The 144,179-nt window shown below is 44.3% G+C and overlaps 1 protein-coding gene across 1 annotated transcript; it reads right to left on the reverse strand.

Annotated features, from left to right (window-relative positions):
• Positions 1 to 86,885: 86,885 nt before the first annotated feature.
• On the reverse strand, positions 86,886 to 87,839 carry LOC141128702 (olfactory receptor 13F1-like). Its single transcript, XM_073616140.1, has one exon. The coding sequence runs from the start codon at positions 87,837 to 87,839 to the stop codon at positions 86,886 to 86,888; it is 954 nt and encodes a 317-aa protein (XP_073472241.1).
• Between the last annotated feature and the right edge of the window lie 56,340 nt (positions 87,840 to 144,179).

A 144,179-nucleotide genomic window follows, 5' to 3' on the forward strand; every position in this document is an offset into this window, starting at 1 on the left:
CGCCGCTCAGCCGTTGATTGGCTACAGTGGATGGATTGAAAGCAGCGCAGCCATTGGCTCGCACTGCTGTCAATCACATCCAATGATGCGGCGCGCTGGGGGGCGGGGCCGAGTGATACAGTGAGTGGCTATAGCCCCCGGCTGTATCACGGGAGCGCGCCCGCAAGAACTAACCACCATGCGAGGGAGCTTGCATTAAGGTGGTTAGTTCTTGCGGGGAGGAGCTGAAACAGCCGCCGAGGGACCCCAGAAGAGCAGGTTCAGGGCCACTGTGTGCAGAACGAGCTGCACAGTGAAGGTAAGTATAACATGTTTGTTATTTTAAAAAAAATAAAAAATTACCTTTACAACCCCTTTAATGTAGTCTTTGACATCCAAATGGAGAGTATGCCACCAGTAGTAGTAGCGACTAATGAGAAGGAAGGATAAGAGGAACCCAGCATGACCTGCCACCTTGGAATCATGTCCCCAACAAAGAATCTTAGCTCTTAGCTCAGTGGGGACGAAGGTCTTACCAGGAGGAATTTTTGACTCCAGGGTGGTAGAATGGGCAAGAATGCATGAGATAGGAATGATCGGCTCAGGTTCAGAGGTAGGCTCCTCATCCTGAATGTCAAATGTCCTAGACTGCATCAGCCCGACTGTTGCATTAACCAAGTTTGTACGTAATAGTGAAATTAAAATGGGAAAAGAAAAGACTCCACCTTGCCTGTCTGGGACTCAGTTGTTTGGCATTCTGTAAGTACAGTAGAGTCTTATGGTCAGTAAAAATTGTTAAGGAATGCAGAGAACCCTCCAAGAGATGATGCCACTCCTCCAATGCCAATTTAATCGCAAGAAGTTCTTGATCACCAATAGTGTAATTTTTCTCTGAGGAAAAACGTCAACCAAAAAAATTTCTCAGGCAAAGAATTAAGGAAGCACAGCTCCCACCACCATCAAGGAAGCATCTACTTCAATAAAAAATTCATCCCCAGGGTCAGGTTGCCTCAACAAAGATCCAGAAACAAAGGCCTGTTTCAAATCATGAAATGCAGAGACAGCTTCAGAGGCCACTCCTTGGCATTCGCACCCTTCTTGGTCAAGGCGATAATAGGCGCAGCAATGGAAGAATAATTCCTAATGAACAGCCTGTAATAATTAGCGAACCCAAGTGGCGCTGTGTGGCCTTGAGCCTGGCAGGAAGAGGCCAGTTGGTAATAATGGCTGAGACCTTTCCAGGATCCATACGAAGACTGAAACTAGAGACAAAGCATCCTAGAAACAGGTAATCAAAACATTCAAAAGAAAATTTCTCCAGCTTGGCATACAGATTATTTTCTGGAAGGTGCTGAAGTACAATCCTGACATGGTTTCTGTAAACAAGCAGATTTTCTGAAAAGATGAGAATGTCATCCAGATAGATGACAACAAATTGATAATACAGATCCCTGAAGATTTCGTTGACAAAGTTCTGGAACACAGCTGGGGCATTATACATAAGAGACTTGCCATATTGCTGCTGCATTATTGAAGCTGGATTTTTATTGTTGGATCAGCCGTAAAACAGACTTGCATCCTATGATTACCCCAATGGGGACTGCTTGTAAGACGTTTCTGTTAAATCAGAGGTCCACAGATTAAGGTGAGCGGCCTGTACTTACGGTGGTTGAATCACAGATAAGAATGTACACGGTTTACGACCATCTTGAGCACCCTGGTCACCATTGAGGAGTTCTCTTCTTGGCTGCTGGTGTTTTCATCATCTTTGGCTTTTCAGCATTTTGCATATTTGGGACTTTTATGCGTTTTGTAGCAGTTATTTATGCATTTTTAGTCAATTTTTAGCACTGCACTATTTTTTTTATTTTATGTCTATTTAAGGGTCATTACACAGACCAAAGGGTATAACCAAGTATTCGTAATGCCCATCTCTAGTGTTAAACACAGTTTTCCATTCATCATCCTCCCGTATCCGGATCAGATTGTATGCACCTCTGAGATACAACTTAGTAAAAATGGAGTCACCTTTCAATCTGTCGAATAGTTTAGATATTAAGGGTAAGGGGTATTGATTTTTGAATGTCACCGCGTTTAAGCCTCGATAGTTAATGCAGGGTCTTACAGTACCATCTTTTTTGGCAACAAAAATGAACCATGCTCTCACAGGAGATGAGGATTTCCAGATGAATCCTTTCTCTAGATTTTCAGCAACATACTCTGACATGGCCTGGGTCTCTAGGATGGACAGGAGGTAGGTACGACCCCTGGGCAGAGTTGCTCCAGGAACAAGGTCAATAGCACAGTCAAAGGACCTGTAAGGAGGAAGCAGCTCAGCTGATTTTTTGCAGAACACATCCTGGAAATCACTATATTCAGCGAGAAGAGCAGAAGATACTGAGGTGGTGGCAACAGGAACTCTCTCTTTTGGGACCACCTTCAGTAGGCAGGATGAGAAACAGGAGAGATCCCAAGCCAGGATCTGCCCAGAAGTCCACTCAACTTGTGGAGAATGGAGCTGTAACCAAGGAAGGCCCAATATGATAGGGGTTGAGGCCTTAGGTAGGATAAGGAAGGATATCCATTCCTGGTGGAGTATCCCTACTGACATCTTAAGTGGATCGGGCCCCCTGGAAGAACAGTGCCATCAATCACCGAGACCACCAATGGAGTGGTGAGGGGCGAAAGGGTAAGTTTCATGAAAGATGCAGTTCTCCAGTCCATAAAATTGCCAGCGGCTCTGGAATCCATATATGCCAAGATCGAATGAGAGGAAGCTCCAATATGAAGAAATACCGAAAGAAGGAGACGAGAAGGTGATATTTCTGGGTCCAATACTCCACCTTCTAGATGTATTAGACCTGAGCGTTTCCCTGATGAAGTGAGCAGGTGTCACGAAAATGACCTTTGCCCCCACAATAGAGACAGAGGCCCAGAGTTCTCTACCTGGCACATTCCTCGGGAGATAGTCTGGTACATAGGTTCCTCAGCTGGCAGGTGATGCTCCATGGGTCAAAGAGAGAGGAGCTCAGACTAACCAATGAGTGCTGGCTTTTTTCTAGGGTCCTTTCCTGAGAGCGAATATTGATCTGGTTGCACAAGGAAATAACATCATCCAGATCAGCGGGGTTCTTCTCGATAATTTGTACTTCACTCCATCAGAGAGGCCATGTAAAAAAAGTTGCAACTAAGGCCTCATTATTCCAGCCCAGCTCAGCAGATAGTATACAAAAATGAAGGGCATACTGTCGCACAGAAGCAGACTCTTGGCGGAGACATAAAGGGGCGCTGGCCGCTGAAGAGACACGATCTGGTTCCTAGAAGATATTCCGAAAGAGTTTCAAGAAATTAGACAGGCTAGAAACCACTGGATCATTCCTCTCCCACAGAGGGGCAGCCCAGACTAAAGCCTTGCTGGACAGAAGGGAAATAATATTGGCAACCTTTGCCTGATCAGACCGGAAGTTTTGGGGCTGAAGCTCAAAATGAATGGTACACTGGCTAAGGAACCCCCTGCAGGCCTTGGAGTCCCCAGAGTAACGGGACGAAGCTTGTAAATGCAAAGGGTTTGTGGCTGCAACTGTGACCAGAACAGGTAGGGCAGCAGATTGCGGTTCTCGAACTGGGGGTCCTAATGAGGCCTGAAGCTGTTAGATTCCTGGATCTCGAGTCTGCAGACTATTTCCTGCAGCTGATCATCGGCAGGTAGAGGCACAGCAGCCAGGTCCATGGCCTGAGCACCTGAGGCCAGGTGACAAATGCACACTGCTGGGGTTAGGAGTGCACCGGTAAGGTTGAGAACCCTTCAGCTGACTGCTGCGGATGGAGCTCTGGGTGGTTAAGGAAAGCAGCTCCACCTGAACACCGACACAGACCAAACAGGGAGCTAGAGCGCATGATTCCCCAGGGCGTGGAATCTAATAGCCAGCAGGTTTTCACCAGAGCCTCTGGTGGTGAGGATGGATTTGGCTGTAGCTGACTCCAGGTCGTGGCCCTCGGGGTCCCTCAGCTCATGCTCACGGACTGGCTCTGGTAGACAGAGCGGAAGCAGCAGTACAGGGTTAAACAAAGGATAGTCAGGAGAACAAGCCAAGGTCAGGGAAACTAGCAGACAGGGATGGTCAGGAAGAACACACCAAGGTCGTTACACGGAAATCAGAGGTGAACCTACAGCAGGACACCATAAAGAAGCCTAGACACAACTGTTGCTCGGGCAAGGCTGCAGTGCACAGAGTTAAATAGGTTTCCTGTTAGAGGCTGGGGTGGAGCCATGCTGAGAGAAGATTACTTAAACATGCAGCTATGAGAATGCGGTCCCCAAGCTGATACAAGGGATGAGTCCATTGTTCGAGTCAAACGTAAATTCGACTCGATCATCGGGTGTTGGCCCGTTCACTGAATACCGAACATTATGGGGCATTCACGGGAAATTAGATTTGTTAAATTAGTTTGGCGAGACCGTCAGTGCACTGTGAGATTGCAGTGCATTGACAGCTGCTGATTGGCCAAAGCATGCACTTGACCTGCATGCTTTGGCCAATCACGGCACGCTCTGCTGTGAGAGCCACGATTGGCTAAAGGCAGGGTGCCTTTGGCCAATCATGGCTCAGGGGACTGAGTCCACGCCCCACACTATGTTAGGCTGCTTACACGGCAGCCGTACATAGTGTTATGAATGAGAGCAGCAAAATTATATTTCTAAAGGAAAAAATTTCATCCAAAACTGCTCATGGCTGTAATGTATTGATTATAAATCATAGATGTATAGATAAAAATCATTGAAAAAAAACGGCATTCATTGGGTCTGGTATGGATATTAAGGGGAACCCTGTTCCAAAGTTTAAAAAAAATGGTGCTGGGGTCCCCCCAAAATTCATATCAGGCCCTTCAGGTCTGGTATGGATTTTAAGGGGAACCCCGAGCCAAAATAAAAAAAATGGCGTGGGGATCCCCCCAAAATCCATACCAGACCCTTATCCGAGCACGCAACCTGGCAGGCCGCAGGAAATAAAGGGGGGAGAGCGCGCCCCCCTTCCAGAACCATACCAGGCCACATGCCCTCAATATGGGGAGGGTGCTTTGGGATCTCCTCCAAAACACCTTGTCCCCCTGTTGATGGGGACAAGGGCCTTCTCCCCACAACCCTTGCCCAGTGGTTGTGGGGGTCTGTAGGTGAGGTGGGGGGCTTATTTTAACAAGGGGACTCCCATATCCTGCCCTCCATGTGAATGGGTGTCGGGTACATTGTACCCCTACACATTCACCAAGAAAAGTGTCAAAATGTTAAAAATGACAGTAGACAGTTTGGGACTATTCGTTTATTAAAAAAAAGTTTCCTTTGACGTCCATTCATCTTCGATCACAGCGTCTGACGAAACAGGTGACCCCGCCTGCTTCTGACGTCATGTAATGTCAGAGGGGGCAGGGTCACCTGTTAACATCACCAGTGGCCCTGCCCTCAGCTATATAACAGCTGTCAATGCAAAAAGCCTGCAGTCGGCAGGACGCCTCCCATGGAGGCAGAGTTTTTCCGGGTTTTTTTTTTTCTCGGTCCGACACTTTTTTTGGTGAATGAGCAGGGGTACAATGTACCCGATACCCATTCACATGGGAAGGGGATCTGGAGGTCCCCTTGTTAAAGGGGACTTCCAGATTCCAATAATCCCTCCGTCCGCAGACCCCCACAACCACCAGGCAAGGGTTGTGAGGATGAGGCCCTTGTCTCCATCATTATGGGGATAAGGTGTTTTGGGGGGACCCCAAAGCACCCTCCACATGTTGAGGGCATGTGGCCTGACATGGTTCAGGAGGGGGGCGCATATGTGCCCCTCTACAGGCAGCAATGACTTCGCTGGATGAGTCGCAATACCAACTATTGCTAGAACAGCTGGACATTACCTTCCAGGACTACCCTTTGCCAGAACAACACCTGTTTCATGAACTGCTGGAAAAGTACCTAATGGTCTTTGCCACCAACCTGGAAGACTACGGGTATATAGAGGCCATCGACCACCTATTCCAACCAGTGGACATTCCACCCATTCGGGAGTGGTACCTTCACAATCAAGTCCCTGTTAAATGGTACCTGCCTCTGCTTTTGCTTGAGCCTCCAGACTCTCCTGATTTGGAAGCAAGAACCCCCAGTACAGCAACCGCAGACAGTCAAGCCACTCCAGCAATTTCCACAGACTGTCCAGGCATGACCAAGGAGTCAGTCTGGGGCCTGGGTAAAGGGGGTAAGGAGGACCCCATCAACCCCAATCCACCTACTGAGGCACTATAGTCACTATCGGAAAATGAGAAAATAGTTGCTTGCAGGGGACAGTGATTAGCAGCAGGAAGAGGTTCATGATGAGTAGGGAAAGAATTGGGACACACTATCCTTTCTGGAGACTTTCCCCTTTGGGCACGGACTAGCCAGACCACATTTCGCTTCTGAAGACAGACACTATCTGCACATCCCAGACCTCTGCTACACACCACTTTTGCAATCTGTGAGTGTTCCCAGTTGTGCACCTTCCCTCCAGGCTTGTTGTGAATTGCTGAACTGTTCTCTGCAACTGGACTCTGAGTGTTTACTGCCACGGACCACGCTGCACCTTCCAAACAAGCAGTAAAGTCTTGTGAAGGACTAAAATGAGTAACATGAGGCAAATAACAGCAATAAGTATTAATACCATGGAGAAATGCTACAGTATACTCTATATACTGTATGTAGTCAGGTGAGGAGACAAAAACATGAAGAAGGAGACATTGTCCTCTTTACAGTCAGTTTCATTTTTATTTTCTATTGCTTTACTGCATGTTGTGTTGCACTATCCTTTTCAGGTAAAAGAGGTGTAGCACCCTCTAGTTAGGTAGGTGCTAGAGTAAGGATTTTCTGAAGAGTAGTAAAAATTCCCCAGGTCTAGCTCATGGCTAGGCCTGTTTGTTTTCATTCTGGGCTGGGAGTGGCTCAGGGCAGGGCTGGGGGACTCACAGGTAGCATCACTGTCACATCCCTCTTCTTTCTAGAAGGTGCTAGAAGGAAAGGAGGAGAGGAGAGGTGGAGCTGCCTGGGGTATCTTGAGAAGCCTTGACCAGTCCCCAACTTGGATTGGCAGGGAACAGGCCTCCTTGAAATACCCAGACTCAGCCCAGCTGGGGAGGAGTTGTCGGGTGGAAGAGCTGGAGTGAGAGAGTGTGGAGGATTTCGGGGCCCACAGGGAGCTTCCCAGTCCCCGGGGGGGTGACCCTGGGCTGGCTGGTGAGTGGAGCACAATTGGAAGTACTGGGGAGGCACACCTGAGAGAACTGTGAGATTTCAGTTTGAGATGGGTGCAAAACCAGAAGAGAGGACTGTGGGAAGTGCAGTGGAAAGTGGTTATTGCAGCCAGGCAAGCTGGCAGGGTCTGAAGAGAGCTATCTGGGAGTGGTAGCTGAGCAGAGGACAGTTAACACCTGAACTATTTCTACACCACAGGGGCCCGAGGTCCCTGCTCACAAAAGGCAGTTCACTGAGGCCTGGCTGAGTTAGTGTCAGGCCTAACCATGCGGTGCTAGCTAGTCTGGAGGAGTAACAGTCTGCAGCAAGGGAAGTGTTAGTGGAGTAACAGTCTGCAGAAAGTAAAGTGCTGGCGGAGTAATGGTATGCAGCAAGTGAAGTGCTGGAGGAGTGAAGGATAAGAGGTCTTAAGCGAGTGTTGTGCTGGGGAGAAGACTGGAGTATATATACTGGAAGTGTGTATAGAGGTCCCAAGCAAGTTGCACTCTATTTCCTGGGCATCCCATATTTTCCCATTACCCATCCAAGTTTAATTCACTTAATGAAAAATCAAAAACAAAGCTTATGGACTGTTCTATGTCTCTGAGTGACTGAGAGATGGATGTCTGGCTGGGTAGGGTGACAGGTGAACCACTACATTCAGCAACTCCTATGGGGGCATGGCTACAGAGGGATAGCTATAGACAGGAAAGCCTATGGACGTCTATGCAGAACACTGAGGATCATGGGAATTGAAGCTCAGGGCAGCAGCCATAGAATAGGACTCATGGACCCTGACCCTACAGTTTCTAGAGGACACTCTCTCCTCATGGAGAGTCCATGTGAGCACATCACCCACATCTCTATGGGAGACAAGATGGTCAGGGACCAGTGCCTGAGTCCTAAGAGGGGTGACACAAGGGCAGCTCTACACAGACCACAGTGATCCCATCCATCATGTTCTTGCTGCAGGGAGACTAGAATATCTATCCACTCTCCCCTCCTTCACTTCTAATTACTGGAGTCATTTGCACAGAGACAAGGGGCCCCTTTCTACAGTGGGAGCCTATAGTTGCAGTGCAGGGACTGGTAAGGGGATTCACAGCCCAATTTGCACACTGATAGCAGGGACTAAGTTACTGGAAGCAGGATACTCATTACATAGCACCCACGCTGCATGCTAATACTCCAAGACTGTTGATAAGTGTGCCAACGCTGCTTATGGGCCCCAACTATAGCCAGCAGAACACCCTAAAGGACTGCACCCTATAAAGCCATTCAAACAGGACGCATCCATCATTCATTTAAAAGGTACCTCTGTCCAGTGAGCCTAGGCATAGTATAGTCACCAGTAATGCACTTTGGCAGTGCAGCAGTTAATTCAACCAGATTACTGCTCATTGCTGCACTTATGGTGATCTTGCTACTGTTTGTTCTGATCCTGGTATATAGTGTTCTCCTATACATGTTGATGACTGCTGATTACACCATATGTTGAGTTTTACTATTACTATTGGTAATCCATTTTTATGCCTTTATCGTTACCAATTGTAGTGTGTGACAATATATTAAGACTTGCTTTCACTAACTCATTTAGTGTCTGTTTCCTGGCCCAGCATCATTATTGTGTACCTTGTATTACCTTCAGTGATTTATGTGATGTTGCAAGCTTTGTTCACTTAACCTAGTGTGTCAGAGGGGCTGAAGTCATTGAGGAGGTTGAGGCAAAGAAGAGGCTTGTAAGTTCGGGATCCCTCTGTTCTACTAGCAAGTTACCAAGACAGCAAGCCAGAATAAGCAAATATGGACCCCGCTGCTTCAATCCAGTGGTGTGAGGAGCATAATGGCTGACTGGAGTCAAATGTGGTGGCCAAAATTCTTGGAGACACCTGGACAGAATAAAAGATCTGCCAAGCAGTGACTGCATTTGTTCCTGATCAGAGAATATACACACTGGACTTGAAACCCAGACTAAGTGACTTCTCACACCTATGTCCTATCAGAGTGGAAAAGGGGGATTCCTTCCCTTTTTCCAAGGAACTAGTCTGCAGCTGACTAACAACATTGAAGCCTGTCTGGTTAAGATGTGTCGTGGATATTCCACTATGCTCTTGCGCTAATAAGCACCCTTCCACCATAATGGTATAATGCAGCATTAAATAACCCATGTCTCCCCCTTTCCCCAGTAAACAGACATCACCATAGCTTACGTTCTCAGCTCCATCACCATGCCTGCCTTGCCGAGCAGTCCACTTGCTTTTATTTACACACACAAAGGAAGTCACAAACTGGAGGGTTTACCTCCAACAGCCAATCACCTCCTACACAGGAAATGACCAAATAAGGACATGACCAATACAACAATGACTAGGGGAGTCTTAAGGGCGTGTCTGGGCAGGGGCAGCGTGTACAATCTCCACCCCTCTATCTCTGATCACAGGAAGCCTGAGACTATGAACACTTCTCCTGACCACAACGATTCAAAGAATCCCGTTCCTATCATTTGTTTGTGAATCCTTATTCTGCGCTGTTCAGAGAACAAGGCATACCCGTACTATACTACTGTCTTTGTGGACAAGAGATTATCTGCAGGTGTTTGCTCATGGGGCCACAAATATGTTGATCAGGCACGCTCGTTAAACCGCTAATGTCTTTGGAGAGCAAAAACACCCCCACCAGACGATCGTTCTGTGCATCGCACAGGGGCCCTTAGCTGGTGGACATGTCCCCATTCTGCAAACACTTCTCTACATCCCCAAGGAGCTTTTCATTACCAAACGAATCTCAACCAGTGTCAATCTGCCCCAGTAAGCTCTTTAGAGTGGGCTGAGGGAGCACTAACACTGGGAGACACTTATGACAATACATATTAAAATACAACTTCATAAAATTTCCACAACAAATGAGAGTGCCAGATGCAAGTCCAGAGAGCTCAAGTCATGTCGCTCCTACTGAAGGAGCTTCTACACCAATGACCTAAGTTGACATAGAAGCAGACTTCTTCGCTGCTCTGGGGAACTTTATGACCAAGAGTAGTCAGGCTGCTCCCTCAGAAGCAGGATACAGACAGCTGAAGCTCTTCTCGGACATAACTGGTGCCTGCTGGGGAAGAAGAGCATGAAACCTGGAAGGAGCAGGACATGCAGCCCTTGGAAGAATGGGATGTCCCAGAAGCTCAAAAGAGAGTGCATCACGGAAAGCTTGAGAGGAGCTGCTGCAGAGAAATCTCAAGTTCTGTTAAAAGACTTGTACAACCTATGACTACCTTGCCATGCTACAACAGAAATTCAGGTGAATGAAGAAGGCTTCAGATTTTATCTACCAATTTGAGCATGCCTTCCAACACTAAGGTGAATATCTGTCCAAGTATGGCAGGCAGCTAAACAAGATGCCATACCAAATAATGCCTAAGTGAGGAATCGAGCCAGCAGGTGTGGATTAAACCAGAATGAAGCAGATTCTGAGAGGTGCCCTATATTGTGACCCGGCCTGGCTCCAGCTGAAGATATCAGCAAATATCATGCCTCTAAACTATGAGCTCATTAAGGTAGTGATAGAAGAGAAAGCTTTGTTTGAGAGCAAGAATCATGGCCAGCCCAAGGATGGGGTTGTCAGTTGAAGTTGGGTCAGTGTGTGTAGTAGACATCAACTCGGAGACAGTCGCTCTTAAGTCACAGATGTCACAAATGGTGGAAATGATTATTCTATTAGCAGCCAGAGTTACCATATTCCCTAGCAAAAGTGTTCCCAGGCCCAACCAGCCTTCAGACTCTAAGACTGATCCTGCCCTCAAGACTGGCAAGTGATTTGCTTCAACTGCAGAGGTGTGGGGCACTAAAGATGAGTATTGCCAAGCCCAGAGAAGTCTGAGAACCAGTGCCAGGAGTGAACCAGGTGCCCACATACAACAGCCAACTTACTCTCCTTGACCTCAGGCAGGCGGTCATGGAAAGGCAATGCACACCATCCTCCCAGAACTTCAACAAAACAGTTGACAACCCAGAATCTTGTCATGAAGAAAGTACAGACTGCTCAACCAACTTCAAGCAAGATTCCTGACAAGTTAGTAGGACCTTCTCCCATCACGCCAGTCCAAGTAGAAGGCATCTATACAAATGCCCTTCTAGATACAGGAGCACAGGTGACCCTTCTATACTAAGACTTATATAACAAACACCTCAAATGCCTACCCCTACAGAGGTTGGAAGAGCTAGAGAATTGGGGTATTGGAACTCAGAATTCCCCCTATGATGGGTACCTGCCGATCAAGTTGCCCTTTGACCCCCTCCATAACTGGGCAATCAGAGACATTCAATACATTAGCTGTTGTGGGGTGTTAAAAAAGTGCCCAGCACCCAAACTAGCCTTCGGCAAGACAAGCCATTCAGAGAAAGAACCTGACAGATTCCATTGGGTGATCTGGAAGATCTCCATGAACATCTGTCAGAGTTGAAGAGGATGGGCATCATTCGAGTTGTGGAGTACTTATCCCTCCCCCATAGTGGTGGTGGAAGTGGCAGTGGTGAAAGAACAATGGTTCTATGAAGATGTGTATCGACTATTGCACCCTCAATTGGAGAACCATCTCCGACCAGTATACCACATCTTGGATAGAAGATGCCCTACAGCAGTGATGGCGAACCTTGGCACCCCAGATGTTTTGGAACTACATTTCCCATGATGCTCATTAACACTACACAGTGTGTGAGCATCTTGGGAAATGTAGTTTCAAAACATCTGGGGTGCCAAGGTTCGCCATCACTGCCCTACAGTGTCTTTTGGGGGTGAAGTGGTAAGTGGGTACTACCAGATTCCCATGCATCTGGAAGACAGAGAGAAGACAGCCTTCATCTGTCCACTAGGGTTCTATAAATTCAACTGAATTCCCCAAGGTCTGTTTTGGGGAGCTTCATCAATCTTCCAGAGATTGACAGAAAAGACAGCAGGGGACTTGAACCTTATCAAAGTGCTGGTGTACCTCAGATAATATCATTGTCCTTGGCAGAAACCTTGAAGAGCATGAAGAGTGCCTGGAGTAGGTCTTGAAGAGACTTCATGATGAGGGGATAAAGTTGTTCCTAGAGAAATATCAGATCTACCGGCCTTTTGTCACTTACCTCAGACTTGTTGTCTCAACTGAGAGAGTGGCCACTGACCCAAAAAAACTGGAAGCTGTCACCTCCTTTCCAAGACCTACCAATGTGTTCTGTTTGTACTATCAAAGATTTGTTGAGGGATTCACTAAGATAGCTCAGATACTTAATGAGTTATTTAAGAGTGAGGACAACGACCCAGACATATCAAAACCAGTCAAACAAACTGGAGGACCTAGGAGGTCCTGGGAGTCAATCCAGGACTAGTGAACTGATCAGTGCGAGCAAGATTTTTGTCGGTTGAATGCCCCTGTTCTGGCCTATGCTGAGCCAACCAACCTTTATTAACTACACATCGAGGAGTCCCTTTCCCTGAAGTGTGCAGTAGTGGATAAACTGAAAGATTACTTGTATGGTGCAGACTTTGTGTTCACAACTGACAATAACCCCCTCACATATATACTTACTATAGCCAAGCTGCATGCCACAAGGTATAGGTGATTGGCTGCCCATTTCAGTCTTCTTTCCACTTCAGTCTAAAGTATCATCCAGGGGTTAGGAACAGAGACTTTGATGTCCTGTTGAGGAGACTCTATGACTCAGGGATTTCCTCTGAAGAGCTGATACAGGAAGGGCTAAAAGCTTTGCGTCAAGGAGCATCAGGCTTGAGGAGCAACAGTGGCTGAAGCCATTAGAGCCTCATTTGCAGGTGTCCCCAAATATTACTGTGACCCAAGTAAGGGACAAAGGTCTACCTAGGCTTTCAAAGAAAAACCCAAGAAAGGACTAGATGGAGGGCTGCCTCTATGATTTCTCATTAAAGGCCCTTGATGTCGATATCCAGATCTGCTGCTGACAGACTCTCCAAAAGAAATTCACAAACAAAGGGATCGGCTGCAGTTATACAAAGAGGTGGTCTACCTAAGGGGCCAGGGGCCCCTCGGATGGTCATGACAACATGTGATGTCAGAAGGCACTGGGTGACTTAACTGGGTGGCCCCACCCCTTGCCTATATAAGAACTGTCAAAGCCAAAAGGCGGGTAGCCTCTTTATAAAGAACTTCTCAAAAACTTTTTCCTCTCTTTCTTACTTTTTCATACATTTTTTGGTGAATGGGTATGTGTATGATGTACCTGATACCCATCCACATGGGGGGGAGGGTCAGGATGCACCCACCCCACCATGTTGAGGGCATTGTGGCCTGGTATGGTTCAGATGTGGGGGGGGGCACTCGCTTGTCCCCTCCCCTTTTCCTGACCTGCCATGCCGGGGTTTCTTTTTTTTCTTTAATTTTGGTATGGGGTTCCCCTTAAAATCTATACCCCAGACCCGAATTTCCTGGTATGGACTGGGGGGGGCATACGCCGTTTTTTTTAATATTTTTCTATTGCCGGGAAATTGTGGGCATTCTTTACCTTTTTTTAATCTGTCAGGGCCTGGTCATTGTGTTACACAATGACCACTTTTCACTCTCCTCTCCATTGCCCTTTGACCAGTGCGGCCCTCCATTCCTGCCAGATAGAGAACCCTTCCAGGTTTTCTCGAGGAGAGCCGCCGGTCACTAAAGCGGTCACCTTAACCAGTGCTAGCCCTTCCAGGCCCCCATCCACCCAGCGGATTTGCATGGCACCACCCTGATCCCTTTTCAGGGCGGCACCAGCTCCTCCACCGGACACTGACAAGAACTGAAATGATTAGAGACTGAGGACATACTACAACAAATGAGCATAGACTGAGGACATACTACAACAAATGAGCAGAGACCGAGGACATACTACACCAAATGATCAGAGATTGCAGACACACTACAACAAATGATCAGAGACTGCAGACACACTACAACAAATGATCAGAGACTGCAGACATACTACAACAAATGATCAGAGACTGCAGATACACTACAACAAATGATCAAAGACTGCAGACATACTACAACAAATGATCAGAGACTGAGGACACACTACAATAAATGATCAGAGACTGCAGACACACTACAACAAATGATCAGATACTGCAGACACACTACAAGAAATGATCAGAGACTGCAGACATACTACAACAAATGATCAGAGACTGCAGATTCAGTACAGAAGTGTTTGGAGACATTACATGAGACTGCTAGAGGTCACTGCCATTACAGCCCCATTACAAATTAATACTTCCACTAATGACTTTCCAGATCTGACAGCTGCACAGGATCTACCAAAGATCCTGAGGTTGGACCCCGGTGTTCTATGGAGAATAATCTGTGTGTTTAATAATGAAGGTGATATATCAGAGAATAATATTTTCAATGATTTCTATGATAAGAATCTCCTGAAGATGTTCCATATTCCTCCTCAGACATCATTACATCTCCTGTACATAAAGCACATTATGAAGATGACGTAAATTGTGTTTTGTGTCCCTGTAAGGACCTCCGTTATAACAAACTGATAACAAATGATAAAACATCAATCAGTAAAACATTCATTAATCATTCTGTATGTCAGATCTCAGCTGTCTATAGAATGTCATCATTAATGATACAAGTGGAATATTGTTTGTCTCACCATTCGTCCTGGGAATACGATGATCTGTGTTATAACACTGAATGTGTCATTCTTCAGGTTCCATGGACCTCCATGCTCCGGCAGAGGTCTCTCTTAGGGTTCCGTCTTAAGGATTTTTCTCGGGCCCTTTTATATGTTTGTGATCAGCTAGTTTACTGATTTATTCCAGTGGGGTTCATTTCCCAAAGCAGATCATTAGATTTTGTAGATAAAAATAACTTTTATCACACTGAAATAAACAATTGATTAAATCAGACTTGGTAAAATATCTGTACAAACCTCTGGTAGTATCATTATTATTATTATTATACAGGATTTATATAGCACCAATATTATGGAAGGAAGACAGTCAAGTTATAATACAATACAATACAAGAGAGTTAAGAGGGCCCTGCTCATAAGAGCTTACAATCTAATAGAGTGGGGCAAGTGTTACAGAAGGTTGTAATTGTGGGGATGAGCTGATGGAAGTGATAAAAGATTAGTTGGATGCATGATAGGCTTCCGTGAAGAGATGAGTTTCAAGGATCACCTAAAGACAACCAGAGTAGGAGATAGCTGGACAGATTGAGGTAGAGAGTTCCAGAGGATGGGAGAGGCTCTGGAGAAGCCCTGGAGATGAGCATGGGAGGAGGAGACAAGGGAGCTTGAGAGCAGGAGGTCTTGAGAGGAGCACAGTGGATGGTTTGGATGATATTTGGAGACAAGATTGGTGATGTAGCTCAGGGCAAAGTTGTTAATGGCTTTCCTAAATAGGCTCTAACCTGTTTTTATTTTTATTTTTTTGCTCTTTTTGCATCTGTGGTTAAAATTGAATTGCTTCAATCTTGCCCATTAGAGGCTTTACGCCATAACCCCATTTGCTAATAGATTTCTTCATAACCCCGTTCGCTGTTAGATTTCTTCATAACCCCATTTGCTGCTAGATTTCTTCATAACCCCATTTGCTGCTAGATTCCTCCATAACCCCATTAGCTGTTAGAGTTCTCCATAACACCATTCGCTATTAGATTTCCCCATAACCCAATTTGATATTAGATTCCTCCATAACCCCCATTCACTGATAGATTTCTCCTTAATCCCATTCGCAGTTAGGTTTCTCCATACCCTCATTCGCTGTTAGATTTCTCCTTAACCCCATTCACAGTTAGATTCCTCCATAACCCCATTCACTGTTAGTTTTCTCCATAACCCCATTTCCTGTTAGATTCCTCCATAACCCCATTTGCTGTTAGATTTCTCCTTAACCCTATTCACAGTTAGATTCCTCCATAACCCCATTAGCTGTTAGATTCCTCCATAACCCCATTTGCTGTTAGTTTCCTCCATAACCCCATTTGCTGTTAGATTCCTCCATAACCCCATTTGCTGTTAGATTTCTCCTTAACCCTATTCGCAGTTAGATTCCTCCATAACCCCATTAGCTGTTAGATTCCTCCATAACCCCATTTGCTGTTAGTTTCCTCCATAACCCCATTTGCTGTTAGATTCCTCCATAACCCCATTTGCTGTTAGATTTCTCCTTAACCCTATTCGCAGTTAGATTCCTCCATAACCCCATTAGCTGTCAGATTCCTCCATAACCCCATTTGCTGTTAGTTTCCTCCATATCCCCATTAGCTGTTAGCTTCCTCCATATCTCCAAGAGCCAACATTTTGAGCTGGGCTGACCCCTGCCAATCCAAGTTGGGGATTGGTCAGGGCTCCCCAGAACACCCCAGGTGGCTCCACCTCCCCTCCAGCCTCTCTTACCAGAAAGCACTAGAACCTTCTGGAAAGAAGTAGTAGGTCCTAGTGATGTCACATGTGAGTCAACCAGCACTCCTCTGAGCCACTCCCAACCCAGAATGAAAACAAACAGGCCTAGCAACCAGCCAGGCTTGCTTAAATGTTACCTAACCTCTCTAGCACACTACTGGAGGGTGCTACACTCACCCCCCCCACCAAAATCCAGCTGCTGCCTCAGCTGGGAAATTGAAAAATAGCTCCTTGACCCAGGAGCAAGGGCATCCCATAATTTGAATAGGAGGGGAAAAGGAACAAACTTGGATGGGCAGACATATATATAAATAAATACATATCAAAAATATAGAAGACTTTTTTTTGTTCAGTATTTACAGCATATATATTGCATTCCTAACTAAAAGTCCCTCCCGCTACAAACAATTATGCACATACATAGGACCAGAGCATCTCCCCCTTGAGGGAAACTCTCTGTCCGCAGGATCCGTTGCTCAATCCAAAGATAGATAGACAACCGTCCAATCGGAAGGAGTTCTGTAAAACAACACAACAAACATCCTATCCTACCAGCTACCTGTACACTTTAGAAAGTTTCTGTCAGGAGGGGGTTATAAAACTGCTGACAGAAACAACAACAGCAACAAACATATGGGTCACTTCAAAACACATTTTCACCTGTAGTTCTGTCAGGAGGGGGTTATCTGCCGACAGAGCATTAAAAGGAGAAAAGACACAGCATAAAAAAGCAACAGTTCTCTTTTTTCTGATGGCACCTCCCAGAACAAACAGATTCCTTAAAAAGTTAGTTTTAGGAATCAGACCTCACCCTCAGTGCCATTGCAACAGGAAAGAGTCCATCCATTGGGAACAACACAGGGTGGCAGGCAGGTCTGATCCTGCAAAGTCAGGGAAGAAGAAAACATTCTGCTACTCTCTAACAGTCCATGTGGCACTTTTCATGGTAGGTTGTACTCTCCAACAGTCCACTTACGCATAGAAGTGCGGGTCAGGCAATCTCCTCCTTCCACCCCCTTCCTCTCTGATGGAGACAGAGTGACTCCTTGTAGACCGCTCCGTCTTCACTATCATCACTCTGTCCTTGTATATAGCTCTCCCCAACCTCCATTCCTTCCGAATGTCCACAAAGTGAGCCCAAGTCTCCTCACACTCAGGCACCCGCAGAGGCCTGGAGATGTGCAGAAACTCCCAGATCAAATCGTCTTCCCACTCTTTCCTAGAGCTCTCCACGATGTCAATGATCTCGGGAAGGACATAGGGATAGTCCAGACCCCACTCCAGAGCAACTCTCCTTCCCACTGGAACCTGGAAAACCTGGGCAGCTCTCTAGGTTTCCTTTCCTGGTCAGGACGCAGGCATCAGGGGACCTCTTCACCCACTGCCTATAAGTGGGCACTCTGGTCTGGGTGGTGGAGGGTCTTCGAAACAAAAAGTAGTCTGCTGCTGATGGGGGTTCCTGTTATGTCTTCGGGCCTCCCAGCAGGCTCTGGCTCTTCTCCCCCCCTCGGACAAAACTTCCAGGACCTGGGAACCTCCTGTCTCTCATTCCTCCTCCAAGCAGCTATCAGGAGAGAACCATTCTGCTAGCCTCTCCAGAGACCCAAAATCTGCTTACAGTCTGGGAGAATCCCAATCTATGGCCTTGCCTTCACATTCCCCATCCATCTCAGTTGAGGGCACACCTCCCCTCCAGCACTGGCTCCTTTTGGACTGGGATAGCAGGAGACATAGGAGCAGTCGGCGTTTCAGGGACAATTTCTGGTTCCTGCTGGGCAGTTCTCACAGTCACCAGGTCCCCGGCCAGGCCGCAGTCCAGGACAGACTCCTCTTCCCTTATGTCGCTGATGTTCGCAGGGGAGTCACCAGGCTCAGATTCTACCCTGCCTTTGAAGGATGACTCCAAACCCACTCTTTCCTTCCCCGGATCTCCGCGGTTGCACGTGACACAGTCCTGAGTGCAAGTACACGCTGTAGTACTGATGCAAGCTGGGTGAGCGGCTCACTGCAATGACCACATTGGATCCAGGCACTAACCACAGTGGTCGGGATCCGGCACTCTGGGCACAGCAAACACAGCCGCTCCATCCCTTCTATTATCCCAAAGGCGAATCCCCCACGATGCTCCAACCGAACACCAGTGTTAATGAGTGTCCATTCCTGCATGTCATCAGGCAACCCGGTCAGAGCTGAGTACCGATGCAAACTCTCTGCCATCTTGCTCATCTGCCTCGTGGTATCTTCTGCTAGCAGGGAACGCTGGGTCTCTTCAAGGGTGTTGAAATATAGATAATTGTTTGGGACTTTAAATGAGGTAAAGACGATTTAGGTCATATAACTCCATCCCTATCTAATGGAAATAACATACTGTATGAGTTAAATGAAGCCGTGTTTGGATCTACATATTATATTTTATACATTTTATACCCAATTTGTGGTATAGGATTGAGATACCATACCCAGGGTCTCTTCCCTATCACACTTGGCAGACTAGGAAGTCTGGAGGTCATCCCCAGCATTGTAAATACTGTTCTGATATGTAAACAATTAACATATATGTGTATATAGATGAAATTATTGGTTATACTACCACTATTAATTATTGCTTTTACCTTATTAATTATGGTCCTATTGCGTCATAATAAACATTTATATTTATACTATTGATAGTTGGTTGTCCCTGAGATTGTGTACTTTATACATGCGTAGGTGTATTTGAGACCCTATCCAGGGGTATATTACCACTATCATTCATCTATATTATCTTACTGATTATGGTCCTACTGTATATATACAAGCAATTATACTATTGATAGTCGGTTGTCCCTGAGACTGCATGCTTCATATAAAGTCCCACCTGTTCCCACTGTCTTTCCCCTTCCATGTTATTTCCATTAGATAGGGATGGAGTTATATGACCTAAATGGTCTTTACCTCATTTAAAGTCCCAAACAATTATCTTTATTTCAATTTAATTTAGGGATGGAAGCATGCAGTCTTACTATGTTAAGCTACCTATTACTAGCACATTTATTATGTTTACTGACGGTGTTTATTTTAAATGTTTTTTCTACATGGATTTTGTATCCTCCCTGTTTCCCTCTCTGCCTACATGTATCAGAGGTATGATTTCAATTGGGTTGTGTTGGCTTGCTCCTTCTTGCAGATTTTTGGTCGGCTACTTTGGCTGTGTCTTTGAAGGCTGGGTGCTTCGGACCAGTGGCCCTTCGGGGTTCTATGTCTGTGCTAGGAACTGCGATATGCACTGCTGTTCTCACCCCCCCTTTCAGGTTGAGGTGGGCGGGTGCCGTGCACTGCACCTCGACATCACGCCTGTCTCTCCACGTGTGCGCGTCCCATCTAGGGCGCTAGTGCACGTGTGGTTGTTGTCCATTCTGCGTGCCTCATGGGGGGATTTTTGGCACCAATCACTGGGTGCTCTATGATGCCTGGGTGCTGGCCCACCTCTCCCCCACTTGCACGTTGCGTGACGTTGTGGACGTATCCTGGTAGTGCCCATATAATCCTGTCCCCGGTGGCCTCCTGTCCTGATCGGATCCATCCACTCATACCGCACTGCCAAATGGCATTGTTTTTTCTTCACTCCCTACCTAAGGTATCATCATTAATTTTGGGCGTTATTAGTAGGTTTTATTTACCCCCACTTTTTTCCCCCTCCCCTATACATGCTATTGTAATTCTTTATTGTTACCCACTTACTTACCAGTCTCCTACCATATAGGTTCTACCATGCTTACTAGCCAATCACTAATCTCTCATCCTTATTGTCATTATCAGTCACTCCTTTACTATGATATTTTTTATATAATGGTTACCATGGTCACTGTTGACACTGTTCTCAACAGACATTATTATTTACATTCATTTCCAGCCCTACACAGATTCGTTATCCATGGACGCCTGACCGCCGTGGGTGGGGTTGTGGTTTTGGGCTACTTCTCTCTATACGCTCCCTCAGTTCCCGTGCCTGACATTACCGGTGGGCCCCCGTTATCCAGCGCCTTACCTTGCCTCCTATACACAGCAGACCTGTCTGTAAATACTACTATGGGACTGGTCCCATCCCAATATGTATATCATTTCTTCTGTTATATGTCAATTATTGGACAATTATTTATTTTGTTTCAGATTATTATCACATGCTTTGCTCCTGATGAAAACGCAAAAGGCGTCAAGCTAATTGAAGCCATGTCTGGATTTACATATGAGCTAAATGAAGCCGTGTTTGGATCTACATATTATATTTTATACATTTTATACCTAATTTGTGGTATAGGATTGAGATACCATACCCAGGGTCTCTTCCCTATCACACTTGGCAGACTAGGAAGTCTGGAGGTCATCCCCAGTATTGTAAATACTGTTCTGATATGTAAACAATTAACATATATGTATGTATAGATGAAATTATGGGTTATACTACCACTATTAATTATTGCTTTTACCTTATTAATTATGGTCCTATTGCGTCATAATAAACATTTATATTAATACTATTGATAGTTGGTTGCCCCTGAGACTGTGCACTTTATACATGCGTAGGTGTATTTGAGACCCTATCCAGGGGTATATTACCACTATCATTCATCTATATTATCTTACTGATTATGGTCCTACTGTATATATACAAGCAATTATACTATTGATAGTTGGTTGTCCCGGAGACTGCATGCTTCATATAAAGTCCCACCTGTTCCCACTGTTTTTCTCCTTCCATGTTATTTCCTTATCAAGGGTGTGGCACAGCCCCCTTGCTTCCAGACACGCTGTCGTCTGTAAAACTGATAGTCAGTCCCCTTTCCTGAGCGCACTATTGTAACCCCTTGTTGGATGAACTAAAGGATGCAGGCATGCTGTGGCTAGCAAGACGTGTCCAGGCATGTTGCTCAGCACCGACTGTGCCCAAGCAACTGGAAGCAGATGGCCACTGACTTCTCTGGTGGTTGTCAATAGCAACAATACATTTTGTGGCCCATGTCTCACTGAAGGAAATATTCTTAGCACAGTCCTGCCCACAGGCACCCGCAGGCTTAACTCGATCACCCCGGGCAACAATAGACAGTTGAGATCAGAGGCGGCTCTAGGCTTTGTGAGGCCTTAGGCAAAACTTACACATGAGGCCCCACGGACTGGGATGCTCCGTGATGAGGCCGCTATTCCTCAGGCTGCGGGCAGTATCCGATTTGTCCGTCAGCTCCTAAGCCACAGAGTCCCAGTGGGGGTAGGCGGAGCCGCTGGCGTCAACCTCAGTGATTGAGAACAGGCAAATTAGGCGGCCGCGAGGCCCCTGTGAGTGCGAGGCCTTAGGCGACCGCCTAATTTGCCTAATTAGAGAGCCGCCTCTGGTTGAGATACAAAAAACACAGTCACTTCCAGCGCTAATAGGTCTTTCAAGGTATGGAGTAACAGATATCAAATAAAATGGTTGTGTGAAAGGTATATAATTGTATCCAAAACTGGGTGGATGCTGCCTTCCTCAGATGGAGTAATCCGAAAGGAACTACATGAAAAACAGAAATGGAAGGCGCGCACACCTAGTACATTACCAAAGATAATTTAATAATACAAATGTTTTATATAAAAGTGGGTACTCACAAAATGTGTTTCGGGGGTATCTGAGGAAGGGGGTGCTCCCCCGAAATGCGTCAGCTGTACCCCATGTTCTGTGCATGTCCATGCATTGTTTTTATGGCCTTTTGTCAGTTGCATTTTGTGAGTACCGACTTTTATATAAAACATTTTTATTATGAAATTATTTTTGGTAATGCACTAGGTGTGCACACCTTCCATTTCTGTTTTTCTAACAGTAGACAGTTCCAGGCACACTTTACTATAACAAGCAATAATTTGGAGCAAAAGGTCAGGATGTCCAGCAGTATCAGATTGCTGGACATATTTGTAATCCATGGACGCGATCGCCCGCCGTGGTTGCCACAGATAACAGTACATAGTACAAAGTTACAGAATTAGCACAAGTGTCTGTCCCAGCTGCGGTTGGGGCAACTGGGCAAGCAGGCAGCAATAAGGGTTAGATTTGAAGGCAGATCCCGCTGGTTGCTATGGGCAATGGCCCTTGTTACTGTGGCATTAAATAGCAGGCTGAGCACTTAAGTGTAATTCCTCAACAGTGGCAGAACAAAGCACTGTTCCCTGGCTAGATCACCCTCGGTTGCTAGGGGCAATGGCTGGCAGGTTAACTGTGAACAGACATCCCGGACGAGGGTAGCAGTACCCCTGTAAGGGCTGCTAAGTATTGTGGTTTGTCTGTCATCCTGCCCAGCCCTGAATTCACTCTCAGGCACTCCGAGACATATAGCAGCCAGTGACCTTTGTTTTTTGTATTTTATTGAGGGGAATAACTTAGATGGGGATGGGAGATATGGAATGCTCAGCACAAATGATCAGTAATTGGTTTTGGGACAACTATGTACACTCCCTGCACATATTTCTTCAACTTCCTCCTGCACACTTTTGCTTGAAGTTTCCTATCCTCACTCCTCCAGCACATCACTTAATTCCCAGGACCAGCTAGCACATTTGTATGGGTAGACCTGACACTGGCTCTGCCAGGCCTCAGCAAATGCTTTTTGCAGGCAGGGACCGCGGGCCCCTTTAGTGTAGCAGAGAAAATAGCAAAAGTCCTTGTTAACTGTCCTATATGCGGCTACCGATCCCAGTTAGCCCTCTGCAGGGCCTGCCAGCCCTCCTGGCTGCAGCTGCCCCTTTCCGCTGCCCCTTCCACCACAGTCCACACTTCTGGTTCTGCACCCATCTCAGACTGCAAGCTCCCAGTCCTCTCAGGCATGCCTTCCCAGTCCTTCTGACTGTGCCTCACTCACCAGCCCTCCTGGCTGCGACCAGTGGTCCTCCCTGGAGTCTTTTAGTACTGTTCTCTCCCACTATCCTCTCCTTACTCTCTCTTGTGCTTCCGGTCCAGGACCTCTTCATGGGTTCCTGAAGGTGGTCCAGACTTCACCCGAGTCCAGGCCCAAGGTCACCCCCCCAACTGGGGAGCTCCCTCCAAGGCCCTGACAACCTTCACACTCCGTCACTCCAGCTCTTTCACCCGACAACTCCTCCCCAGCTGGGCTGACCCTGGGTATATCAGGAGGCCTGACCCCTGCCAATACAAGTTGGGGATTGGTCAGGAATCCCCAGAACACCCCAGGTGGCTCCACCTCCCCTCCAGCCTCTCTTACCAATAAGAACTAGAACCTTCTGGAAAGAAGTAGGAGGTCATAGTGATGTCACCTGTGAGTCAACCAGCACTCCTCTGAGCCACTCCCAGCCCAGAATGAAAACAAACAGGCCTAGCAACCAGCCAGGCCTGTTTAAATTTTACCTAACCTCTATTTCACACTACTGGAGGATGCTACATTAATGATACATGTCCCCCAGGGCAGTACCCAGATCCACATACCATTTTTTGGCCAATTACTTGCATATAAGCCTTCAAAATGGGCACTTTTGATTTTTCCTGTTCGACTCCCATAGACTTCAACGGGGTTTGCTGTTCGGTTTAGAACACTTCCCCTGTTCGGGAGTTCTGCTTAGAACCAAACAGGGGGGGTGTTGGGCCTATCCCTGGGTCTTAGACACAGGGTTATCAGTGTTAACATGCACCTCCATCCCTAAATAAGAAGGGTTTTTTGGGGGGGGGCTTTGAGTGAGGCACAAGACACGTGGTAGGAGAAACTGTAAAATTGTTTAATAGGCATATAAACAAAGCATACCTCATCAACATGTGATATATGGTTGAGCATGTGTATTTTGGACCAGTATCAGCCTTTCTTGATGACTTCTCTGCCTGGCTACCCTACTTTCTCTGTGCTGAAATCCCCACAATCATTCTTGGGGACTTCAACATCCCTGTTAACACTAACACTACTATTACTTCTAAACTTCTCAGTCTAACCTCATCGCTTGACCTGAAGCAATGGATACAGGCTCCTACCCACTCGAACGGCAACACCCTTGACCTTGCCTTCTCCTATCTGTGCACTCCGTGCAACCTTTCCAACAATCCACTCCCACTCTCTGATCACCACCTTATTAGTTTTGCTCTCTCCCTGTCTTCCACCTCTTCTCCCTCCAACCGCCTAATGCCGCGTACACACGGTCGGACTTTCCGGCATACTTGGTCCGGCGGACCAGAGTGTGCCGGACAATCCGCCCGTGTGTGGGCGCCGGCGGACTTTTCCGGCGGACTTTTTCCCAAAAGCCCGCCGGACCTAGATTTGAAGAAAGTTTTAAATCTTTCCGCCGGACTCAGTTTCGGGCGGAAGGTCCGCTCGTGTGTGTGCTGGTCCGACGGAAAGCCCGCTCGTGTGTATGCTGGTCCGACGGACCAGATGCGACACGAGGGCAGGGTATTGCATCTCGCGCTCGCTGCAATAGGAAAAACAAATTTTCCTATTGCGGCGAGCGCGGGGCATACCAGGCCCTTAGGTCTGGTATGGATTATAAAGGGAACCCCCTACGCCGAAAAAACGGCGTGGGGTCCCCCCTAAAATCCATACCAAACCCCGATCCGAGCATGCAGCCTGGCCGGTCAGGAAAGGGGGTGGGGACGAGCGAGCGCCCCCCCCTCCTGAACCGTACCAGGCCACATGCCCTCAACATGGGGGTGGGTGCTTTGGGGGAGGGGGCCGCCCTGCGGGCCCCCCCCACCCCAAAGCACCTTGTCCCCATGTTGATGAGGACAAGGGCCTCTTCCCTACAACCCTGGCCGTTGGTTGTCGGGGTCTGCGGGCGGGGGCTTATCGGAATCTGGGAGCCCCCTTTAATAAGGGGGCCCCCAGATCCCGGCCCCCCACCCTATGTGAATGAGTATGGGGTATATGGTACCCCTACCCATTCACCTAGGGAAAAAGTGTAAGTAATAAAACACACTACACAGGTTTTTAAAATATTTTATTAAACAGCTCGGGGGGGGGATCTTCCTCCGGCTTCGGGGGTCTTCTTCCGGCTTCGGGGGTCCCTCCGCTTCATCTTCTCCCGGCGTCCGGTTGGTTCTTCTCCGCTCCCTTCTCTCCAGTTCTTCGGCCGGCTCCTCTGCTGTCTTCATGTAGCTCTCTTGCCAGCAGAGGTCCGGACTTCTTGTCTTCTTCTCTTCTCCAGATGTTGACACGACGCTCTCTCCGGCTGGACTGCTCTCCGAGGGCTGCGTTGTGACTTATATAGGCGGAGACCCCGCCCCCTTTTGATGTCACAGTCCCTGGGCATGCTGGGACTGTGACGTTTTAGGGGGCGTGGTCACTGGGTGATGTTGACCACGGCCAGGGTTGTCGGGAAGAGGCCCTTGTCCTCATCAACATGGGGACAAGGTGCTTTGGGGTGGGGGGGCCCGCAGGGCGGCCCCCCTCCCCCAAAGCACCCACCCCCCATGTTGAGGGCATGTGGCCTGGTACGGTTCAGGAGGGGGGGGGGCGCTCGTTCGTCCCCACCCCCTTTCCTGACCGGCCAGGCTGCGTGCTCGGATCGGGGTCTGGTATGGATTTTAGGGGGGACCCCACGCCGTTTTTTCGGCGTAGGGGGTTCCCTTTATAATCCATACCAGACCTAAGGGCCTGGTATGCCCCGCGACGGGGCTCGCAAGGTGTCAATCTCGCCGATAAAAGCGGCAAGATTGACATCCTTTTCTAGTCCCGTCGCACCTGAGTCACGTTCAAAATGAACGGACTTGTCCGTGTATGGGCAAGTCCGTTCATTCTGAAAGTCCGCCGGAACTCCGGCGAAAGTCCGTCGGAAAGACGGGCAGACTTAGCCCGCCGGAAAGTCCGGGCGTGTGTGGGCAAGTCCGTCCGTTTTAAAGTCCGGCGCACCTGGCGGACAAAGTCCGTCAGAAAGTGTGCCGGACCAAGTAGGATAGAAAGTCCGACCGTGTGTACGCGGCATAACAGTTACACGTAGAAACCTTCGCCACCTCAACCCTTCTCTTCTCTACTCTGCTACTGATCACCTCTATGACAAAATCTCACCTCTGTCCTGCCCCAACCAAGCTACTTTCATCTACAACAGCTCACTGTCTTCCTCCCTAGACAAGCTTGCCCCCCTCACTATACGCAGAATTAGGCCCCGACTGCTACAACCCTGGCAAACAGATGACACCAGAAGTCTCAGAAAACGTAGCCGCGCTCTTAAGCGCCTGTGGCATAAGACTAAGACCCAGGAAGACTTCACACAATATAAATCTGCCCTCCTAAAATACTACTCCTGCCTTCACACTGCCAAACAGACCTACTTTATCACACTCATTAACACCTTCTCATCCAGTCCACGTCAACTCTTCTCTACCTTCAACACTCTACTCTGTCCTCCACTGCCTCCACCCACCAACTCACTCACTGCCCAGGAGATTGCCAATCACTTCAAAACTAAGATTGATACAATTCATGAGGAGATCACCAATGCGCAAAAACCTCCCCCATGCAACACCCCATGTCCACAGATACAATCATTACTTCCCTCATTCAACCCTGCTACTATTACTGAGGTTGCTAAACTTTTATCTAGCACCCATCTAACCACTTGCCCCCTGGATCCTGTTCCCTCGCAAATGCTACACTCACCCTCTGACTCGATTCTACACTCTCTAACTCACATTTTCAACCTCTCCCTCTCTTGTGGCATCTTCTCAAACTCTCTAAAACATGCGCTAGTCATCCCCATACTAAAAAAGCCCTCACTGGATTCCACCAATCTCAACAACTTACGTCCCATCTCCTTACTCTCCTTCTCCTCCAAACCTCTTGAAAGACTGTAATAAACAATAAATACAGCGCTATGAAAATTAAAAAATAGAAAAAGGAAAAGAAAACCTACACCCAAAAAGCTGCTGCTATTAGTGAGATACACACCTAATCAGACAAAAAACAAAAAATAGTATCGCTTTTTTTCTCTTGAAAGACTGGTCTACAACTGACTAAGCGACCATCTGACCATGAATAAACTTCTTGATCCCCTTCAGTCCGGTTTTCGCCCTCAACACTCCACGGAAACTGCTCTCCTTAAACTCTCAAATGACCTACTAATGGCTAAAGCCAATGGACACTATTCTGTACTACTTCTTCTGGATCTCTCTGCTGCCTTTGACACAGTGGACCACCCCGTCCTCCTCAAAAAACTCCACTCCTTTGGTCTCCGTGACTGTACTCTTCGCTGGTTCTCATCCTACCTATCCCACCGCTCCTTCAGTGTCACTTACAACTCTACTTCCTCCTCTCCTCTTCCTTTTTCCGTTGGGGTCCCCCAAGGTTCTGTTCTTGGACCTCTCCTTTTCTCAATCTACACCACCTCCTTGGGTCAGTTGATTGCCTCCCACGGCTTTAAATATCAACTCTACGCTGATGGCACCCAAATCTATCTCTCCACCCCCCAGCTCTCTCCATCTGTCTCCTCACGCATTACCAACTTACTAGCAGACATATCAGCCTGGATGTCACATCACTTCCTCAAACTCAACCTATCCAAAACCGAGCTCATGATATTTCCTCCCTCAGGTGCCACTTCCCCTGATTTCCCTGTCAATATCAACGGCTCAACTATCAACCCATCTCCCCACGCCAAGTTCCTAGGTGTAATCCTGGACTCTGAACTAACCTTTCGACCCCACATTCTATCACTATCCAAAGCTTGCCGCCTCAATCTCCGCAACATCTCCAAGATACTCCCCTTCCTAACCAATGTCACCACAAAGCTTCTAATCCACTCCATGGTCATCTCCCGCCTCGACTACTGCAACTCCCTCCTCATTGGTTTACCTCTAAATAGGCTATCACCACTTCAGTCCGTCATGAACGCTGCTGCCAGGCTCATCCACCACACAAACCGCTCAGCGTCTGCTACACCCCTCTGCCAATCCCTCCATTGGCTGCCACTCAGTCACCGAATTAAATTCAAGATAATTGCTGACTCGGTTGAATTGATGATAGGCAACTCCTATCCTCATATTGATTAGTGGTTCCAAATTAATAATAACTACCGCAGTAGGGAACAGACACAAAAGATACGCTCAGCATCTTTCCAAATTACTGTTCTGCTTTATTATGACGCAATTGAAGGTTTTTATGCACACGATTACGTAGGTATCACATTAATATTACAATTGTACGTTTATGGTAACAAGGGGCGTTACATAGGCAGGCTAATTCTAACCAGGACTCGAAAGAATGTAAACATTTACTGAAAACATTATTAGTGCCGTGTGCACAGTGAGGGCAGTGTGCAATACATACAAAATACAATACAATTATATACAGAACTTACAAATTTCCATTACAGTCTCCCCTCTTTTGATCAATATTTTGATCACTAACCATACCTGCTATCACCTTTAACCTGGAACCTCCACACGCTTAGGTGGAGGTAGTCCTGGCCAAAGAAGCAAAAACTCCATTGTGGAGAAAATAATAGCTAAGCAACTTTTTCATTACCAAAATGACTTTTCATTGTGAAAAACAAATGATTGATAAGACATATTTACAGAGTACTGGCTGTACACTCCTGTGGCCAGAATGGCCTTCTAGCTGAATTGTGGACATGCTGACTTATCAGCACATGTAAACACAGACAATTCTACATGAAATGGAAGACGCACAAAAGACAAATATGACTTCAACTTGGCTGAACTACTTTTCAAATATATATATATATATATATCCCTTACAATTAAAGTAATTGAATAAAAAAGTACCCTAGACTGTGATCACAAGAGGGAAACAAATCAAACACAGAGATTTCTTTAATTAAGTCATTTTTGCAGTGTCTGGTGTGGATCCAGGTGACTTTTCCTTCAAGTTTTGCAAAAACTGTACATGAAATAGATGCTGTATTGAGTCTCCAAACATTTCCTTATATATAAATGTCTCTTAAAAATCCAAAAGTCACCTGGCTTTAGTTTTAGATCCTTCCAAACTTTTAGGATCTGGAATTAGGGAGAAAACACATAAATGAGTTTGTAAAAAACCTTAAAAGATCATCAGCATTCTCCATGAGATCCGAATGGAGGACTTCAGCTGCTGAGACAAAATATAAGCAAGTGAGTAACACACTCCCAAACAAAATCTCATAGGGAGAGAGTCCAACATCCCCTTAGGGGCTTGATAAAATTTAAGAAAACATTCAGGCAAAAGTTTTCTAGTTTCTTACTTTACTTTGTCCGCTATATTGTAGACAGTAGGGGGTGTAAAAATAAAACCTCAAAACTTCTAGTAAGGACTCTCCTATAAAAAATGATTTCCTCTGTTACTCTCTGTACTTTCTGCACTCTATATTTACAAACTACTTCTGATAACACTTTTTACTGTGGCCTTTGCAGTAGCATTTGCCACTGGACATCCAAAAAACATGTCCATACAGACAAAATGCATACTCGTAAGATCCTGACTTGGGCATCTGGATATATCTTTTTTGTAATCTCTGGAAGGGATGTTTAGCTTTTGGTAACACCTTTGGTAACAGGTAAAACAAGAAGTGGTGTGTTATAAAAACAACTGTGGTGAACCCTGGCTCTATCCCATGCTCATTTACTAAGGCAGCCATAACTTCTTGTGACTGATGACACGGTCCATGTGTCAAGCTGAAGGGAAAAGAGTGGCTGGCAGACATAAATGATCACCTTTTCCAAAGTCCTGTTTCATAAGAAGTTGCCCCCTGTGGACCACTTGTTCTTCTCGTTCTGGGGTCCTTAAAGTTGAATTATTAATCCCAGCTATACTGGGCCAGAACTAGGGTGGAATCTGTGAGTTGCACAGACCCATCAAGTGTCCGGGGCTGTAAATGCAGCATCCTTAGTCACCTGGTCTGCTTCCATGTGTGAGTTTTAAAGTTAATATGGCTACCTCAGCAAGAACCTGGAAGGCTGAAAACAGCCGATCAAATTAACTTGGCATGCTTGGTTGGTTTACCTGCCGAAGTAAAAACAAACTTCTGACCCTTTAAATGGAACCAAAAGCTCTCTATATCTCGACTATCTATATAAATATACACTCTTTTTATAGCTCACAGGCTTTGCTAAAACATGGAGCTCTGCTTCTTGAGCTGGGGAAAAAGGATCCAATGACTTTGAATACAGAGAATCCTTCTGGGTGATAAACTGCATACTCAAATCTACAAAAAATGTAATATCTGGGTCTTCAGGGAGTGTGTCCTGCACTGGGCTCACAGCAGCTGATTCCTATGTCATCAATTTAACACATGCGTCTTTTCCTTTCTTTTGAATAAATGTACGCGTTTTTCATTGTTAGATTTGTACATAAACAAACTCATATTTTAAACCTTTCATTAGACAAACATTTAGTTAGCTGTAAATTTGCTGCACAGAATGTCGGACCATTGACCAAAACAATATCTAACTTTGTCTAATAGCACCTTTGCATAAAAGCTACAGCTCTGATATATCGGGATGAACCCTTCATTACTGGGTCCAGCTTGCATAAATATATTACAATGTCTTGTTTTCTATCACACTATTTGTGTAAGAACTCCAGTTTCATGTTTCAAAAGACAACTTTTTCCTGGCAATATTATAATAAATGATAACAATACCCTGCGGTCATGGAGAGATGCCCATAAATCCAAAATATTCTTCTGCTTATACCACTGTACTTACAAGAAAAAGGGGCACATCATTTCACAATCCACACATTCTGCTTTGGATTTCAAAAATAAAAATAAATAAAAACAAAAGGACCAAGAATCTGTATGATGGACCAGAAAGCATCAAAAACTATAAAACAACTGGCTGCAGGTGGCATCTATCCTAACAGGGTGTGTGGACTTGATGTGATGGGTCTGTTATATTTAAATTTTATTTAATATTACTCTTACATCATGGACCGCACATCAAGTTATTATCAAAAACCTTAAAATTTCATTTTTATAGAAGAACTTCTTATGTATTCCATCCATCTTGGCTTTGTTAAATATTATGGCAGCTTTATTCAAAATAACAACCTCATCTTAATCTTTTTTTTCTCTCAATAAGAGCTTATTGTATAAATGTAAAATTACAAAATTGTTATCTTAATCTAAACTAATCTCATTCATTACAAATTTCCCCATTAACCTGAATTTCATTTCCAACCAAAGGTTGTCTAAACCAGTTTCAGTATATCTATATTATTAATAAAATTGTTAAACTCATATTAGAAATGAATACTCATTATTACTTAATTTTACTTAATTTCCCTTTTTTACATGCAGTGTTTCCACTATCAAAGGATATTCAATTTGTGTAATACACGGTTAAATGTAACCTTCATTTTACCATGTTTGGAAAACAGATTCAAAATAATTGTGATCACATTGTTTACCATTAGATTCGTTAACCCGGCACATTTTGTTATAAATGTTTTGTCTAAAAAAAACTGGAATTGGCATGATGTCCTTCCAGCTTATCACTGACCTCTCATCCCAGCCACATTTCTTTCAGGAGAGCACAAAGGAGGGGGTCACATCTGCGTACATGACACACACAAGCAATAGAACTAAAGGTCCCAGCATTCGCACACACATACACCAATATCTCTCTAAAATCGCTTATATTTTTCCCATTTGTACACAACACATGCATATCATTCTCTCACTTTCTTTTAACTCTCATTAATATTTTCCTGTCTAAATTCTACTTTCTTTATTTTTGTTCAGATAACTTTTATATCTAGCTTCTATGATTCTATGATCAGATGGGGAGCCACAGTGCTCATCCCATCTTCTCTCTCTGACAACATATAAAGTATTCTGTTTTACCTCTTATTTCTCTGTTTCTGACTTTTACTAGTTGTAGTGCCTGATCCCAAATTCATCCCACAACTTAACATGAAAATGTCCCTTTCTGTCTAGTTCTAATGTCACCCTTGATCCATCCTGCTCACATAGATGTTTCTCTAGCTGTTTACTCTGCATGATTCTTAGTCCCTGTGGACCTTGGTAACCCAGTTACCCATTGTGGATCCCTGTCCACTCTAACCATTAATCTAGGGGCTCAGTATAGGCGGAACCGCACCTTCGGTTCATATATAGCGCTTCTCTTGCGCTGGGCATTTTTGAGGGTCTCTTACCCTTCATTCCCTTACTTAATTCAATGCCCATAATGACTGGCCAGTTTTCTCTCTTCTCTACTTGTGCCTATACCCTCTTGCCTCTAAACTACTTTATCTAGCAGATTTACTACATATACCTGTGAACAGCACTATTCTTCCCTTTCTTATCTATAACACTCCGATGGACAATAGACAGGGACAACATAACATATAACCACCAATCAATACAGTTCGATTAAGGGGAGTAAAATAGGTACCCTTTGTCCCGAAAATGCCTTACCGATCAAGGAAGTCTGATAACTCAAATGTAAGCAAAAGGCTTACCTCAGCCGGCTGATTATCAGAAATTCCCGGATCGTCTCAAGCTCCTCGTTTCGGATACTCAGGGTCACCTGGAATCCCCTCCTAAGGCAAAGCTCGCCATGCTGACTCGGTTGAATTGATGATAGGCAACTCCTATCCTCATATTGATTAGTGGTTCCAAATTAATAATAACTACCGCAGTAGGGAACAGACACAAAAGATACGCTCAGCATCTTTTCAAATTACTGTTCTGCTTTATTATGACACAATTGAAGGTTTTTATACACATGATTACGTAGGTATCACATTAATATTACAATTGTAGGTTTATGGTAACAAGGGGCGTTACATAGGCAGGCTAATTCTAACCAGGACTCGAAAGAATGTAAACATTTACTGAAAACATTATTAGTGCCGTGTGCACAGTGAGGGCAGAGTGCAATACATACAAAATACAATACAATTATATACAGAACTTACAAATTTCCATTACATAACTATAACTTACAAAGCCATCCACAACCTGGCCCCCAGCTACATCTCTAACCTAGTCACAAAATACCAACCTAATCGTTCTCTTCGCTCCTCCCAAGACCTCCTGCTCTCAAACTCCCTTGTCACCTCATCCCATGCTCGCCTTCAGGACTTCTCCAGAGCCTCCCCCATCCTCTGGAATGCTCTACCCCAATCCGTCCGATTTTCTCCTACTTTATCCACTTTCAGACGATCCCTGAAAACTCATCTCTTCAGAGAAGCCTATCTGGCCCCCACCTAACAACTGTACATTTATCTTCTCAATCAGCACATCACCCACAGTTATTACCTCTTGTATCTCTTGACCTTCCCTCTTAGATGGTAAGCTCTAAGGAGCAGGGCCCTCTAATTCCTACTGTATCAAAGTGTATTGTATTTGTCCTGTTATCCTCAAGTTGTAAAGCACTACGTAAACTGTTGGCGCTATATAAATACTGTATAATAATAATAATAATAATAATAATTTTATCTGTATACAAGGTGATGGCATACAAAAAAGAGGAATATATATATATATACACATGCACGCATCTAAAAATTGCATAGTATCTCATGGAAGTAACTAACATAAAAAGCCAAATGCTTATTGAGTAATGGATACAAATGGGTTATAGATGCAAATGAATCACAGTTGAGGTCAAGTTATGTGTTGGGAACATCATGATGATGACATTGATAGGCCTGACGCATTTCATGACCAGATACCACTCATCAGGAGAAAATGCATAGCATAGCTGAAAAAAATTAAAAGGTACTAAAAAGGATCTAATGTTTTGTCCATCAGTGCCACCTATCACTGCCCATCAGTGCCGCATATCAGTGCTGCCTCAGCAGTGCCTCCTCATCAGTGGCCATCAGCAGGGCCGCTGATAAGGTAGTACAGCCAGTCCTGTTGTACAGGGCCCAGGCCCCAGGCCCCATAAGCTAAACAGAGTGGCCCAGGGCAGCTTTATTGTTCATTTCTGCCTAAATTAATAAATGGATTTTACTAGACCACACCCTCACTCCTATTTGCTTACCAATGCTTAAATTACATTTCTCTAGGTCCCATCGGGTTACCAGAGGGTCCCAGGAGGTGGGAGCTGAGTAGGGACTTCTTATTTTTTCATTTTTGGGGTGTAAGTGGATAAAGTCAGTACTGCTTTTCCACTGCACCCGGGGGGGTGGGTAGGTGGGGTGTAGGTGTGGTTGGGGGGGTCATCAGGAGGGCTCTATGGGGCCCCATGACTTCCAACAGTGGCCCTGCCTATCAGTGCAGCCTATTAGTGTCCATCAGTGCTGCCTATCAGAGCCCATCAGTGAAGGAGAAACATTTTTATAACAGAAACTAAGAAAAATATATTTTTTTCAAAATTTTTGGTGTTTTTTCATTTGTTTAGCAAAAAAATAAAAAACCCAGTGGTGATTAAATACAACAATAATGATACAAATTTCATATTGGTACAGTGTTGTAATGACTGAACAGTTGTCATTCAAAGTTTGACAGCGCTGAAAGCTGAAAATTGACCTGGGCAGGAAGGGAGTGAAATTGCCCGGTGTTGAAGTGGTTAAACTCCTAGTGAATATCACCCAGTGCTTCTTCCAGGCAAATGTGTACACAGCAAATCCACAGTGTTCCTTCCCCTCACCACACTTTTGGAAATGCACTCACCAAATGTGTATGCCTGTCTAACAAAAGAGAGACAAACACAGCTTTAGTATCTCCAGGTATAATGGAAAAACCCATACCGGTCAGCAACTGAAGAAGTGATCCTCCACTGATCCCTCCAGGACCACGGGTAGATGGATTATGACCATAGGAAAAAAAGGCCTCACACATTACAGTATGGTAATAACAAAATGTTTATTTAAAAAAAATATATACTCCCAAAATAAAGTACAGTAGTAAACTGTGGGTGACTGTGGGTGAGAGCCATGCTACCAGCTGCTCACCAGTGGCGCACCCGCATTTTTGTTAATAAAAAAAATCGTAAAGGAAACCCCCGAAGGAGCCCCAAAATACTTATCAGACCCTTAAGCATCAGGTACGTGTAGCAGTCTCCCCAGCATCTAATGGCCTAATGGTAAACCCCAGAGCCAGAGAGAACTGACATTCATCCTCAGGGTGTAGGTTACTAGGCATAGTGGGTGTGGTGCAAGGTGAACAGATTGTTAATTTTTACAAAAAAGTGACTGGCGCCCAAAGAGAGTTTTATTTCTCTTAACAGGAAGATTGGGGAGAGAGAGTTTAGGGCACAGGACACTCTTAGGCAAATGCAATAACAATTAAGGCAAACGCCACAGACCAAAAAAGAACTAGGCAGACAGCAATACAGGAGAGGGCCTTTAAGCTGATTGCAGCAATCTGTATTTTGTAGCAACTACTGTCTCCTATGGCAACATCTTCTCTCACAGTATCCTACTGTAGATCTTCCAGTTTATCTCACAGTAACCCACTGTAGATATTGTAGCCTAACTCACAGTATCCCACTGTAGATCCTTAAGCTCAGCTCGCCGTCTCTCTCACTAAACTTCTTGGACTCTCAGCCACCCGCTGGATTCCTCCGAACTTCACCTACAGCTAACCACTGTACTTATCTGCAACCTTTACTTACAGCTGCCGACCGTACTCCTTCAAGCTTTACCCACAGCTACCCGCTGCCTTGTTAGATGAGTCTCCACTGAAGCTTTCCCGCTACTTCACTGTCCCCGGCTAGCGAAGTGTCTGCTCTGGTACTCCTTCAGAACTTCATCCCTCCAAACTTGTCTCCAGTAACAGGAGTGGTTGTCCCTTTTGTGGCAACTGCTTCTCCTTTACCTCTGACAATGATCAGGCTCCCCTCAGGCCGAGCCTCTAACACATGCACGGTTCCACCCTAGGCTTCCGGCTTAAAGTGATGGTAAAGGTAAATAAAAAAAATAAAAAATAACAAACATCTCATACTTACCTCCACTGTGCAGCTCGTTTTGCACAGAGTGGCCCCGAACCTGCTCTTCTGGGGTCCCCCGATGGCTCTTGCGGCTCCTCCCCACATCTGATAACCCCCTCGGAGAAGCGCTCTCCCGAGGGGGTTACCTTGCGGGCGCGTTCCCGAGTTCAGCATTCGGCGTCCATAGAGGCTCAATGTAGGACTCGGCCCCGCTCCCCGGCGCTCACGTCATTGGATTTTATTGACAGCAGCGGGAGCCGAGAACACCGGGCAGAGAGACAGCGTGTCCCCGTGGGTCAAGTTTGAGGGTTCAGGTAAGTAAAACGGGGGGGCTGGAGGGCCGGTCACTGACAGGTGTTTTTTCACCTTAATGCATAAGATGCATTAAGGTGAAAAAACACGAAGGTTTACAACCCCTTTAACTTGGTTGTACCTCCTTTGCTTAATCCCCAAACTGCTGGATAGGCCTTTAAGTAGACCTAGCAGCCAGCATGCCTCTTGGATAGGTGCCAGGCTTCAGGCCTAGCAGCCAGGAGCTCCTCAATGCACACCTACCCAGGCCACAGCCCGGCAGGAAGAACCCCGATCACCTGACTTCCCCCGAATAAATAGCCTATCCCAGCATACACAGCGGTTACAGAAACAACCTATTTACCCCTCACCTGGATTTGTTGTAGTCCATCCTTCTAAAACCAAAGGCAACAGTGCCACCTATTGACAGAAGAGAGAGACCACACTAACACCCAGGCTTAGAACCAAAATCCATGGATCAACCCACCAATTAGCCAGGCTAGTTACCACCTAGCACAACTAGATTTATCAGCAGCCCTGTTCAAGACCAGGGTGCTACATATGTTTTTTGGGGAGCCTCATTCCATTTTTTTCAAAGAAAACTAAGCTGACAGGGAAATATAATTCATTTAGACTACATTTTTATTGTTTGTCAATGTCAGTTTTGCTGTAGTACATTATACACATCATACAGGTGCACCTCTTCACAGACAAGTTTAAGGCACCCCAGGCATGTTTTGAAAGTAATCATTTTTAATGTTTCAGTTTTTAACCACTTGACCTCTGGAAGAAATTAAACAAAAAAGTAAGTGTGGAATGGAGTATACATTTTACACATACACTGGTGGAGTGACTCAGGGTATCAACCCGATATGTATAGTAATGGGAAGGTAAGGTAAGGGAGGCTTTGGGACTTTAAATATACCCCTAATGTCACTTATGTATTATTCAACAGAACATATAAGTTAATAAAAGGCACAATTATATTGGATACAGTTTAAGACCATATAGACATCAAATACATCGCAAAGGCAAGCAATCTGTGTCCTTCAAATGAGGTCTACCTGTTTCGCGGATATACCGCTTCTTCAGGACCCACAAAGTTTTTTGTATGTTTCGAGAGCTTGTTCACAATCATAAAACAAATCCTAAGAAGAATAAGGACAAGATGCAGAGGTATACCGGGAAGAGTCAATAGCTTTCCATGCCTGCTGGCCCATGGGAGGCTATCCCTTGGGTATAAAGTGTATGCACCAAACTATAATCCAAAGTCCAAGCTTAATGAACAAAGACAGAAAGAACTGTAAAGAAAATGTGCACGTGAAGGCATAGGTCTAGGTCACCACAGTCCATACAAGTGTCACTCACCCTTATTATAGATGGATAAATAATGACAAGTGAGCTGGTGTGCAGTTATAGTCCAGGGTCTTAATAAGATGGAATGGGTAAGATAGGTAAACAAATCTGATGATAGACGGAAATAATTATAAGGGTGAGTGAGGCTTGTATGGACTATGCTGACCTAGACCTATGCCTTCACGTGCACATTTTCTTTACAGCTATTTCTGCCTTTGTTTATTTAACTTGGACTTTTCTGTCAAATTAGCCAACTCATCAGACACTCCAACCACGTGTCCAAACAGCAATTCGTCAAAACCTCCAATTACTGATGGTTTAAAGAAACCAGAAGTTTAGTAGTTGGAGTTTCCGACGAGTTGGCTATTTTGACAGAACATCGGCAGGTATGGAAAGCTATTGACTCTTCCCCGTATACCTCTGCTTTTTGTCCTTATCCTTCTTAGGATTTGTTTTTATGGTTGTGAACAAGCTCTCTGAACATACAAAAACCTTTGCAGGTCCTGAAGAAGCAGTATATCTGTGAAACGCGTAGACCTAATTTTAAGGACACAGATTGCTTGCCTTTGTGATGTATCTAAAGTCTATAAGGTTTTAAATTGTATCCAATAAAATTGTGCTTTTTATTAACTTATATGTTCTGTTAAATAATACATAATTGACATTAGGGGTATATTTAAAGTCCCAAAGCCTCCCTTACCTTCCCTTTACTTGTCCTCCAGAAGGTTTTATCTCTTCATGACCAGGCTATTGTTTTTGCTATTCGGTACTGCGCTACTTTAACATTGTATGACAACTAAATTTATATAATTTTGTCACACAATTAGAGCTTTCTTTTGGTGTTATTTGATCACCTCTGTGTTTATTATTTTTTTCTATATAAACGAAAAAAGACCAAACATTTAAAAAAAATATATTTTTTTACTTCCTGCTATAAAACACATCCAATAAAAAAAATTTAAAAATCAAATTTCTTCATAAATTTAGGCCAAAATGTATACTACTACATGTCTTTGGTAAAAAAAAATCCCAATAAGTGTTTAATTTGATCTATTGGAATTTTTTTATACTACTACTTATAAAGGGAGTGTGTTGGGCAATCTGACACTGACTGGAGGGAACTGACTAACTGCCACTGACATCACCAGTGATACTTATACAGTGATCAGTGATAATATTATACACTGTCACTGTACTAATGACACTGGCTGGGAAGGGGTTAACATCTGGGGGTGATCAAAGGGTTAAGTGTATGCCTAACACTTTGTCATGTGTGCTGCTTTTACTAATAGATCTCTCAGTTTCTCATCCCTGGCAGGGACTTGATAACAGAATCCCGCTGTGTACAATCACAGTGGATGCCAGGTGGGGGAGGCGGATGCACACGCCCTAAACAGGGAAGTAGGCAGCGATGTATGGGTAGGTTGCTTAGCCTACCCTGGCTTCTTGCCCGCAGTCCATTGTGCGTGGGCGGGCGGCAAGTGGTTAAAAAAACTGACGCTCCTCACAAAAATGTATTTTTTTAAATTTTTTTTTATTTCATAGACAATAGACAGTCATTTAACACAGTGGCTGGAGAGTATGTGAACAACCTGATTGGGCAGCAATGTAAGAGGGAAGATAAGTCATTTTTTATCCAGTAAAAAATGTGTTGTTTAGGAGACAGCAGCCGGAAATAGTGTACAGACTGGTTGTGCATTATGAAAGCATTTTTATTTGACCAAAGTAAGGGGAGAGACAGGGCTTTTTTTTATTGTGAAGTAAACATGACAGTGTATTATGTCTGAGACAAAAGACTGAAATATTGTACAGACATGTTGCAAATCATGTAAGAATTTTCACAAGGCTGCTATGTAAGAGGGAGACGCTTTTCAACTTTTATCATGAAATACAAATTACACTGTAATACATCAGAAAAAAGAATATGAAATATTTCACATGCTACGCATAATTTAAGAAGTTTTACTATGCCTCAATGGAAGATGGAGAAATGGGCTTCTGGGTCTTTACCTGCAGAAGGAAGGTCCAGCTTGGAGGGCTTGCTGCCCCTCCCGGGCAACTCTGCCATGTGCTTGTTGGTCGTGAGGCTTCAGGTGGATATTAAGGGGAACCCTGCACCCAAATGTTTTAAAAAATGGCGTGTGGATCCCCTAGGCCCCCAGGCACTATATACTCTGCAGAAAATTGGTCCTTAGGTGTTGGTGGTACCAGAACACTGTAAGCCCTCACAGTTACTATTTCTGGGTGCAGGAACGGGCCCTGCTGTGAAATATTATATCAAGAATTGTAATTACATGCCCGTTAAACAGGAGCAGAAAAATTGGGCCTTGGGTGGTGGTGGTGGTACCACAACACTGTAATTCCTCACAGATACTCTTGTTGGGCACAGGAACGGCCCTGCTGTGAAATGTTAGATCAAAAATTGTAATTACATGCCCCTGTTAAAGAGGGGCAGAAAAATCGGGCCTTGGGTGGTGGTGGTGGTGCCCTAAACCAAAAATATTGTTGGAAGCTAGCATCATCAAGATTGAGGAGGAATAGGATAGTCAGCATAGACAGTCTTTAAGGGATCCCACATCCATAGCAAATTCAACCAGTTACATTAGTATCAGGTGCTTGATAGCTGCTGATCCGAGACTGATTCATTTTTATGAATGTGAGCCTATCAAAGGAGTCTATGGACAGGTGCACTGTTTGATCCGTTACAAACCCTCCAGCAGCACTGAATGTGCATTCAGAAAGCACACTGGATGCAGGACAGGCCAGTAGCTCGATTGCATATTGAGCAAGTTCTGGCCAGTGGTCCATCCTCAAGACCCAGTAACCCAGTGGATGCTCTGTTGGAAAGGTCTCCAAGTCTGCTCTTGCCCCTAGATATTCCTGCACCATGTAATGCAGACGCTGGTGATGGTTGCTTGAACTGATCAGACCTTAGCGCTGAGGACTGCAAAATAGTTTAAAGGCATCGGTCAGCCGGCCACCTTCTCCACCTCTCTTCCTCTGAGTGAACGAAGCCTTAGCAACACGTTGTCCAGCACCAGGAAAATGTAGCCTCCCAGGGTCTGTAAATGTGTTGCACAAACCTTTCTTCAAGGCCTCCTGAGTTCTGCAACCTTACCCTTGTAACATGGATCAAGAAGGGTTGCCAGTCAGTAATGATCCCTATCCTTGATACCACAAATCCTAGGGTCATTTTGCAGGCTTTGCAGAATTTAGGAAGGCCATGCAGCTTAAGTTTGCAGAGACATTTGATTCTGAGTCCTCTGGGTCACTAATGATCACATGATCCGTAGCTACCTCCTCCCAGCCACATACAACTCCTTGGGTTTCTGGGGACTGAAAACCACCCCTTGAACACTGCTGCTGAGTGTTATCCTCTACATCCATGCTGACACAATCCTCCTCCTCCTCTTCTTCCTGTGTGTTTGGCGGGCCCGCAGGAATGCTATCTGGATAAAGGGGGCCTTGAGAGGAAAGAAAGTCCTCCTCTTCCTCCCGTTGTTCTGCCTCAGGTGCCCTGTCCATGATACCATGAAGCGTGTGCTCCAGCAGGAAGACTAGAGGGACAGTGTCACTGCTGCATGCATTGTCACTGCTCACTATCCTTGTGGCCTCCTCAAATGGTGACAGGACAGTGCATGCATCCTTGATCAGTAGCCACTAATGTGGTAAAAAGAAGCCAAGCTGACCCTGTCCTGGTGCCATACTCGCACAGGTACTCATTGATGGCCCTCTGCTGTGTGTGCAGCCGCTGCAGCATTGCCGACATCGAGTTCCATCTGGTGGGCATGTCACAAATGAGGCGGTTGGTGGGCAGGTTGCATTCCCTTTGAATGTCAGACAGCCGAGCACTGACATTGTATGACTGGCAGAAATGACCACAGACTTTTCTGGCCTGCTTCAGGAGATCCTGTAAGCCTGGGTACTTGCTCAAGAACCTCTGCACCACCAAATTCAGGATGTGTGCCAAACATGGAACATGTGTCAAGTGTCCCTGTCAGAGGGCGGAGTGAAGGTTGGTGCCATTGTTGCATACAACCATTCCTGGCTGAAGTTGGTGTGGCACCAACCACCTTTAAACCTGCCCCTGCACAGCTGACATAATCTCTGCCCCAGTGTGGCTCCTGTCCCCTAGGCAGACCAACTCAAGTACCGCATGGCATCTTTTAGCCTGACTAAGCCCCTTGAACGCTTACGGAGCATCGCTGGTTCAGAGGACGAATCTGCAGAAGAGGCCATAGAGGAAGAAGAAGAGGGGGGGTAAGGAAGAGAGCTGTGGCAGAATCACCACTAGCATTTTGGAGGCATGGTGGCAGAACAAGCTCCAATGACACTGAAATCTGTCCTGCAGCGTTACCAGCTGCTAGCAGAGTTACCCAATGCACCGTGAAGGAAAGATAACGTCCCTGCTCATGCCTGCTAGACCATGAGTCAGCGGTAATATGCACCTTACTGCTGGCCGTCCTTTCCAACGAGTCCAAAACATTGCCTTCCACATGCCGATAGAGAGCCGGAATGGCCTTCCATGAAAAGAAATGACGTTTCGGAACCTGCCACTTTGGTACAGCTCATTCCACAAATTCAAGATGTTCGAGTCGAACTTATGTTCGACCTGAACATCGAGCTCATCCCTACTGAGGGGCTGTCATCTGAAGATCTAGTTTGGTATCACTGGAGAAAGGTGTTACTTGGAAGTTGGAAGGAGGCAAGATTTTAGAGACTTTTGGGATGCTGCCATCCCCTCTTGTGCTTGAGAGTCAGTTGTGTGTTTGTCTAAAGGGGACATCAGCTGGTGTCTTGAAAAGCTCAGCCTTTCTAGTTCTTTGTGAAGGGACTGAGTTCTGATTGCTCTAAAGAAGCCTGCATTTAAGTGCTTCTACTACAAGCCAAGTCCACAGTTTGCTATCTGTAAGGACTGCTACTTCAGCTTTACAGGAAGGAGTTTACTGTCTTCAACCTGTACATATTTCTGTTTTTAGAGTATCCCACTTAATTCTCTCAACTTTATCCCAGTTATTCTAAAAATAAAAACAAGAGGAAGACCCTTAGACTTGTTATTGAGCCAAAGAATGACCATGATTGTGTGCCTAGCTGTTGGACAATGCACTGGGAAAAGAATCTGTGCAAATTTCCAGTGACCATTTGTGGATGGAGCGCCACACTCTCACAAGAGCAGGGATAGGCAACCATGGAGATCTACCTGAACATTATGAAAGAGATCTAAGATCATTGGAGTTTGGTGATCTTTTTTTAGGAAATTAACTAGCAAGGCTTAACTAAATAGCAAGGAAAAATAAAAAAAAATAATAGAACAAATGTCACAGTAAAAATATAAACGTAGCCTACTTTAAAAGTGGACAGTGTTCGTCAGTAGAGTAATGGAGAGTGTCAGTAGTGCAGTATCAGCAGAGCAGTGGATGGTTTCAGTTAGTAAAGCAGTGGACAGTATCAGTCAGTAGGGCAGTTGATGGTGTCACTCAGTAGAGTGGACGGTGTCAGTCAATAGGGCAGTGGACGGTGTCAGTCAGTAGGGAAGTGATCGGTGTCAGTCAGTAGGGCAGTGGACGGTGTCAGTCAGTAGGGCAGTGGATGGTGTCAGTCAGTAGGGCAGTGGACGGTGTCAGTCAACAAGGCAGTGGACAGTGTCAGTCAATAGGGCAGTGGATGGTATTAGTCAGTAGAGCAGTGTATGGTGTCAGTCAGTAGGGCAGTGAACGGTGTCACTCAGTAGACCAGTGGACGGTGTCAGTCAGTAGGGCAGTGGACGGTGTCAGTCAATAGGGCAGTGGATGGTATTAGTCAGTAGGCAGTGGATGGTGTCAGTCAGTAGGGCAGTGAACAGTTTCACTCAGTAGGGCAGTGGACGGTGTCAGTCAGTAGGGCAGTGGACGGTGTCAGTCAGTAGGGCAGTGGATAGTGTCAGTCAGTAGAGCAGTGGACGGTGTCAGTCAGTAGGGCAGTGGACGGTGTCTGTCAGTAGAGCAGTGGATGGTATCAGTCAGTAGGGCAGTGAACAGTGTCTGTCAGTAGGGCAGTGGACGGTGTCAGTCAGTACAGCAGTGAACAGTGTCAGTCAGTAGGCCAGTGGATGGTGTCAGTCAATAGGGCAGTGGATGGTATCAGTAAGTAGAGCAGTGGATGGTGTCAGTCAGTAGGGCAGTGGACAGTGTCAGTCAGTAGAGTAATGGATGGTGTCAGTCAGTAGAGCAGTGGACAATGTCAGTCAGTAGAGCAGTGGATGGTGTCAGTCAGTAGAGCAGTGGACGGTGTCAGTAGGGCAGCGTCAGTAGGGTAGAGGACAGTGTCAGTCAGTAGAGCAGTAGACGGTGTCAGTCAGTAGAGCAGTGGATGGTGTCAGTCAGTAGAGCAGTGGACGGTGTCAGTCAGTAGGGCAGTGGACGGTGTCAGTCAATAGGGCAGTGGACGGTGTCAGTAGGGCAGCATCAGTAGGGTAGAGGTCAGTGTCAGTCCATAGGGCAGTGGACAGTGTTAGTCAGTAGAGCAGTGGATGGTGTCAGTCAGTAGGGTAATGGACGTGTCAGTCAGTAGGGTAGTGGACGGTTTCAGTCAGTAGGGTAGTGGACGGTGTCAGCCAGTAGGGCAGTGGATGGTGTCAGTCAGTAGGGCAGTGGATGGTGTCAGTCAGTAGGGCAGAGGACGGTGTCAGTCAGTAGGGCAGATTACAGTGTCAGTCAGTAGGGCAGTGGATGTGTCAGCCAGTAGGGCAGTGGACGGTGTCAGTCAGTAGGGCAGTGGACAGTGTCAGTCAGTAGGGCAGTGGATGGTGTCAGTCAGTAGAGCAGTGGACGGTGTCAGCCAGTAGGGCAGTAGATGGTGTCAGTCAGTAGGGCAATAGACGGTGTCAGTCAGTAGGGCAGTGGACAGTGTCAGTCAGTAGGGCAGTGGATGGTGTCAGTCAGTAGAGCAGTGGATGGTGTCAGCCAGTAGGGCAGTAGATGGTGTCAGTCAGTAGGGCAATAGACGGTGTCAGTCAGTACAGCAGTGGATGGTGTCAGTAGGACAGTCGAAGGTGTCAGTAGGGCAGTGTCAGTAGGGTAGAGGACGGTGTCAGTAGTTTTTTTTTTTTTTTTTTACAATTTTATTTTTACAATTTTTTTAGGACCCCAATGTGGGGGGGGGGGCTTTGGTGAAATAAACCGACCCTGATGTCTCAGTTTTGAGACAGAGTAACAGATCGAGAACAGAGATTCCCCAGTCCCTTTCTCTGCAGCCTCAGCTGCACTGGACAGTAAATAAATGGGAAGCGCTCTGTGCTGAGAGGCTTCCTGTTCATTCACAAACTGAAAAATAGTAAAGGCAGTTTACTATGCTTCAGTTAGCAGCAGCTGGCTAGAGAGGAAGGAAGCCATCAGCGCTGCAGGGATGGAGGGGCATGGGAGAGACCATGGCAGTAGAAAGAGAGGAGGGGTGGTGGGGGGGAATTTACTAGAACCGATTTACAAGGCACACACTGGCACCTTATATAAAGATCACTGATCCAGAACTGCTTCCTCCTTCGCTACCTGACAAGGTGCACAGTATTAATTGCTATTAATTCCTATATGATACTGCATTATGAACAGCAATGCCCTTTTGTGAGTCATTTTTCTTTCTTTTTTTGCCTTCGGAACTGCCATCATTCTTCGTGGTATGGATTCAACAAGGCGTTGGAAACGTTCCTCTGAGATTTTGGTCCATATTGACATGATAACATCACGCAGTTGCTGCACATTTGTCGGCTGCACATTGATGATGCCAATCTCCTGTTCCACCAAATACCAAAGGTGCTCTATTGGATGAGATGTGGTGAGTGTGGAGGCCATTGCAGTACAGTAACCTCATTGTCCAGTGGTGAGATGATTGGAGCTTTGTGACATGGAGCATTATCCTGCTGGAAGGAGCCATCAGAAGATGAGGACACTGTAGTCATAAAGGGATGGACATGGTCAGCAACAATACTCAGGTAATCCGTGGTTTAAAACATGCTCAATTGATACTAAGTGGCCCAAAGTGTGCCAGGAAAATATCCCCCACACCATTACACCACCACCACCAACCTGAACCAGTGATACAAGGCAGGATGGATCCATGCTTTCATGTTGTTTATGCCAAATTCTGACACTACCATCTGAATGTCACAGCTTAAATTGAGACTCATCAGACCAACATTTTTCCAATCTTCTATTGTCCAATTTTGGTGATCCTATGCGAATTGTAGAATCAGTTTCCTGTTCTTAGCTGACAGGAGTGTCCCCCGGTGTGGTCTTCTGCTGCTGTAGCCCATCAGCTTTAAGGTTCAATGTGCTGCGTGTTCAGAGATGGTATTCTGCATACCTTGGGTGTAACGAGGGGTTATTTGAGTTACTGTTGCCTTTCTATCTTCTGGAACCAGTCTGCCCATTCTCCTCTGACCTCTGACATCAACAAGGCATTTTCCTCCACACAACTGCCGTTCACTGGATATTTTCTCTTTTTCCCACCATTCTCTGCGAATCAGAGAGATGGTTGTGTGTGAAAATCTCAGGAGATCATCAGTTTTTGAAATACTCAGACCAGCCCGTCTGGCACCAACAACCATACCATGTTCAAAATCCCTTAAATTCCACGCGCGATCGCGTGCACGAGTGCCAGTACGGGGATTTGTGTGTATAAACACACAAATCCCTGTGCTGTCTGAGGAGAGGAGCCATATTGTTTCTTCCTTCTAAGTAGGAAAAACAATATGGCTCCTTTCCTAGTCACTCACATCCCCACGCAGTTAGAACACGCTGAGGGAACACACATTTTACCCCTTGATCGCCCCTAGTGTTAACCCTTTCCCTGCTAGTGACATTTACACAGTAATCAGTGCATTATTATAGCACTGATCGCTGTATCAATGTCACTGGTCCCAAAAATTTGTCAAAAGTGTCCGATCTGTCCGTCGCAATGTAAAAATCGCAGATCACCGCCATTACTAGTAAAAACAATACAAAATAAAAATGCCATAAATCTTTCCTATAGTTTGCAGACGCTATAACTTTCGCGCAAACCAATCAATATACGTTTATTGCGATTTTTTTTACCAATAATATGTAGAAGAATATATATTGAATAAAAATAGTGATATAACTGCGCTAACCCAGTGAAAGAACACCAAGCTGCTACACAGGAATGTGACAAGTATTCAAATGGGTTGATATAAAAAATGTAGCGCTAAAACAAAATGTGAACAAAAAACATGTATAAGAACCAATATAGTTCAGTGACTTGTGGATAATAACCCAATATAGTATGGATGTAAACAACATACTGTATAAATGTAATAAAGTCCCACAGTGCAATAAGTGTGAAATCCAATAAAAGTGAAAAAGTCTTCCAACGTGTAATTCATCAACTGGAGAATCTAATGCCCCGTACACACGGTCGGATTTTCCGGTGGACAATGTCCGATCAGAGCGTGTTGTCGGAAATTCCGACCGTGTGTGGGCGCCATCGGACATTTTCCATCGGATTTTCCGACACACAAAGTTGGACAGCAGGAGATAAAATTTTCCGACAACAAAATCCGATCGCGTCAATTGTGGCCTGTTCCGACGCACAAAGTGCCACGCATGCTCAGAAGAAATTCCGACACAGGACAGCTCGTTCTGGTAAACTTAGCGTTCGCAATGGATACAGCACTTTCGTCACGCTGCAATGTTAAAAATGGTTTAATACAGCGCAGTCTCTTCTTCTTTATAATGTGACAAGAATTAAGTAGTTTTGCTGCTCATATTCACACACACTTCTCACAAACTTTTATTTGTGTTTTTTTAGTGGGATTCCCTGAATATATTGTTATTAGTTGTCACATCTGACAGTTTTATATTTTTTTATTTTTTTTTATTTTGGATTTTAAGCTTTTTTTTTTCTTTAATGTTTGGATTTTTGTTATTTTTATTTTTACTCCAGAATATTTTTGGGTGTGTTTTGTGTGTCAAGTTACCCCAACACCATTGATATCTTTTATTATTTAATCTCCAGGGGATTGTTTGGTGTTGGTGTCCCTTGTTCATTTCACATTGTATATTTGAAATGTACCTGAATCCTCACAAACCAACTGTCATTTTTGAAGTAAAACACATAGGAGAGTATAATTCAAAACAAAAATCCTTTATTAAGGGATCAGAACCAAACAAAGAGGAAGGCAACACTGGATCAACAAGAGAAATTAGCGAAGCCTGGGACCCCCACGGCAGACATCAATTCTTCAACATCAAAATTGGTGGCCTGAGGAGTCCATATGTAAGGGAGGGCAGTCTGGTCCAGAATTCGCAGAGATCTGGATAGCAGCAGATGACATCTGTGTCCCCAGGCTGTGGTACCACAAGAGGCTGCATCTTTTGGCCGACCAGACTGAACCCAGGGCAATCACTGTCTGGTCTTCCTTCCACGCTTCCTTCCGGGCTGTGGCTGTGCTGTTGGAGATGTGGCAGGAGGAGGAGTAGGACCTGGAGGAGGAGGAGGACTGGGAGGACCTGGAGGAGGACTGGGGGGACCTGGAGGAGAGGGAGGAGGAGGAGGAGGACCTGCAGGAGGAGGAGGAGGACCATCCCAAAGATGTGTGTGAGGTGTAATTTGGCCCCTCATACCTTTCTCCAGAGCCTCCGATATGAGGGCCTCACACAAGGTTTTTTGGCCCTCCTCCATCCTCTGCATTTTATAGGCTATGAAGGCAGCAATGTTCTCCTCCATGGTGTGGGGTGCTCCCAGGACCTCTGTAGCCCTCCAAAAGAATGTTATAGCCGCCTCCTCTAGGGTATTCCTCCTACTGCCACTTTCTCTTTTCAGGGGGGGTGGAGGGACCTTGATATCAGCCAGCCGGCTCGGCCCGGCCACCTCCTGGCTGAGACTTCCCTGTGTATGAAAAAGGGACATAGTTTTAGTTTTTGCATCATCAATCACAATCCTAAATTAGTACTCCCAACTAACATCTAGTTAACATCATTGATTGGACAAGCAGAAATATTTAGAGGAATGCTATACCTGGCTCAATCTGGGCTCCTCCACATGTGGCCTGGAAGGCCCAGGTTGGGCGTCAGAAGCCTCAGCCGGGGGGGAAGGAAGCGTGGAAGGAAGACAGGAGAGGGATGACCTGGGTTCAGTCTGGCCTGCCAGAAAGTGCAGCCTGTCGTAGTACAACATCCTGGGGACATAGATGTCATCTGCTGCTCCGGATCTCTGTGAATCCAGGACTTTCTTGCGCTCCCTTAGATATGTACTCCTCAGGCCACCAATTAATATCTTTAAATAGGTGATGTCTGCCGTGGGGGTCACCTGCTTCACAATTTCACACAATTGCTCCAGTGCTGCCTTCCTCTTTGCTTGGTTCTTGAAATGGGGGTGGGTAATCTCTCACAGACAGGGCAGCTCACTTAGCATATCTATGAATACTGACATGAAGTCATTGTCTTTCATTAAGATATCCATGTTCACTGCAAGACACAACACAAGACAAAGCCTAATGTCAGGCAAAACTCTCCTAATCTTGTTACAATATAGGCCTCAATCTAGAAGCAGTATAGGCACAAGTTTGTCTCTTACCTTCGTTCTTACGATCGGCGCGTCCAATGCTCCTTCCTCCGCTCACAGATCGTACATAATACGCACGCGTGTTACGCTTTATACACACTGCGCATGCGTGTAACTCCGCCCGCCCCTGACGTTCTTTCTAGTGTATTCCCCGCCCCTTTTCGTTCGGCGCAGTGGGTGAAGAGCACATGGCGGAGTTACAGCAGGTGCGTGCTAATTCTAGCAACGAGGAGGAGGAAAGCCCGGATCCAGGCACGTTCCAATCCAGAAGGAGACGTTTTAAGGCCACAAATATGTCGTTTGGGGAGATGTTGGAGATGGTCGACATCATGAGGAAGTCCAACTATGACGGAAAATATGGGCCTTACCCCAACCCCAACATCAGAAAGGCCAAGATCATGGGGAAAGTGGTCAGGAGTCTTGAGAGGAATTTCGGGGTATGAAGATCTAAAGATCAGCTCAGGAAGCGGTGGTCGGACCTGAAGTTGAGAGAGCCAGAGCAGTACCGAAAGATCCGGAGAGTGCTGCAAAAAAGCAAGTAGTTGTGCTGTGTTCCTATTCTTTCTATCTTTATTACGTTCGTTCTGCTCCATATCCTTTTCTTAATTGTAACGTTTAAAAAGGTCAACTTTAATGTTCATGGGCCCATTATTCGTTCGTATCAAACATTTTTCTTTCGGCCTCTAGAACACCATTGTTTAGGCCATATGCATTTTCACACATTTTTGGGGGCCTACTTGGATGCCAAATATTTGTTTGTGTAGATGGGTTTGTTATTAGAATGAAATGCAAACTAGATTGTGTGTAAAGAGAGGACACTGAGCAGCTGTTTTCACATCTGGACACTGGAGCACTAGTGTGGGACCCCAGAACACCATTTTTATTAGGGGGGCCACACAGGTGCTCCAGTGTATACTATAGGGGGGGGCTACATCTGTGAAGCTTGTATTAAACAGGTAAAGTATTGCAGCTTGACAAAGAACACTAAAAAATATACATCTTGGAACTCGGCTAAAATAGACAATTGTACCCCACTTCCAAGCAATGTTTCCTATTTCTAGTTCTGCCTTCAAATATCTGTGTGCTAAGTATACCATTTTTGTTTTACATAGGGGAGAAAAGACTCGGAGGACACCCCTCATCCCAGGAGACCAGAGACCCTCCACCTCTGGAAGAAGGGGAAATACCAACACAAGAAGCTGAGCAGGAGGAAGAAGAAGACGTGGTGGAGATTGGCACCACAACAGGTGAGTGTCTGCGACCACAGGCTCAGGTAAAAGAGATGGATGGTGGCAGATTTTTGAGACTTTTTTTTGTTCTTTATCTCTTTTTAGGTGATCATGATCCAGAACGCTTTACATCTGAAAGTGCCCAGATACTCATCGGGGAGATCATGGGGCGTAATCTCCAATTGCAAAACATCCAGCAACAAATCAGTGATGTTATTAAAAAAAATAATAACATCATTGATGTTTTGGGGCGAATTTAAACCCCACAAAATCACCTGTTTTATCGTACGAAAATTTTTTCAATGTTTAGAAAAGCCAAATTTGGAGGATACACACAGTGTGCCAACATGTGCTATCTGCCATCACGGGAGATCAATGGACGCGTTTTGGGGGTGCAACCCCTTCCTCAATTATAAAGTTGCATTGAGGAAGGGCTTGCTCCCCCAAAACACGTCCCTTGATCCTCCCTGATGGCAGATAGCACATGTTGACATTCGTAAATTGGTGTGCATCTTCCAAATTTGGCTTTTCCAGGGGTGATTTCCCCCCATCTGAACGCTATATCAAACACAGTTCCTAAATACTCATGTCTGATATAGCCTTCAGGTTTTACCATATGTGAACTTTGTAAGTTCAAGTTTTTTGGCTTTCTTGTTGGTTTTACACAGGCCTGTTTTATCTGAAATGGATATTTCGATTTTTGATAATGCTACTGCAAACATTGTTATACAACAAACATGTTGGTTTGTTTTAAAAACCTTTGGGAAATGCACATGTGATTGTGCAGGTATAAAAAAGTGCCTTACTCAAGAATGTGTGGATTATTGTCTCAACACTACAACACTTTTGGGGTGATGTAATTGCTGTTTTATGCAAAAATGGGGGTTATTTCCTAAGGGCAAATCCACTTTGCACTACAAGTGCAGGTTCAGTGCAGTTGCAAGTGCACTTGTAGTGAAATGTGTTTTTGCATTTAGGAAGTACCAGCCAACACTGTTTTTTATAAGGTTACCCAATCACGACATTTTCTGCACTCAACACATTTCTGTCAGGGTCAGCTAAAACAAACACAAGCAGTAAATGTCCACAAAGAATTTCTTTTGGTTGTTTTTTATTTGAAAAAGGTGTCACAGATTGTCTGGCATATTGATAGCCCCCCTACCCGCAAAGAACTCCAGGTAGCGTAACCGGACATCACGGGCATTCAGGGAGGGCAAGCCAGGACGGCCACTTTCAAGTGCCGTTAGTGTTGATGGATTAGGGATTCCAGCCTCAGGCCCAACTGAGCCAGCATAGTTGGCTGAATGTTTTCTTAAAAAATTATGGAGAACACAGCAGGCAAGTATTATATGGTTCAGTTTATACTCCGCCATATGGATGGGTGTCAGAAATAATCGGAACCGGCTGGCCAGGATTCCAAATGTGTTCTCCACCACTCTTCGGGCTCTGGCCAGACGGTAATTAAAAACCCTCTGTTCCGGGGTGAGGGTCCTCATCGGGAATGGCCGCATCAGGTGGTCCCCCAGCGCAAATGCTTCATCAACAACGAACACAAATGGGAGACCTTCAACATTGTCCTCTGGAGGTGGCAAGTCCAAGCTGCCATTCTGGAGACGCCTGTAGAACTCCGTCTGGGCGATCACTCCACCATCGGACATCCGGCCATTCTTCCCCACGTCCACATACAAGAACTCGTAATTAGCCGACACCACCGCCAACATCACTATACTATTAAACCCTTTGTAATTATAATAGTATGACCCCGAGTTGGGTGGTGGGACGATGTGGACGTGTTTCCCATCAATTGCCCCTCCGCAGTTAGGAAAGTCCCACCGCTGGGCAAAGTGGGAGGCCACAGTCTGCCATTCCTGTGGCGTTGAAGGAAACTGTTGAGGAAAAAACAATAAACATTACTATTTTTTCAAAGATACATGGCAAGCAGATTATACACAAACATTATGGGGCAACCTCCAGATAGCATTTACTAAGGGGAATTTAACAAGGCCAAAGTATAAGGTACACCTATCATATTCCCCCTCCCCCCCTCTCATGGGCCATTTCTAACATTATAGGGGGGGGGAACTCTTGGACAGGTAACCCTCTTCACTTCATTGAGAGATGAATGCCTAAATAATGGGTATTACTTGGAACAGCCCCTCCTTAGTTACACTATTGGCAGACCACTGGACAGGTAAGAAGTGTCATAATACAAAGATATAAATACACACTGTACACATTTGAGGACATTTGAACATTCTGCTATTACCTATCAAGATAATAATAGGATACCAAAACTTTAAACAGTACCATTGGAAAGTATACAGGCAGGCCCTTGCACTACATGCTTTGGGGAATTCATCCATACATCTGAGCACTAAAGAGATGGGTATAGTGTGTATGGGTTTGGCAAAGTCAGCAGATAGATGATTGAGGATAGAGAATTGGGATCAGCTGACTTAGCAGTTGGGGGAGGGAGGGTTAAAAAAAATTTGGGGACACCACAAAAAAAACCCTCTGGCACTCTGCCTGAATTTAAATCAAAAATAACATTTCCAAACATTTTAGGGGGTGTTTGGGGTAAAGCACTACTATGGAGCTGATAAAATACATTGCTAAGTGACTACATGAGGTGAATATAGGCCAGGAAAGACCATGCTGGGGAGGTTATTGAAGGGCAAATATGTATGAAGGACATAAAATAATAATTACCTAAAAATCCAGCATGCATGAGAACAAAGGGGACATTCACAGCATATTACAATCATGGTAATTAGGGAATGAGGGAAGAAATACAATATATTATCAAACATTCAATACAATAAAATGTGATATAAAAGGATAAAAATCTTACCTTCATATACTCCTTCTGCAGGACCTGGATGATGGCAGAACAGGTCTCTGGGATAATGATCCCCAGAGCCTGGGGGGAGATGCCTGTCGAGAACTTGAGGTCCTGCAGGCTTCTCCCTGTGGCCAAATACCACAAGGTAGCGACCAACCTCTGCTCCGGAGTGATGGCTTGCCTCATGCAGGTATCCTGCCTGCTAATATAGGGGGTCAGTGAAGCCAACAGACGGTGAAATACGGGGTCCGTCATCCTGAGAAAGTTCCTGAAATCATCAGGATTATTCTCACGGATCTCACGGAGCAAAGGCATATGACAGAACTGGTCACGCTGAAGCAACCAATTCTTGGTCCATGAACTCCTCCCCACCCTGTTCATGGACTGGACTTGTGTCAAGGTCAGGACCCCAACACCAAGCCCCCGCACAGCACGAACTCTACGAGGAGTACGCATACGAAACATGGCTAGAAAACGGTCGGCTGCTCAGAACGAAGTAACAGAACGCACTGAAGAACAGCAAGGCCTGTGAAGAGCGACCTGAAAAACAGCAACGAGCGGGCAAGATCGCACAGAAAACTCTGATACGAACTGACTGCACGACAGAAGAGCAGATACAAACCCACAAGCACAAACTGAACGGCAGAAAATGATCTGAAAGCCACGAGTCTGAAAAAGCGCGAATCGTCTCTCACCAAACTTTTACTAACACGAGATTAGCAAAAGGAGCCCAAAGGGTGCTGCGCTTGGTTCTGAACCAGCCTTTTCTAGTCTCATCGTACGTGGTGTACGTCACCGCGTTCTTGGTGATCGGAAATTCCGACAACTTTGTGCGACCGTGTGTAGGCAAAACAAGTTTGAGCCAACATCCGTCGGAAAAAATCCTAGGATTTTGTTGTTGGAATGTCCGAACAAAGTCCGACCGTGTGTACGGGGCATTAGAGTGAAAAGAGGTTAAACACACTGGAGCAGATGGATTCGGATGCCGGTGACACCGAATCAAACAAGCTTAGAAATCCAGATGGATGGCTCTCCCAGGTGAAGGTGGGGGTCCCGGATCTCAGATCTCAGAAGACATCTCCTCTTGGCTGGAACAGCTTCGATGGTGTCCACCAAACAGAGGAAACGATACATCCAATAGGGACATCCAAATCTTGTTATATATAATCGAATATATATTAGCCTAAACTGATGAAGAAATATGTTTTTTTTTTTTAACTTTTGGGGCTATTTATTACATTGCTATATTGGTTTTTTTTCAAAACTGTCGTTTTTTTTTTTGTTTATAGCGCAAAAAATAAAAACTGCAGATGTGATTAAATACCACCAAAAGAAAGCTCTATTTGTGGGGAAAAAAAATTGTCAGTTAAAACAACGCAGTGCCAAATTGTAAAAAGTACTCTGGTCAGGAAGGGGGTAAAATCTTCCGGGGCTGAAGCAGTTAATGCATAGTGGGGAACCATCTTGGTATGGGATCCTCGGTAAGATGCCAGTTAACCAAGGTTTAACTGGGCATTTGGATATGGGTATCAGCGTTGGAAGGTGGAAATTTGGTATCATCCTCGAGTCGGCGTGCTGCGACTGGGGACCTTGTGTGGTCATGCTGATACTAAGTAAATTTGGGGTCTTTTCAGTGCCTTCAAAGATCTACTACATGGTTACGATTAATCTGGGAAAGTATTGTTTGTAAATACAATGTTTACAGTTAATTGTTAATAAAATGGCTGGTATATCCAATTTTACTCCAAAAAGGGCGTCGTCTGGTTATTTAAGATGGTATATAATAGCAGGGTAGGTGTAGAGGGAATAAGGCTAGTTTGCATCTGTCTTACCATAGTCATGAGGTACAGCGTGTGTGCATGGGCACTGGATGTGTTCGATGGTCAGGAAGACCAAAACTACGAAGTTGAGCAGTAGAGATGCATTGAGAACCTCAAGGCTGAATGTTGTTTTTCCTTATTGTGTTAATGGTAAGAACCCCATGCATGGACAGACATCCATGTGAACATTTGTATTACTTTTAAAAAAAAGTGGGCAGAAAAAGCCCTAAAACGTACTTCTGGTGTGGAATAAACTCACTGTTTGGCATTATCTATTAGCTACAAAATCCCCAACTTGTCACAATATATACAGTAAATAACAACAGTTTTTTGGAAACAAATTCCCTCTGATGCCGGTTACACACGACCGGACTTTCCAGCAGACTTTGTGCGGCTGACTTTACGACGGACTTTCCGAATGAACGGACTTGCCTACACACGATCAATCAAAGTCCGACGGATTTGTACGTGATGACGTACACCAGACTAAATTAAGGAAGTTGATAGCCAGTAGCCAATAGCTGCCCTAGCGTCGGTTTTTGTCCGTCGGACTAGCATACAGACGAGCAGACTTTTGGACCGGACTTGAGTACGTCGAAAAGATTTGAAACAAGTTTTATTTCTAGGTCCGTCAAACTTTTGGGGAAAAAAAGTCCGCTGGAGCCCACACACGAATTGTCCGACGGACTCCGGTCCGCAGGACCAAGTATGCCGTAAAGTCATGTGTACGTGGCATAAGAAGTATTAAATGGTAACATAAAAGTTAGTTTAATGTAGATATTAGTTATTAGCTATTTAATTTTGTCTGCTAATGGTATTTTGACTGTATGTGTGGCAAGTGTCCTTTGGGAAATATTCAGCACGTTGTCCTATACATAAACTGTATTTTAATAAGTTCACTTTACCTATTTTCAACTTCAGTGTCTAATCTCAGGAGAGTTTTTTAATGAATTGGCTGAGTTACTGTAAAATAAGCAATTAATTATGTTTATAGACATCATAATACAAACAAGGTGTGCAGCAGGTGTGCCTCTCATATAAATTAATATTCTTCTATACATTAGGGATGGATTTTCAGAGCTCGGAGGGCAATTATATCAGAGTTTGCAAACATTTAGAATGAGGCCACAAGAATTCTTGGCAGGCTTCCATATTTACATTGTTATACGTTATAGAAACAATTTTCTGCCTCTAGAGAAAAGTGCTTTTACGGGAGTTTGCTGAATGTAGAAGTGATATTTTGCTAACTGTAGGCTTACTTATCTACCTTATTGTGCAAATGGCCATTGGAAATGGTGAATAAATCATTGGTCAAAGTATATCTAAATACAGAAAAGTAGAATTTCCCCCCATAGGAAACCTTTCTATCAAAAGATATTTTTAATGAATAAAATACTATACTCACAAACAAGCGATAAAATCAAGCGAGAAAGTCCATCAGTGACATTGTCCAATATGGTCTGCTGGCTGGTAAACTTTAGTGGGATGAGAGTAGTCCAAAGTTAGCTGAGCTCTGAGCAAGAGGGGTCCCCCTCGAAGAGCATCAACTAACGGATCGGGGTAAAGGGCTAATGACTCCATGAATGCTTAGCAAAGAACTGAGGACACTCTTCACTGTAATACTACATCTCAGAACAGTCCCTCCAGCAAAAGCCCAGAACATGAACAGCACAGGGACATCTTCAGCAATGTCCCAGGCCAGGCAACAGTGAAAATGTCCAAATTGGGCCCAAAGTGTCAATATTTTGTGTGGCCACCATAATTTTCCAGCACTGCCTTAACCCTCTTGCGCATGGAGTTCACCATCTACCCTACAGATGCTCAATAGTGTTTAGGTCTGGAGACATGCTTAGACAGCCCATCACCTTTACCCTCAGTATCTTTAGCAAGGCAGTGGTCATCTTGGAAGTGTGTTTGGAGTTGTTATCATGTTGGAATACTGCCCTGGGGCCCAGTCTCTGAAGGGAGGGGACCATGCTCTGCTTCAGGTTGTCACAGTACATGTTGGCATTCATGGTTCCTCAATGAACTGTAGCTCCCCAGTGCCGGCAGCACTCATGCAGCCCCAGACTATGACACTCCCACCTCCATGCTTAACTGTAGATAAGACACACTTGTCTTTGTACTCCTCACCTGGTTGCCGCCACACATGCTCGACACCATCTGAACCAAATATGTTTATCTTCCAGTAATCCATGTCATTAGTCTGCTTGTCTTCAGCAAACTGTTTGCTGGCTTTCTTGTGCATCATCTTTAGAAGAGGCTTCCTTCTGGGATGACAGCCATGTAGACCAATTTGATGCAGTGTGCGGCATATGGTCTGAGCACTGACAGGCTGACCCCCCACCCCTTCAACCTCTGCAGCAATGCTGGCAGCACTCATACGTCTATATTCCAAAGAAAACCTCTGGATATGATGCTGAGCACGTGCGCTCAACTTCTTTGGTCGTCCATGGCGAGGCCTGTTCTGAGTGGAACCTGTCCGGTTAAACCGCTGTATGGTCTTGGCCATCATGTTGCAGCTCAGTTTCAGGGTCTTGGCAATCTTCTTATAGCCCAGGCCATCTTTTTGTAGAGCAACAATTATTTTTTCTTTGTTTTTTGCCATGAGGTGCCACGTTGAACTTCCAGTGACCAGTATGAGAGAGTGGGAGCGATAACACCAAATTTAACACACCTTCTCCCCATTCACACCTGAGACCTTGTAACACTAACGATTCACATGACACCGGAGAGGGAAAATGGCTAATTGGGCCCAATTTGGACATTTTCACTTAGGGGTGTACTCACTTTTGTTGCCAGCAGTTTAGACATTAATGGCTGTGTGTTGAGTTATTTTAAGGAGACAGCAAATTTACACTGTTATACAAGCTGTACACTCACTACTTTACATTGTAGCAAAGTGTCATTTCTTCAGTGTTGTCACATGAAAACATATAATAAAATATTTACAAAAATGTGAGGGTGCACTTACTTTTGTGAGATACTGTACATATTCAGACTGCTGGTTTGCATCCTCCTACAGCTTCATACATTTGATCAGATTTATCGGACTACCGTTCGTCGGTGTTTTGTTTCATGATAGTCTCATGTCGAAGGTGAAGAGGATACTCACCACAGGCAAATTTTCGTACGACAGAATACAACGTCAGAAGTGATATAATGTGTTGAATAGTTTTGTATGTGTTCTTTTATTTCTGAGCATGCCTGCCTAGTTTTGCTCTTACGATTTTTTTTTCGTACGAAAACCGTGCTAATTAGACGAAAATCGGACATTGAGTTCACATCTGACAAAAATTTTATAGTCTGCACATCCAGCTTTTGTCGGACAAAAAAACAGAATTGGCTGTCGAAAACACCCTACTAACGATCTGAAAATCGGCCTTAGGTCCCAACCCACTATAATTGGGAATCCTCCAGAAGACTGGGAACAGCAATCAAACCTGCAGCCTGCAGAGCCCAGAACAGTCCAAAGCAATATTAATCTGGTTCACAGATTACAGGGGAGCCAAAAATAAACACTCAATTTACCTAAACAGTACAACAGACCAGGCGCACAGAAGAGTTTCCAAGTGGATGAAAAGTAAAAGAACCACAGTAGAAGGTGCTCCACAAAGCTCATATGACCATCATGAGAAAGACGATGAGAAATACAAAATTAGGAGCACTTATCCAAACTGGGTAATTGAATGTCAAACTCATCCCAAAAGTGGATAAATGTCACAGTTTATTCCAAATTGCAGGTAAAAAGCAGCTCACATGTAAAAAAGACTCCAGAAGAATCTAGTGCAAAGGCTGATTGTGTGGATCACATTACTCACAGGTCCTGACCGGTGGTAAGTGCAGTGGAGGGGAATAGGGGCCGGTGGGTGGGGAACAGCATGCTACTAACAATAGTATGGCAGCCGTTTCCCTGCCTACTTCTGCACTTGTCCATGCGATCTACCTGTCAGCTGCCTGCGACTGACAGGTAGATCTCTGCAGAACCCCTGGGGGCCTCTCATGGAACCCTAGGATTCTGCGGAACTCTGGTTGAGAAACACCGTTCCAGTATATTAGTAGGTGAACACTGTTTATTGCAATAGAGCAGGGGTAGGCAGCCTCGGCTATCCAGCTGTGGTGAAACTACAAATCCCATGATGCCTCTGCCTCTAGGAGTCATGTCTGTGATTGTCAGGGTCTTGCATGGGACTTGTAGTTTCAAAACAGCTGGAGGGTCGAGGTTGCCTTCCCCTGCAATAGAATTTATAGCTACTGTTATTTTAGTTATATGCAGCTCCTGTTTTTTTTTAGTTAACTCTGTTCCTTCGGGTCTGGGGTTCTATAGCTAGTTTTATCTCAGGGCTCAATAACCAGCATAGGCTAGATTCAGGTTAGGCATTTGAAAACCACTTTTGGTAGTTAGAGGTCTGGCTGCACTAAAGTGTAGAGCAGATAGGCTGACTTCAAGTTCCAGTCCCACACCACAGTTTCTGCGTGTAAGAAGCTCTGTTCCAGGCTGGTTGGGCAACAGTTAGAGGATCTCCCCAGCACTTGTCTTCACCTCACCAGGCAGATTATATGGATAACATTACTCACAGGTCCCAAATGGTGGTAAGTGCAGTATAAATCACAGACAAGTATGGAAGACCTAAACACCAAGGCCCCTTTCACACGTGCGGACCGTATGTCCGTATTTCATCCATCCGTTTTCGGATGAAATACGGACATACATGCATCCCTATGGGATAGCGGGTGTCAGCGGATGTACATCTGCTGACACCCGATGTTGTCCGCCTCCGCTCTCGTCCGATTCTGCGGACGGAAGAAAATCCTATTTTTCTATCCGTCTGCAGAGCGGATCGGAGGAACACGGACAGACGGTCCGTGTTCCTCCGATCCCCCATAGGGGAGAGCGGAGATCTGACAGGGCGGTCCCTGCACAGTGTGAGGGTCCCGCCCTGTCATCTGCCTGCTCAGCTGGGGAAAGCGGAGCGATCCCCGCTGAGCAGCGGATAAACACGGGGCGGATCAACACGGATCCGTCCCGTGTGAAAGGGGCCCAAGACCCAATGGATGGTACCATCCATCCTTGCCTATGATTTTCATCCATTTTTAGTTTTTAGTTTTTAGTGTTTTAGTTATTCATCCTTGCCCATGATTTCCATCCATTTTTAGTTTTTACTTTTTAGTGTTTTAGTGTTTTAGTGTTTTAGTCATTCATCCTTGCCCATGATTTCCACTGCACTTACCACCAGTCGGGACCTGTGAGTAATGTGATCCGCACAATCAGCCTTTGCACTGTGTTCATCTTGAGCCTTTTTAAATGTTAGCTGCTTTTTACCCCCACTTTGCAATAAACTGTGAATTTTATCCATTTTCAGATTTTGAGTTTATCATTCATACCCAGTTTGAATAAGCGCTCCAAATTTTGTGTTACTCAAAATACCTAGCCCATCTATCAGCCTATCTTGGAGGGTGCTACATATTCACAAAATATATCTACAAATATTAGAGAATGTTCCCCCTATATGGTGAACTATGTTTGGATTGAGGACTCTTCAGGAGATTGTAGACTCTTTCATGACCCTGCTGATGTCAGCACAGCTGTTGGTTACTTCTGGAGCTTGAATTAATTTCAGGTCTTAGTTTACAGCTTTCTGTGTTTTTTATTTTTATTTTGGCTTAAGCCCAAATTCCCATTGCTGAGTGCAGGGATTGATGCAAAGTCAGCATTCCACGATGAACGGCATCAATAGGAGAAGATGAAATGCAATCCCGTACTCGTCTGCTAGAAAATCCCAACCCTTTATTAGTGTGGGATTGAATTTCATCTTTCTTCTACCGTCTCTAATAACTGACCGGAATGAATTTTCTCAATCTAATCCTATTGTGTTCCTTGAGCACAGACTCACACCCACAGCACATCCACTCACATAGGTATGAACAAGTTTGTGCATGCATCATCCAGCAGCTGAACCGTGTTTTCTAATAAACAATCTTTCTATAGTCAGACGCCATCTAATGCATTTAGGCTGCTCAAAAAGAGCACAAGATAGGCAAGAGAATCCTTCAGTAGCACAGCCATGGTGAAGAGAGACTGGATTCCAGTACATTTTTTGACTTGTAGTTCAGGTGTCTGGATAGCTTCATTTACAGAGGATGATGCCCTATCCTGGTCAATGCATCTAGATAAGATCAGCTTTGGATTGTGGGAACAAAGAAGTGGATGGGGCCCACGGTTAAGCCTTGTACACACGATCAGATTTTGTGACGGGAAAAGTTCAATGTCAGGCTGTTGGCGGAAAATCCAACCGTGTGTACGCTCCATCGGACAAATGTTGTCGGATTTTCCGTGAACAAATGTTGGATCGCAGGTTTAAAAACTTTCCAAATGTTGGTTGTCGGATTTTCAGAGCGTGTGTACACAAGTCCGTTGGACAAATGTCCGAAGTGCAAACACGCATGCTCGGAAGCAAGGACGAGCCAGAAGCGGTCGATCTGGTAAACTAGCGTTCGTAATGGAGAATTAACATTTGTGACGCAGAAAATTATGAAATCTGGAAATGCAGCGCACAATTCTCTTATTCTTTAATGAGATAATAATAAAGCTGCTTTGCCGGTGATACTGATGGAGTTATTGCAAACAATAATTTCAAGGCCAATAATAAATAACACGTTATCTCCTCCGATTCACATTATCTCCTCCGATTCTGCAACATGTCTAGTTGACGAACGGCCGTTCAGAAACGAACTGAAAAGTGCGAAATGAAAAGTGGGAATCAACACTCACCAAACTTCTCCAAACATGAAATTAGCAGATGGAGCCCAAAGGGTGGCGCTAAAGAGCTGAAAAACAACGTAGTACGTCACTAGGTTCATATTTGTTGACCGACAAATCCTTGCCGTTTGTATGCAAGACAAGTTTGGGCCAACTTTAGAGTTGTGTGAATCCATCTGGTTTGCATTTCATTAAGGTTATTAAATAATGAGGAATTCATGTGGGTGGTGTAGCACTACCCATGCGAGTGTGGCTGATAACTGGCTCCCCTACTCCTGCACAGCCAGGCAACAAGCATGTTTAACTTCCATACAGACACAATAAACACTCCCTGAACTTGTTTTTGTTGTTTTATTAGGGGTGATAACTTGGTTGGGGAATAGGAATTATGGGATGCCCAGCGTGATTGAAACAATCAACGGGGACAATTTCCTTCCACTGTACAAGATCCTAAACTGTCCTTCTTCCTGGACACTGGCAGTCTTTGGTGATCAAAAGCAAAAGCCCCTTAAGGACTAGGAAAACTCAGTTCCTTTTAGAAAATAGCACACTGTGTGGTAAGCTGCATTCAGGAGTTATCTCCAACTCCACTGTGCTTGTCCACCAGCCCACCTGGCTGCTCTGAAGATCTCCCAGGGCAAGGGATAGGAAGGGTTCAGCACAGTGCTGTCCACCTGAAAGGCTTGCTACAGGTGGCAGTCTCTTTCCTTGTGAATCCCTGGGTGTGCTGATGTACTCACACTGTCCCCTTGCTCCCTGTTGTTCCTTAGGCAAGATTCTTCCTCAAACTGAGATGCTTATAGGATCTTCCTAAGCCAGCCTGAGCTCATCCTGGAGGCAGATCCTCCGCAGACACAGGGGTCCCCTCCTAGGCCATCAACAATCTCTTCAGCACTCCATCTTTCACCTGACTCCCCTGCTGGCATGGCTCCACCATATTTAAGGGCTGACTAAGCCACCCTGCCAGGTCATTCTGCCTGGGGATTGGATAAATTCCCTCAAGTATGCAGATCAGCCCCGCTGGCCTCTGCCCACTAACTTCTAGAAGTTTCTTCAAACTTCCAAATTAAGAGGGGGGGCAGAGACCTGCCTCTGTGGAGCCATCCAGCCTGACCTGCAGTCATCCTGACCCAGTTTCTGACTCACAAACTAAGCATGAGTCATACTTAAATTTGCCTGCACTAAATCTAGTAGCGCACTAGAGAGTGCTACAGTGGAACTGTGCTTGTTAATGCCTAGACCATAGGTAAAGAGCTGCAGTCATGTGAAATCAACATTAAGGCAAAAACAAAAACTCTTTTCTAACCCGTGGCGAATCTCCTTAACCACTTAAGGACCAGAAGGAGTTAATGACCAGGCCATTTTCTGCGATTCGGCACTACATCGATTTAAGTGACAATTGTGCAGTCGGGCGACATTGTACCCATACAAAATTTATGTCCTTTTTTCCCACAAATAGAGCTTTCTTTTTGGTGATATTCGATCACCTCTACGTTTTTTATTTTTTGCGCTATAAACAAAAAAAGAGTGTCAATTTTGCTATAATAAATATCCCCAAAAAATATATAAAAAACAAATTTCTTCCTCAGTTTAGACCGATATGTATTCTTCTACATATTTTTGGTAACAAAAATTGCAGTAAGCGTATATTGATTGGTTTACGCAAAAGTTATAGCGTCTACAAAATAGGGGATAGATTTATGGCCTTTTTTTAATTATTTTTTTTATTAGTAATGGCGGCGATCAGCTAGATTTTTTTAATTTAATCAACAAGTGCATTAAAATAACCGGAAAAGAAGTGTGCATATATATCTTACTGCAACCTTTCCAATAGAATCATATGACAAAGGAGCGCCCACCTCCAGTATCCCCCTGGTGCGCATGCTCTGAAACGTGTCATCCTCACGTCCGTGACGCCATCCTCAGCCCTCTCTGTGACTGACTAGACTAGATGAGTTCCAAGCCTTGTTTTGGATCTCGCTCAAATAACCGAAGAGCCCTGCTGGACAGGATGCCGGCTGCATAAGGAGACACAGAGCTAACACCATTGCTGACAGCGGAGACGGTAATCGAGTACACCGGGCTATCTTGTGCCTGCCTAAAGATTCCTACATGTGAGTTATTTTAATGCACTTGTTGATTAGATTTAACACAGTCTTACTAAGAGGCGCCTGTTGTTCTCGTCTTTTTCTTTACACGTTCCCTTTGCAAGGCTGCCCTGTCATATCAGACTGTTCATCTCACACTAGAGCTAATTCAGCTCAAAGGACTTCCTATGTGGACTTACTTTACATTTTTACATACTATAGCCTGCACCACCATCCTTTGTATTTTTTTTATATGTGTGATGTTGGCACAATACAATGCCCCCACTGTAACCAATTTCCCCCACCCTGCTGCTTGATGCAGGCGAACAGTCTTGTATCAGAATCTTATTCCCAGTTATTAGATTTGAGAGGATATTTTGTTCTTCTAAAGACCTCCTGCTTTATAGTTCCCTCATCACCTCCTCCCTTGCTCGCCTCCAGGACTTTTCCAGAGCCTCTCAAATCCTATGGAACTCCTTACCCCAATCTGTCTGATTATCTCCTACTCTGTTAGCTTTTAGACGATCCCTGAAAATCCTCTGCTTCAGAGAAGCCTACCCTACCCACACCTAACAACTGTATTTTTATTTTCTGATCATCCTCCACAACTATTACCTTTTTGTTCCACTTAACCCTCCCTTCAAAATTGTAAGCTCTAACGAGCAGGGCCCATTGATCATTCCTGTATTGAATGGTATTGTATTTTTTTTAAGTGATCACATTCCCTCTGTGCTCAGCTCCATAAGAGCTGAGGGGAGGAGAAACAGCAGCCTATTGAGCTTTCCAGTAAATGGCTGTCCAGCGGGGGGCATGTCAGGACAAGTCTGATCATTGGAGGAGAGCGGGCTGAGTTTCCAGCACAGTAAGCAATTATTATTTTTTTTATACAAGTACATGGTACAGCAGGCACATATCAGGAATATGAAATGTTGGGGTAACACTTTAAGCGTTGTTCAAACTGTTGCTCCCTTCCAAATGTTTTTTTTTTTTTTTGCTTTGGTACATCTTCCCCAGGGCAATGTCCAGCTCTTCATGCCATTTGTTTGACAATCAATTTGGCTATTAGACTAGAAAATGGTCATTACTTTTTTTTTGACAATCAGTTCCCATTGACCTCAACGGGGTGTGGATTTGGCAGATGCCGGCAGATGCACACGTTTGTTCATACCTATGGAAGTGGAAGTTGTGTGGGAGTCAGTCCGTCTCCAGGAACACAATAGGATTAGAATGAAAAGATTTATTCCAGTCAGTTACTAAAGAAAGTAGAAGCAAGAAGGATGAAACTCAACCCCACTCTAATAAAGGGTTGGGATTTTCAGCAGACGAGTACGGGATTGCATTTCATTTTCTACTATTGATGATGTTAATCGTGGAATTCTGACTTTCCATCAATCCCTGCACTTAGCAATGGGAATTCAGCTTTGAGCCAAAAGTAAATGAAAACACAAAAAAGCTTTACTCCAAATATAAATCAGAAATATATACCGCACTGTGTTGTATAATAATAAAAAGCAGCCAGCACACCCGAAGACATACAGCACAAATACCCAAAATAGAAAGATGCAGCGCTAAAAATTATTTGATGTAAACAGTGATATTAAATATCAGCAATACTGACAAATTGTGATATAAAATTCACCAGGTGAATATTAAACATCAAATGAATTGACAAAAATACTGGAAAAAATGGAAATATATATATAAAGTCCACCACGTGAATGTTGATTGGCTGCAAAAACATTTATAAATTTCAAAAGTTTCTAGAGAATTTTCAAAAAGTTTTCTAGAAACTTTAGAAATGTATAAATGTTTTTGAAGCCAATCAACATTCACGTGGTGGACTTTATATATATACTTCCATTTTTTCCAATATTTTTGTCAATTCATTTGAAGTTTAATATTCACCTGGTGGATTTTATAAAAAAGCTGTAAGCTAAGACTCCAGAACATGGGAAGTAACCAACAACTGAATTGTTTGGGGAGCATCAGAAAGAGTCATGAAAGAGTCTACAATCACTTGAAGACAGAGGTGCAGGCTGGTGGGTTTTTCTTTTGGGGGGGGCGGCAAACGTGGCGTGGCATGGTACTGACACCCCCTGGGTGGGTCTTGCAGATGAGGTCTTGCTAATGATTTGTACAGGGGCAAAATTATATCTCTCTCTGTGGAGTCCATACCTCTCTTAATACAAGAAAGAACTTTGCTCACTTTGGAAACCACAGCTTGGCATTGCATGTTATTATTGAGCTTATGCTCTAGCAAAACCACTTTGCCACCTGGGGGGTGGGGGGCCCAGCGATGGGCAGCCTTTATGGTTTCTTTCCCAGTCAATGCCTTCTATGGGGAAATACGTCAGGTGCCCTTTGAGTCTGGTATGAATATTAAGGGGAACCCCGAACCAAAATTAAAAAAAAAAAAATTGCGTGGGGGTCCCCCCAAATTCCATACCAGGCCGGTATAGATATTGAGGGGAACCCCATGCCAAAATTTAAAAAAAATGGTGTTGGGGTCCCCCTCAAGATCCATACCAGACCCTTCAGGTCTGGTATGGATTTTAAGGGGAACCCCATGCCAAAATTAAAAAAAAATGGCGTGGGGGTCCCCCCAAAAATCCATACCAGACCCTTATCTGAGCACGCAACCTGGCAGGCCACGGGAAAAGAGGGGGGGATGAAAGAGCTCCCCTCCTGAACAGTACCAGGCCACAGGCCCTCAACATGGAGAGGATGTCCCCATGTTGATGGGGACAAGGGCCTAATCCCCACAACCCTTGCCCGGTGGTTATGGGGGTATGCAGGTGGGGGGCTTATTGGAATCTGGAAGCCCCCTTTAACAAGGAGACCCCCAGATCCCGGCCCCCCCTGTGTGAATTGGTAATGGGATACAGGTGTACCCCTAACATTTCACAAAAAAATTGTCAAAAATGTTGCAAAAGACAATAGCCGGTTTTTGACAATTCCACTACTTCTTCCATCTACTTCTGGTCTTCTTTTGGTTTTCTTCTTCTTCCTCCATCTTGTTCTTCCCCCGCTTCTTCCTCTATCTTCCTCTGCTTCTTCCTCTGGTCCTCTGCTTCTTGCTCTGGTCTTCCCTTCTGGCATCTTCCTCTGGCTTCTCCTTCCCTGCTTTGTCCTCCGGACAGATGATCCGCCTCAATGGGAGTATCCCGCTGTGTGACACTTCTGTTCTTGTGACAGCTCTTATATAACTGAGGGCAGGACCACCTGGTGACCCTGCCCCCTCTGCTGCACGGGGACATCCCTATGGCTTCCCCCATAGTGTCAGAGGGGGGTGGGGTCACTGTTTACATAAACGGGTGACCGCGCCCCCCTCTGATACCATGGGGGAAGCCCTATGGCTTCCCTATGGAAGTCCCATGTTGAGGGCATGTGGCCTGGTACGGTTCAGGAGTGGGGGGGTCGCTCTCTCGTCCCCCCCTCTTTTCCTGCGGCCTGCCAGGTTGTGTGCTCGGAAAATGGTCTGGTATGGATTTTTGGGGGGACCCCCACGCCATTTTTTTTAAATTTTGGCACGGGGTTCCACTTAAAATCCATAACAGATCTTAAGGGTCTGGTATGGATTTTGAGGGGGACCCCTACGCTATTTTTTTTTAATTGGCGCAGGGTTCTCCTTAATATCCATACCAGACCTGAAGGGCCTGGTATGGAATTTGGGGGGATCCCCACGCAATTTTTTTAAAAATTTTGTTTCGGGGTTCCCCTTAATATTCATACCAGACCCTAAGGGCCTGGTAATAGACTGTGGGGGAATCCCATGCCAATTTTTTTAATGACTTTTATGTATATTGCTGGGACCGACAATTCATTATTGCCACGAGTACCTTTAAATGACTTTTTTTCCTTTAGAAATGTCATTTTGCTCTCGGACTGTTCTAAACACGGGAAACATGCGCCACTTTTCAGGCATATAGACACCCCACAGGTACGAAATTTAAGGAATATTTCACTTTTATTGTTTCACTTTAAGCATTATTAAAATCACTGCTCCCGAAAAAATGGACGTTTTTAAAACTTTTTTTTGCATTGATACATGTCCCCTGGGGCAGGACCCGGGCCCCCAAACACTTTTTATGACAATAACTTGCATATAAGCCTTTAAAATTTGCACTTTTGATTATTCATGTTCGTGTCACATAGACTTTAACTGCGTTCGAACAAATTTTTTGCCTGTTTGCATGTTCTGCTGCAAACCAAACCGTGGGGTGTTTGGCTCATCCCTAATTACGAGCATAATCCGTTCCAGGAGAATGCTTGTAATCCAAAGCACTCGCATATCAAAGCGAGTTTTGCCATAGAAGTCAATGGAAATTAAGATAGTTTGTTCCGCATTGATTTCTATTGCATGCAATACTGCATGTGGCTAGAGGTGGGGGGGTGGGCACTGGAGAGCCTCAAAAATACTCGGGGACAACTCAGCTGAACTCGGAAACCCTCAGAAAGGCTCGTAAACACTCAGGAACAAAGTATTTACGAGTGTTTCCGAGTATTTTCAAGTGATTTATAGTATTTCCGAACGGCTCTGAATCGTTCCGAGTGTCACCGGCGCCCCCAAACCCCTGGACAAATGCGGTACTGCACACCACATTAGCTTGCATTCTGCTCGTTTTGCGGGACAACACTCGCAAACCGAGTCAGGATTTTTTAAAAAAAGTTGCTCGTCTTTCAAAACGCTCATTAATGGTGTTACTTGTTAACCAAGGTTCCACTGAATTAAATTATAGGTATTGGAATTTCCATTCAAATTTGGCTGTTAGTGAATGTAACAAAAAATAATTTACCTGAAGTTACAAATTATCAGAACTAACGCATGCTGTATCTAAACAAATGGAACGGAACCATTTAATAATAAATATTACTAATAAAAAGTTTTTATTATTATTATTGTTATTTATTATTATTAATTTGTTACGTTCCATTTGTTTAGATACGACATTCGTCAGTTCAGATAATTTGTAACTTCGGATAAATTTGTATTCGTTACATTCACTTATGCCGTGTACACACGAGCAGACTTTCGACGGACTGAACTCCGAAGGACTTTTTGACGGACTTTCGACGGTGTTCCAACGGAGTTCCGACGCAATGGACTTGCCTACACACGATCACACCAAAGTCCGATCGTTTTGAACGTGATGATGTACGACTGGACTAAAATAAGGAAGTTCATATCCAGTAGCCAATAGCTGCCCTAGCGTCGATTTTAGTCCGTCGGACTAGCATACAGACGAACTAATTTTTCGACCAGACACAAGTCCGTTGGAAAGATTTGAAACATGTTCCAAATCTAAAGTCTGTCTGATTTTTCGACAGCAAAGGTCCGATGAAGCCCACACACGATCGGATTGTCCGGCGGATTCGTTCCGTCGGAACTCGAAAAATCCGGTCGTGTGTACACGGCATAACAGCCAAATTTGAAAGGAAGTTCCAATACCTATAATTTAAAAGTTAGTTATTATTTCAGATTTTCAAATTTTCGGGAATTTGGATTTTTGAATTTCGAATTTACGAATTTTTGCATTTTCAAATTTACAAATTGACGAATTTTCGAATTTACAAATTGTCGGATTTTCGGATTTACAGGTTTTTCTTAATTTGGATGTTTCCAAATTAACAAATTTGTTGAAATTCGTTAACAAAACTAATTGCACATGCCTAGATTGAGGATCCCGCTTTCGGCGGGCCGGGGAAACACGTGATTGCGTACCGATCACAATGTCAACAAAGCTGTTATGAATGAGTTTCAATCATAACAGCTGTGTTTCCTATAAACTGATGCTGTGATTGGCCCACAGCTATCACATGGTAGTTGGGTCAATCATAACACCCTGTACTATGTGATCAGCTGTAGCCAGGACTTTTTTTCAGTGGAAACATGGAGGGAACGCAGCTCCTGCACCTCCAGCACTTAATGTTTGCAGTGGCGGGGGATAGTGGGGTGTGCTGAAGGGTTGAATGATGCCAGCTGCCGGGGGATCTACTGTACCAATAGACCCCCCATCTTATGTTGCTAGTGGTCCAAATGTTGTTTGGAGGGATTTCCTGCTGAGGGAGGGGTCTATGGCTGCCGGGGGATTTATTGTTATGGGCTGCTAGGGGATCTATTGTTGCTGGGGGGATTTATTGTGATAAATAACGTGTACTCTGAATGATCTAGAGTGGTAAATGTGATACCCCAAGGCTCTGTCTTGGAACCAATTCTATTTAATTTGTTCATAAATTATATAAAGGATGGGATAAATAGCTCAATCTCAGTTTTTGCTGACGACACAAAAATATGCAGGGCAATAACTTCACAGCAGGATCTAAAAACTTTACAAGAGGACTTGAATAAATTAATGGAATGGGTTTCTAGATGGCAAATGAATTTTAACGTTGGTAAATGTAAGGTAATGCGCTTGGGGGGGTAAAAAGATACAGTATCTCACAAAAGTAAGTACACCCTCACATTTTTGTAAATATTTTATTCTATCTTTTCATGTGACAACACTGAAGAAATGACACTTTGCTACAATGTAAAGTAGTGAGTGTACAGCTTGTATAACAGTGTAAATTTGCTGTCCCCTCAAAATAACTCAACACACAGCCATTAATGTCTAAACTGTTGGCAACAAAAGTGAGTACACCCCTAAGTGAAAATGCCCAGATTGGGCCCAATTAGCCATTTTCCCTCCCCGGTGTCATGTGACTCATTAGTGTTACAAGGTCTCAGGTGTGAATGGGGAGCAGGTGTGTTAAATTTGGTGTTATTGCTCTCACTCTCTCATACTGGTCCCTGGAAGTTCAACATGGCACCCCATGACAAAGAACTCTCTGAGGATCTGTGAAAAAAGAATTGTTGCTCTACATAAAGATGGCCTAGGCTATAATAAGAATGCCAAGACCCTGAAACTGAGCTGCAACACAGTGGCCAAGACCATACAGCGATTTAACAGGACAGGTTCCACTCAGAACAGGCCTCGCCATGGTCGACCAAAGAAGTTGAGTGCACATGCTCAGCGTCATATCCAGAGGTTGTCTTTGGGAAATAGACGTATGAGTGCTGCCAGCATTGCTGCAGAGGTTGAAGGGGTGGGGGGTCAGCCTGTCAGTGCTCAGACCATATGCTGCACACTGCATCAAATTGGTCTGCATGGCTGTCTTCCCAGAAGGAAACCTCTTCTAAAGATGATGCACAAGAAAGCCTGCAAAAAGTTTGCTGAAGACAAGCAGACTAAGGACATGGATTACTGGAACCATGTCCTGTGGTCTGATGAGACCAAGATAAACTTATTTGGTTCAGATGTGTCAAGCGTGTGTGGTGGCAACCAGGTGAGGAGTACAAAGACAAGTGTGTCTTGCCTACAGTCAAGCATGGTGGTTGGAGTGTCATGGGGTCTGGGGCTGCATGAGTGCTGCCAGCACTGGGGAGCTACAGTTCATTGAGGGAACTATGAATGCCAACATGTACTGTGACATACTGAAGCAGAGCATGATCCCCTCCCTTTCGAAGGCTGGGCCGCAGGGCAGTATTCCAACATGATAACGACCCCAAACACACCTCCAAGATGACCACTGCCTTGCTAAAGAAGCTGAGGGTAAAGGTGATGGACTGACCAAGCATGTCTCCAGACCTAAACCCTATTGAGCATCTGTGGGACATCCTCAAATGGAAGGTGGAGGAGCGCAAGGTCTCTAACATCCACCAGCTCCGTGATGTACTTGTGTCTTTTTTCAACCTCGCCTACTATGTCGTCATGGAGGAGTAGAAGAGGACACTAGTGACAACCTGTGAAGCTCTGGTGAACTCCATGCCCAAGAGGGTTAAGGCAGTGCTGGAAAATAATGGGGGCCACACAAATAATTGACACTTTGGGCCTAATTTGGACATTTTCACTTAGGGGTGTACTCACTTTTGTTGCCAGCGGTTTAGACATTAGTGGTTCTGTGTTGTGTTATTTTGAGGGGACAGCAAATTTACACTGTTATACAAGCTGTACACTCACTACTTTACATTGTAGTAAAGTGTCATTTCTTCAGTCTTGTCACATGAAAAGATATAATAAAATATTTACAAAAATGTGAGGGGTGTACTCACTTTTGTGAGATGCTGTAAATGCAAGTTACTCACTAGGGGGGGAACGTCTGGGGCAGGGGCGGCCTATCCAATAAGGGCATCGCCTCCCCTTTCCATCACCGCTGCCACTCCCTATTTATGTGTCCGGCCCCTTTCAGGACGCCAGGCGCATGAATTACAGCAGCCGGGTTTTTTTCTTCTGAAGCACCTGATTAGAGCCACAGGTTCTAATAGGCTTCAAAATAGGGTGGGCTGCGGACAAAGAGCATTGCGCTCAGAGCCCACCAAGGTGTGTTAGAATAGCGAATGAACATTCGCTACTCCAACACTGAATCGCAACACTGAATCAGGAACCACAGGTGAGAGACGCATTTCCCCATTGGCCGAAAAGAGAAGCGTCCTGATTAGAGGGAGGAGACTGAAGCCGCCGAGCAGTATAAGGAGATGCCCATAGAGGAGAGCTGGTGAAGCCGCCCATGGTTGAGGTAAGTGCACCGACCAACCCGACCCGTGGGGGTGGGGTGTAGCGCTTGCACTGTTTTCCGCCCCCCCCAAGATGACCAACAGCCACCACTGCTCTGGGGGATTCTAGGATGGAGAAAGATCTGGCAGTCCCAGTAGAAGACAGACTGAGAAATAGCATGTAATGTCAAGCTGAAGCTACCAAAGCCAGCAGAATATTAGCATGCATAAAAAAGGATATTACTCCAAAGATAAAATGATAATTCTGTCACTTTATAAAACTCTGGTTCGGCCACATCTGGAGTATTCCATCCAGTTCTGGTCACCAATCCTCAGGTAGGATGTGCTGGAGCTGGAGAGAGCCCAGAGAAGGGCAACCAAAAGAGGATGGGGACTGGAGGACCTCAGTTTTGAGGAAAGTCTACAAGTGCTAAATTTATTCTCCCTGCAGACGAGACGCTTGAGAGGAGATATGATAGTGATATACAAATATCTCAATGGTGATCCCAGCGTAAGTATAAAAACTTTTCAGTCCCGGGGGGTGTAAGAGGACACGGGGCCACACAATGAGATTGGAGGAGAAGCGGTTTAGCCTTAAGCTGCACAGGGTTTTTTTTTCACTGTCAGGGCGGTAAGGATGTGGAACTCTCTTCCACAATTGGTGATTTCTGCAGAAAGTATGGTAAGTTTTAAAAGACTCTTGGACATGCATCTTATCGAAAACAATATACGTGTGTATGGGAAATTATTTTATACACGTACACCTATACAGGTTGAACTGGATGGACTGTTGTCTTTATTCAACATGCCAACTATGTAACTATGTAAGTATGATTTATTGTTGAGGGAGGGGGTCTTATGTTGTCGGTAGTCAATTGTTGCTGGGAGCAATCTACTGTTGAGGGAGGGGTCTATAGTTGCTGGCTGCTGGAGGGTCTATTAATGCAGGCTGCTGGGAGATCTATTGTTGCTGGTGGGGTCTATTGTTCCTGGGGTGGATCAGTTGTTGTGAGGCAGTATTTTGTTGCAAGCGGTCTATTGTTGCTGGCGGGATCTATTTTTTCTTGGGGGAGGGGGGGGGGCTATTGTGGCTGGCTGCATGGGATCAATTTTACTGCTTTTCTTATTATAATTACCAAACTCCATACAGATTACTTAGCACCACAAAACGATACTTGTGACAAAAATTCAAACTGAAACTTCAAAAAACTTGTCATGCCTCTTACTAAATGCCTTAGACCAGTGTTCTCCAAACTGGGGCCCGGGGGCCAGATGCGGCCTTTTGCTTGCCTTTATCTGGCCCTTGGGGCACTATTACATCCAATGACACTAACGATGGGGCATAATTCCTGTTGCTGACACCAACAATGCAGCACTATTCCTCTCACTGACATCAATGATCGGGCACAATTCCTTCTATTTACACCACTGATGGGGCACCATTCCTCCCATTGACATGGCAAAATTACTTCCACTGACACTAATGAGGGGGCTAAATTCCTCCAACTGACAGCAATGATGGGGTACTATTCATCCCACTGATATCAGCGATGGGGCACTATTCCTCCCACTGACGCCAATGATGAGGCATTATTCCTCTCACTGACATCAACAATGAGGCACTATTCCTTCCACTGACACCAATGATGAGGCACCATTCCTCCCACTGACACGGTAAAATGTCTTCCACTGACACCAACTATGTGGCTGAATTCCTCCCACTGACACCAACGATGGGGCACTTTTCCACTATTCCTCCAACTGACTCCAAGTCTAGGGAACTATTCCTTCCACTGACACCAACGATAGGGCACTATTCCTCCAACTGACTCCAACTATTCCTTCCACTGACATCAACAATGAGACACTATTCCTACCACTGACACAATGATGGGACACTATTCCCCCCCACTGTCACTAAATAAGGGGCATTGTTTACTCCCACTGGATGCCAGGACATTTTCTACTCCCACTGGCCACAGTACGGCCCCCCTAAAGGCTGAAGGACAGTAAACTGACCCTTTGTTTAGTTAGTTTGGAGACCCCTGCCTTAGACTGTCTACTTTCCAACAAAGGGGCCTGTATCAGGCAATGCTGTGCCACTGGCTAATATGGTGGTCTGGGCCAGGTTTTCGCGAAAACAGGCACACTAACGGTGCAGGTGTGTGCTGGCTCCTATGTAGTATCAGGATTAGAGGTCAGGGCCCCACCCTCCTGAGGTGGTCAGGGTGTGTTGGATAAAATATATAAAAAGTGCGCTTACTATGTGGAAAAACATATATATGATGCAAATAATCAAATATGCAACACAGGATGTGTAGAAAAGAGGCTGATAACTCAATATGTTAAATAATGTGTACAGGTAAAACGTGAAAAATATCAAAATATAAAGTGAAAGCAAAATGGGACCTGTGAAAGTGTACATGTAAAAATAAATAAAAATGTAATTTGGATGAAAATGTGAAAACTAAAGAATCCCAGTTCATGAAGTGAATCATATGGAGTTCATCAATGAAAAAACGCTTTCATCCACTTTGCAGCAAACAATATCCCTATAGATGGATCCGCAGAGAGAAGGGATATGCAGGGTGACACAGACTTCACTGGCAGTGGCTCCAACAGGTAGAAGTAAAATAAAATAAAAATGGACCCTTACCCTCCGCGTTGGACCCTCTCACTGGCAGGGTCTATCGAGCGAGCAGACTTTGCCCTCTGCAGGGACCGTGTTGAGATGATCTCCATGTCAGCTGACAGGAATGCTGCCTCCGATCTGGGCCAGTCCAAGTAGTGCGCCTGGAGAGGGGGGGGGGAGAGGGTTCCCTTGCCCCCCAGTGTGGTAGAAGAAAAAGCAGAAGAGCGGGGCTCCAATAGTGTAAAAATGTTACAAGTTTATTGGTAAAAATACAAGCCAAAACGGAGAGTGCACGCTCCGTAAGGCAATAAAACAATGAAAAACAAGCCGGCATAAAAAAGGCAGTAAGGGCGTGTTGGAAGCAGAGAGAGGTGCATATCTGCACCGTGCTGTCCAGGACAGGACAGACAAAGGCCTGAGTCTGTGAAGGACAGGATAAGAGACTAGCTGGCAGAAGTACAGTGGTTGTGATGTGTTTGATGGTCAGGAGGACCAAAGGTTCTAAGTGTGAGCAGTGAAGCTGCAAAGAGAGCCAGGAGGCTGAATACTCTTTTGTTTGTTTGATGGTGGAAACCCCTGTGTGGGCAACTTATGTTCTGTTAGTGGAGCTTTTCTTTGCCATTTTTTTAAATCAAAGTAAGGGCCTCAAGAACTGAGACAGGCCGTCAGTACATCAGGATTAACCAATTTTCAAATATCTGTCCCCTAGTTTGTAGACTTGTATAACTTTCACACAAACCAAATAATATACACCTATTAGGGTGCTTTTTTGCCAAAGACATGTAGCAGAATACCTTTTGGCCAAAATGTATAGAGTAATTAGATTTTAATGTATATGTAGTAGAAAATATCAGGTTTTTTTTTTCAAGATTTTTGATCTTTTTTTGTGTAAATAGCAAAAACCCAGTTGTAATCAAATACCACTCAAAGAAATCTCTATTTGTGTGAAAAAAAAATATGTATGAAGGGTTAATGGTGTTTCTAAATGTCTGTTCTGTAAGTTTCCATGCTATTGCTGTAATATTTCTATTGTCTGAGACTGACTTAGAAATGTGTGTTCATGCTAAAATATGTTTAGACTAATGAGATAAGAATGGCGGTAAACAGCTATTGTTTAAGAACATTTGGGAACACTCTGACATGACATTTAGACATATGCCTGTCTCACTGAAAATATGATGAAATTGCATATTGTGTGGAAAAAGCCATGTATTAATAGAGATTATCATGTCTGCTCTTCTGTAATCAAGCTTTGGATGTATGTAACCCTTCCTACTTGTATTTCTTATAAAACCACTGTCAATGGAAAAATCTCAAAAAGAGGCTAGGTGCTTAAGTGGTTAAGACATATAATTTGACAGTACATCAGGCAGTCGTAAAGACTACCATCATGAGAGGTAAATTTGAAGCAGCCACTACTCAATTGTGACAGGACACCCATCACTCGTGGTACAGTGCATTTACAGGGTGGTCCCCGATGGGAAGTGAGGTAGTGAAGGCTTTCTTCTACCCACTCGCCGTCTGTGCCATCATCTTAGTTATGCTTGTCCTGTACAATTGCTATTTGGTTTATACTATAATGAGGTAAATTAGCGGAATGATCAATGAGGCTGATGATAAGGCCTGGGCAAGCCTATTGCCAAAGCAATGTGGAGAAAATGATCATATTCATGATAAAAGAGGGGATTGAAGGGTTAATGGTGTTTGTAAATGTCTGTTCTGTAAGTGTCCATGTTATTGCTGTAATATTTCTATTACCTGAGGCTGACTTTAGAAATGTGTGTTCACGCTAAAATATGTTTAGACAAATGAGAAACAATAGCTGTTTACCGCCATTCTTATAAGAACATTTGGGAACACTCTGACATGACATTTGGACATATGCCTGTCCGACCGAAAATATGATGAAATTGCATATTGTGTGGAAAAAGCCATGTATTTTTAGAGATGATAATTTCTGCTCTTCTGTATTCAAGCGTTACTTTAACTGACAATTGCGCGGTCATGCAACGCTGTACCCAAATACAATTTTAGTAATTTTTTCCCACAAATAGAGCTTTCTTTTGGTGGTATTTGATCAGGGATCCCCTGAGGAAGTCACGTGATCGGTGACGTCACACGTAGGGACGGAATAGGCTTTTTCACACTGCTGGAAGCATAACGAGCTCGCTGCTCGTAGGAGAAAGGATTTGTTCATACATTGCTTAATGTGAGTACATTCACTTATGTTTTTTTTTTTTTTTTTTCCATTTAAAGATTTTTATTGATTTTAGATTGTTGAACAAAAGGTTAGAATAAGAATACACAAATGATAATAAGGGAAATAGGATAAAACAAAAATAATAATAAGCATAAAGAAGCATAAAAGAAGCACTTATCCAGAGCAGTCATATATTGTATCTTCAGGTTATGTATACAGTTGTTTAGGTATAAAGATATTTGTCAGTCCATGTTTTCCATAATTTGTCAAATGTTTCACATCTAAGCGAGTTAATTGCTATAAGTCGTTCAAAAATATAGTTTTGTTGGACCTTCCTAGTCACATCCGTTACATTAAGTGTTGGAGCGTTTTTCCAGTTACTGAGTATTAGGGACCTGGCAACCAATAATATGTGTGTTACTACATGTCTCACAGAGTAAGGGAATCTTTCTAGTCCAATTAGTAATATAGCTAGTTTAGGGTCTGGGGGTGTTATAATGCCTGTAATTTCCCCTAAAAGTTTAAAGATGTTGTTCCAGAAGCTGGTGACGTTAGGGCATTCCCAGAATATATGGAGAAGATGGCCTTTATGTCCACATTCTCTCCAGCATAAAGGTGAGGTGTTGTGAAACATTTTTGAGAGTCTAGAAGGGGTGTATTGCCAGCGGTGTATTATCTTGAGGGATGTTTCCCAGTGTGTGATGCAGTGTGATACAGTTTGTATGGTCTTAAACGCAAATTGCCATTGATTTTCGGTTATTGAAGTTTTCATGTCCATATCCCACCTAAAGTGTGTTTTTGATTTTTGGAACTTTGTTTTCCCGGGAAGCAAATTGAAGTATAGAGATATTCCTTTGTTGTGGAGTGATCCTCGGGTTAGGTGTTGCCATGCAGGGGTTGGCAGGTGGATATTGTTCCACGGGTGTTTGTGTGTTAGGTGAGCTACACGTAAACAGGTAAAGAGCATATTATGTGGCATGTTGTTGTCCTTCATTAAGCAGGCTGCAGATTTTGGTCTATTGTTGTGGTATAAGTCTTGTACATTGTTAATCTGTTTAAAAGGGAAGCTTTTCAGGGATATCATTGGTATATTGGCTTCAACCACACTTAATGGGAGTTTATAGTCTATTTCTCTAATATCAGTGCTATGCCGAGATAAAAGGAATCTCCAGGCTTTGATTGATATGCTGATAGTGGGGGGCACATTCTTGAGGTTCCAGGGTATCCAACTATCACCTATTAGGATCGACGGTAGGTCTGATATAGGGGCTAAGGTTTTTTCAATCTCTACCCACAGTGGTACTTCATTGGGAGAAAACCAGTATTTGAGTTGGTCTAACCTAGTTGCCCACATATAATCATGAACATCTACTAGTCCCGCCCCTCCTACTCGTTTATGAGGAGTTAGAGTGGCTTGTGAGCATCTCGCTTTCTTAGTACCCCACAGGAGTTTCCATTGAAGACTAGAAAGGGAGTTGAGATAGTGTTCTGGGATGGTGATTGGGAGTACCCTAAAGGTGTACAGGATTTGGGGGTGTATTAGCATTTTGAATGCTGCTAACTTGCCCAACCAAGAAATCTCGTGCTATGTTGTTGATTTGAGTCGTTAATTTGGTTATAAGGGGTTTCAAATTAGCATCAATTAGGGATCTGGTATGATTAGTAAGTGTAATGCCTAGGTATGGTATTCCTTTGGAGCTCCAAGTGTACGGAAGTGATTGTTGTAACTTGTTACGGTCTTTGGGGGTCACACCAAGGTCCAAAATGAGAGATTTGGAGCAGTTCACCCTATAGTATGATACATTCCCAAAGGAAGTTAGTATCTCATGTGCTGTGGGGAGTGATGTACACGGATTTGTCAAAAATAATATCACGTCATCAGCGAATAAGTTAATAAGGTGTGTGGTAGCTCCAAATTGAAAACCAGTTACACCTGCATGTGATCTAATGGCCTCCGCCAAAGGTTCAATCATGAGGTTAAAAATCGTCGGGGATAGGGGACATCCCTGGCGAGTTCCGTTTGTTATTTGGAAGGGAGTGGAAAGCATACTGGACGTGTATACCCGGGCTGAGGGACAGGAATACAAGGCCAGAATCGCATTCTGTATAAGACCGCTAAAACCATATTTAGATAAAGTCATTGACATATATTTCCAGTTCACTCTATCAAACGCCTTCTCTGCGTCTATGGAGAGCAGCAGAGAAGGTGTTTTTGTCATTTCGGCATGGTGGATGATGTTAATTATTCTCCTCGTAGCATCTGAGGTTTGTCTCCCCCTCACGAAGCCCATCTGGTCTTTTTGGATTAATGATGGAATATAAGTAGTTATTCTTTTGGTTATTAGTTTGGCATAGATTTTAATATCGGAGTTTAAAAGAGATATTGGGCGGAAATTGGATGGCGTAGTAGGGTCTTTACCTGGTTTGGGTAAGGTGACTATATACGCTTGTAGCATCTCTGGGGGAAATGTCGCTGTAGTTGCTGCTTTTGTAAAGACTGTTTGTAGGTGCGGTGAGAGATATGGTTTGAATGTTTTGAAGTATTCGTTGGAAAACCCGTCAGGTCCGGGTGATTTGCCATTTGGCAGTGTTTCTATAGTAGCGGCAATTTCAGCTGTAGTGAATGGGGAGTTTAAAGTAAGGAGTTGGGATTCCGTTAATGTTGGTAATTTTAATTTTTGGAGGAAATTTTGGATGTTGTCGTGGGTGGGTTGGCATGTGGAAGGGTCGTCTTTAATGTTATATAGGTTGCTGTAGTAGTCAGCGAACTGATTAGCTATGTCTTGCGGGTTTGTGACTTTATGTTTGAGGGTAGGGTGTAGCAGATGGGCTATTCTTGTTTTGGTTTTTACTGCTTTCAGTCTATTGGCTAAGTATTTGCCTGCTCTATTGGCATTGGCATAGGACTGTAGTTTCAGACGTCTAAGGTGGTAGTCATATTGTTGAGATAGGCTATTTCTGAGGTCATCTCTGAGAGCTGATATTTTTTGGGTAAGATTTACATTAGGTTTTTGTTTATTTTGTTCTTCCAAGGTGTGGATATTTTTTAAGATTGAGTCAATATGGGCATTATGCCTTTTTTTTTCCCTTGCTCCTATTTGTATGAGAATGCCTCTCATGTACGCCTTATGGGCGTTCCATAGGGTGAAGGGGTTTTCAACAGAATCTACATTGTTTAGAAAGAATTCTCTGATATGTTGGGAGATCTTTTTAGAGGTTCGGGGATCTTGTAATAATCTTACATTGCTACGCCAGATGGGTGAGGAGGAGGAGACAACCTGGTCATTGATGGTGATGGTAATAGCAGCATGGTCAGATCATGTTATGTCATGTATCTTCGCACTTGAGGTATTCTGTAACAGTCACTTGTCTGTCAAGAATAGGTCGATGCGAGAATATGAGCAATGCCTGTGGGAGAAAAAGGTATAGTCTCTTGCGTTCGCGTTCATACATCTCCATACATCGTATAGTTCCGCTTGGTGTATTGTTTTGCTCAGGTAGGAGGAGCTGTGAGGTTTTGGAGCAGACGTATCCATTTTGGGATCTATTATGAGGTTAAAGTCACCACAGACAATAATATTTCAGTATATATGGTTCTGCAGTTTCTTGAAAAGTCTGTTGATGAAGCGGGTTTGATGTGAATTCGGTGCGTATAGGGAGACTAATGTGTACGGTTTTGAGTTGATGTCTCCTGTCAGGATGATGTAACGGCCGTTGGGATCAAGGATAATGTCCTTTTGTTGAAATGAGACAGTGTTCCTTAGTGCTATTAATACTCCAGCTTTTTTTTCTCTGGTGTACATGCCATAAATACATGTGGGTAGTCTTTGTGTGAGCATTTAGGAGCTTTTGTGTCTTGGAAGTGGGTCTCCTGTACACATAAGATGTCTGCTTTGTGTGTTGTTGCCTCCTTCCACATGGAGAGTCTTTTTGCGGGGTGGTTGAGACCCCTAGCATTTATGGATAAGCAATTAATGGGCATTTGAGGGTGGTTTTGGTGTCCGTTGTATTATGAGGAGTAGGTACTCACTGTGGCTGTAGTAGAAGATCAGGTAGAAGATGAATGTGCCGTCTTCCTCTGGATATGGATGGATGTTCGCTGCTGGATGGCGTGCTTCAAACATATAGTAAAAAATAAAAACGGTGAGAAAAAAAAAGAATGATATTAAACTGACTTTGAATTCAATAAGAAAGGGATCCATAAACTGATCCAAAGGCAGATATATCTGCTTCAAATAACTGGAGGTGAACAGGGTGATCAATCATGTGACCCCTGTTGTCCGGAGAGATTTGAGTTTTGCTTAACGTTTGTTCTTTAGCCACTTCCACCAGTAGCTTTCCTTGAGGAGCGTTTGCGGGAGACCACTTGCCAGTCCTCTTGTAATGGGCTAGGTGTAGGGTTTTGGGAGGGTGAGTTGTCTGGGTCAGTTAGGATACCCCACTTGCGTAGTGCTGCTACACCTTCTTCCAGTGTGGATACCATAACTGATACTCCAGTGTGGGTAATTGAGAGCTTGGGGGGTACTTCCACTTATGTAGTATGTGGTGGTTCCTCAAGGCCTTAGTTATGGTCGCGAGGTTGCGACGCTGTTGGAGCATATGTCGGGACAGGTCCGGGAGGATTTGTATTTCTGCATACTGTGGGTGCCTATCATCAGCTTTTCGGGATGTGGTGAGAATTTGTTCTTTGATATGGTAGTAATGCACCCGGAGCAACACATCCCTAGGAGTGTTTTCAGGAAGGAATGCAGGTTTGGGTAAACGGTGTATGCGATCCACTATTAGGTCTTGTGCTGATAAGGATGGTAGCAGAGTTGAGAATAGTGCCTGCGTGTATGGCAGTAGCTGTGCGGCAGATATGGTTTCTGGGATCCCCCTGATTTTTAGGTTGTTCCTTCTGGAACGGTCTTCCAAGTCTGCGACCTTATTTTTTAGCCATGCGATTTCTTCATCATGGTTACCATGGGCATCTACCATTGTGTTGAATGAGGAAGTGAATTCTCCCATTCGCTTTTCTATATGATCCACTCTACTGCCTAAGGCCTGAACTTCTCTCTGACAGTGATTAATGCCAGCAGTCATATCAGCATGCAGGGATGCTTTTAGGGAGAGCAGCATCTCTTTAAGGACTGTGTCTGACACTGGCCTGTCAGAGGTAGGGAAAGCTGCTATGGGGTCCTGTGAGACATGCACCGCTGTGTCTGCGGCGTTTTGAGGCCTGCTTACCTCCATCTCAGGGTCCGCCAGCGGCCGGTCTGGGGATGTTATCCGCTGCTTTTGTTTGGCTGGGCTCCTGGTGGAGGGGCTCGAGGTGCCAGAGGAAGATCCGCTGTGCAGGTGGAAGCTTGGATGTGGTGTTGCTGAACCGGAGCGGCCGTTGTTAGTCACAGCCTGCGGCTGCGTTCGTCTGCTTGAGGCGCCGGCGCCATTTTGTTGGGGCTCGCGCCCTTTGAAAAAGTCCTGCATTTTCTGTAGGTTCTGTGGATTTTTCCTGTGTCTGGGCATCTCGCCGTGCACAGCGGGTCTCAGTGAGTCCGTGGACGCTCTTTGCGGTTCGGATGGGGTCGGTGGAAGTGGATGAATGTGGATTCTCTCTGGCGGCCGAGCAGAGCTCTCTAGTTAGGCTTCCATGCTGGAGCTCGGTCGCCACGCCCCCCCCACTTATGTTTTTGAATAAAGCGCCACCTTGTTAAAAACCTACTTCACTATCCAGTACCTTTGTCCTTCATACCCGTTTTTTACATACACCTGAGATGTGGAGGCTGAGTTGGGACCCGCGCTGGTCCAGGGCCCCAGCTAGGACTATAGCTATCTGAACCCAGCTGCCTAAGGATCACTCAACGCCGCCAAGCGTGGATATAGGGACGAGACTGAGGCTCAAGACCCTGCTGTTTAGCTACTATTTTGCGGTTGACCTAGCACTGCTAGGTAAGGGGCCACTACCTACACTAGTGTATTATGCACGAAGAGGACACAGAGTGAATTGCATCCCAGAAACCCCACTGTTGTCTACTTGAGCACTAAGACTTTTTTGTGCACCTGAAAAGACATTAGCACTTTGCACTTTAAGTTGCTGCACTTATTGGCATGTCATTTACTGTTCCAATTGCAGATTAAGCACAGTATTTTAGGATCACCACTGTTGGGACATTGTATTATTACCACTTATCACTTTATCATTTATTTTTTTGGATTAATCTGTCTGAATAGAGATGTTTAGGTCACCATAGCACCGGCACTTTATATCATATGTTTTGCACAATTATTAAGGATGCATTTTTGATTTTTATTTATATGAATTGAATGTGTTTTGGATATACTCACTTTTATTATTTATATGAAGATGTCTCTGCATATTGCTTTTTATTGACACAAGATCTTTATATCCCTTATTATTTTTTCACAAGGTTTTTAGTATGAACACAAACCTATGCGATTTTATTCATTATGCGATTTTATGTATTATGGGATATCAGCATACAGTTTAATTGATTTCATACGGAGATTTACAGCCGTCCTGTAGCAGTAAAACTGCAAGGGGCGGTCAGCAAGTGGTTAAAGTAGCACAATTCTGAATAGCAAAAAATGGCCTTGGTCATGAGGGGGGTAAAACCTCTCTGGAGATCAAGTGGTTAAGCACCCCCCTTGAGCCCATGTGTAATCAAGCCCTAAGAGTCCTTCATTGCAACATGATGGCAAGGGACAAGCCGGCTGGCAGGTGGTGTGCTTTCTGATTGCTGAGTCCTTTGGACCAATGACAGCTGATCACAGAAATAGACAGAAGCCGTTATTGGCTTTTCTTTCAAAAAAGAGAGCAGATAACCAGCTTGTGTTAAAGGACATCGTACAGTGTCCTGATTATCAGTGCAGTCCCAACAGTGCCCCCCAGTGCTGCCAATCAGTGCTCATCAGTGCTGCCAATCAGTGCTCATCAATGCCTTCTCATTAAGGATGAGCTCAGGCGTGTTCGCACACCCCACGTGCAGAGCCCGCCAGAAAGTCGGCACTGCACAGCGCTAATCACAGGCAGTGAGACATTTCCTGTTCTCTACAGCCACGCATCGGGACAATGTCTGATTGCCTGTGATTAGCGCTGTGCAGTGCCGACTTCCTGGCAGGCTCTGCATGTGCTATTTGCCAACACGCCTGAGCTCATCTATACTCCTCATCAGGGTCACCTATTAGTGCTGCCTATCAGTGCCCATCAGTGCTGACTACCAGTGCCTAATAGTGTCCTTCAGTGCCGCCTATCAGTGCCCATCAGTGCTGCCTATCAGTGCCCATCAGTGCCTCCATTAGTGCCCATCAGTGCCACCTATCAGTGCCGCCTATCAGAGCCCATCAGTACCACCTATCAATGCTGCCTATCATTGCCCATCAGTGATGCCTATGAGTGCCCATCAGTGCCCCTATCAGAGCCCATCAGTGCCATCTAACATTGCCCATCAGTGACACCTATCAGTGTTCATCAGTGCTGCCTATCAGTGCCCATCAGTGCCATCTATCAGTGCAGCCTCATCAGAGCAACATCAGTGAAAGAGAATAATTACCTGTTTGCAAAATTTTATACCAAACAAAACTTTCGGTCTTTTTTTGTTTGTTTAGAAAAAAAATAAAAAGCCAGTGGTGATTAAATACCTCCAAAAGAAAGCTCTATTTGTATGAAAAAAATGATAAAAATTTCTAATGGGTACAGTGTTGCATGACCGCGCAATTGTCATTTAAAATGTGACAGCGCTGAAAGCTGAAAATTGGCCTGGGCAGGAAGGAGGTGAAAGTGCCCGGTAGGCAAGTGGTTAAGGAAAATGAACTGTAATGCCCCGTACACACGGTTGGATTTTCCAATGGGAAATGTTGGATGTCAGGCTGTTGGTAGAAAGTCTGACTGTGTGTACGCTCCATCAGACAATTGTTGTCGGACTTTCCGCCAACAAATGTTGGCTAGCAGGTTCTCAAATTTTCCACCAACAAATGTGTGTTGTCGGATTTTCTGAGCATGTGTACACAAGTCCGTCGGACAAAAGTCCAAAGTACAAACACGCATGCTCGGAAGCAAGGATGAGCCGGAAGCGGTCGGTCTTGTAAACTAGCGTTCGTAATGGAGAATTAACATTCGTGATGCGGCAAATTATGAAATCTGGAAATTCAGCGCACAATTCTCTTCTTCTTAAATGGGATAATAATGAAGCTGCTTTGCTGGTGATACTGATGGAGTTTTTGCAAACAAATTTTCAAAGGATTTTTTTTTCTAGTGATATCAATAATAATATTATTATGCTTTTTTTTATTTGGGCAAGTTACCACAACATCATTATCCCGTAGTTTTTAGGATCAAAGATACAACTATGTTGGTGTCCCTTGTCATTTTTACATTGTATTTTTTTAAATGTAACTGCCTACTCCCAAACTGTTATTTGAAGTAAAACACATAGCCAAGTATTTTTCTACACAATTATTTTATTGTGCATTAAAAAAAGAAAACAAATAAAATTAGGCATGCTATCTGCCAATAGAACTTAACCAAAAAGTGCATTCTATGCATCCAAAAATATAGAAAATATACCAAATCAAATCATTATTATTCAACCAAAAAATAAAATGTCAAAGCAATAACTCCAAGGCCAATAATAAATAACACATTATCTCCTCCGATTCTGCAACATGGCTGGTTGACGAACGGCTGTTCAGAAACAAACTGAAAAGTGCGAAATGAAAAGTGCAAAATGAAAATCGTGAAATAAAAAGTGCGCTTGAAAAGTGCGAAATGAAAAACGCGAATCAACACTCATCAAACTTCTACTAACAAGAAATTAGCAGAAGGAGCCCAAAGGGTGGCGCTAAAGAGCTGAAAAGCAACGTAGTACGTCACTCCGTTAATGATTGTTGGCCAACAGTTGTGTGACCGTGTGTATGCAAGACAAGTTTGGGCCAACGCCCTTCGGACAAAAGTCCACGGTTTTGTTGGCCAACAATCCAATCGTGTATACGAGGCTTAAGACTTTACACAGATTTTGTCTTGATGAACCTGGAATGTACATAAACTGAAAATTCAAATGGGTTTTAAAATGTGTCTGGCATTTTCAAATCCACTAAATCCGGATAAATAATGCTAATATACATTGATAAACTGATACAAGGTTTATTTATCATTGGCTTATTTTACCGCTAAAATATTGCTTTATGGCACTCATTGCTGTCTGTAGAGCTTTATGAATCTCCTGGTTCCTTAAACTGTATATAAGGGGGTTTATGAGTGGGGGCACCCCATAGTATACGGCGGCCATCAAATTATAGTAATCTGTTCCCCCCGGCACCATACTTGCTAAAAAAGGTATTCCAAAATATATAGACACCACCAATAGATGGGAACCGCAGGTGGAGAAGGCTTTCTTTCTGCCAGCTGATGACTTTATCTTGAGGACTGAGATCACGATAAAAATGTAGGACACAAGGATCAGTAGATAAGGTGCGTTTATTATAGTGCTGACCACTAAGCCAAATATAATAAGAGGCATCCTGTCCGACATAATGCATGCAAAAGAAAAAAATGCAGTGTATTCACAGACAAAGTGTTCCATGGCAACGGGGGCACAAAATACCAGAGAGAGTAACATGTAAAATATCACCAAACTAATCGCGAGTGAAACCATCCAAAAAGCAATGACAAAATACAGGCAGAGTCTGTTGTGAATGAGGGTAGTGTATCTCAGTGGCTGACAAATGGCCAGATATCGGTCATAGGACATCAGCGTAAGCAGGAAAGTCTCAAAACCTGTAATACAAATTGTAACATTTATCTGGACAAGGCAGCTAATAAAGTCCATGGACCATCTTCCGGATAGGGTGCTGTGCATCAAGGGTGGCACCAGGTTCGTAATATATATCACTTCACAAAAGAGCAAATTGGCAATCAGATAGTACATGGGGGAATGGAGATGAGGGCTCTTCCATATTAGAAGGATTATCAGGGAGTTATCGATGCAGGTGAAAGTGTAGAAGAGGAATAGGAGAAGGAAGAATGGAGCTTTGTATTCTGTGAGACTTTCAAACCCAACGAAGAAGACTTCAACCACAATTGTTTTGTTCCTACGATGTGTCATCTGAAGACATAAAATGACAAACAGAAAGTGTTATTGAAGCCCAACTTTGGGCACAAAAGGAAAGAAAAACAGACCCCAGAATCTAGAAGAGCATATCTGGCTGCTATACTCGCCCTATCTCTGGTGCTGTCCTCCTTAGGCTCAACAGGCTCAACAGATTTTCCGAATGAAAAAAAAACTCAGACTGATGGACATTTTTGATCCCATAAACTCTCCTGAGTGATATCACTTACAGAGTATTGGTGATTTCATTGACCAATTATACATTAATGCAGAAGCATAACTAGAACATTCAGGGCCCCATTGCAAGAAACCATGAAGAGTTCCCCTGACTCCCAACTGGGGCCCTTCCCTCCAAGCCCAGGGCCCTTCTCACTGTTCCTGGGGCCCTTTACACCTGTTGCGGGACCTTTTATTATGGTCCTGAAGCAGGACCCTTTCATGTGTTCTGCAGCAGGCCCCCCCCACGATGGCGGGACCAGGGCTCAGTCGCAAGTGTGACCTTTGTGACCTTGGTAGTTCTGCGACTGGTGTTGGTAGTTTTTTTTATTTTTGTTAATTTTTTTTTTTTTTATGAGCCCTGTTGATGGGCTTTGGTGAAATATCAGGGGTCTATGCGGACTTCTGATGTTCAACCTTTGAGACAGAGAAATGAAATTGAGGACACACTCCTAAATTTCCATTTCTGCAGCCTCAGCTGCACAGAATGAATGAACAGGCACAGCTCTGTACAGAGCTTCTAGTTTATTCACAAACCAAAGCATAGTAAACACAAATGTAATAGGGTGTAGGTTGAGTGACCTCAACAGATGCAGCACCTTATCCATGGCAATAATAGAAAATAGGGAAATTAGAAATTGGGATTATGACGGTGCCCAACATTATATATAGAAATGCAGATTTGTTTAAAATGTATAATATTTTATTACAAGACAAATATAACAAAACAAGCATAGGTGCTTAAAATAACAGAGTAACATATAGTAACTAATACTGGCCAGAGTATCCATATGTCTGTAGTAGTGACTGGTAGTGAATCCCTACATGTTTCGCCAAACATTGGCTTCTTCAGGGTAATGTGTAATTACCAGTGTTAGACAATGGCTCTAATAACAGTGGATACAAAAAAAAAATTTCAGTAATTGGCTACAGATTAGTACTTGATTTACAAAGCATGCAAAATAACAAACGCATATACCAAACTGATCGTGTGGCATGGCTCATGATATCACCCACCATGTAGTCCCCGCCTACCTAAGAGTGCCTCCACGGGCAGGGCGCGCACCAAAGGAATCCAGCAACCATGGGGATGGCGCCGTATTCAAGTGGCTACAGGGGACATGTAAGGACCAGGCTAAAAATAGAGAAAAAAATAATAATGAAAAAAAAAAATATATAAGGAGGGAGGAAATTTAAGATTAAGGACATAGTGAGACTAATGAGCCATGCCACACGATCAGTTTGGTATATGCGTTTGTTATTTTGCATGTTTGTAAACCAAGTACTAATCTGTTGCCAATTACTACTACAGGCATATGGATACTATGGCCAGTATTAGTTAATATATGTTACTCTGTTATTTTAAGCACCTATGCTTGTTTTGTTATTTTTGTCTTGTAATAAAACATTATACATTTTAAACAAATCTGCATCTCTATATATAATGTTGGGTACCGTCATAATCCCAATTTCCAATTCCCCTATTTTCTCATAGTAAACACAGTTTACCATGCCTCAGTTATGAACGGGACATTACCGATTACTGACTCTGTCCATTCAGAAAAGGAAGGAGCCGGTACATTACATATTTACCAGCCCCTTCCCCTGGAGAAGGGGGGGGGGGAGTCCGGAGAGCACACAGGGACCTAGGGGCAGCAGGACCTGGATAGGAGGAGCAGTGGGGCAGCATATAGAGGAACCGATCCCACTATAACCATTTGACCATATTGGGTCAGCGGTGTCAGCACTATCTTTGCCATTTTGTTTTACATGACTGGGGATTCATGGCCAGTAAATTAATGTGGCTGGTTAATTGTTGTAGGTTTCTAAGGACGTGGTTTGGCACACACTGCTGCCTTAAAGTGGAGTTCCACCCAAAAATGAAACTTCTGCTAATCGGATCCCCCCCCACTCCAGTGTCAAATGGCACCTTTCAGGGGGGAGGAGGGAGCATATAACGGTATAATCCAGGTATTTTCTCCCACTTCCGGGCATAGATCACCGCAGGCTCCGCAGTAATCTTTGCCATGTCCGGCCCCTCCTCCGCCCCCCCCCCACTATCTTCTGGGAGACGCACAGGTCCCAAAAGACAGCAGGGACCAGTGAGGACGGGCAGCGCGACTCGGGCATGCTCAGTAGGGAACAAGGTTGTGAAGCCTCAAGGTTTCACTTCCTGATTCCCTCCGCGAAGATGGCGGCGCCTCCACCCAAGAGCGGAGGGACAGATCGGCTACTGGTGAGGACATCGTGGGTGCCCTGGACAGGTAAGTGTCCATATTTTGTAAGTCAGCAGCTGCAATATTTGTAGCTGCTGACTTTTTAAAAAAAAAATGGCAGAATTCCGCTTTAACAACCATTGGCAGGAAGCTGTCATATATTGCTACAATATATAACAGCTTCCTGTCAATGGTTGTTAAGGCAGCTGTGGGTGCCGAACTATGTCCTTACAAACTGATGTCAACCAGCTACTATAATAATATTGCTACTGTACATGCAGACTCAGCATTCTAGCTATCCAACTACTTGTTATCCCTGGTTGTCATGCTTTTATATGGGGTCAACCCCTACAGCATTTAGGTTCTGCCCACCACCAGAGGAAGAAGAGGCTGGATGGTGATTGGACCACAGACACTTAGGGAAAAAAAGTATGTATAAGGATTTATTTTAATGGTCAAGAGCGTGTAGGTGGGGTACAGCATGATGCAGCGACAATAATTTACACAGTCAGGTGCAATGGAAAACTTGTATTAACTAGGTAATACTACAACAAGTCGCAAAAAAAAAAAAACAGGTGGGACAGCTACCCAGCTGGGCTCACTCACAGTTTCCAATAATGTGAAAAATTAGGTTCCAGCTGAGATGGGACAGATTGCGACCTGGCTGTCTCATGCCCAGTCAAGAAGGGGTCAAGATTGATGTGACCTTATGCTTTCCCTAACACTAGTACTGCTTCTAACAGACAGTGTACCTTTCCCTACTCTATCCACTCACAAAAGAATGCCAAACCCAGGGGCCAGGGTTATAAATAGACTCTGCCAGACCTAAGATGGCTGCCAGAGTCACATGGGAGGCCAGCATCCAATCGGATTGCTGCTCCAGTGACTCAGGAAACCATAGAGGAACCATGGTGCTGCTCTCATTGGGGAGAGGTAAATTGTGGTGGTGGTGAAGAGCTGCTGAGCCCAGAGTGCACAGTTGAAGTTAAAAGAATCCACATATTGTATATTTAAGCGGCTCTGTCATGTGGTTAACAAACATAGAACAAACTACGTACCCAAAAAAAAAAGAGTTTTTTTTACTCCCCTGTTCCTCCAGTTTTCACTCCTGCAGAGAGCTTCACATCCAACACAATTCCAGGTGTCTCATATTAACCACTTATATTTAAACAAATGAAATATATAACATTTTTATCACACAAATAGAGTTTTCTTTTGGTGGTATTTAATCACCGCTGTTTTTTGTTTTTTTTAAATATATATATATATATATATATATATATATATATATACCGTATTTATCGGCGTATAACACGCGCCGGCGTATAACACGCACCCCAAGTTTAGGAGAGAATTTTAAGGAAAAAAAATTTTTAGGAGGGAAGTTTAAGGAAAAAAAAACTTACATTAAAATGCCCATCAATGCAGCCTTATCTGTCCATCTGCAGCCTTTTCAGTGTCAGTGCAGCTTTGTCAGTGCAGCCTTGTCAGTGCAGCTTTGCCCCAGTGCAGCCTTGTCAGTGCAGCTTTGCCCCAGTGCAGCCTTGTCAGTGCAGCTTTGCCCCAGTGCAGCCTTGTCAGTGAAGCTTTGCCCCAGTGCAGCCTTGTCAGTGAAGCTTTGCCCCAGTGCAGCCTTGCCTCAGTGCAGCCTTGCCCCAGTCCAGCCATGTCAGTGCAGCTTTGTGTACTCTGTGTAGATTAAAAAAATGGCGCCGAGACTGCAGGGAGCCGAGATACACATACTCGAGTGTTCTCGGCTTTTTCCGGCGCCGCCATCACGCCCAGTCCCGCCCCTGGACCTGTGTTATGTCCATCATAGGGCGGGACTGGGCGTGACTGTGAGCGGCGCCGAAAAAAGCCGAGAACACTCGGGTATGTGTATCTCGGATCCGACAAGAGCCGAGATACACATACCCGAGTGTTCTCGGCTTTTTTCGGCTCTGCTCACAGTCACGCCCAGTCCCGCCCTATGATGGACATAACACAGGTCCAGGGGCGGGACTGGGCGTGACGGCGGCGCCGGAAAAAGCCGAGAACACTCGAGTATGTGTATCTCGGCTCCCTGCAGTCTCGGCGCCATTTTTGAATCTACCCACGGCTGTGTATGTCGGCGGCGACCGCGGCAATTGCCGCGATCGCTCCGATGACACAGAAATCGGCGGGGATCGGCCTATAACACGCACCCACGATTTTCCCCTGATTTTCAGGGGAAAAAAGTGCGTGTTATAGGCCGATAAATACGGTATATATAATGTGTATGTATTTTTAATTATATAAATGAAAAAGACCAAAAATTTAAAAAAATATTAAAAAATGTTTTTCTACTTTCTGTGGGCACTGGTAGGTGGTGCTTGTGGGCACTGGTAGGGGGCACTGTTGTGCACTGGGAGGTGGCACTGGCAGGTGGCACAGGTGGGCACAGATGAGCTGGCGGGAGCTCTCCTTGATCGGGACCGATGTCCCTCTTAGAGCCGACGGTGATCGGCTTTTTTTTTCTCCTCACGTTATCAGCGAGAGGAGAAAAATAGCCGATTACTGGCTCTGTTTACATCACATGATCAGCTGTCATTGGCTGACAGCTGATCACGTGGTAAGGGGTCTGTGATCAGCCAAGTCTCATAGACTCGCTGATCACAGAGCACGCCGCGTGTGCCCTCCAGGGGGCACGCAGGCCGCTCGGGCACGGGAGGATATCAATAGACGTACTCCTGGCAAAGTAGGTCCTCGCTGTAGCTGTTATTCTGCTATAGCGCGGATCTGAAGCAGTTAAAATTATGAAAAAAGACAGCAAGCAAACATGCTGTCCCTGAAGTTGATGTCTTGAAATCAGAAAAAAATGGGCATCGCGGTTTGCCGTGTATGGGGCTGTGTATCCACAGACTGGTCAGGGTGCCTATGACTGGACCCATGTCCACAGTCAAAAGTGCCTACAATGGGCAAGTGAGCATTAGAACTGAACCATGGAGCAATGAAAGAAGGTGGCCCGGTCTGATGAATCACGTTTTCTTTTACATCATGTGCACGGCTGGGTGTGTCTGCGTCACTTTCCTGAGGAAGAGATGGCACTGGGATGCGCTATGGGAAGAAGGCAAGCCGAAGGGGGCATTGGAGCACTGAGGAGCTTCTAGTCCTCTGCTGCTGGTCACATGTTCAAAAAAAAAAACAGCACATACACTATGCTCTGGTCCTGCAAGAATTTCCATAGCCATTGGAATGCAATGTATAGGCTGATATCTGAGGTGAATGGTGTAATTAGTAAGGCAGACCCAGTCCAAGCCCTTTTAAGGATTAATATGGATCATTTTCCGTCCTTGGTGAAATCTTTGGCCCTCAACATTTTGTATGTGGCACGTCTTATCTTAGTCAGCATTATTGAAGTTGAATCCCAACTAGACGTAATTTATGCTTATGAAAGATTAATGACATATATAGACAGTAAAAAAGGGAGGACAGACCATATTGGCCCCATAAAGAATGAGGAAGGACATCTGGTTACAAAGGATGGGGAGATGGCGAAGGTATTGAATTTATTCTTCTCCTCAGTCCTCACAAGTGAATCGGGGGGCTTCAGTAACCAAAACTGCATTCCATTTTATTTAGCACTAAAATCCAGGCATTAAAAAACATCAAAATCCCAAAAATTCAGTTAAGGCAAAATATCAAAATACCAAAACTTTAAGCAACAACAAAAAGTTAATCCATTTCTACCAGTATATGATTTAAGGATCTAAGGATATTTCTATAGCAATAGGCGTTGTGTACTTACAATATTTCCCGTACTATTCATCTCACCGATCGCCCTGGGAATGTGGCCATTTGTATGATAAAGCTGCAGATCTGTAGGAAGATGTTGGAAGTCTCCATGTATGCCCATGCTCCGGCAGAGGATTGCCTCGGGGTCACATCTTGTCAGCCTTTGACAGACCCTTTTATATTATTCTGAAAAATGACTTACTTGGTTTCTCCCCGTGGTGTTCATTTCCCAGAGCTGTCAATTAGTTTATTTTTATCAACACTACAAATAAAAATAAACATTAGGATTGCATCAGAGGAAGCCTTTGGTGGTATCAGACTATAAACTATGTACAAACAAAGAAAGAACTCTTTTGTAGGTGGAAATCTCTGTTCTATAACTGAATAGAATTGTGATTGTAATAAGTGTAGCTATGCCCCCTTAGGGGTTGCTGAAAGTTGTGGTTCAACCGTCACCCGGCCCAGCCCGACATCCATCTTACAGTCACTCAGTAACACAGACCAGTTCATAGTTTTGTTTTGTTTTATTGAGGGGCTTAAACTTGGATGGGTAATAGGGGATTATGGGATGCCCAGCATTGTAGAACAATCAATTGTGAATTTTAGAACAATCAGTTGGGACAATTATGTACACTCCCTATACATACACCTCAGGCTGGGTTCACACTATCTTTGTAAGTGGCTCACAGCAGGGGTCTGGTGCGTCCCCGTTCACCGTTTCAGGTCCGATCTCAGCCTGAATTTTTGGCTGAATTCGGACCCAAAACGGACTAAAAGATGCACAGGACCCCTGTGTAAATTCGCACCAGAGCCACAGTGGAGATATGTGAACCGGCTTCATAGAGAACCGGTCTAATTCTCCTGCATCCAATTCGCAATAGTGTGAACCCAGCCTCAATCTTTTCTTCAGCACAAACTCTTGCTGCACCCTATTCCTCCTCCAGGACTTCCCTTGCTGCAGACGGTTCCTCCCCTGGACCAGCTAGCACCGCATGGGTAGGTCTGACACTGCTTCAGCCGGGCCTCACTGAACTGCCTTTTGGGGGCAGGGACCTTGGGCCCCTGTGGTGTAGAAATAGTTCAGGTGCTAGCTGTCCTCTGCTCAGCTACCACTCCCAGATAGGTCTCTTCGGGTCCTGCCAGCCAGCCTGGCTGCAAAGACCTCTTTCCACTGCCCTTCCCACAGTCCTCTCTTCCGGGTCCTCTGCCCTTCCCACAGTCCTCTCTTCCTGCACTCATCTCTCAAACTGCAATCTCCCAGTTCTCTCTGGCATTCCTCCCCAGTCCTCCTGACTGTGCTCATTCACCAGCCCTCCTGGCTGTGACCAGTTGTCCTCCCTTGAGAATCTTAAAGTGTTCTCTCCTGCTGTTCTCTCTCTTGCTCTCTCATATGCCTCTGTTTCCAGGATCTCTTCACTCCTCCCGGGTGCACCCGAGCCCCAGCCCAGGGTCACCCCCCAGACCGGGGAGCTCCCCATGGGCCTGACAGCTTCCACACTCTCTCACTCCAGCTCCTCCACTCGACAACTCCTCCCCAGCTGGGCTGACCCCAGGTATTTAAGGAGGCCTACCCCCTGCCAATCCAAGTTGGGGATTAGACAGTGCTCCTTAAGATACCCCAGGCAGCTCCACCTCTCTTCCCCTCCTCTCCTTACAGCACTTTCTAGAAGTAAGAGGGTGGTGACAGTGAAGACCCTGAGCCACTTCCAGCCCAGAATGAAAACAAACAGGCCTAGCAACCAGCTAAGCCTGCCTAAATTCACCTACACCGCCATAGAAAAACCTCACTCTAGCACCTTACTAACTAGAGGGTGCTACACTAGCAAAAAATAAATATATTTGCACTGTAACAATTCTAAACAAATAACAGTAAAAAACGAATTTCCAACAAAAAGATTTTTATAACAATTTCATAAAAAAACTTTTTTTTACACTCAATCAACACTCAGGACCCGAAAGCTGCAACCCATGCTGTGTCTGGCTGTGGCTCTAATTTCTGAGCCACCTGAGATGCTGGACCGTTCCCTGGACAATTCCTTGGACAATCTTGCATTGTACCTTGTTTCTGATGAACCTTGAACTCTTTGCTCCTCCCATGAACTTCCTATTTTAGTCATGCCTTTGCACTTCCTGTTTGCCAGATTATTGTGCTCCCTCCAGCCAACATCTTGCTGTTGTCGCTCCTGCTGCCATCTGTGTCTTCGCTACCACGCCTTACTGACCTTTGGCATGTTCCTGGACGATGCTTCTACTTGTTTACAGCCTGAACTGCTTGTTACCTGTGCATGGGTACAGCGTGGTGCAGTGGCAGCAACCAGTTCAGGTGCAGTAGATAGAATTTGTATCAAATCCAAAGTTCAATGTTTAACAACAAGTCCAGTGGGAAGGCAACTTGAGCGGGAGCACTCACAGGTTGTAGCAGAGTAGGTCTCAGTGGAACTGGCAGCATCTGTTTTGAGGGGCTAAATGCAGCCTAGCCAGTCCGTACCCAAGCAGGGAGACTTCCAAGATGAGCGGCGTATTCCTATCCTTTCCCTGTCAGATGGGTGAACTGTCCCTACACTACCCACACGCAAAATGCACATCAATCCGAGGAGCCAGGGTCAACAGACCCTAAAGGAATTCCCTACTCAACTTACCGACCAGCCTACAACCAACCAAATTATCCTGTCCAACAGTATACGTTAAAAACAGGGGTTTAGTTTGCACACATTTTCAAATACATGCATAAGCTACAGAGCCCCATCAAGGCACCCCAGTATTTTCTGTAGTCCCAACTCTAAATTTTGAGAGCCTCCACAGTGGAAGCACATGCATTATAATAGATATACAGAGGGCAGGTGACTCTGCCCGATCTAAGATGGCCACCAGAGTCACATGGGCTGCTAGATTTCAGCAAAATTGCTGCCCCAGTGACCCAGGAAACTATACAGGAACCATGTTCCTCTCAAATTCCTCTCCCTTTGCAATGCCACTGCGGTTAAGCACCTCCTGCAGTGGAAAAAATAGACTGCACCTGCCTACACTCCCCCGCTCTTTGACAGATGCTGTCCCCAGCATAGAACATAGTAAAGAACAACATGAAAACTGCAACAAATAGAATTATTGTACAACAGGTAAAAGTCCAACTAACATAATCAGAATACTTTGCAGTTAGACCACAAAGGGCAGAAAGCCTCAATGTTCTCTGTGGAGTCATGTTGCAAGTAGCCTTCTTCTGGTTGAGTCTCCAGGGCCGCAAGTGTGTGAGGGTCGACTGGATATCCCATACCCCCCTTCGCCCAGGCCTGAGACCAATTCCTCAGACAGATCCGGACAGTCTTCCGTGCTCTCTGGGGTTGCTGGACTGTCTGTTGTTATACTAGGGCTTTCTGCAGCTCAATCATCGGGGGCCGGAGGCTCAAGTAAGAAAAGAGGCAGGTACCATTCATCAGGTGCTTCCTGCACAGGTGGGACATCTGCGGGATCAAGCGCCTCTCTATCTCCAGCTGGTCTAATGGAGCAGTCGCCACTCAGCATTCAAGGTATCAGCAGGTTGCGATGGAGACGTCTCTTGATGGGATTAGGCCCCTCTGAGACTGAGACTCAGTTCTGTTTTTACCCCTGTGTTATATTCATATATGCCTTTATGGGATTAGACTTCCCTTCCTGAACCTGGCTCTGCTATCACATACACCAATCTACTCACCCCACCTGATTTTTAATTTTATGGACCTGTCTGCAGGTACATATTTTTTCACGTCCTTTTCCTTTTTCTTTTTTTTTTCTTTCTTTTTCCTTTTATTCAATTTTCATTTTTTTGCTCTGGTTCTTTTCCTTTCTTCTTTTTGATATGACATATTTATTGGATGCTGACATAGAACATGAAATTCAGTCTGCTTTTTCCTGTGAACAATCCTCTTTGAACAGTGGTGAAGATTCACTTCAGTCTCTGTTCAGAAATCATAAAAAACTTACTATTAAAATTTTTAAACAGAAAATGAGATATTTCCTCTCTGAAATCCCACATTGAAAAGGGTATTATACCACGTGGCCTAAGAGAACGAGTTACTCCAGCTGGGCATCTTCACACTCCTCCCTTTATTGAGGCATGGAAGGCCAACTGTGTGAAACGAGGCCTCGAGATAATGCAGATGATTGTGGGAGAGGGACAGTTCCAATTAGAAGAAATCAAAGCTGAAATAGAGATACAGTAAGTGTCTGGCTACTTGAACCCTTTAAAACGGACCCCTCCTTCGATAAATATAACGAACTCCTTAAAAAAGAAGTAGAAAAAACACAAAAAAGCCTGAAAATTCATAAACAGGATAAGTTTAAATAGAATCTACTGGACCTTGAACGTGGTGATCTATTTGATCCCATGATCTATATAGGTAGAAGTAGATCACGTAGAAGTAGAGGAAGAAATAATAAATCAAAAAATTCCCATAGTTCTAAGACCAATCGTAAACACTATTCATCCACAGATAGTGATAGTGAACACAAAGACCCTTCCGTGACTTTTTTAGAGAAGGACCAACCCCCTTTAGACAGCCCTACCACAGACACAGGAAAAACCAAACCAAATACAAAAGGCAAGACATCCACACATCAGTCCCCACCTCGTCAGGGGAGGGCACGGGAAAAACGCAAGAGTCAACGACAACCGAGGAGCAAAACACACAGAACATAGAAGATCCCTTTACCACACATGATCCCGTCCTTTCCAGTGCCCCTCAAGATATGAAGGTAGTTAACCTCACTCAATTCCCGCTGAATGAACACCATCTTTCATTATTGAAAAGAGGCCTTTCATTCTCCCCAAATCAGGGATGAATGAATTCGAGGTCTATAAAGATATTTCCCTTTACCTTAGAAAAGTGATCTTTAAATACTGGCATACTTCAAGACATGACGGTCTTCAATTGACTCAAACAAATAAGGATGAAAGAGATGCTCTAGACGCCCTAGTTTCTTTCCTACAGGAGAATGTTGACTCAGACAGAAACAGAGACCTCTCAGCATCAGCACGCATTCACTCGCCCGGCGAATATACCCATTAAATCAGTCAAAATGCCCCCATTGTCTAAGTACAAACCAATTGAATTCTTCTTGGCGCAAGTTAAGAGGGACTTGTCTTGGGTTAACTGGAAATATAAGGGCCTCTATAATCTCTCTCGGGAGGAGAGGAAAGCACTCAGGGAACTTGAGGAGGCCCCAGGCATTGTCATCAAGGGCAGTGATAAGGGCGGTAATGTGGTCCACCTTACTGAGGACCAATATGAGAATGAAGTAAGGAGACTGCTTGGCAATGAGTCTACGTATCGTAAACTACATTCCAATCCATTCCCTGCCATTGTCAATGCTCTCAACTACTTACTGAGCCTTGGCCTGGAAGAAAAATTGATCACCAGGAAAGAATTCAATTACTTACGGGTCGCACAGTTTAACACCCCAACATTTTACATCATACCTAAGCTTCACAAGTCGTTACATAATCCACCCGGCAGGCCCATAGTTTCTGCTGTCAATGGCCCCCTGGAAAAAATTGGAAAATTAATTGATGCATTCATAAAGGAATTGGTCCATGACCTATCCTCTTATGTGCAGGACACCAGGGACGTACTGTTGCGACTGGACGCTATGGCGCTGCCGGCTGGAGCTCTCTTAGTGGGGATCGACGTGGAATCCCTATATACGTCGATCCCCCATGTCTGGGGGCTGAGGGCAGGGCGGTCCAGTTCTTCCTTGATAGGAAATTCCCACTCCTCAGACACCAGAATGAATTTATAGGTGAGATTCTAACCTTCTTATTGGAACATAACTGTTTCCAATTCACGGGAACCTACTACCAACAGATCAGGGGTACCTCAATGGGAGCCCCTTGGGCCCCCTCATATGCATGCCTTCACTTGGGCATGTGGGAGGAGGAACTGGTATACACGTCGCCAATGTACCTCGGCCACAGTCGCATGTGGCTGAGGTAGATTGATGACGTGCTGATGATCTGGGATGGTACCGAACAGGAGCTGCTGCAGTTCATGAATGAACTCAACACTAATGAGCTCAACATCAAACTCACCTTTACTGCTCACCCCCACACCCTCTCCTTTCTTGACCTAACTATAGGAGTTGATAATGGATTCATCAGTACCAAAACCCATCGGAAATCTACAGCAGCAAATACTCTTCTTTTAGCCACCAGTGATCACCCTAAGTCTTTGATTAGGGGAATACTGGTTGGTCAGTTTCTTAGAACACAAAGAAACTGTTCCAACAAACAAGACTTTATGTCTGAATCTAGGGACCTCTACGGTAGATTCAGGGAAAGAGGCTACTCCCACTCATGTATTAGGAAAGCCAAAAGACATGCCATCCAGGCAGATCGACATTAACTTCTATTGAAAAAAAGATCCTAAACTTCAGAATGATAAACAGGAACCTCTCAGGATCATTACCAAATCTGTGGCCCAATGGGACCAGGTTAGGGTAATACTGAGCCAACACTGGCATATTCTCTCTGAATCGCACGCTCTAGGTAACCTTGTGGGTGTACGTCCTCTCCTCACTGCCTGTTGCTCTAGGAACTTGGGAGATTGCCTTATCCATTCTGAATATAAGAGATCACCCGCTCCTAATTGGCTCTCCCAACGTCCACCTCTAAAGGGTATGTTTAGATGCGGTGGGTGTTCGGTCTGTGGATATGCTGAACGCACGGACATGTTCACCGATTCTGAAGGTAAAAAACACTTCAAAATTCATAATTTTATTAATTGCAATACCATGAGAGTCATCTACATGCTAACTTGCCCTTGTGGGAATAACTATGTAGGTAAAACTAAGAGGCAACTTAAAGTCAGAATCGGTGAACACGTCCAAAGCATTCTTGATGATGAGCGCCCCATACCCTTGCAAATTTCATGGTGGGAATCCTACCAGAATTGCCTTTAAGGGTATCTAAAGACTGAACCTCCCCCAAAGAAGGGGTGACTTTGACAGAATCTTATGTCAAAAAGAAAAAATGTGGATATATAATTTAAATAGCATGCAGCCTTATGGGCTAAATAATGAATGCAGTCTTTCTGTATTCATTACACCCTAATCCTTACAAGTGAGATTCATCTCATGGTACCTAGCCTCTATTGAGTTCTTTGTCTGTAATTTTACTGTAATTTTACTTTCTAGTCTCTCTTGATTTATTATATCCATTTAATTATTCCTATTCATTTTTCAAGTTCATCTCTTCATTTTTATCTATATCATCTCTTCTTTTCTTTTGTTTGTGTTTTATTTTCATTTACTTTTATGGTTCCGTTCCTTTGTATTTTCATTTTTTCTTTGGATGTCTGTACCTGCGGACGGGTCTGTGAGAGCCAGAAATCTTGCTTGTTTGTAGGTGACCAAATACTTATTTTCCACCATGATTTACAAATAAATTTTATTTTTATTTTTATTTATTTATTTCAGGTACTTATATAGCGCTTTCAATTTAAACACGCTTGAAATTCTTTAAAAAATCAGACAATGTGATTGTCTGGATTTGTTTCCACATTTTGTCTCTCATAGTTGAGGTATATCTATGATGACAATTACATGCCTCTCTTTTTAAGTGGGAGCACAATTGAAGGCTGACTAAATACTTTTTTGCCCCACTGTGTATATATATATATATATATATATATATATATATATATATATATATATATATATATATATATACATAATCTCACAAAAGTGAGTACACCCCTCACATTTTTGTAAATATTTTATTATATCTTTTCATGTGACAACACTGAAGAAATGACACTTTTCTACAATGTAAAGTAGTGAGTGTACAGCTTGTATAACAGTGTAAATTTGCTGTCCCCTCAAAATAACTCAACACACAGCCATTAATGTCTAAAATGCTGGCAACAAAAGTGAGTACACCCCAAGTGAAAATGTTCAAATTGGGCCCAATTAGACATGTTCCCTCCCCGGTGTCATGTGACTCATTAGTGTTACAAGGTCTAGGGTGTGAATGTAGAGCAGGTGTTCTAAATTTGGTGTTATCGCTCTCACTCTCTCATACTGGTCACTTGAAGTTCAACATGGCACCTCAAGGCAAAGAACTCTCTGAGGATCTGAAAAAAAGAATTGTTGCTCTACATAGCCTAGGCTATAAGAATATTGCCAAGACCCTGAAACTGAGCTGCAGCACGGTGGCCAAAACCATACAGCAGTTTAACAGGACAGGTTCCACTCAGAACAGGCCTCGCCATGGTCGACCAAAGAAGTTGAGTGCACATGCTCAGCGTCATGTCCAGAGGTTGTCATTGGGAAAGAGACGTATGAGTGCTGCCAGCATTCCTGCAGAGGTTGAAAGGGTGGGGGGTCAGCTTGTCAGTGCTCAGACCATACGCTACACACTGCATCAAATTGGTCTGCATGGCTGTCATCCCAGAAGGAAGCCTCTTCTTAAGATGATGCACAAGAAAGCCTGCAAACAGTTTGCTGAAGACAAGCAGACTAAGGACATGGATTACTGGAACCATGTGAGCAGCAAAAAAGTGCGTCTTGCCTACAGTCAAGCATGATGGTGGGCGTGTCATGGTATGGGGCTGCATGAGTGCTTCCGGCACTGGAGAGCTACAGTTCATTGAGGGAACCATGAATGCCAACATGTGCTGTGACATACTGAAGCAGAGCATGATCTCCTCCCTTTGGAGACTGGGCCACAGGGCAGTATTCCAACATAATGACCCCAAACACACCTCCAAGGCGACCACTGCCTTGCTAAAGAAGCTGAGGATAAAAGTGATGACTGGCCAAGCATGTCTCCAGATCTAAACCCTATTGACAATCTGTGGGGCATCCTCAAACAAAAGGTGGAGAAACGCAAGGTCTCTAACGTCCACCAGCTCCGTTATGTCATCATGGAGGAGTGGAAGAAGACTCCAGTGGCAACCTGTGAAGCTCTGATGAACTTCATGCCCAAGAGGGTTAAGGCAGTGCTGGAAAACAATGGTGGCCACTAAGGATGAGCTCCGGTGTGTTCGCATGCTGCACGTGCCGAGCCCGCCGGGAAGTCGGCAATGCGCTGCGCTAATCACAGGCAGTGAGACATTTCCCAATCTCTGCAGCTGCACGTTGGGAAATGTCTCACTGCTTGTGATTAGCGCAGTGCGGAGTTCCTGGTGGGCTCAGCGCATGCAGCATGCAAACACGCCGGAGCTCATTCTTAGTGGCCACACAAAATATTGACACTTTGTGCCCAATTTGGACATTTTCACTTAGGGGTGTACTAAGTGGTTTAGACATTAATGGCTGTGTGTTGAGTTATTTTGAGGGGATACAAAAATTTACATTTTTATACAAGCTGTGCACTCACTCCTTTACATTGTAGCAAAGTGTAATTTCTTCATTGTTGTCACATGAAAAGATATAGTAAAACATTTACAAAAATGTGAGGGTTGTACTCACTTAACACCATATATTACATTGCATTCCTGCAAGTTTAACACCATATATTTCATTGCGTTACTGCAAGTTTAATGCCATATTTTGCAATGAGTTACTGCAAGTTTAACGCCATATATTTCAGTGTGTTACTGCAAGTTTAATGCCGTATATTTAATTGCATTACTGCAAGTTTAACGCCATATAGTTCTGCGCATTACTGCAAGTTTAATGCCATATATTTGATTGCATTACTGCAAGTTTAAGCCATATAGTTCTGTGCGTTACTGCACGTTCGATGCAGTATATTGCAGTATATTATAGTGTATCTGTGGCGTGTGTCTGTGTAGTGAATACTCAAATGAAAGTGCACCAAACACCACTTACCATTGATTAACCACTTGCCGACCACTGTACGCCGATGTACGTCGGCACAATGGCAGCAGTGGGCAAATTGGCATACCTATACATCCCCTTTAAGAGCCGGGGCTAGCACAGTGTGACCGTGCCCGCGGGACCGGCGGACTCGATGTAAACAAGGCATTTCCCCATTCTGCCTTGTGTCATGACAGAGATCACTGCTCTCTGTCATCGAGAGCAGTGAGCGCCGTCATGTGAGTAGTAGCCCATCCCCCCACAGTTAGAATCACTCCCTAGGACACACTTAACCCCTTCATAGCCCCCTAGTGGTTAACCCCTTCACTGCCAGTGTCATTTACACAGTAATCAGTGCATTTTTATAGCACTGATCGCTGTATAAATGACAATGGTCCCAAAATAGTGTCAAAAGTGTCCGATTTGTCCTCCATAATGTCGCAGTCCTGATAAAAATCGCAGATCGTCGCCATTATTAAAAAAATTAAAAATAAAAATGCCATAAAATTATCCCCTATTTTGTGGATATGAAAACTTTTGCACAAACCAATCAATACACGCTTATTGCATTTTTTTTTACCAAAAATATATAGAAGAATACATGTTGACCTAAACTGAAAAATTGTTTTATTATATATTTTTGGGGATATTTATTATAGCAAAAAGTAAAAAATATTGCGTTTTTTTCAAAATTGTCGCTTTTTTTTTGTTTATAGCGCAAAAAATAAAAACCGCAGAGATGACCAAATACCACCAAAAGAAAGCTGTATTGGTGGGAAAAAAAACGACGTCAGTTTTGTTTGGGAGCCACGTCGCACGACTGCGCAATTGTCAGTTAAAGCGATGCAGTGCCGAATTGCAAAAAGTGCTCTGGTCAGGAAGGGGGTAAATTCTTCCGGGGCTGAAGCGGTTAAAGTGCATCCACGTACACATTTACACATCTTTATTACATTTTGCTAATAAGCACCCCCTACTCCCCCATCATGTCTGGGAGGACAGCAAGGAGAGGCAGATGTTCCCATGGCACTGTGAGGGGGCCAGCAGCGTATGTGTCCACAGGCAAAGGTGGACGTGGTCAGTCCTCAGGCAGGGCATCATTCCCTCTGTTTAGTGATGTTGCCCGTGCTATCCAGCCACAGCATTCAGTGGTGGTGGACAGGCTTACTAAACTGTCCTCATCCTCCGTCACCCAAGCAGAGACTTGTGCGCAGTCCCCTGGAGTCCAGGAGGAAATTGAGGGTGAGGCACAACTCCAACGAGGCAGCCATAATAGAAGAGTAGAGAACAGCCCCCCTATTCTAATACATTGTGGAGCTTTTATCTCCCTGCCCAGTTCCCACAGCTCAGCTGTCTGGGCCTTTTTTAGTACATGTGCAGCCGATCGCACTGTAGCGATTTGCAAACTTTGTCTCAAGCACATCAAGCATGGCAAAAACGCCATCAATTTGGGTACCACATGCTTGACAAGGCATTTAACCTCCCATCACTCAGTCCATTGGCAAGAGCACCTAAAAGCAACACAAAAGGGGCACAAATTTGTCCCTCCTCCTTACTCACCTCAGTCTGTCCCTGCTATACCTCATGACCTCTCAGCAGCCTCCACTGAAAGGGATGATGGTATAGTGCAGGGTGTCCAAGGTACTTGCAGAACATCTGCCAGCAGCACACCACCAGCTGCAGACTATAGCCGGCAAATTTCTTTGCCCCATCTGCTGCAGTGGAAAAAAAAATACAGTCCCTGCCAACCACATGCCCAGCATCTAAATGCAAGCTTGTTAAAGATGCTGGCTCTACAACTTCTGCCTTTCTGCCTGGTGGATTCTGCCCCCTTCTGAGATATTACAGAATTTGGTGTACCACAATAGCAGGTTCCCAGTCACTATTTCTTTTCACATAAGGCCATTCCAGCCCTGTACCAATCACATGGAAGGCAATGTTGTGGCATCGTTGGGCAAAGCAGTCAGCCGCAAAGTCCATGTTACTGCTGACACGTGGTCCAGCAAGCATGGGCAGGGATGATATATTTCGTTCACAGCACACTGGGTAACTCTGCTTGCAAAAAGAGAAAGAGGTACCAGATAATCTCATAGGATCGGAGTGCTGGATAAATGTAGAACCCAGCACTGGGAGTGGAGATACTGAATCACCCCGGTTGGAGTGGTGCCCTTTACTTTAGATACCGAAATAAGAAAGCATACGAGGAAAAAAAGGTAGTGGGAAAGAAGCCAAATAGTTCTACAGGATAAAAGGATTGGGCAATCTGTGGTCTTCTCCCAACAGTTAAAAATATCTTTAAGATATATTTAACTGTTGGGAGAAGACCGCAGATTGCCCAATCCTTTTATTCGAGTTGCAAGCAGAGTTACCCAGTGTGCTGTGAATGAAATATATTGCCCATGACCATGCTTGCTGGACCACGCGTAAGCAGTAATGTGGACATTGCAGCTGACTGCCTTGCCCAACAATGCCACAACATTTCCTTCCACGTGACAGTACAGAGATGGAATGGCCTTATGTGAAAAGAAATAGCAACTGGGAACATGCCATTGTGGTACAGCACATTCTGCAAATTCTTGGAAGGGGGCAGAATCCACCAGATGAAAAGGCAGAAGTTGAAGTGCCAGCAGCTTTGACATTTAGATGCTGGGCATGTAGGTGGCAGTGACTGTATTTTTTTTCGCTGCAGCAGATGGGGCAGAGACATTTGCCAGCTATAGTCTACAGCTGGTGGTGTGCTACTGGCAGATGTACTGCAAGGACCTGGGACACCCTGCACTATACCATCATCTCTGTCAGTGGTGGCTGCTGAGAGGTCATGAGGTATAGCAGGGCAGACTGAGGTGAGTAAGCAGGAGGAAAAGAATTGTGCCCCTTTTTTTTTTTTTTTTTGTTTTATGTTAATTGATTAGAAATAGGAAAAAGGAAACGGACGATGTCAGGTTTGCTACCTGAATCCCTTTTAGTAGATAATAAGGGGAGGCGCCGGTCGGAGACTGGCCCTATAAATGACTATACAGATCTGCACCGCCAGATATAGATGAACAAGGTTATTTTGCAGCTGTAATCTGTATGTTATATTGTTTTCTTTCTGTTGTATTGAACAAAAAATAGGGGATTGTTGCCTGGATCAACCAATAGGTTAGTTAAATAGATGGTCGTTTTAACGGATAAGTATCAAAAAATCATGCAGGCAGAAGTCTGCATGCAGTTCCAAGATGCCCTATGAATCATATAACAAAAACATAAGAGAAAGAGTTCTCTAAAAGAGGGTCAGCAGGGAACACTGATGTTGATACAGATCAGCTTTATTTATTACCAAATAGTAAACCAAATTAAATACAAAAGAAAGTGAAAAAACCAGCAATAATGACTGACGGTTACCACAAACCAGTTAAAATGGGACAACGTTGTCACAAGGGGTAATTAAAAACATATGGGAGCCGCGGCTTCACATCCACTCATACACGTCATACACATCTCTAGGTTGTAAATAAGGTATAGTAAGCTAAGTGATATAATGAAGATTAAGTATTGCTGCCCTATTAAAGTACCAGTCATATGTAGCAGTTGGCAAAAAAGTGTTTTAGAAAGTCCTGTATGATGGGGGCAGGTCATATATCAGTAGCAGAGATGTGGGTGGATGGACAATCTGGCAATTAATGAGGTATACTGTGGTTCAATTTAGATGAATCGATCTGCTGAGAGGTGAGCAATGCCCAGTTATTGCACACATTATATGTATAGCAGCTGTTTAGATGGCAAATCAGATCATGTCCCGGTTCCAGCAGATAGATATAAATTGTGCAGTTCAAGTAGCAAAATATATGTCCATGGAGACAAGTATAGGAGGTGCAAACAATACTGACATACTTTTATAAAGACGCTGAATGAAATGGAAGGATCTCACCAGCCTCAGTAGCTCTGTCGTCAGGTTTGCAGTAAGTCCTCAGTCCGCAGTTCCTAAGTCTCTACATGGATAGGTGCCGCTGTAATAAGCGGATAAATGCCAAGATGAAGGAACCGTTTGTTGATGAAGCCGCCGTAAGGCAGGTGTCTCAGTATGGAGAGATGTTAATGGAGGAGACAAGCATCAGCTGTTGAGTTGTGCAGGAATAGACCGGATCAAATAGTACAGGTCGGATTGCCAGGTCGAATTGCCAGATCGAATAGCGCGCGGCTCCCAGTGACGTGCTGACGTCACACCGCTGACGCGTTTCACCAGCCAATGGACGCTGGTTTCCTCAGAGCGAGGAGGGGTCAGTGGTGAAGGGTTTAAATAGCCATTTAAGGGATGCAATTCCCATTTTTATCCACTAGATGTCACCATCTAGACCACTCACATGAAAGACATTCAGCAAAGGGAAAGGGGAAAAAAGAGACGTGCATATCAAGCACAAAAATAAAGCAAGTGAGAGCATCGATTGAAAGAGGCTAGGATAAAGTGACTTAAAAAGATTGGCAATAGAAAGAGTGAAGAAGTTGATTATTTATGGTATTAGCTATATTGAAAATTAGTTCTAGGATTTTACGGACAGGGTATCATTGTTCTAGGAAAGGTTGAAAGCTACATTCTGTGTTTAACCCCTTGGGGGCTAAGGAGTCTAAGTAGTACGTCCACATTTTTTCCTTCTGAAGGAGAATAGTGTCAAAGTCCCCTCTTCTGGGGGGTAAATTCAGCACATAGATCCCCTTAACTTTGAGGCCCTTTGGATTACTGTCATGAAATTTGGCAAAATGTACTGGGATAGGTCGATCGTCTTCTTTATTCTTTTTTTTATTCCTAATGCCACTGATGTGCTCACCAATCCGGGTTCGGAGTTGGCGTTTAGTCTTTCCTATGTAGTTTTTATTACAAGGGCATGTGAGCATGTATATGACGCGTGTCGTTGAACAATTAATAAATTGTTTGATTTGATAATGCCTACCTCCTCTCGGATTGGCGAACTCATCAGTGTGATCCACATATTTGCATATGTTGCAATGTCCACATGCATGCATGCCAGGGGGGGGTTTTCTTTCAGTGAGCCAGTTTTTATTGATGGTTCTGGTGTATTCTGAGTGGACCAAAAAATCACCCAAATTCTGTGCCCTTTTAGCTGTAAGTAGTGGTTTGGGGCTAATTAAATCTGTAATTAGAGGTGCTGATTTAAGGATGTGCCAATGTTTGTTGAGAATCTCTTGGACTTTTGTCCATTGTGCACCGAACCTAGTGATGATTCTCGGAAAATCATTTTCTAATTTTTCATGTCCTTGAGTGTTTTTCTGTGTAATTAGGAGATCCTCACGTTTTCTTTCTAATGCATTATTTTTAGCTTTTTAAGGCAATTGTGTGAGTATCCTCTTTTTCTGAACCTGTTGTACATCTCATGTGCTTCAGATAGAAATTGTTCATCCTCTGAACAGTTTCTCCTGATCCTTAAAAATTGTCCCGTTGGTATCCCTTTTATTAGGGACTTCGGATGATGGCTCTGTGCCAGGAGGAGGGTGTTGGCTGCTGTTTCCTTGCGGAACGTACTAGTCGCTATCCTATCTCCGCATCTGGTGATTTTTAAGTCAAGGAAGGAGAGGGCATCAGCAGAATAGGAATAAGTTAAATGAATATTCCTTTCATTATTATTGAGTTGGGACATAAATTCCTCGAGTTGTTCCGCTGTGCCCTCCCAAACCATGAGTATATCATCGATGTACCTTGACCACAAAGTGCAGTGGTCAAGGTACATCGAGGATTTGTAAACTACCTCCTCCTCCCAAAGGCCGAGGTGGAGACACGCATATGAAGGGGCCCATGGGGCACCCATACTGGTGCCTCTCACCTGCTGGTAAAATCTTCCAAGAAATTGAAAATAATTGTTGTTTAGCATGAATTCTAATGTATCAATAATGAACTCATTGTGGGCTCCCAATAGGGGGAAATGGATGTCCAGAAAGGTTTTGGATGCTTGGATACCCCAATGGTGGGGAATCGATGTATATAAGCTTTCAACATCTATTCCCACCAAAAGGGCATTTGATGACAAGGAGAAATGGGATAGTATAGAAAGTATATCTCTGCTATCACGGACAAAAGACCGTAGTTTTGTTACCATATCCTTGATCATCGAGTCCACAAACTTGCCTGTTCTCTCAAGTGGACCATTGATAGCTGAAACAATTGGCCTTCCAGGAGGGTTTGTGAGTGATTTATGTAACTTTGGGATTATGTAGAAGGTTGGGATAGTAATGTTATCAGCTCGGAGGTAAAGGTATTCCTTTTTAGTGAGTAGATTGGCTTCCATAGCTAGTTTTAACTTGGTGTTAAGAGTGTCTATCAGGGCTGGGAATGGGGTACAAGCTAGTTTTTTATAAGTAGATGTATCATTTAGTAGTCTGAAAGCTTCATCCTCATAGAGTTTTTCACTAAGTAGGACCACATTTCCACCCTTATCACTTCTCTTTATCACCAAGTTTGGGGCCTCCTGTAGTTCTTTTAATGCTTTTCTCTCAGAGCTGGTTAAATTACTTGATCCCAACCATTCCCAGTTGATCTTACCAAGATCAAGTTTAACCTGATCTAGGAATAGTTGAAGCCATTTGTGCTTTGATAAGGCTGGCATTTTTGTAGACTTGATCCTCAAATTGGATTTCCTCCTGATTGGGTGGCTATTTTCAGTTTCAGAGTCGCTATCGGCGTTTTCCTCTAATAAAGAAATTAAGTTATTAATAGCCTTTTTTCCCCTTTCCCTTTGCTGAATGTCTTTCATGTGAGTGGTCTAGATGGTGACATCTAGTGGATAAAAATGGGAATTGCATCCCTTAAATGGCTATTTAAACCCTTCACCACTGACCCCTCCTCGCTCTGAGGAAACCAGCGTCCATTGGCTGGTGAAACGCGTCAGCGGTGTGACGTCAGCACGTCACTGGGAGCCGCGCGCTATTCGATCTGGCAATTCGACCTGGCAATCCGACCTGTACTATTTGATCCGGTCTATTCCTGCACAACTCAACAGCTGATGCTTGTCTCCTCCATTAACATCTCTCCATACTGAGACACCTGCCTTACGGCGGCTTCATCAACAAACGGTTCCTTCATCTTGGCATTTATCCGCTTATTACAGCGGCACCTATCCATGTAGAGACTTAGGAACTGCGGACTGAGGACTTACTGCAAACCTGACGACAGAGCTACTGAGGCTGGTGAGATCCTTCCATTTCATTCAGCGTCTTTATAAAAGTATGTCAGTATTGTTTGCACCTCCTATACTTGTCTCCATGGACATATATTTTGCTACTTGAACTGCACAATTTATATCTATCTGCTGGAACCGGGACATGATCTGATTTGCCATCTAAACAGCTGCTATACATATAATGTGTGCAATAACTGGGCATTGCTCACCTCTCAGCAGATCGATTCATCTAAATTGAACCACAGTATACCTCATTAATTGCCAGATTGTCCATCCACCCACATCTCTGCTACTGATATATGACCTGCCCCCATCATACAGGACTTTCTAAAACACTTTTTTGCCAACTGCTACATATGACTGGTACTTTAATAGGGCAGCAATACTTAATCTTCATTATATCACTTAGCTTACTATACCTTATTTACAACCTAGAGATGTGTATGACGTGTATGAGTGGATGTGAAGCCGCGGCTCCCATATGTTTTTAATTACCCCTTGTGACAACGTTGTCCCATTTTAACTGGTTTGTGGTAACCGTCAGTCATTATTGCTGTTTTTTTCACTTTCTTTTGTATTTAATTTGGTTTACTATTTGGTAATAAATAAAGCTGATCTGTATCAACATCAGTGTTCCCTGCTGACCCTCTTTTAGAGAACTCTTTCTCTTATGTTTTTGTTTCTGTTGTATTGACCTGACTTTGCCCGTTGTGGGTGTTAATAAAAGTTATATTTGAAAAAAAAGAATTGTGCCCCTTTTGTGTGGCTTTCAGGTGCTTTTGCCAGTGGGCTGAGCAGTGTGAGGTTAAATGCCTTGTCAAGCATGTGGTACCCAAATGGCTGGTGTTTTTGCCACGCTTGATGTGCTTGAGTAAAAGTTTGCAAATTGCAACAGTGCGCTCGGCTGAACATGTGCTAAAAAAGGCCCAGACAGCTGAGCTGTGGGAAGTGGGCCGGGAGATAACAGCTCCACAATGTTATGGAATATGGTGGCTGCTCTCTACTCTTCCATGATGGCTGCCTTGTTGGGGTTGTGGCTCAGCTTCACTTTCCTCCTCTGCTCTATCTGGCACCCAAGTCACGGTAGTGACCTCATCATCATCATCTCCTCCATCCTCATTACCACTGGAGACAACTTGACAATATGCTGCGGCTGGGGGAACATGACTGCCAATCTGTGTACCAGTGTTCTCCCCTCTCTGTAGGCTCATGTTCCTGCCTTCCTTAACCTCAGAACCAACATCTGTATCAAGTAATGGCTGTGGATCATCAAGGAGCAAGTGGCTGACACTGTGTTCAAATAACTCAGCTGACGCCTCCATGCCTGATGCTGGGGCTATGGCAGGCAGATGTGGAGAAGGAGGCAGGTTTTGCCACTCTGGCAGCTGCAGTGGACTGCGCACTAGTCTCTGCTTGGGTGACAGAGGATGAGGAGGATGAGGATGGTTTAGTAAGCCAGTCCACACCTCCTCTGCATGCTGTGGCTGGATAGTATGGGCAACATCACTAAACAGAGGAAATGATGCCCTGCCTGAGGACTGACCATGTCATGTCTTGCCTGTGGACACATATGCTGCTGGCTCCCTTAGAGTGCCATGGGAACACCTGCCTCTCTTTGTTTTCCTCCCAGACATGATGAGGGAGGGGTGCTTATTAACAAAATGCAATAAAGATGTGGAAATGTGTACGTGGATGCACTTTAATCAATGGAAAGTGGTGTTTGTTGCACTTTAACTTGAGTACTCACTACACAGATACACTCCACTGATACACTTTAATATACTGCAGTAAAACTGCACTGATGCACTGCAATATACTGCGTCAAACATGCAGTAACCCACTGAAATATACGGCGTTAAACTTCCAGTAACGCACTGAAATATACAGCGTTAAACTTCCAGTAATGCACTGAAATATACGGCATTAAACGGCATGTAACGCACTGAAATAGTGCACATTTAACGCAGTATATTTCAGTGCGTTACTGGAAATTTAACGTTGTATATTTCATTGTGTTACATGCATTATGTTATTGTGTAACATACATTTATTGCAGTATATTTCTGGCGTTACTGCAAGTTTAACGCCGTATATTATACGCATATACTGTGTTAAGCGGCACTTAATGCACAGAAATATACGGCATTAAACAGCACGTAACACACTGAAATATACGGCGTTAAACTTGCAGTAATGCACAGAAATATACTGCAATAAATGTCACGTAACACAATGAAATATACGGTGTTAAACTTGCAGAAACACACTGAAATATACCGCGTTAAAGAGCACATGACTATTATGCCCTGTACACACGGTCGGACTTTCCGACAGAATATGTGCGATCGGAGCTTGTTGTCGGAAATTCCGACCGTGTGTGGGCTCCATCGGACTTTTTCTATCGGAATTTCTGACACACAAAGTTTGAGAGAGGCTATAAAATTTTCCAACAACAAAATCCGATCCTTTAAATTCCGATCGTGTGTAGACAAATCCGACGGACAAAGTGCCACGCATGCTCAGAATAAATTAAGAGACGAAAGTGTGTACGGGGCATTACTATTTCATTTGGAGATTTGGATATATCCGAATCTCTGAATAACCAAAAATGGAGCCGAATTTGTATTTGTACCAAAACTAATTGCACATGTCGAGTTCCAGGGGGGCAGTTGTCCACAGGAGATGGCTAGGACTAGTGTCTACCAGGAACGTAGGAGGCAGATGGGCCAGTTCAGATGGCAGAGACAAGGTCAGCAAACAGGCAAAAGATCAGTCCAATGTATACAAAAGATACGCTGCGCTAAGGTGAAAATATCAATCTGGAGATATCGTTTATAAATGTTTATTAGAATAAAAGCTCCCCACATTAGGGTACTCACATTTGCAAGGTGCGTGAGTGCACCAATCTGATAACAGTCTCCAAAGTTTGCCTCAAAGTTTGCCTGTCAGGAGGTATAAGCTGTGCATCGCATCTCAGTGGAGTGAAAGGCTCCATGCTCCGTCCTGGCCCCTCCCCTACACGTGTTCGACACAGGGTCACGTGTCTTCATCAGGGGGATGACATCACGCACCTTGCAAATGTGAGTACCCTAATGTGGGGAGCTTTTATCCCAATAAACATTTATAAACGATATCACACTATCCAGTTTTTCTTTTCCTTTATTCCTAACTGTGGAGTTGCTGCTGAAAACTGTGTATCTGGATTCCATCACTGAGCCGTGGGATAGCTCATAAGCGTGTTTAGACTCAGTCTCACAGCTGAGTCGCAAGCTCTGAGGTGAGCGGCTGTCCCCAGGGGGTCACTGGATGGCACTTGAGCATGGAATTCTGAGCACTAAGCACTAAGATTAATGCATGCACGTTGGATTTTTTATGAACTGTTTTTATGGACTTTATGTGCATTTTTTTCATAAATTGGACTTTAACCACTTCAGCCCCGGAAGGATTTACCCCCTTCCTGACCAGAGCACTTTTTACAATTTGGCACTGCGTCGCTTTAACTGCTAATTGCGCGGTCATGCAATGCTGTACCCAAACGAAATTTACGTCCTTTTCTTCCCACAAATAGAGCTTTCTTTTGATGGTATTTGATCACCTCTGTCGTTTTTATTTTTTGCGCTATACACGGAAAAAGACCGAAAATTTTGAAAAAAAAAGATATTTTCTACTTTTTGTTCTAAAAAAAATCCAATAAACTAAATTTTAGTCATACATTTAGGCCAAAATGTATTCGGCCACATGTCTTTGGTAAAAAAAATGTCAATAAGTGTATATTTATTGGTTTGCGCAAAAGTTATAGCGCCTACAAACTAGGGTACATTTTCTAGAATTTACACAGCCTTTAATTTATGACTGCCTATGTCGTTTCTTGAGGTGCTAAAATGGCAGGGCAGTACAAAACCCCCACAAATGACCCCATTTTGGAAAGTAGACACCCCAAGGAAATTGCTGAGAGGCATGTTGAGCCCATTGAATATTCATTTTTTTTGTCCCAAGTGATTGAATAATGACAAAAAAAAATTACAAAAAGTTGTCACTAAATGATATATTGCTCACACAGGCCATGGGCATATGTGGAATTGCACCCCAAAATACATTTAGCTGCTTCTCCTGAGTATGGGGATACCACATGTGTGGGACTTTTTGGGAGCCTAGCTGCATACGGGGCCCCGAAAACCAATCACTGCCTTCAGGATTTCTAAGGGCGTACATTTTTGATTTTACTCCTCACTACCTATCACAGTTTTGAAGGCCATAAAATGCCCAGATGGCACAAACCCCCCCAAATGACCCCATTTTGGAAAGTAGACACCCCAAGCTATTTGCTGAGAGGCATGTTGAGTCCATGGAATATTTTATATTTTGACACAAGTTGCGGGAAAGTGACAATTTTTTTTTTTTTTTTCTTGCACAAAGTTTTCACTAAATGATATATTGCTCACACAGGCCATGGGCATATGTGGAATTGCACCCCAAAATACATTCTGCTGCTTCTCCTGAGTACGGGGATACCACATGTGTGGGACTTTTTAGGAGCCTAGCCGCGTACGGGGCCCCGAAAACCAATCACCGCCTTCAGGATTTCTAAGGGTATACATTTTTTATTTCACTCTTCACTGCCTATCACAGTTTCGGAGGTCATGGAATGCCCAGGTGGCACAAACCCCCCCCCCAATGACCCCATTTTGGAAAGTAGACACCCCAAGCTATTTGCTGAGAGGCATGGTGAGTATTTTGCAGCTCTCATTTGGTTTTGAAAATGAAGAAAGACAAGAAAAAAAATGTTTTTTTTCTTTTTTTAATTTTCAAAACTTTGTGACAAAAAGTGAGGTCTGCAAAATACTCACTATACCGCTCAGCAAATAGCTTTGGGTGTCTACTTTCCAAAATGGGGTCACTTGGGGGGGTTTTGTGCCACCTGGGCATTCCATGGCCTCCGAGACTGTGATAGGCAGTGAAGAGTGAAATCAAAAATTTACACCCTTAGAAAGCCTGAAGGCGGTGCTTGGTTTTCGGGGTCCCGTACGCGGCTAGGCTCCCAAAAAGTCTCACACATGTGGTATCCCCGTACTCAGGAGAAGCAACAAAATGTATTTTGCGGTGTAATTTCACATATTCCCATGGCATGTTTGAGCAATATATCATTTAGTGACAACTTTGTACAAAAAAAAAAAAAAATTTGTCTCTTTCCCGCAACTTGTGTCACAATATAAAATATTCCATGGACTCGACATGCTTCTCAGCAAATAGCTTAGGGTGTCTACTTTCCAAAATGGGGTCATTTGGGGGGGGTTTGAACTGTCCTGGCATTTTATGCACAACATTTAGAAGCTTATGTCACACATCACCCACTCTTCTAACCACTAGAAGACAAATCCCTTTCTGACACTTTTTGATTACATGAAAAAAATTATTTTTTTTTGCAAGAAAATTACTTTGAACCCCCAAACATTATATATTTTTTTAAAGCAAATGCCCTACAGATTAAAATGTTTTTTTTTTCACACAGTATTTGCGCAGCGATTTTTCAAACGCATTTTTTGGGGAAAAAACACACTTTTTTACATTTTAATGCACTAAAACACACTATATTGCCCAAATGTTTGATGAAATAAAAAAGATGATCTTAGGCCGAGTACATGGATACCAAACATGACATGCTTTACAATTGCGCACAAACGTGCAGTGGCAACAAAATAAATACATTTTTAAAAGCCTTTAAAAGCCTTTACAGGTTACCACTTTAGATTTACAGAGGAGGTCTACTGCTAAAATTACTGCCCTCGATCTGACCGTCACGGTGATACCTCACATGCATGGTGCAATTGCTGTTTACATTTGACTCCAGACCGACGCTTGCGTTCGCCTTAGCGCGAGAGCAGGGGGGACAGGGGTGCTTTTTTTTTTCTTTATTATTTTTTTGCTTTTTTATCTTATTTTTAAACTGTTCCTTTCATTTTTTTTTTTTTATTTTTTTTTTTATCATTTTTATTGTTATCTCAGGGAATGTAAATATCCCCTATGATAGCAATAGGTAGTGACAGGTACTCTTTTTTGAAAAAATTGGGGTCTATTAGACCCTAGATTTCTCCTCTGCCCTCAAAGCATCTGACCACACCAAGATCGGTGTGATAAAATGCTTCCCCAATTTCCCAATGGCGCTATTTACATCTGGCGAAATCTAAGTCATAAAATGCTCGTAGCTTCCGGTTTCTTAGGCCATAGAGATGTTTGGAGCCACTCTGGTCTCTGATCAGCTCTATGGTCAGCTGGCTGAATCACCGGTTGCATTCTCAGGTTCCCTGTTGAGACAGGAGAGCCAGAGAAAAACACGGAAGATGGTGGGGGGGGCATTCTCTCCCACTGCTTGTAAAAGCAGTCTAGAGGCTAATTAGCCGCTAGAATTGCTTTTACATGAAAGCCGACCGCTGGCTGAAAAGAATGATACCAAGATGATACCTAAACCTGCAAGCATCATTCTGGTATAACCACTCAAAGTCGTGAATGGCGTACCTGAAGAAAAAAAAATGGTTAACAATAAAGCACAGTAAACGGTAAAGTATAAAAAATTGCATACCTGAAAAGCAAACATAATAAAACATAATAACAATAAAACATTGCAGAATAGAATACAGTAAAAAAGAGCAGAACAATAGAGAGAGAGAATAGAGAGAGAGAGAGAGAACAATAAAACGACAACTATTATTTTTTATTTTATATTTTTGTTTGTGTTTTTTTTTTTTTTTTTACACTTTTTTTGTAACTGTAACTTTTATAACTGTAACCGGTTCCAGGTTTGGGTCTCTCAAAATGCGATGGCATCTTGGGAGACCCTGTAAAAGTGTGCCTAGTCTGTGCAATGCTGTACCCTACGCTAATACTCAACTAGTGTATGGTAGAGTTCAAAACATTCACCAATGCAAAGACCAGGATTGTCAGGACAGGAGGGACAATAATAGTGGGTGTCACGCCTATATCCGCGCTTGCTGCAGACACATCTTTTTTGGGGGGTTCGTTGGGTAGGGGTACTTGGAAGGACATAAAAATGCCTCTCATGCAGCCGACTGCATTTGGTTGGGGATGTGAATGGGGGAAGTACGGGCGCTGCAGAAGTGGTGGGTTCCCAATTAGGATTGGCGAATGCAGCAGGAAGGGCACTATGGGCACGACGGGCCTGTGTTTGTCTTTTTGGTGGCAGCGGGACACTACTTGTGCTTGCCACCTCACCAGCTTGAGCTGCACTTATGGGACTCGCCACGTCACCAAGTGTTACTGCAGTGCTGGTTTGACTATGACTGGCGCATGCCAGTTCACCAAAACGCTACCAAAAAAACTGTTAGCGATTGCAGGGATCAGGCCTGACTCTGCGAACGCTGCAGTTATGAGTTTAGTGTTTTGTAAGTGACAGTGATCGATCGATACTGCACTTGGGTGGGCTGGGCCGGGCCGGGTGGAGGGACAAAACGCAGGTGCTAGCAGGTATCTGGGCTGATCCTGCTAACACTGCGTTTTTGGGAACCCTAAAGTGCTGGGGACGCCAGTAAAGATCTGATCGGATCAGATATTGATCAGTTCAGATACTATACCACTAAGGGAGGCGTATGCTGTGTGCGTGGGTGTTAGCGGTACTGGCACTAACCTGACGCTGCCTGGGGCTGGTGCTTGCCAGTTCACCAAAACGCTACCAAAAAAACTGTTAGCGATCGCAGGGATCAGGCCTGACTCTGTGAACGCTGCAGTTATGAGTTTAGTGTTTTGTAAGTTACAGTGATCGATCGATACTGCACTTGGGTGGGCTGGGCCGGGTGGAGGGGCAAAACGCAGGTGCTAGCAGGTATCTGGGCTGATCCCACTAACACTGCGTTTTTAGGAGCCCTAAACTGCTGGGGACGCTAGTATAGATCTGATCGGATCAGATATTGATCCGTTCAGATACTATACCACTAAGGGAGGCGTATGCTGCATGCGTGGGTGTTAGCGGTACTGGCGCTAATCTGATGCTGCCTGGGGCGACGCATATCACCGCCGGGCGATCAGGGGGCTAAACCTTTATTCAGTAATAAACGGCGGGTGCCCTGACACTATAAAAAATAAACGAACTAACCAGCGTCACCCGTAACGGTTATATGGTGATCAGTGGTGAAAGGGTTAACTAGGGGGCAATCAAGGGGTTAAAACATTTATTAGGTAGTATGTGGGGGTCCCTGTCGCTATAAAACGCTGACGGCGAACCTAAATATTTACGTCCCTAACTAACGTCACCAGCGACACTAATACAGCGATCAGAAAAATGATCGCTTAGCGACACTGGTGACAGGGGGTGATCAAGGGGTTAAAACTTTATTAGGGGGGGTTAGGGGGGTATCCTAGACCTAAAGGGGCTAACAGTAACTGCCCTAACACTGTAACTGTCACAAACTGACACCAATACAGTAATCAGAAAAAAAAAAAAAAGAAACCTGCTTGGTGTCAGTTTGTGACAGGGGGGGGGGTGATTGGGGGGGGATCGGGGGGCGATCGGGGGGGGGGGGATCGGGGTGTTTTGTGTGCCTGGCATGTTCTACTGTGTGTGTGTGTGTTGGTGCACTCACATTACAGTCTTCTCTCCTCGGCCCGGAACGGAAAATACAGAGCCGAGGAGAGATGACATCATTTCCTCTGCCTCTGTGTACAATACAGAGGCAGGGAAATGATCCCATTGGCTGGGAGCGATCGCGAGGGGGGGCCACGAATGGATGGCCTCCCCCTCACCACCGATCGCCGGGGGAGATTTGCCGACCGCCGCAGGCACCGGGGGGGGGGGGTCCGATCGGACCCCCCACCCGCGGGCAGGCAAGGACGTACAGGTAAGCCCTTTTGCCTGCCCGTGCCGCTCTGTCGACGTACATCGTCGTGCAGCGGTCGGCAACTGGTTAATAACCATGTATCACATCTTGGATTTGATATTCACACTCATTGTGTGGCACTTGGCACTTTGTTGTATTTTTGCACTTATCACTGTGATATATTTATATATTTTTTACACGGTAAATTTCAGATTATATAAATAATTTTTCATTTATTATATATACAGTTAGTAGTTTAGTTATCGCTACTCTCACTCTAATGGTATACATCTAGTATATTATTTACACATTGCACCTTAAAATCACTTGTTTTTTTTCTATATATCCTTTGTGCCTTGCTGTGGCTGGATAAGCCGCTTATGTGGTATTTTCAGTATACCTCATATGCATTAATAATCTCCAGATTGATATTTTCACCTTAGCGCAGCGCATAGGCGTGCGCAGCCTGTTGCATTAGGGTGTGCACCCTTAACCGAAGCTTAAACACACATGCGTGTGTGTACGCATATTAAATATATATACACACACACACACTTTTTATTTATTTTTTTTTTATACATTTACATGCCGCAGATTCAATTACACCCTCTGTTGGTTTTAGTAGGTGTAGTACCCACTGACAGTGACAAATTCAAATGAATGCCGGTGCTCTGCAAGCACTGTTCCAGTGTGCAGTATGAGCTGAACACACAGCTTACACCAAGGGTGGGGCACAGGAACTCAAGCGACTCTTTGCTAGGACACAGATGGCACCTTTGCATTGTAATTGGAGAGGGGGACCTAGAATTGTGATAGGAGGCGGGCATTGTGACAGGGGGAGGGTACCTGTGTATTGTGACAGGAGAGGGGGGTACCTGGGCAATGTGACAGAAGGGGGGATATCTGGGCAGTATTGCAGGGGGGGTACCTGGGCAGTATTACAGGAGGGGGGTATCTGGGCAGTATTACAGGAGTGGGGGGGCACCTGGGCAGTGTGACAGGAGGGGGGGTATCTGGGCAATATTACAGGAGAGGGTTTACCTGGGCAGTATTACAGGAGTAGGGGGTACCTGGGCAATGTGACAGGAGGGGGGTATCTGGGCAGTATTACAGGCGTGGGTACCTGGGCAGTATTACAGAAAGGGGGGTACCTGGGCAGTGTTACAGGAGGGGGGGTACCTGGGCAGTGTTACAGGAGGGGGGTATCTGGGCAGTGTTACAGGAGGGGGGTATCTGGGCAGTGTTACAGGAGGGGGGTACCTGGGCAGTGTGACAGGAGGGGGTACCTGGGCAGTATTACAAGAGGGGGGTATCTGGGCAGTATTACAGGAGGGGGGTATCTGGGCAGTGTTACAGGAGGGGGGTACCTGGGCAGTGTGACAGGAGGGGGTACCTGGGCAGTATTACAGGAGGGGGGTATCTGGGCAGTATTACAGGAGGGGAGTACCTGGGCAGTGTGACAGGAGATTGGCAGGATAACAAGAGGAGGGGGCAGACTAACATAAGGAGGACAGACAGTGTGACAGGAGGACACATGGAGGGGACACACTATTCTCTCTCACTGTGTAATGCTGGCACCGGCCCTCACTCAATCATCACACACAGTCACAAAGAATGATAACAATTCCCCCCTCAACCCCCCCTCCTCCTGCTCTGAAGGGAGGGGGCAGGGCTGGACCGAGTTGGTTGCCAGAATCTCTCTTCTTCAGCGGCTTCTTCATCAGCAGAAACTCTCAGAGAGAACTTCTCTTCTTCTCCCCCCCTGCAGGATACTGGCTCCATATATATATATATAAATAAATAAATGCACACTTACTTTCTTGCTGACAAGTCAGCAGAGTTCATATCGAGTTGCTTTTTTTTTTTTTTGGTCCATCGTGTGTCTGTCTGGCTGCCTGCCCTGCTCAGTGCTGTCTCACTGCTCACCTCACTGAGCCACCCGCCTGTCGATATCCAGGCTGAGGCTCCGCTGCTTCTTCCAAGGGAGAGAGAGGAGGCTGTGGGTGGGCGGAGTGCAGATGTATATCACTCCGCCACCACCTGTGGGACCTGCAGCCGGAACTATAGAAGACCCATCGGAAAATGCGGCTGGATTACTCCGCGGCTGTGGTCCCGGCGACTCCCTAGTCCCTGCTTAATCACCTCCCACTCGCAGCACACAGATGTTTTTGCTTGCCCAGTGGTGACATGAGTTACACAGACAATGTCGCAGGCTCGCAGCAGTCACAACTAGCACTAGCAGTGAGAGCACAGGGATGATTAGGGTGTGCCTGGGCACACCCGGCACACCCCGTGGGCACGCCTATGGCGCAGCGTATCTTTTGTATACATTGTATTGCACGGCATATGAAACGTGTTCTGCGCGGGCAGCTAGGTGATTTCCACATTTGAGGCAATATACCATTGTGGCTCGCAAAATCCCTTTTTATCTATCTAAAAGATCAGTCCAGGCAGCAGGCAGAAATGTGGTCAATTAAACCGGCCAGGTCAGTACAGATGGCAGGTAGAAGCAACACTGCACATCTGCACTGCACTGGTTTGGTGACACTGGAACTTGTGTAAAGGGGTTAGGAACATTGTTGTTGATACTGGTTTAGTGACACTGGGACTGTTGTGATGACACCAATTGCTCCATCTGCCTCAGCAGAGCTTGTGAGAATGGGGAGAGCCACTAGACAGGCACAGCACTAGGTCGAGTTTGGGCTCAGGTAAGTGTACAGGGGGGCAGGGCTGGACTGGGACAAAAATTTGGCCCTGGACTTCATCCAGACCGGCCCACTTTAATTGCGCAAACAAGCACAAAAACAGTATATAAACTATACGCAATTGTGCAAAAAAACATAAGTAGCATAACATAAGGAATCCTCACTAACCTCTTTTATTATTTCACTTATTCTCCTCTGTATTTTTCTCATCTTTCTCACATCACTGTGTGAGGTTGAGGGCGAACCGTGCAGCCATTACTTTGACAGGCTGTCACTGAAACCGGCCCACTGAGCCATCGGCCCACCGGGAAACTCCCTGTTGTCCTGATGGCCAGTACATGCCTGCAGGGGGGTAAGGTGATACAGGTACTGGAAATTTTTTTTGCAGGAATGCGGGGAATGCATTAAGGTAAAACATGTTTAGACGTTAGAACCACTTTAATATCTGCTCTGGATTATGTGACAGATATCCCACATCATTCTACTTGTTTCCCATGTTATTGCACTATCGAAGATGTTTTATTGTGTTTTGACATGTACTAAGTAATGGCTGTTTTGTATATCCATCTTTTGCTTTTCTATTTCAATAAAAGCATTTGTAAATAAAGAAAACTGCCATCTCTCCACTGTTAGGCCCATGTAGTGAGCTCGAGCCTTCCCTCTCGCAATTTTCAAAGTGCAATTCTTGCGTGTTGCACATAAGGCAGCCCATTCACTTTAATGGACTGCCTTATGCACTTTTGTCTTCCAAAAGAAGCTCCTGATTCTTTCTGGGTGACGTGCTTCGTGCTATTTTTTTCTGTTGCATGACAATCACGGCAAAAGTGCACTGCATTTGGGGTGCCATTTAGAATGAATGCCACCCAAACACGCGTCTTGTGTTTTGCAGAGATTGCCATGAGATCTGGAAGCACAGGAAAAATCGTGGTGATTCCACCTGCGATTCCAAATCGTGAAGTGTGAATGGGGCCTTATGCAGCGTACACACAGTCGGACTTTTCGACCAGACTGGTCCGACGGACAGAGTCCGGCGGACAATCGGATCGTGTGTGGGCTTCATCGGACCTTCAGCGGACTTTTCAAGTTGAAAATCTGATGGACTTTAGATTTGGAATATGCTTCAAATCTTTACGTCATAACTCCGCCGGACCCAGAAATCCGCTCGTCTGTATGCTAGTCCGATGGTCAAAAACCGACGCTAGGGCAGCTATTGGCTACTGGTTATCAACTTCCTTATTTTAGTCCGGTGTACGTCATCACGTACGAATCCGTCGGACTTTGGTGTGATCATGTGTAGGCAAGTCCGCTCATTAAAAAGTCAGTCGGAAGTCCGTTGGAAAGTCCGTCGGACCAGTCCGGTCGAAAAGTCCGCCCGTGTGTACGCGGCTTTAGAGTTAAGAAGAGCATCTGGTTGTTTCCTTTTGACATATATTTTGCTTTTGTAGTCTGCATACCCAAAAAATATTTCCCATGCTGAAACGTTGTTGCTTCTTTAGGTTGATATGCATATGCCCAAACTGAAGAAGGAATCTCTTTTTGCTGATCTTACATGTTTTATTCATAGACATCACCATTAGGTCAGCACAGGGTCGGAGATGACATTGGATTTCCATTTTAAAGAGAGACATGGGGTTGTAAGAGTCCCAGTGGCAGCCTGTCCATTAGGGGCGCTCGGGCGCCGCCCCCCTCTATCCACAGCCGCTACATTCTAATTAATGCTCTATGAACCACATGCCGCTACCCCCTATTAATGCGTCCGGCCCCTTTCAGGACGCAGGGCGCATGAATTGCAGGGGCAGGAGTGTTTTTTTGAAGCACCCGATTAGAGCCAGAGGCTCTAATATGCTTCAAAATAGGGCAGGCTCGTGGCGCAGACCATTTCACAATGAGCCCAATCAGGTGTTACAACAGCGAATGAATATTTGCTGTTGCAACACCGATCCTCCTCCCGGCCAATTGAGAAGCAGATCTGATACCCGTCACCCAATTAGCTGAAAGGACAGGCGATCCTATTGGATGCCTAGGAGGAGGGGAGTAGACACACGGCGGAAATGAGGAGGAGAAGACACAGGAGCCATTGCCCAGTGCCCGCTGCAGCCTGATGTCCGCCGCTGCCCGACGTGCCCGCCGCTGCCCGATGCGCCGCCGCTGCTCGATCCCTGACAGATGTGCCCGCCACCTAGATGGAGTAAGTGCCGGTGGACCAGCAGACAGCAAGGGGGGGTTTGAGGTGACGAAGGGGAGTGTAGTTGTTTTCCCCTCTTCCCAAACAAAAAACCACCAGCTGCCACTGAAGAGTCCCTAACAAATCCTTCTGTAGAAGCATGAGCATGGGGCATTGGAAAAATATACTGTTCCTAAATGAAATAAAAGCAGAAAAAAGGGTCTGCATGTAAATTCTTTAAATTTGGCTTTTGAACAGTTACTGAGGTGTTATGAGTTTGTTTAAGAATTGCACTTGGGCATCACTAGCACTGCGCACCAAGACCATGTGCCCCGTGTCTTTTGTTAGGTACCCTGGGTCCTGAGGCCATGACTACCTATCCACTCAAGCCACTGGTTTGACTACCCTTCCACTCCAGGTTTCTGCCCACTGAACCACCTATCAGACCTCCGATACAGCAGTAGCACAGAGGGTTGGGAGCTTCCTTCTCCTCAGCTCTGTCACATCACATAAATAATCCAAATGGAATCCTGGCAGGAATCTCACTTTTCAAGGCACCAGTACATTGGAGGTATGGTGAGATTATCGATGAAGCCGATTTTTGCTGAGAGGGGGTATATAGGCTTGGGGGTTATGGCTTAAAAATACATATTTCTGAATTTTGAACATTGTACATTACTTAACCTGACCCCTGAACTGTGCACACTGGACTGTATTATTACATACTCCTGACCCATGTGCACTGAGCATTATGTACCTCTAATACCTGTCCTCTGTACATTACATATCACTAACTCCTGCCATCCTTGCATCTTCAGCATTATGGACCCCTGCATTCTGTATGTTATATACCTCTGACCCCTGTGCTCTGTACATTATTTACCTCTGACCCCTGTGCTCTGTGCATTATATACCTCTGACCCCTGTGCGCTGTGCATTATATACCTCTGACCCCTGTGCTCTGCGCATTATGTACCACTGACCCCTGTGCTCTGGTATATAATGCACAGAGCACAGGTGTCAGTGGTACATAATGCACAGAGCACAGAGGTCAGAAGTATATAATGCACAGAGCACAGGAGTCAGTGGTATATAATGTGCAGAGCACTTATATACCTCTGACCCCTGTGCATTATATACCTCTGACCCCTGTGCTCTGTGCATTATGTACAACTGACCCCTGTGCTCTGTGCATTATGTACCACTGACCCCAGCTGTTTCTGTGTTACATAAGTTTGCCTCCCACGATTAGTACAATACATACTCCTGACCCCTGCGCTTGTTGCCTTACACACTCCTGTATGTAATGCAATAAAGGAATAAAGGTCCACACAAAAGGAAACTAAAGGTAAATCTCTCTAATAGGGAGACAGCAAAAAAAAAATCCCTACTATATACGAAAACTTGATGAGTTCTAAGCAATCCCTGCTATATAGAAAACTTAACAAAAAAGTTTGGTAATAATTAAAAAATCAGGGGTCAAAATGTATTTAAATCTAAAGTCCTTTTTTTGCAATATGTACATTTCTCTCTGGGAAAAAAAAGTTGTTGTTTTTTTAACTTTGTGTTTACAGCTTATTACATTTACACTTAAATGATTGTTAGCCAGATCTATAATTATTCGCCAAGTTCTGAAACTCTGTCCCTAAAGCATAAAACATTCTTAATTAATAATGAAGACAAACAATAACTTGAAGCAGGTGTGCAAAGTGCGACCTAAAAACATAAATAATTGCTTTTTATCACAGTAACTAAACCAATTAATTAATAAAATCTCCTGAGATCAACAACTGAAGTTGAAAATAGGTAAAGTGAACTTATTAAAATATAATATATAAGTATTAAAATATATTTGATGAACAACATACTGAATATTTCACAAAGGACACTTCCAACACAATAATTAAAAAAATAAATATAAACAGTTCAATGTATGTACTTTCTTTTTATCTATTTTAATAACTAAGTACAACATTTTAGCTGTATCTGGACTAATTGCCTCTAAGAAATATTAGTAGCTATTTTTTTATCAAATTTATAATATACAGTATATAATTATATTAATATGTATAATATCTTACATAATGGCGTTGTCTTCAATGATTTGGGATGAGTGAATCTCCCCAGGCTCAATTAGCATGGGCTCATCAAATCCTGCTCGTTATCCATGAACTTAGCTTTAAACCCCATTAGCCTTGGCAATGATGTGATACAGGGCCCCTTACCATGAGATTGCTGTGACCAATAACAGAAATCACAGTAGTAGTAGTAGTAAACATAGGCTTACACACACAAATCCCTGTTCTGGCTCTGTCAGGAGTGATCGCGGGTGCCTGGCAGACATCGTGGCCGCCGGGCACGTGCATCAGCTCCTAAGTGACGCGGTGGAGCGCACGCCCTTATATCCCTTAAAGCACCAGCATACAGCTGCAGCAATTCACACAGGCGAGCCATTCTGCCGCTGTCAAATGGCAAGCGATTCATTTTGTGCTGGAGGTTGGATTACTGGCAAAGTGTGTTCCTGAGAACTGAGTGAGAAGGGTGTTGTATTTTATTTGAGCAGAGGAGGAGAGATATTGTCATTGTGTGTGTTGATGGATTCAATAAACAAAAGACTTTCCAAACTACAAATCATCATCATGAATACATACATACATAAACATCGAATCGATATACATACAAAATGAATCAATTCGGTATAATGAATATCAACACTCTATAGAAATAACGAATTATGTATTTTACGAATGAAAACAAAATTAAACAAAATTTTCCATGGTGCACAAGTCTAGATACAATGTCTGGTGCATAATAAGTCAAAACAGTAAAAAAGTCTAAACAATGTGATACTCAGGGGTATAAGAATGTGTATCCGAATGTTTTTTGGGCTGAAATTCTAAATATGCCCATGCTGTGCATGAGAAATATCTTATTAAATTGGCAACTTTATGTAAAAAAAAAAAAACACTTTTTTGCCACACATTTTTTGATAAAAAAAATTAAGTCTTCAAAAGACTCACCACACCTCTTAGAAAATACCTTGGAGTGCTTACATTCCAAAATGTGGTCATTATGTGGGTGTTTCCACTGTCCTGGTTCTCCAGTCTGGTCTAGGGACACTGTGACTGGTGTGGTAGTGATCGAAGACACTGACTGGCTGCCCGATTCTGACTCTTGACAATCATGTCTCCTTTCAGCCCCACATCCAATCACTGTTCAAAGCTTGCAGCCTCAACCTTCACAACATCTCCAAAATACGCCCCTTCCTAGCCAATGAAACCACAAAGCTTCCAATTCACTCCCTGGTAGAGTTGGGTGAACAAGCAAAAATTCAGCCCGAACATCGCCTGTTTGAGCATTCAGCGAACATCTAAATTTGTGGGGGGCTCGGCCAGATTTTCAACTCCTGAGTGCCGCACAATGCACTGCACACTGCACAGTGCATTCTAAGCCCTGACTTTGCCCAAACAGGGCACAGTAAATAGCTGGTTGTTAAGGAGCAGGCTGGGAAGCTAGCTGCTGCATCCTTAACAACAGAGTCATCAGCTGTCAACGGACTTCCCCACTGAAAGCTGAATGAAAAAAAAAACATTGCCGGAAATAGAAAAAAGTGAAGAAAAAAACGGCATGGGGGTTCCCCCAATCCATGCTAGGCCCTTATCCAAGCATGCAGCCTGGCAGGACAGGAAAGGGGACGGACCAGCAAGTGCCCCCCTCACTCCTGAACCATACCAGGCCACATACCCTTAACATGGGGGAAGGGGTGCTCCCCAAAGCACCTTGTCCCCATGTTGATGAATACAAGGGCCTCTTCCTGACAACCCTGGGTGGTGGTTATGGGGGTCTGCAGACAGGGGGCTTATCGGGATCTGGAAGCCCCCTTTAACAAGGGGGCCCAAAGATCCTGCCCCCCCCTGTGAATAAGTATGGAATACACTGTACCCTTACCCATTCTCCAAAAAAAAGTGTCAAAAATAAATAAAGACAGGAGGCAGTTTTTTATAATTCCTTTGTTAAAAAAATAAGAAAACAATGTTCCCCGATGTAAATCCATCATCAATTATGACGCCCGCCGGACCTGAAAAAGGAAAAAAAAACATGCACCGGAGCAGGCATTCGGCGGTCAGCCTACCTCGTGGGCAGAGCTTTTTTTTTAATAAAACTTTTTGCATTGATACATGTCCCTCAGGGCAGTACCCGGGCCCGCATACCTTTTTTATGGCCAATAACTTACATAAAAGCCTTAAAAATGGGGACTTTTAATTTTTCAAGTTCGGGTCCCATAAACTTTGATAGGGTTCAGATGTTCGAGAGTTTTGGTGCAAACCGAACTGGGGGGGGGTTTGGCCCAACTCTACTCCCTAGTCATCTCTTACCTTGACTATTGCTCCCTCCTCATTGGCTTACCTTTACATAGGCTAGCCCCCTTCATTCCTTCATGAATGCTGCTGCCAGACTCAAACACTTTGCCAACTGTTCAGTGTCTGCTACTCCTCTCTGCCACTCACCCAATTAATTAAATTCAAAATACTAACAATATCTACTAACAACAGCCCCCCCACTACATCACTAGCCTAGTCTCAAAATACCAACCAAATTGTTCTTTTTGTTCCTCCCAAGACCTCCTGCTCTCTAGTTCCCTTGTCACCTCCTCCCATACTTGCCTCCAGGACTTCTCTCGAGCCTCTCCCATCCTATAGATCTCCCTACCCCAATCTGTCCGACTATCTCCTTCTCTGTTCACTTTTAGGCCCCTTTCACATCAGCGGACCAACCGGGTGACCTCGCCCCCCTCTGACAACACGAGGAAAGCCTCAGGTAATTCCTGTGAATTCCCTGTGCGTCCGAGGAGGGTGGGGTCATCGGGCGGCCCCGCCCTCCATTATATAAGAAATGTCAGAAGAAGCGAAGTGTCACACGGCTGAAGACTCTCACTGAGGCAGATCGTGAGGACGGAGTGGAGAATAAGCCTGGAGGAAGATGCAGGAAGAGAAGAGCGGACGAAGAAGAAGAAGATGGATGGAGAAGAAGAAGATAAAGAAGAAGATGGAGGAAGAAGAAGAACACCGAAAGAACACCAGAAGAAAGGACTTGTCAAAAACTGTCTCTTGTGTTTTTTAACCTTTTTGACACTTTTGTTGTGAAATGGTAGGGGTACATTTGTACCCCATTACCAATTCGCACAAGTTGGGGCGGGATCTGTGGGTCCCCTTATTAAAGGGGACTTCAAGATTCCAATAAGCCCCCCGCTCGCAGACCCCCACAACCACTGGCCAAGGGTTGTGGGGATGAGGCCCTTCTCCCCATCAACATGGGGACAAGGTGCTTTGGGGGGCTACCTCAAAGCACCCTCCCAATGTTGAAGGCATGTGGCCTGGTACGGTTCAGGAGGGGGGGCGCTCTCTCACCCCCCCTCTTTTCCTGCGTCCTGCCAGGTTGCATGCTCGGATAAGGGTCTGGTATGGATTTTTGGGGGGACCCCACGTAATTTTTTTAAAATTTTGGCACAGGGTTCCCCTTAAAATCCATACCAAACCTGAAGGGTCTGGTATGGATTTTGAGGGGGGACCCCCTTGCCTTTCAAAAAAAAAAAATTGGCACGGGGCTCTCCTTAAAATCCATACCAGACCTGACGGGCCTGGTATGAAATTTAGGGGGACCCCCATACATTTTTTTCTAATTTTGGTTCGGGGTTCCCCTGTAGGGAAATCCCATGGAGTTTTTATCAATGAACTTTTATGTGTATTGTTGGACCGACAGTTCTTTAATAGCCGCAAGTAGTTTTAAATGTTTTTTTTTCTTTGAAATGTCATTTTGCTGTCAGACTGTTTTAAGCACAGGAAAAATGCGCCCCTTTACAAGCATACTATAGACATCCCCCAGGTTTGAAATCTAAAGGAATATTACACTTTTATTGTTTACTTTAAGCATTATTAAAATCATTGCTCCCGAAAAAATGGCCGTTTTTAAAAATTCTTTTTGCATTGATACATGTCCCCTGGGGCAGGACTCGGGTCCCCAAACACTTTTTATGACAATAACTTGCATATAAGCCTTTAAAATGAGCACTTTTGATTATTCATGTTCGTGTCCCATAGACTTTAATGGTGTTCGTGTGTTCGAACAAATTTTTTGCCTTTTCGCAAGTTCTGCTGCGAACCGAACTGGGGGTGTTCGGCTCATCCCTACTCTTGATTGCTGCTTGCTATTGATTTGTACCCTGATCATTCTACTTCTTTGCCCCTTTTGTACTCAGCTGCCAGATTGGAACCGACCCCGGCTTAGATCTCTACCATTCTTCTTCTGAATAACCCTTTTATACTTTGTTGCCAAAATGGACTTAACCTCGGCTCGGATCTCGGACTAAGGCTTGCACAGTGCTCCACACCCCTGGCACCTGTGCCACTCAGTGTCCACCAAGTCTGTGTCTCCATCTCCAGAGGCTTCAAGGACCTGAGGTGCAAGGGAGGCCTCCCCACTACTTCGGTCTCATCTCAGGTACGTGCATGGGAGTATATAACGTTCTGTAAGGGGATTCACTACCATCAAATGAGTGAGTGTGTTAAATGCTCTCAGCCTCACCAACACATCCCGCTCAGCATCACACCAGTGTGACGGAGGAGGAGGGGCATCCACGCCAGAGCAGCTGGTGCAGCCACAGCCACCCATTGGGGATCAATCACCACTCCCAAATGTCAGTGGAGATGACAAGTAAACTCGCACAAGCAGTGCGGCACCCAGAAGGGCATCACACATGCAGGGTGGTGGCTTGTTGCTGATGCGCAATGGACGCACCCGCCCGATCCCCCACCTCCAGCCATCCAGGCACCTAGAGCACATCGCAGCTCCCAAGGCAGACAGAAACCAGTTTACAGTCCCAGGCAGCAAAACACAGGACAGTACCAAACCACGCGAAGCTGGGTGCCAAACAATATAAGTATAAACCAGGTGTGTAGCATAAGTTCTAAAGGATACAAGCAAACCACAGTCAGGTCCATCATGCATAGCATGGACCAACAAAATGAGTGGTTGCAGATCTACAAAAACAGCCAAACATATGCCTTGATCCCTATTATTCATAGAACTGGGTGAGGTTTGGGACTTTAGATGAGACACACAAGTGAACATGCGCCTCCATCCCTATTTACACACACATATATATATATATATATATATATATATATATATAAAGGAAAAGGGTTTGGGACTTTGAATGTGGCATATATATTAAGGCTGATAAAAAATAAATAAATAGTGTTTAAAAAATGTACCGTATTTATCGGCGTATAACACGCGCCGGCGTATAACACGCACCCCAAGTTTAGGAGGGAGGTTTAAGGAGAAAACTTTTAAGGAAAAAAACTTATATTTAAATGCCCATCAAAGCAGCCTTATCAGTGTCTATCTGCAGCCTTGCCCATCATTGCAGAATGATCAGTGTCCATCTGCAGCCTTGCCCAAGTGTCTTTTGCAGCCTTACCCAAGTGTCATCTGCAGCCTTACCCAAGTGTCCATCTGCAGCCTTACCCAAGTGTCCATCTGCAGCCTTGCCAAAGTGTCCATCTGCTGCCTTACCCAAGTGTCCATCTGCAGCCTTGCCCAAGTGTCCATCTGCAGCCTTACCCAAGTGTCCATCTGCAGCCTTGCCCAAAACTGAAGCATGATCATTTTTAAATGTTGCCGCCGAGATAGACAGAGCCGGATGTCCTGTGTATTCGGCTCCTCTCGCTGTCCCGCCCCTTGGCCCTGCTCTCATGATGGACACAACACCAGTCCAATAGCAGGACGTAAATGCTAGGAGGTAGGACTGAGCATGACTGAGAGCTGAATGTAGTCGAGCCTAGCCGAGTACACAGTATACTCGGCTCTGTCTATTTCGGCGGTGCTCGGTCCCTCCTTCCCCTCCGAGGCAGCGGTTTGGCGTATAACACGCACCCACGATTTTCCCCTGATTTTAAGGGAAAAAGTGCGTATTATACGCCGACAAATATGGTATATTAATTTCTCCTGCAGCCGTGGGTATCCAGGTGTATTACGGTAAGTACATACATGAAATATCAGATATGAAAATAACATGCTGAAAACCATCAATATAGCACAAATAACATGGCATATAGCATATCCTCCATGTCAGAAAATCCCTTGAAAGAACAAAATATCAGGCCTGAAATGTAACATGTTGAAACGTATGTAAAACCATCTGTAGGATGTGATGCATCTGTGTAAGCCCGACGCGTTGTTACATTACTACATTACATACTCCTGATCCCTGCACATTTTGCACTACAAACTCCTGTGTGTGATGCAATAAAGGAATAAAGGTCCCCAGGAAAGGAAACTAATGAGAAATCTCTCCAATAGGCAGCAACAAAAATCCTTACTCTATACAAAACTTGAAGAGTTCTAAGCATTCCCTGCTCTATACAAAACTAAACAAAAACATTTGGTAATGATAAATAAATCAGAGGTCAAAATATATTAAAATCTAAAGTCCTTTTTTTGCAGCATGTAACATAATAATTCTAAAGTAGCACAATCTGTAAACACTGTACGTTCATCAAAATACTGTAAAAGTACTTTTCTCTAGAGCTAATAATACGAAATATTTAATTTATCAAATAAATTTCTCTCTGGGAAATTTTTTTTTTTATTTTTTTTAACTTTATAAATGTTTGCAGACTATTATACGCTGTAAACACAATCAGACTCAAATAATTCTCAGCCAACTCTATAATTATTCTTTAAGCTCTAAAACTTTTTCCCCAAAGCATAAAACATTCTTAATTATTAATAAAGACAAACAATACATTGAAGCAGGTGTGCAAGTGCAGCCTATAAACATAAATAATTGCTTTTTATCACAGTAAGTAAACCAATTAAATAATAAACTCTCCTGAGATCAACAACTGAAGTTGAAAATAGGTAAAGTGAACTTATTAGAATATATGTAAGGAACAACATACTGAATATTACCCAAAGGACACTTCCAACACAATAAAGTTAAACAATAAATAAATAAACAGCTCAATGTATATACTTTTTATTTAGCACTTGTATTACCTTAGTACAATATTTCAACTGTATTTGGACTAATTGCCTCAAGTATTAAGTATACTTAATACTACTTAATACTTGCCTCAAGTATTAAGTAGTTTTTTTTTATAACAAATGAATAATATACAGTATATATATTTATATAATTATGTTTAATATTTTACATAATGGCTCGGTCTTCTATGATTTGGGATGATTGAAGATGCCCAGGTTCATTTAGCACAGGTTCATAAAATCCTGCTTGATATCCATGAAACTCAGACTTGGCTTTAAACCTCCAAAAACACCAGAATAAGGGATAGTATTGAAAATATAGGTATAATGAACTGACATTGACCATTCTAGAGAATAAAATTACTATTAGGACCAGTAATCCCACCTCCTATACAAGATAGGCATTGTATCATAAATTGTATGATGTATCATCAGGGCCAGATTAACATAGGGGCTGTTGGAGCTGAAATTACAGGCCCCTACCTTAATATAGGCCCAGCCCAGTGGCGTATCATCCATGTGTGAGGTATGTGCGGGGTACACGGGCCCCTAGGCAAGGGGGGCCTGCTGTGCTGTGACCCACATCACACACACATGCACAAGTCTAAGGCACTCCAACTGCGCCTGTCACTGTCTGGCTCCTGAGACAGCTCAGCATCATGTAACAGGAACACACACACCCTCGGTCACAGTACCTTCATCGGGCTGAGTTGCAGACACAGCTCCTCCTCTCCTTATGACCAACCATAGTGGCTACAGGATTGTGTGGCAGTGATGTCAATCAATAAGAGACGGACTGCTAAAGTACCCAGAGATTGCAGGAGACAGCACAAAGTATATGCAGTATATATATATATATATATATATATATACTGTATATATATATATATATATATATATATATATATATATATACACATACAGTATCTCACAAAAGTAAGTACACCCCTCACCCCTTACTGCAAGTTTAACGGTGTATATTTCATTGCATTATTGCAAGTTTAACGCCATATAGTTCTGTGTGTTACTGCAAGTTTAACTCTGTATAGTTCTGTGCGTTATTGTGAGTAGAATTATAGGGTCTGATAATATTGAGTTTTATATATATATATATATATATATATATATATATATATATATATATATATATATATAGTAAAGATTTTATTATATCTTGTTACAACTCTGAAGAAATGACACTTTGCTACAATGTAAAGTAGTGAGTGTACAGCTTGTATAACAGTGTAAATTTGCTGTCCCCTCAAAATAACACAGCACACAGCCATTAATGTCTAAACTACTGTCAACAAAAGTGAGTACACCCCTAAGTGAAAATGTACAAATTGGGCCCAAAGTGTCAATATTTTGTGTGGCCACCATTATTTTCCAGCACTGCCTTAACCCTCTTGGGCATGGAGGTCACCAGAGCTTCACAGGTTGACACTGGAGTCCTCTTCCACTCCTCCATGATGACATCACGTAGCTGGACCTTGCGCTCCTCCTCCTCCTATTTGAAGATGCCCCACAGATGCTCAATAGGGTTTATGCCTGGAGACATGCTTGGCCAGTCCATCACCTTTACCCTCAGCTTCTTTAGCAAGGCAGTGGTCATCTTGGAGGTGTAATTTCTTCAGTGTTGTCACATAAAAAGACATAATACAATATTTACAAAAATGTGAGGGGTGTACTCACTTTTGTCAGATATTGTATGTCACTGTATGTCAGTGCTGCCAGCCATTGTCTCTAATCACCGCCACAGCGTACAATGTAATCAGACCAGTGCTGCCAGTTCCAGTGTCCCTAATCACCGCTACACCAGTCACAGTGTCCCAAATCAATGATGTACCAGTCCCAGGTGTCCCTAATCACCGCCACACCAGTCCCAGTGTCCCTAATCACTGCCATACCAGTCCTAGTGTCCCTAATCACTACCACATCAGCCCCAGTGTTAAGAAAAGAAAAAAAAGAAAAAAACAAACTCCGCGCCAAATGAAATTTAAAGTAAAAAAATTGAAAATGGTTACATAATGAGCTGCTCCCCAAGTTGAGCAAAAAATTGTTCAATAATATGTAAGTAGGTAGGGGGTGCTAGTAATTAATAATGAAAAAACAAAAAGGATTGACACAGCTAAGTATCAATATAAAAAAACTTATCACACACATAAAAACATGAATGGTGAAAAATAACATAAAAATGATATCACACAATAAAAAATGTGATAATAATAAAGTCCCAATAGTTGAATGAACACAACAAGACATTGGAGCGAAAAAATCTTCCAAGATAGATTGATTCCTCAATGTCAAGAGTTAAAGTGCACCTTGCAGTGGTAGATAAAAATCTGCTTACCAGATACCAATGACTCCTTTGGTTAAAAAGAGAGTCATTAGCGCTTGTGCAGGATTGTGCCTGCTCACATGGGAAAGCTGGATGCTGGATGGTAATAGGCAAAGGACCCTTCTTGCCTCGGTACTCAGACATGGGATATATGAAAGACAATAGAATCTTCCATAGTGTAAAACAGTTTATTAAAATTGTAACAGACAAAAAATAAAGCCAAATGGCCTCTTACATTAAAAAGTGCCTACCCGGCACTGGGGTTGCTCGCTCATCTGGGTAAGAGTCTCAGTGAAGATGCCGTAACACTACCTAGATGGTCGGCGTGCGTTCCACCCGGCATGTGCAGCAACCAGAGATACCGGACGCAGGGGGAGACCACGTGACCACGTACCACTCTGACATACGTTTCGAGCAATGAGGAGGCGTAGTATCTCACCTCCTCACTATCTGCTTTAACCCCTTGGACCCTGCACAAGCACCCCCATTCACTTGAATGGGGTGCGATTGGTGGGTATACAGGGGGTATAATTCCTGCCACAGCTGTGAAGCAAAGCATCACAGCCACAGCAGGTGTATAACCTCATCCACTGCCTATGAAGCTAAAGGGGGTAGCAGATGAGGGACAGAAAAAAAAACGGTCAACTGTAAGGTTTTACCACCCTTCAAACATTTGTGTGAACAAGCCCTAATCATGTAGAAAGTCACGGTGTATCTCATCACCACCACACCAGTCACAGTGTCACCAGACCAGTGTAGCTAAAATCAGTGTTCCTGATTGACACTACAACGGGCAAGTGCACCCAGCAACAGCTTTCCTGATCAATGCTATACCCGAAGCCTGGCTGTGACCTTGGGTTGGGAGATGGGTCCTTCTGCTCCTGCAGTGGATCGGTGACTGTGGCTGCACCGACAGATAATGCTGGTCTGTTGGCCTCTCAATAAATCAAACCACCTTCACCCACCCATACCTCTTTGCACCCTATGGTGTTCCATGCTACTAGCCAAAAGCCTTGCAACATCATTTTCTTTAGCGCTCAGTGTTGGAGGGGGTCCAACTGCTGTAGTGATTGCTTTTCTGAGGGGCTGTAGAGAGGTAAATGTGAATGACCCCTTAAAGCAACCGGACAAATTAAAAAAGTGTACCTTCCAAAGAAAACAGATTTTGATTGCTGTCTACTGGACCTGTGAGTGGCCATTCTGCATACCTGAAGTTGAAGGAGTACCCTCCAACCATCCGCAATGCTCCCTCCCCACCACCCACCCTTCTTCTTATACTCTTCTCTCTTTCTGTTTCCTTTCTCTCTGGTGTTCTCCTACTTTTCTTTCTGATTTGTTATTTGCACACCCTTGTCGACACTATTCAAGGGCCCTGAGGTCATACAATGGTTGACTATGTGTATTGCATCACCTACACCGGATTGATAACCACTGGCCTGCTCAGGGCAGCCATGAAAAAATTTAGGGCCCCTTACACAGATTTAGGCCTGCTCCTCCCCCCCTTCCCCCAGCTTGACCACCAACATTCCCCAGGGCCCACCCACTGGCCATCCCACCGAATCCACCTGCTCGCCAACAGTGCACCCACATTTATTTTAACACTCCTAGTTTTTTGGGGGGCGGCACAGTAGTGTAGTAGTAAAAAGGGTTTGCACGTTCTCCCTGTGCCTGTGTGGGTTTCCTCTGGGTACTCCAGTTTCCTCCCACACTCCAAAGACATGCTGGTAAGTTAATTGGCTTCTGTCTAGACATTCCCAAATATTCAGCAAAGAGACATCCAAATTCAGCAGAGAGACATCCCCAAATATTCAGCAAAGAGACATCCCAATCTAGCAAAGAGACATCCCCAAATATTTAGCAAAAACACATCCCAATACAACAAAGAGAAAGCTCAATCCAGCAAAGAGACATCCCAAAATATTCAGCAAAGAGACATCCCAATCCAGCAGAGAGACATCGCAATCCAGAAAAGAGATGACCCAATCAAGCAAAGAGACATTCCCAAATACTCAGCAAAGATACATGCCAATCCAGAAAAAGGACATCCCCAAATATTCAGCAAATCGACAACGCAATTCAGCAGAGAGACATCCCCAAATATTCAGCAAAGAGACATCCCAATCTAGCAAAGTGACATCCCCAAATATTCGGCAAAGAGACATCCAAATTCAGCAGAGAGACATCCCCAAATATTCAGCAAAGAGACATCCCAATCTAGCAAAGAGACATCCCCAAATATTTAGCAAAAACACATCCCAATCCAGCAAAGAGACATCCCAATCCAGCAGAAAGACATCCCCAAATATTTAGCAAAGAGACATTCCCAAATATTCGGCAAAGAGACATCAAAATTCATCAAAGAAACAACCCAATCCAGCAAAGCGACATCCCCAAATACCCAGCAAAGAGACATCCCAATCCAGCAAAGGGACATCCCCAAATAGTTAGCAAAGAGACATCCCAATCTAGCAAAGAGACATCCCCAAATATTTAGCAAAAACACATCCCAATCCAGCAAAGAGACATCCCAATCCAGCAGAAAGACATCCCCAAATATTTAGCAAAGAGACATTCCAATCCAGCAAAGAGATGGCCCAATCCAGCAAAGCGACATCCCCAAATACCCAGCAAAGATGCATCCCAATCCAGAAAAGGGACACCCCAATCCATCAAAGAGACATCCCCAAATATTCAGCAAAGAGACATCTCAATCCAGCAAAGAGACAGCCCAAACAGCAAAGCGACATCCCCACATATTCAGGAAGGAGACATCCAAATTCAGCATAGAGACATCCCCAAATATTCAGCAAAGAGACATCCCAATCCAGTAAAGAGACAGCCACATCCAGCAAAGAGACAGCCCAATCAAGCAAAGAGACAGCCCAATCTAGCAAAGAGACATCCCTAAATATTTAGCAAAGAAACATGCCCAAATATTCAGCAAAGAGAAAGCTCAATCCAATAAAGAGAACATCACAAAAAATGGGATAGTCATAAATTAAGTTCACAATATTTGGACATGCACAGAGTGATTGGGGTGCTTATATAGTGATGTGTGCCTGATTGAGAGATGTGAGCCAGGTATGGGGGGTACTCCAGACTGAGCTCCCCCCCACGCAACACACAAATAAACATGCCTGCTTTTCCAACCCAACATGACAGTGTTTCATGTCCTGCAAACAAATCCATCCTGATTTTAAAGGCTACCAGCTTATTGCCACAAACTGTCCTCAGACCACAGCTCAACTCAACTCCCTGTCTGCACAGTGTCAGCAGTAGCTGTGCTCTGGCTCTTCTCAGCAGGACATTGGAGATCAGGTTTAAGGGAAGGGGGAGGATCAGCGTGCAGGTGGCCACAGAGTGAATGTGCAGGAGACCTCTGGGGAAGATTGAAAGGATATTCTGATCTTCTAAATACATACACCACCCAGCAGTGTATGTATTTAGAAACAATGATGCTGCTGCTGGGAAAAAGCCTGGCACTGAGCTGTAGCGGGACAGATTACTAGATACAGTTGTCAAGTATGGGCCTGGGCAGCCGGGCTCCTTGTGATGCCTGGGCCCCCTACATGTGTATGGACTGCCCCCACCCAATGGCAGACCTGGGCCTGCATGTCTTGTCTGTGTTTTGTACATCTTGCACTGGCTCTTTAAATGCTGCCTTAAAAACAATAAAAGCTATTGAACAGAAAAAAGTGTATTCTTTACATACATTTTTTTCCTATTTAACCCTTTATTAACCCCCAGTTTATCTAATCATTTATAATGAACTCATTCTTACACTTTTATTCACAATAACTAATAAATAAACTAAATAATAATACATTTATATTTTATACTTTTTTTTTGTAACAATATTTTTTTTTAACTAACTTAACCAATCAACTACCAGTGTTGAAGGGTTTAGTAGTAATTCCAGTAATAATGAGGGTTATTATTGCATACATTGACACCAATTTTTGGAGTTAGTATTGCATTCACTGCCACCATTGCGTGGGGTTAGTATTTTGGCCACCTCCATCAGTGCTGGGGGATATTAGTATAGCCACAGACACCAGTGCTTAATGTTATTATTGCAGCCACTGACACCAATGTGTGAGGTTATTAGTGAAGCAACTGACACCATTACTTAAAATGAAATTAAAGGCTTTCTTTTTTTTATAAAAAAACATGTCATACTTACCTACTCCTCTTCTCTGGTCCCTCATCGGCACTCTTGGCACCTCGCTCCTGCAAGCAGCTTGCAATGGGGGCACCCAAGCAAGCTAGTTCATGAGTCGTTCATTCACACACAGAGCCATGGCTCGGCCCTGCCCCCTCTATCTACTCATTGGCTCACTGGCTGTGATTGACAAAAGCTGGAGCCTCAGCCAATGAGCAAGGGGAGTCCCCCAGAGCGCTGAGGCTCTTGTGCACATCGCTGGAGGAAAATCAGGCTCCGGTAAGTATTAGAAAGTCTTTGGAGGGGGGGCTGCAGCACAGAGGAGATTTTTTTACCTTTATGCATAGAATACATGCAGGTAAAAAAGCTTGATCCTTTACAACCACTTTAAGGGTTATTATTGTAGCAACTAATGCCAAAGCTTGAGGTTATTATTGTGGCCACTGACACCAATGCTTGAGGTTATTATTGTGACCACTGACACCGATGCTTGAGGTTATTAATGTGACCACTGACTCCAATGCTTGAGGTTATTATTGTGACCACTGACACCAATGCTTGAAGTTATTATTGTAACCACTAACTCCAATGCTTGAGGTTATTATTGTGGTGATTGACACCACTGCTTAAGGTTATTATTGTGGTGATTGACACCAATGCTTGAGGTTATTATTGTGACCACTGACACCAATGCTTGAGGTTATTATTGTGACCACCAAGAAAGAGAGAGGTTCCCCCAGAATGGGGTTTTTAGGCAGCACAATGATAAAGGAAATCAAATTCAGTATCAAAAATATAACAAATTTATTAAAGTATACCATAAAAGTTAAAACAATGAGCTCCAGTGGGGGGCATTTGAGATAAAATTACATTACATATTAATAGGCTGAACATATATTGGCAGACATATATTCACAACAACACTCGGTAGCATGAATATTTGAACCTGACGCGTTTCAACCCCTGTACTTGGGGTCTTCTTCAGAGGATTGGTCTGCTGAGAAATATACATAGATGAAATTGATACATGTAAATAAATTACATTAGTATAATGGTAGTTACATTCACCATGTAAAATATGGATACAATAGTAATAATTTACCCAGTAATATATGTTCGGCAGAAAGGAGAACGAGGCCTCCCATATGGAGATCCCTTGGAACGACTATCCTCCTGTCCCCCCCAGGAGAAGGACACCGGGCACCCCTACCGCCAACCGCGGTTCAGGCCGGGGTAGTGAAAGCAGCGACGTGGCTTGCGAGAGGTCACACTCTTGGATACCACCCACCAGACTAATAAAAACAACCAGGGAGCACAGAGGGTTACACCTGTGAGGGTAATCAAAAAGTTCCTCATAATAAACTCAGTCATTTACATGGTACTGATTATATGTCCAAGAAGGGACAAGAAAACAGAAATTATATATATATATGAAATTTTCCAGAGGCAGTATACGGTATGGGCAGCACCTCAGTGTGTGCTCAATGTGATGACGATCCGTGTGAAAACATGAAATATAAGAAGACCAAAGTGGAGTGAAAGGATGAAAAAGGGAATGGCTAGTGAGGACTGAGTGTAGGAATATGGTGAAAGGAAGTGAATGCACCGAAATTGCTGGGAGAAAAGATGTGGAAAAAGAGAGGGGAAAAGGGGAGAGAAAATGGGAAGGGGAGGGGGGGGGGGGGGAAGGGAGGGGAAGGGGGGGGGTTTTGGGGTGTTTTGGGGTAAAAAGGGGAAGAAAAAGAGATTGCACAAAAAGTTAAAAATGAATTAATTACCTCAAGGGGTACTAAAGGACACGTGTCTAGGTACTGTGTTGCCCCATATACAAGACTGGTGCCTGTTAACCAAACCCGGGATTGGTCATAGGGTATAGCGGGCTCGGTGGATTGGTATCCCACACTGAGTCCACCAGTCTGAAAAATAGGTAAACATCAAAGTGTAAGTTGTAGATAATGAATGGTGGCCAAGTCATTGTACAGCAAGGCCACTATGAATAAACGGGGGTCAATGCAGAATCAAATAATGTTCGCATGAGCCCCCATTGTATAGGACAAAAAGTAGTGCCTAGACAAGGACCAAATACAGAGTAATAGAAGTGATACTTACTTGGTGTAAATTGAAAAGTGCCTGCTGTTCACCAGGGAGGAAGAGAGACTGAGGGTGTGCTGCGAGTATACCTCTTATATACTGCCTACTGGGGGTGTGTACTCACTTATGATCATTCCAGGTGTGTGCGCCATCCCTGATTGCTCTGCGGTGGGCGGCGTGACCGCCATAGAGGCAGTCGAGCGTGGCTTCCCCGGCATTCCGGAAGAGCATAGCTCTGGCTCAGCGTCACTCTCGTCGGAATCTCGCGATGCCGATGACGTCACGCCGCACGCGCGGGGCCCCGCGCATGCGCAGTGGCGAGCGGCATCCGAGAGTGTTCCGGAATGCCGCCGGCAAGGAGGAAGTAATCCCCAATGCAGCGCCCGGTGGCCATCCGGGCATCCAATGGGGAAACATGGGGGGGAGGAGCCACCTATAGGGGCCGGCTCATTCCCCCCCCCACCTTGCCGGGAAGCCAGATCGCGGATCACCCCCGATCCTGAAATGGGGGCGGAGACAGCACCGCAGGACTCCCTCAATCAGGAGGGGAGGGGGGGGCAGTTCCAAGTGGAAAAGAGTATACAAAAAACGATTGAAAAATTGTACATAACATATATCTGTTGATTCATAGCAATGTCATTCATACTAACATTGGCATGTATATCTATACGTAAGGAGCATCAGTACAGGAGGAAAACTTGTAACTTTCAAGGGGTGAGCAGCAAATTCCTGGTTTCCCCTCTGGTGTCTCTCTATATCGCAATTATTGTGACCACTGACACCAAAGCTTGAGGTTATTGTTGTGACCACTGACACCGATGCTTGAGGTTATTATTGTGACCATGACACCGATGCTTGAGGTTATTATTGTGACCACTGAAACCAATGCTTGAGGTTTTTATTGTGACCACTAGCTCCAATGCTTGAGGTTATTATTGTGACCACTGACACCAATGCTTGAGGTTATTATTGTGACCACTGACACCAATGCTTGAGGTCATTTTTGTGACCACTGACACCAATGCTTGAGGTTATTATTGTGACCACTGACACCAATGCTTGAGTTTATTTTTGTGACCACTGACACCAATGCTTGAGGTTATTATTGTGGTTATTGACACCACTGCTTAAGGTTATTATTGTGACCACTGACACCAATGCATGAGGTTATTATTGTGACCACTGACACCAATGCTTGAGGTTATTATTGTGACCACTGACACCAATGCTTAAGGTTATTATTGTGGTGATTTACACCAATGCTTGAGGTTATTATTGTGACCACTGACACCAATGCTTGAGGTTATTATTGTGACCACTGACACTAATGCTTGAGGTTATTATTGTGACCACTGACACCAATGCTTGAGGTTATTATTGTGACCACTGACACCAATGCTTAAGGTTATTATTGTGACCACTGACACCAATGCTTGAGGTTATTATTGTAGCCGTTGACACCAATTCTAGGGTTACAATCACTGTCACTGATACCAAAGATGGGTGCTATTTTACTCCCATGTTCTCTTCCTTGTGTACTTAATATAGTTTTAAAAAATTTTTATGCATTCCCATACTTTGTATCAGCATTTTTTTTATTTTTTTTTTTTTTTATTTTACTGTTGTGGCATGGATATTTTTAAAGAATTTACCAGGCCATGGACTAACTAATGTTGAGAACTGCTGCCTTAGACACACACAAACAGGTAAGGTGACTGCTTAGCCATCCAAACCCTTTCATTCACTGCATTAACAAAAAATGCAATATTCAAGTAGACAACATTCTCAAACACACATCTAATAGTCAAACACAAACGATATAAAGAATAAGTGCAAACTTTGGGCCAGATTTAGTGGCCAG

Source organism: Aquarana catesbeiana, linkage group LG01, assembly GCF_042186555.1.
Source record: "Aquarana catesbeiana isolate 2022-GZ linkage group LG01, ASM4218655v1, whole genome shotgun sequence".
Taxonomy (NCBI): Eukaryota; Metazoa; Chordata; class Amphibia; order Anura; family Ranidae; genus Aquarana; species Aquarana catesbeiana.

What these genes read in the sequence shown, in the direction of transcription:
- LOC141128702 (XM_073616140.1), bottom strand. Translation starts at nt 87,839, where the DNA reads ATGACACATCGTAGGAACAAAACAATTGTGGTTGAAGTCTTCTTCGTT.